A 144,179-nucleotide genomic window follows, 5' to 3' on the forward strand; every position below is an offset into this window, starting at 1 on the left:
AATGACATGTTTTTTTAATGAGGTGGCTCTATGTCTTTGTTTGGGAACCAAACTAAACTCCAGACCTGGGCAAGTCCTGTTGAATAAGATGCAAGGCCATGGCCAGGCAAAACTTTGAAAAAAGGCACAAAGAGTCTGGCTTCTGTTGAGCGAGTGAATAGCCTTTTACATTTACACTGTTCGTCTGCGAACATCACTAGCAACCATGACAATACTGGTCGTTTATTCAAAAGTTAATAGGTTTACTCTCTTTACAGTGTTTGTTTTGTTCTGTCTCAATCTTGCTTAAAAATACTGAGGGAAAAGGTGCAGGTGTGCTGAAGTCAAAACCTTTTTTATAATTTCAACAGAATAAAAAAACGCCTGTTAGGCATTTCAAGCCACTTCAGTTATTTTTTCAAGGGTCACACACAGAGCGATTACTTTCTCTTTCATTTTCGCCCAGCCCCGGTGTCTTTTTCAGAAAATGCCACACCATATATCACACGTATGTGCACATGACCTATGGTGTGTGTACATCTGCAAGCGTGCCGGGCGCTCACTGGCTTGTATGTTCAGGGGTGAGGACTGTCATTAAACTGTCTGCCTGCATCATCAGAGTCAACCATCACCCTGCCTTGCTGTCCATTCTGCTTGTCGCTGGGCAACATACACACTCTCTCACACACACACACACACACACACACACACACATACACACACACACACACACACACACACACACACACACACACACACACACACATTCAGTTGGCCATCAGCCAGGATTCACATACACTGAACATACAGTTTGTCTCCTCACATTGACGCACTTGGATACAAGATTTTGAAGGCTGTTATAGAATACAGATTTTCTTATTAAACCTGCAGATAGCCCATTTTAAGCACCATTATTCATCTTCAATTTTTAAAAATTAGGTCCACATATAATACATTTTAAAAAATAATTTTCCTTGCAAAATATATTTCTCTAGAGGGTAAACATAGATTTTGCACATTGCTTTAATGAGTGTAATCATTGCCGATGAGTGGGTTAGCTTCGCAAGGCAATTGGTGACAATTCAACCTTAAATGGTGTTGTTTACAGCATATAAAAAAACATTTAACCAAATTAGTTTAATTAACCAAAATTGAATGAGCATTTTTTCAGAGCTGCAGTCAGCTGCAAAGCCTGAATTTACCAAAGGCCAATATCAGTCTTATACAACACACTTCAGTCTGCCCAGCGCTTGTCTGCTAAAGCACTCTTTTAGCCTCTCATACAGCCAACCCATCAGCCGGGCTCTTGTCTCTGATTTAGTCAGACTCCGTTCTTTGCTCACGTTCAAGGCTGTGGTAATGTGGAATTAGTATGCAGAGAAGCAGACAGACGGCACTGTGGATCTAATAGGTAGCCAGACTGAAGAAGAAGACTAGAGTGGGGGGGGGGGCCTCCTCCTATATTCCCTTTCCCTTTCCCTTGTATCGCCTGGTTCCCCATGCCCTGTCCCCAAATCTTAATGGGACGTCAGACGGACAGCCTTGCCTGAATATAGCAGGGAGAGCATCCTCCTCTCCCCACCCTTGTTGTCTCTCAAAAAAAAAAAAAAAAAAGAGACTCCTCCACCCCCCCCCCCCCCATCCTCCATGCCCCTCTTGCTCCCACACTACTAGCACCCATAGCTTCTCAGGGCTATTGAGGGGGTCCCAGACACCCTCCGCTCTTCAGCCCCTCAGCCCTAACTCTGCATAAATTAGGCACGTCTCCCTGGTGTCTCGTCAGCCGGTCGGGGCACGCCTGGCCCCGGGTCTGCCATCTCCCAATCTGCTGCTCTTGCTCCCCTCATGCTGTCACCTTCTGTCTCCCTCCACCTCCCCCATCTACTGTATTCTATCAATCCCTGATTTATTTTGACCAGGCATCCTCGAGCTTTGTCTCCTTTTTTCTAATCTTATTTCCATTCTGTTCCTGAATGTTTCTTATTTCTTCCAAAATCACTAGCACTTCCTGTTCTCTCCTGTTTCTTTTTCTTATTTTCCCCCCTAAATCTCTTGACACACTCACTCTCACCTCACCTGCTTTATATTCTCCACATTTTCTCTATCTCTACTTTTCTTATCCTTCCAGCACTGTGTTACCTAGATCAACCATCCTCTCCTCTCCTCTCCTCTCCTCTCCTCTCCTCTCCTCTCCTCTCCTCTCCTCTCCTCTCCTCTCCTCTCCTCTCCTCTCCTCTCCTCCACCTCTTCCTCCTTTTCAGCCAGGATATTGTTTACATCTGTCTTGCTAATCACCAGCAGAGCCTCTTTAGACCTCACAGATGTTGCAATAATACAGGGGATTAGCAGGCTTAACACTCTGGCTTATTTGGGGAGTTTTCCCGATGGCCTGGCAGTGAAGCCCGTCAGTTCCTCTGAATTTGACCTTTTTTTTTACTGCTCCACTCTGTGCTGAGATTCAGCAATCCTGCATCTCTTTGATTTGTGATTTTTACAAGCGTCTGGCATGCTGATGTTGTTTTATCCAGATCGGTGCTCTGTGCTTTCACTGTCTGCAGTTACATCAGTGCTTGGATTAAATTATATTACAGACCTGAAATGGTTGACATATGACACAGTTTTAGCATTTTTTTAGCAGCTTCTTTACCTCACATTTTAAATGGACATAATATGAATTTTCATATCATTCACATTTTTATATGCTAACCATAATATCTGCCAGGTCTCCTTCTGATGTAGCTAGCCAGTACTGTGTTAGCTTCTTTCTCTGCTCACCATGGTGATGCTTTAACCTCTCCAGTCTCCTCTGCTCTCCTCTTTAACTCAGTGCTGAAAGATAATTAGATGGTCTTCTCAGACTCAGCATCTATGCTGCTCGTCCATGCGTCATGCAGTGCAACCAAGTGCTGTTTTATGACCAAGCAGATCCAGTGTGTGTGTGTGTGTGTGTGTGGGGGGGGGGCGTGCATGCGTGTGTTTGGGGTCAATGTATTTCTGTCTGGATCCTAATCCCAAAGGTGATATTAGTCTGGTAGGGGGCAACCCATCCCCCCAGTTTATGTGTGTGTGTGTGTGTGTGTGTGCTGGAAGCGTTAGGGTCAGCCAGGAAGCCCAGACAGGCTCAACCTTGACCTCTGACCCATGACTGTCTGCTATAGCTCAGGGGTCGTGCACACTACTGATACAGACAGCTGATAGACGCTCAAACAAATGCACACACACACACACGCACATATGACCAGCCCCCCCGCCCCCCGTAATAAACAACAGTTTGGTGTGTCTGTGGAGATGATGACACAAACAGCGTCATCCCTGGTAGCTGTACGCTGACAGTGCATGCATGTGTGATTTAAGCACACATAGTGCTTCCTCATCTTACACGTTAAGCTCTCCTCTGCAGCTACACCTGTCTAGTGAAGCTTTTAAGTAAAAAATAAAAACGTATGTATATGTATAATACATGGTTAATTTAATTTAAGAACACACAACATTTTATGAATATTACTGAACTCATTCCACAAATTAAAGGGTCTTGTTTTCACTAATCACTGTATTTTATTTGCTTATATGTTCACAGTTGCAGTCAGGAGGGCCACTATGGAGCTGAAAAGTAGCGATCAAGCTTCCACCGTTCGACTGCAGGCAACAAAGCACACACGCTGTCTGTAGCCAGTGTCTCTGAACATGTTTAGCCTTGGCCGCATATGGATAATGCCTCCTCAACACCTGCAAGAATAGTCAGTTAGACACACACCATTAGAGTCTGATTATCACTTCTCTGGTCTGCAGTCTTTGTGGATGTGGACAGGTAAGTTGGAGCTGCTTCTAAAAGGTAAGTTTAGAGGTTGAATCAATTTAAGAGCTGTCAGAAGTGTAAAATGGAGCAATATTTTTCAAAATTAGTTTCATTAGATATGAATTACTATATTTGAGACCAATTTTAGGTCGCAGATTGGATGAGACCCCAAGGGGTCTTTCTTTTCAGACGGTAATTTACATTCAAGTATTTGACTAGAAAATCATTTGACAAGAGTTTTATTACTTCCCTCTTTTCTGTGGGACATTATGTACACATACATATTTATACATTCTTTTTCATAATGTAATGAACTTATCATAAAACACTAAATGAGACTGTCAAATGCCAAAAGTTTTGCCCTGATGTGATGTGCATTATATTATCAATAAAACTGAACTATTTGTGAAATGAAAAACTGTCTCGGTTGTTTTTTTTTTACTCTTCTGTTTAAGTCTTGTTTCTATAAATGTCAGTAATGTTTGCTGGGATTAAAGTTGGACCTCTCAGTTATAGGATAAGACTGATGTTACTGTATGTCTTTCTTTCTGTCCACAAATCCAATGAAGAGACGCAGACCAACATTGAAATGAAGCCACTAAAAAGTGTTGTCTGTGTATCCAAAGCCTTATTCCTTAAACCAAAAATGATTGAAAACACATCAGTGAGCTACACTGTGTGATATTTCCCTTTATTACAGGGAAAATGGGCACTGTAGTTTATTTTAAGTCCGTCCCACATAGACTGTCCTAGTGCCATAAATACTCAGTAGTGCTCCAAATTAGTGGTTGAAAGTAGTCTCCAAAAAAACTCACATTTTGTTCTTGCTTGAGTGACATTTGCTAAAAATTACAGTGCTCAGGTGTAGGAAATTAGTAGAAAATAACTGGAATATAAAATATAGACAGCCTCCTCCTTTAAAGAATAGTATAAATGCAGTATTGATCATTGATATAAGTACCATGTAAGATGTGGTATGAGAAGCTATAAAAGCTTGTTCAATGCGATTACTCTGATTATTTCAGCAGTGGCTGAAGGGTTGGAAGGGGAACAGTTAAACGTAGTGGCCTAAATCTGTGGTGTCAATTAGGTGTCTTTGTGTTTGAGCAGCAGGGGTGTTGAAGCGAGTTGCTGGAGCTGAAGGAAACTCTGAACAATGATACACATTCATAACCGCACACACACACACACACACACACACTGCTCCCATGTTTTGTGGGGATCACACCTCCTTTTGTTTTCCCCCAACAGCCAGTAGAGGCGATGCCCCACTGCCCTCAGTGTGCTCCACTGCTCTGACTGAAATGGGCTCCCTGCTCCCCTCTGGCCCCCCACTCTCCCCCAGTACTGTCCCCTCCGCTCTGGGCTCCCCAGCCCTTGGCCTCCCCCTGACTCATACTGACCTGAAATTAGGGCCAGGCAAGCCTTCATAGCCAGGCCAACATAAAAGGAGATCTGTGTGTGTGTATGTGTGTGTTTGCGTGTGTGCACCATGGCCCTGAAAGAAAGTAGGAGATTATCCCATTCTGTGTGTCCAGTCACCAGTGCAGTATTGACCACGGTGGGCCACCCAGGGAGTGTCCAGCCAGCCGTGAGATGGCCTGGTATACATGCTTACTGGCCATGCTAGATTCCCCCACTCTCACCGGGGAGAAGGCCAAGCACTACGGGCTGGACGCTTTCTAAAAACACTGGTGTCTGTACGCGGAGTGACCTGCCCTCGACACGCAGGGACACACACACACACACATTTCAGCGTACCCTCTGTACAGTCAAAGACATTGCCATCAGGTCGTTTTCTGTGTCCTGTGAGGCGAGGCGGAGGTCATTGGGAAGGTGGAAAACCTCTTTAATGGTGGGAATGATACCATAACACCTATAGATAGAGTTACGGATCATGTCACATACAGTGTACAACACTGACAGCAAGGCCTGCTCACTGCTGATGGTAAATGTGAAGACGAGCGGGAAGAAATTTAGTTTTTATGTGGAAGTATTGAATTCATAGTTTCTCTTTTTGTTTCACTGATTAGCTCTATATAATCTTAACATTACAGTATGTTCATCTAAAATATATGAATTGTCTGTAATAATAATTGATATCTGTTCATTTTGTATTTACATCAACATTTCATTTGAAAAAATACAGCATAAAATGACAATATAGAGACCACATTTACAAAGTAGTGGAACAGTGAATTAAACCTTTACAGTTTCTACCTTACAAACACAAAAGATATGAACACAGTGTTTCAGGGTTTATTAAAACTCTTTCCAACCTGACAGCTACACTATAGACTCTCTGACATAAACAGCTCCCAGGGCTGTAAAAGTAGCCCATTGTTGACCTAAACAAACCCTCAGTGGTCAACTAACTGTCTGTTAATTGGTCAGCTGTTTGTTTGTGGATGGAGAGTGTCTAACATCCTTGGCCGTTAGCAACACAAAGGCCTTTAACAGCAGGAAGGAGATGCACAAAGCTCATTAGCAGTAAAAACAAATAAGAGAATTTATAGGGAGGAGTGTATTCACTGTATTGTTTTTCTCATGCGTATAAACTATGAATAATGGGTTTTAGTGAAGCAAGAAAGCCATTCAAATAATATCATGTAATTTATTCTTTTTTTTGCTTTTATTTTATTTTATGTATTGGAATAAACTGGCTGGAATAAACAATGTTATGTGTCATTCAAAATGAACATATTATTTATTTTACATTAGCAAAGTTAAAATTGTTTGATTTAAACACATAGCACATAGATATGTTACAGCCTCTTCACTGCATGAAATGTGGGCCTTCAGGGTTGTGGTTTTTTTTTTAGCTTTTTTTAAAAAAAACATAGTCTCTTAGTGGCAAAATTTGCTCATGAGGTGAATTACATGAACAGCACAGAAAGATGCAGAAAGGATGAGAGATCAAATTAATATTACAGGACAAAACAAAAAATCAGCCGAGCACACTGAATCTTTTTACCATAATAAACAATTGCTGTTATTTATTATGGTGAGTTTAAAAAAAATAAAAATAAAAAAATAAATGATTGTGCTAGAAGTAATATATTTTTATGATGATTTTTTTTTAAATGTGTGTCCATCAGTTTTTTTCTTTCACATATCAAGCAATTTTATTTTAATTCCACAGCAGTTACATGTTATTGCCTCTCATGGGATATTAATAATAAAAAAGAAAGTGTGTGGCTTTTTGTTTTACACAATAAACCTCAAATACAGTATGGTTTAATTTCCTCAATTGGATTCATTAAAAGTAACTCAGTTGCCCAGTGTTAAGTGTATTCAAGGCCCTCAGGATTGATGTGTGTTTTATATACTGAGACCATTTACATTAATAAGGCAAGAATATACAGTTCACATTTACAATATAGTACGAAGCACTCATTTACATAATACAATTCAGTGTTAATTGTCTGTTTATTTTACACTGTAGGTGATGATCTTAAATGCCTGATCATCATTGCGATCCAATAATAGCAACACTGAAGACAAAATACAAAACATTTCATCCACCCTCAAATGAGCGTGTATGATAAAATGTGTGTTAAGTAAAATAAAACAGGAAAGTTGTGTGTTTCAATGCAAAAGTTAAAGTATACTGTACATGTGAAATGATACATGTATATGAATGCCTTAGCATCCATAGAAAACATCTTCAAAGAGTTCATCTGTGGCCCACTAATGTGTCATCCTAGCACACAAAATGAAATTCTTATGTAAGCGTTCTAATTTCAGACCCCAGTGACTGTTCTCACACTCACGTGTAATGAAAGGCTGACTAAAGAATTATGTTGATGTGGTTTTACAGTGTAGCTCTTGAGATCCTCACACAATTTTGGGGAGAAAAAATGTACTTTTATTTGTAAGCTTGTATTGTTTCTGGTCAATTGTAAACCGTGAAATAATGAAATCAGCTCTGTTTTAATTTGGGGCAACCTTCCATGCTCACTATGTCTCTCTCTCTGAGTGTGTGTGTGTGTGTGTGTGTGTGTGTGTGTGTGTGTGTGTGTGTGTGTGTGTGTGTGTGTGTGTGTGTGTGTGTGTGTGTGTGTGTGTGTGTGTGTGTGTGTAGGGGCTGTCTCCCAGGCTCCCCTGAACTTGGTAAACCCCTAGACATCTAATAAAATCTGCAGGCTCAACCCACAGTCAACACAGAGGAGCAAGTTGAGGGTAACAGAGAGGTTGCCAAAAGGGGGGGTTATGGTAGAGTCAGGACTGGGATGGGTGGGGTCGACAGGTTTGTTGGTGGTGTGGGGGTGCAGCATGCATTAAAAAAAAGTCTGAGAACTTGGAGCCTAGTTTGTCATGCTAACTGCAGTGATGCCATTGAATGTGGACGCAGGGAGCAGAAGGTTCACAGGACCCCGGCCATTCTCATGCAAAGTCTGTCAGAGCCTTCTCCTTCGTCCATCCACCCACCCACCCATCCACCCATCCACCCCCCAGCTTTTCCTCTTGCAGAAGAAATACATACATGTTTATAAATGGGCACACACTCACTGAAACCAGGGTAGGGTGCCCCTTTCTTTATACTTGCTGTGTGTGCAAATATGTAAAAATGTACGGCGGAAGAGTGGAAAAATCCTCACGTAAAAACATGCGACACACTCACAAAAAACATGATAACAGAAATGAAAATCCATAAGTAACAGTGTTGTAGAAAAGATAATCTTATAGCCTTAATTGTTAATATTTATGAAAAATGTTAAATTCAACATAAATAAACACTCTTCAAATCTGCCGCAATTAACACTCATCCTAATCTTCCCATGACCTTGACACTACCTTGACAGGCAGTGGTGTGAAATTGACCTCATTTCCTGACTGATTGTGAAAACCAATTTTCTACCGCATGTTCCAACAAAACACATTCAAATTTCTATTTTGGCCTCTCTATTAAATCACCCTCTCGCCCTGATTCTTATTTTTTGCTCGATGCTTGTCTGCACTCATCTGTTTCAACTGATCTGGAGATCGGGGAGGCTACAACTCATTTAGTGTTGAGTCTGTTCAAATGCCAAGTGGTGAAAATGTCAGCCGCAGTACAAGCAGAAACACCTATACATGTACTCTCTTTAAATGCAAACACTCCATGCAAATGAATGTGCTACCCCCTCCAGGCACAAAACAGTGAGGAGAGGTAACAAGCATACAAACACATATGTGTGTATGTGTGTGTGTGTGTGTGTGTGTGTGTGTGTGTGTGTGTGTGTGTGTGTGTGTGTGTGTGCACGTGCACGTGTAGGTGCTCAGATTTATGTGTTTCGGATTTATGCGTACATAGTTTCACAACCAGAGACTGAGGGACACTCTATTTGTATTTGTATGTGTGTGTGTGTGTGTGTGTGTGTGTGTGTGTGTGTGTGTGTGTGTGTGTGTGTGTGTGTGTGTGTGTGTGTGTATGTGTGAAAATGTTTGCTTTTGTGCCCCCTCATCTGCACTTGGAGCAGCCGTTTGGAGCCTGTATTTGATTGAGTGAAGGCCAACGCAGCCTGAACACTCCCTCTAATGGAAGAGTGGAGCCCAGCAGCTCAGTAATGCACTGACCCCAGAGCTTTTACAACGCTGCCAGCCGATAAGTGGCAATATGCTGGATCTTATAAAATTAACAAGACTGTGCAATGGGGAGAGGGAGCTTGGAGGGTGGCGGTGGGAGAGGATGACGTCCCTATAGCACTTATAAATATTAGCATGCATGCATTTAGAGGACTATAGCAGTTCTTGACAGAGTTTTATAGCCATGGCAGTGTGATTTTATATTTTTTCACTCGTTTCTCAGCTTTTTTAAGGGAATTTTACAAGAAAACATTTACAGGCCCGTTTATGTTAGATAAAACGTCTCTCAAGGCGTTTTAATGCTGGTGAATTTATGAAAACTGCCATGGAGCCAGGTGCTGGAGAAATGAACCGGCTTTCAAAGTGACAGCAACTGCATGGGTCCCAACCAGCATGGCTTTGCAAGGGCACCACAGGGGTGTGAACATGTGTGTATAAGTGGATGTTTACCATACATTCCCTCCCAAGCCTCCTATGCTGTGACATCCACAGTATAAGCTCAAAGTCAAATAGGCTTAATGCCTGGTTATGCAGCATCTATTGTGTTTCGGGTAAAGAGGGTCTCATCCAACCAGAACAAGACATTTTGAAGCGCTCCTCAATACAACATGCAAAATGATATTACAGCCGTAGCCACTATCTCAATGTATCCAAATCTGATTCACGTTTGAGAAAGGCTTTATTCTTGCGTGCCTCCCACTATAACCTCCTCACCTTTCTCACACAGGATCAGGGTGGGTTTGTGCGCGCGGGAAGGCTGCATTTGTGTGCATTTTCGCTCATATACTGTGCATTTGTGACAGCTATTGTCTGCCAGTGCTCCAGCAGGGGCTTCAAAGTGAATTATTCATGCAAGATTTGAATACATGCAAATGGTTCACTCCCCTCTCTTGGCACAGATCCAGGTTACCTATGGCAACGGCACCTTCAAGAAGCATCTTTTTACCCCTCCTCTTTCTCCTTCTCCTAGGCACCCGCCCTCAAACCATGTTATCCACCCAGTGGTATTGTTTCGATTGTTGCAATACCAGGCAGGGTGGTTGCACGCTGTAGGGTGGCAGGATATCCCATAATTCACAGTCAAGGTCAAAGGCAGGGAGGATGGGAGATGGAGGGATGGGGAGCGGACAGATGGAAGGAGGACAGGATCCCTCCATCCAGCTGCTTGGATGTGAAGTTCAGAAGCCGACAAGCAGCCACTGGTAAAGAAAGCTAAGCGGTTTCAGGTGGTGAATGATGCGACAGACTGGACACACACTCACCTGCTCTTCAGATTTAGTCACAGCTCACTAACCAGTGCTGCAAAACAAGATAAGCACCATTACTTAAACGTCTTATTTGCTTTTACATACCTGAATCAATTATTCTCAGAGTAACACTAATAAATAAAAATATTTTGTACTTTTTGAAGAAAATAATATTGTACAGCAATGCTACATCTAAAATGTTTCATTTTAGGATTCAGGTTTTGTGTGATTTGTGTGTGCTTAATTCACTTGATGGAATTGGAAATGCTATTAAGTGAGTGATTAAGTTTACTGTTTTATTACATATTTCAGTAAATGTTCATATATAATGGCTAATTTCTAAGTATAAGCTTTCTTGTTTTTTTTCTTTATTGATCACTTTGCAATTAAGTTAATATAAATGCACTAATAAAAAATAAAAAAAATTCATAACAAGGGTGTGATTTCAAATTTCTTGAAAATGTTCATAATTATAATCTTTCTTTTTTTTTTTTTACCTTATATGTCATTGTAACATATACTGTGTGTGTGTGTGTGTGTGTGTGTATATATATATAATAATAAAAACTATATTATAAATTATAGAAATGAATGCATTTAAATACCATGTTTAGTGTATAACTAGTCTTTGTAGAGTTTAACGATATGAATTTACTGATTTTGTTTCACAAAATTTTCTTCTGTAAAATGGACACATAAAAAGCAGCAATCACACCATCAAGAAAGCAACAGTAACAAAAAACAAAAATTAGTAAAGTGAAGAGTAAAAGTGGTCAGTGGGCAGAGGGCAGGTCAAGTTCAGGCCATGGGCTGATCAGAGCCTAACTAACCTTCATAATGGTCCAGGATACACAAACCACTCATTGCTGCCACCTACTGACAGTCAATGGATTGGTGGTCTCCTACATGTGGGTCAGAAATGATGAATTTAATTGATATAGACTATAATGTTGTAATTTTACATGACCATATGTGCCATACTTTATATCATCCTTTGTTCTATTAGTCTTACTTAAACATTGTTTTTAGGGGAATAGGTGCAAAACACAGAAACAAGTATTTGTGATGTTGTAGTAATGCAATTAAAAACAGCAAATTTCATGTATTTCAGCAAAATAAAAAATATCAGTAGTTGAACCACTGAAGGTTGAACATTTTTAGGTGACAAGTAAAAATATATTGTGACTACTCAACGTTAATTCAAATTTCAATAGTGAGACCCCTCTCTAATGTTTCTGGTGGTTTGATTACTATTGCTTATCATGTGGCCCCCTCAAGTGGACAAAAGAATTCATTGCTCAGTGTTGTACGAGGACACTTTATTGTATGGTCAGTTTTGCTTGAAATGACTGCAATTTTATATCGTTGGAATTACCTTTGATATGTACATTAGCAGGAAATTGTATTGCTCCTAATTTAAAATTAAACTTGTGATTGAATTAACAACTTTGGTTCCTTTCCGTACTTTATAGGTACACAATGCTTTGCAATCAAGTTAAAGCAAATCATTTGGACATCAATGTATGCAGTTTTTTTTTTAAAGATAAAAAGATATTAATAATATCCACATAGACCAAAATCTGCAATATATATATATATATTATTTATAATGATAGATATAGATTTATTTCTCATATATTTGATTTTCCTCCACTTGTTAGACATTATAATACTATAACATTACACCTCAGTGTTGGATGGACAGTGAAACTGTGCAGTCCTGCTGACATGATCACTCTCCTACAATCATTTGTTCCATCAAATTCAATTCAAATCAACATTGGCACCATCACAAAACTGAAATTCAAAACATATTGCATAATCAGCCTTTTGTTACAAGAAGGCACAAAACATGTATCCCTGCACGATCAGGCTATTTGAACTCAAATTGAGAAACAAAGTGATTAAAATGAAGATAAAAACAATAAAACTTATTATGAACAAAGTTCTGTCTGTTGATTACAGGATTAAGTTGAAAGGACATTGTCAATCTGATAAAGTGCAAGCGTTATATTATTAACACAACACAAACAAAACCTTCCACATCCACCTGACATAACAAGCCAGTCTGTATCCACACATCCCCACTCGTAATCACTTAAGTCACCCTGATGGTATCATTACTTAAAGCAAAGCTGTGATATATACAATTTAAAGAGATGTTTCTCTCCCAATACACCTTCCAGTGAATCCTTACTGTGCATTAACCAAGTTTAGGACGCTCAGTTTTCGTGTCCCTCTGTCCACTCTCACCCTCACCCTCACATCCTGTCTGAATGGAACAGGAGTGCGCAGCTGGACGGCCCCGAAGTGTGATTAAGTGCAGAGACTTATTGTTGCCATATGACAGACATGACCACCTCTCTCATGCCATGTCTCATTTTGTGCTTTCTTGTTGCCCCTCCTTTTCCCCTCCTCTCATTCAGACTGTGAAGTAGCCCATTTGATGCATTTTGAGCAAGAGGTTGTGCATGAGGTCAAATGTGGTGAAGCTAATCCCCACAGCAATGGGTCCTTTAAGCCAGTTCATGCTCAGGCCTTTGTATAGTCCATGTACAACTCCTTCCTGTGTTACGATCACACGAATAGTCCCCATAATTGTGCTGTAGGACGAGCCGGTAACGCCGGCTGTCTGCATGCGACGACGAACCACGTCCAGAGGGTATGAAGCAGACTGCCCAATCAGGCCTGCACAGGCACCAAAGGCCAAGCGCTCATAGGGATATGGTTGGGCTCTTTTTGTCTTTTCTAGAGTGAGACAAAAAGTGAAAAGTTGAACATCTGACAGACACATTTGTATTTAACTAAATATCTAGAAAAAAAATCTATTTACTCCACTGGTTTCAGGCATGAAAATAAAAACTCAAGTATTAATTGTCAGTACCTGTGTGTAGTTTTTTGAGGGTCTCGTATGTGAAGAATGTGATCCCTGCGTATGGGATGACACCCAGGATAGTGGGGGTGAAACCTCTGTAAAGGGTCTTCACACCTTCCTCTTGGGAGATCCGCACAAAGACATGCATGATGTTGCTATACCTGTTGGAAGAAGGAGAGTCAGGCAAGACATTAATTTACCAAACCAAGTACAATTTAGTAACCACGTTGCACTACAGTGGTGTACTTTATTATAATGACAAGACAAAAAAATAGGACTAATACACACAAAAGTGGACACAAAGAAAGAGAAGGATCCTTTGGTACACAGAAGAAGCTGTTATAGGAATATAACTTGGGACGGATACCTACATTTCTCTGGCTGTGACTGCCATCCGGGCTCGCACCATATCCAAAGGGTAGGTAAGCATAGCAGCAGTGGTTCCAGCCAGCGAGCCAGCCAGGAAACGTGGGAAAGGAGGAAGAGCTCTGAAAGAAACAACACTGCAATGAGTATCACAATAAAACATTTCTTTTGGTTAAAACATTATGTTTAAAAAAAAACCCAAAACAACTAATGAGAGATAAGTTCGACACTCACTTTCCCTGAAAACCAAAGTAGCTCCCCAGGAGTTTCTTGTACTGGTCATGAGAGCAGAACTGGATGGCAGCGTAGGGCATGACCCTTACCATGGTAGCAGAGTTGCCCCTCCACAGACTGAGCAGCCCATCCTTCATGTACGTACAGTAGATGAGCCTGAAGGCCTCCTGGGGACATCGTATGTTGAGTTAGGAGCAGATTTAGATGGCCTTCACATTTTAATATACTAATCATAGGTTGTACAATCCCATATGGCATTTACAAGACTAAATGTGATTTTTTTTTTAAATTGCTTATTATATAAACAAGGTACAATAACAGCAAAAGTGTCAAGACAAGTATTTATTTTGTATGTTTTTCTTGTTTATCAAAAATAAGCAATTCAGAATAATGTAAAGTGAAAGAAAGCAGGTAAACACTTATAGGCGAGACCTGTAACCATCAAATGTTTAGTATTTGTACTAGCTTAATGACTCAGCATTCAAATGATTATGTGTCAATGACTCATTGATAAATTGTTTACATGTTAACTTTGGTAAATCAATAATATATCAATTGCTTATTTGCCGATAAGATAGAAACCTGCACTCACCTTAGCTGAGAATCTGTTTGAGGACACTGTGGAACAACAAGAGACACAGTAAACCTCAGGGTTAAACATCACACTCTCTTGTGTAGGCTAAACATCTACTAAGAGGATTAGTAGTTTGTTAAGAACAGTTACAGTCAGTGAAAACTCTGGTACAAACTGAAAAACAGTAGATGCTTATACTGTTGTGTAATACACATACAAAGTTTAAGTCACTTACAGCCTTTTTTCTGTCTGCAAATTTTATATGTGGAAAACAAGATTATTGTGGAGAGTTGTTCTTGCCTTGAAAAATGATCTTGGTGCGATCCAGTGGTGCAATGACTGTTTTGGCAACAGCGCCAGCAAACGCACCGCACAGCAGTGTGTCCAGTGCAGTCCATCTGGGCCTCAAGTCCTGTTTCAACATAACAACACAGTTTCACAATGTATTATTTGTTTTTACATGTTGTCACATTACAATGATATAAAACTGAGCCCAACCCAAACACTGACCCCTTAAGATAAAAAAAAGATATCTTTACAACCTTATACTGGTTAGTGTTTAAAGTACGAACAAAAAAGCAGTAAGCTTAATCATTTATCTCTCTTTATGTGGACGTTTGAGCCCACAAACGTCACGTGCTTATCAGCTGAAATGCTCCCATGGATATCCCGCAGCTATGTTTTTGTGACGAGGCAGTAAAAATTGCACGTTAGAAGCAGATTGAATCAATTGTATGACAGAATCATAAGAAATAATACCTGACCACATTTCACTGAAGCATGTTTGTTTGTGAGTGTTGTTTGTGGGCACTCATGAGCATTCATTTGGGTGAAAAGGACAGTTGAATCCAGCTAACAATCACACCAACTGATAAAAAGAGCATTTGGCATGAATAAAAAAACTCTTGTTTTACAACTTTAACCCATGGAAGTTTCATATTCCAATCATTTGAATTAATGATAAAACTTGTGATGTATAAACATTATACCTCACTATATAATCAATTAACTTACCTACATATAGGCTACTTTTTGAGGTCAATTTAACACTTTTATAAAAATCTGCTGATATTTGCTAGACTAAACACACATGAAAATTTGCGTGGCTTTGGTTTTATAAATATGTCTTTCATAGAGACAAGAATAAACCATATACCACGATTCAGCTAATTTAATGTTGAGTACTGGTCCGTACACTGAAGGCAGCTTTAAGATTAGCGGGCACCTCTGCTATTTACAGCCATGTACTGTTCAGGCATGTCCTCTGAAGTATGAATAGTTCCCGGAAGGCTCTGAATTAATCACAACAGCAGCCACCATAGCACTGAAGAGGGCCTGACAGTCAGACATGTTTATGTTTGTTTTGAAGTTGATCATCATAAAGAATATGATCCAATTTCACAAATGTTGTCTTTTTAAAAAAAAAAGAATTCATACACTTTTTAACCTTAGTTAACTTAATCTAACGTCTAACATAGCTTGCGATTCCTATCCCAACTGTTCTAATTGTGTTAAAACAAGTACAGGACTGAAGCAATACATGTAAATGGGTCAAAAGAGAAAGAATACAAACCTTTGCCTGGCTGGAGGGTGGCAGAGCCAGCACTGTGGCCTGGGCCACTGGCAGACGGCTCTGGTGGTCGTGAACACGGTGGGCCATGTATGCCCTTCACAGATTACCAATACTGTCAGACAGTCAGTCACTCATCCAGAAAAGGACCCTGCGGAAGACAGTAAACGAGGACTTGTGTGGTGCAGTTCAAAACACTTCATTTGACAAAACAACAGTACCGCACCGTGTCAGTCATACGTGCGTGCACGTAGGTCTATATACATCCTACACAAACAGCGTAGCTTGTAAACAGGGTGTTGAATTGCACAAGCTCTGCTGTTAAAGCCACCGTCATTTTCTAGGACAAGTCTGTTAATATTAACCAATTATAAAAGTAATGTGAGCAGTAAAGTAAGTCACCACACCTCAAACAGATACAATTGCGAAGCATAGTTCAACTACAATGAATACACAGGCCCATGCATCTCTGATTACTGCAGATTAATCCGTTTATTGATTAAATGCTGCATTTTTCTGTTACCTGCACTTGTGTTTAGACGGGCTCCGTGTTTACAAATCTTCGATGTGCTCACCAGTCTGCCCAGATTCATGCACACATTTCTTGTTTGCTCGCTGGAGGCTGGTCAGGTCAGTCGCTCTCAAGCTTATAGATTTCAGCAGGCTGCGAAGTGTCTGCACGTCTTTCCACGTTGTTGACGTTTGGGAAGATGATTGTAAAAGACAGGTGTCAAACTGCGCCAGAACGTGCTGCTTATTTATAGATGGACGACGCCTGTAAGGAAACCGTGCACCGCCGCTTGGTTCTGCGTACAAGATTATTCGTGCTTTTCAAGGTCTTAAAGAAACTAGGGCAACGTTTACCAGTATTTTGGACTACAATACCCAAGAGCTAATCCCGTTATCGGGTGGGACATATCGCGAGTGTATCTACAACATTGGGTTGCCAGGTTTGTTCCTATTCAACAGGGACTTGAAACAGTTTTTAGTCATAAACTTTCCATTCACTTTTTTTCTCACACATTTCGACTTACAGAGAATTTTCCCTCAAAAAACAACACAAATGAACTTATCATGTAGGCCTATGTTTAGATTTTGTTTGTGTTGACTCTGTAAAAGTTAGTTTTATTCCTTTTAATGATTAAATGTGTTTTGAGACTGCCTCATGTAAGTGCTGTTTGCATAAATCTGCCTTTTCAAAAAAAAGAAAGAAATACTACTCAACATTTTATCATATGGCTAATTGCTTATCAAGAGTTCTATCAGTGCATTTTATTATTTTATGTTCTGTAAAAAAATCTTAGGGGGTCCAATAGCCAAAAAAGCTGTTTCAGTGCTGAGCTTCTTTCAGTTACATCACATGATCTTTACCAGCAGATGAAGTTTCCATGTCGTCATCAAAATACAGTGTAGAGATTACATTTCCTTTTTCTTCTGTGCACTTCAAGGACCTCTCGTCCACATAAGAGCTTGTGTTTCATTTTTTGGTCAAGTAAAGAAGGTTTAGGGCAGCAACTAACTTTTTAAAAATGTGATGTCAATGTTTATTCCCCTATAAGTCAGAAATAGAAAAGCGTTATTAATTCTAATTTCAAAGATAACATATTTAAACTGCTTGTTAGTCCAACCATCAATCTAAAACCCCAAATATATTCAATGTATGATATAAAACAAAGAATAGCAGCAAATCTTCATTTGAGAGGCTGGAACAAGAGAGGGTAGCATTTTTGGTTGATGAATGACAAAAAAGGGATTATGAGAGCTGTTCTCGATAAAGGTCAATTATTTGACTAAGCAGTTTAGCCCTAGGTTCATTAAAGTGAAATTATGAATTTTCTATGATAATACCTTCCAGAGAGTTAAATAAATAGCTGTACATTAACATTTAAGAGGATTTTTTGATAGTGATGTTATGGGTGGCCTATGTAGTCCATCAGCTAAAGCAATTTATTTCACTCTGTTAGATATGTAAAAAGAAAAATACAACATTTCTCTCTGAAACACAATACTCTTCTGACAGCAATATATTGAATATAATCAGTAAGCGTGGAAATTATTCAAAGCATTATTTCACAATAAAATATCTGAAGCACCTGAGGAATGTGTTCATTTGTGCATTGGTGTTTTTTTGTTTGTTTGTTTTTTACTTCTTTGCACTGTTGTATCCTGCTTATAATTCACAGAAACAGTTTCACCTAAATATAATCATTCATTGTGCATATTTTTTTTGAAGATTGTTGTTATTTTGTGTGAAGATATGTGAATACATTGAGAGCCACTAAACCAGAGTCAAATTCTTTGTATGTGTAAACATATATGGCCAATGAAGATGATTCTGATTCTGATATGTACTATTTATGTAAAATAATTCTGACTAGTGCAAAGTATGTTACTAAACTACATCAGTGGTTCTTGACATGACCCGTGGGGTCCAGAGATCCCCACCGGTCCTTGAGGGGGATCCACAGAGGGAATAATTTATTTTCATTAGAAATCCATATTTGGCCATGGGTTTCATACATTTTCTGTAATAAAACATAAATGCAAAAATCTTATCAGATGGGGGCCCTGGGGCAAAAACTTATCAAATAGGGATCATTGGTGTAATTTGTGTCAGTTTAGAAGTCTTTGACTCCAAAAAGTTTGATAGCCACTGAACTAGATGACAAGTGTTAGTCAAACACGATTAAATGTTTACTAAAAAAAGACAAACTCAAATTATAAGTGATGGACTGGGGGGATTTAGACGCTTTGACTGTGGCTATGGGTTCTACATGAACGAACCTGGCAACCCGGGAGTCCGGCAATAGCGCTGAAAAACCAAAACTTGTTGTTGTCGGGGAAAATGGCGTCAAACGTAGAGGCCCCGGAGCGCTGGTACCTCGCCCTACTCGGCTTCGCGGAGCATTTCCGAACCTCCAGTCCGCCCAAAATCCGCCTCTGTGTACATTGTCTACAAGCCGTGTTTCAGTTTAAGCCTCCGCAGAGGATCGAGGCCCGGACACATCTTCAGCTGGGCTCGGTTCTCTACCACCACACCAAGAACAGCGAGCTGGCCCGCAGCCACCTGGAGAAGGCGGTGAGGGATGTTTGATATGGGAAAGAGCGGGGATGCAGCGGAGACCCGGGCGGGTGTAGGCCACAGGCAGCGAAAACAGCGAAAGGCTTTAGGCGCCTAGCTGTACGTTTTACATTGCTTACATTTAGAAAGAAGACAACATTTATGATGAGTTATTGTTTCATTTAGTTAGTCGTTTAATTAATTATTGTACCCCAGTCGGCCGCTTTCGCTCTTTATCTGTTGTTGTCCGAGTAAGCCGCTGTACGGGATTATTAGAGGTCCAAATCATAGCAAACTCGGACAATATTACCCTGCTAACACATTGTTTGTTCTGTTTTGCAGTGGTTTATATCTCAGCAAGTGCCCCAGTTCGAAGATGTCAAATTTGAGGCTGCCAGCATTTTGTCAGAACTCTTTTGCCAACAGGTAAGCCCATGTTAGGCTAAGATTTTAAGTAGCGTTAATTGTTTTTGTGAGGTGGAAGTAACTATCAGGGCTGGGCAATATATCGAAATTAAATCGATATCGTGATACGAGAGTAGGTATTGTATTACATTTATTTATGATATGGTGTGAGTGTTATAAAAGCTGCATTACAGTAAATTCATATAGTTTTCTTAATTTATTAGACAGTTGTAGCTGTTCTATTACTTGCCTCTAACTGTGAGTAATATTCACTACTGATGATTATTTATTTAAAAAAAAAAAAATGAAATTGTATTTTTTTTTTTTAAGCACCAATAGTCATCCCTACTATATTATTACAATATCAATATCAAGGTATTTGGTTAAAAAGTTGATTTTGTCCATATTGCCCAGCCCTACTAATTATTTATTTCATATAAACAGGACTGGCTGCACAATTGTATTTCCTATTGACTGTTAACTGTTGACCTTATCCATCAATTTTCAAGAATTTGGTCGACTCTGCAAAGCCCCTTCTGCGCAAGGCCATCCAGATTTCTCAACAAACACCATACTGGCACTGCAGATTGTTGTTCCAGTTGGCGGTATGTGTCATAGAAGTACACTATTTAACACCCTCAAGTGATTTGCTGAGAATTGAAATGAGAACAAACTCATAATTGTCTTAAAGACACTTTGGTAGCTAACACAAATGTCTCATTGTTATGACATTGTTTTTCTTATTCCTCAGCAACTTCATACACTGGAGAAAGACTTGGTGTCAGCATGTGACCTGCTGGGGGTTGGAGCTGAATATGCCCGAGTGGTGGGCTCAGAATATACCAGGTACATATTTTACTTTTACATCATATTTTTACTGTGGGTTAAGGAATATTACATGATATGTAGCGAAGGACAGAAAAACACATGAATAAGTTCCCATTGCACTCAAAATATGAATCATTTTTAACCCCTGATAACAATATAATTGCAGCACAGTGTTGACCGATGTAAGACCTGACTTGATGTTTTTGCTTTTTCAGGGCACTGTTTCTCCTCAGTAAAGGAATGGTGAGTCATCTGCTACGTTTTAAGTGCTGTTTCATCAACAAATATTACAAAATAACCATGTTTATTATGTAGCTAAATTACATGATAGTAACTATAACAGTTATAAAGCTGCAATTCTGTCGCATTTTGAATTGTTTTTCATCTTCTAGTTGCTGCTAATGGAGAGGAAGCTGGGAGAAGTGCACCCTCTTCTCACTCTGTGTGGAACCATTGTAGAAAACTGGCAGGGAAACCCCATCCAGAAGGAGTCCCTGAGGGTGTTCTTCCTGGTATTACAGGTTACACACTATCTGGATGCTGGGCAGGTACGAAATCAAGTCTTGTAGTGTTACAAAAAGTAGGACACATTTAATCATAGGATCAGGATGTACTCGTACATTGAATTTCATAAAGGGAACAGGCGTCTCTGTAAATTAAAGCTTCCAGGAACTGAGATAGGATATATTATCATGTCCATGTCTCCCCAGGTGAAGAGTGTGAAACCGTGTCTGAAGCAGCTGCAGCAGTGCATCCAGACCATCTCTACACTCCACGATGACGAGATTCTGCCCAGCAACCCAGCTGACCTCTTCCACTGGCTCCCTAAGGAGCACATGTGTGTCCTTGTATATTTGGTAATGCAGCTTTTCTTTCGGTACCATATAAAAAACCTATTTAAAAGTTATCATGAACATCAGGGCTGTCACAACTTTGCATTTCCATTGCCTTGTGTTTTTGTTATACAACAGTATAGATTGTAAAATTCCTAAAAGTTTTCAAATTTCTTATCTTAATGTGCCTGTTACACAAATAGCTTTAAATGACACAGTTACAGAGGCTGTTTTGATTAGCCTCACGGGAAGCTCGACACAGCTGTAGTGTTGCAGATATTCTCTGACTGTGGGAGCCCTAAACAAAAACCTGCCTGTAGTAGCTGTTTAATAACACATTGGTGCTTGCAGGAACAAATTACACATTATTTAGAACTGATTCAGTGTTAAATGTATATTGTATCATTTGACAGGTGACAGTGATGCACTCCATGCAAGCAGGCTATCTGGAGAAAGCCCAGAAGTACACAGACAAGGCTCTTATGCAACTAGAGAAACTAAAAAGTGAGTTATCTCATGTATTCTTGTTGGGTTTTTTAAAAATAATATAAAATATTTTATCTATATAAAGTGAGAACTATAAAATACATTTTGCAGCACTGCTTTGTTTACATGTTTTTATCTTCATATTTCAGTGTTGGACTGCAGCCCCATCCTCTCTACCTTCCAAGTCATTCTACTGGAGCACATCATCATGTGTAGACTTGTCACAGGCCACAAGGCTACTGCATTACAAGAGGTATATTGTTTCTGGATTCGTGGTCATTTATTGTTGGTCTGTTGTATTTAATATGTGGAAAGAATGCAGCCCAACAAAGTCCAGCGGCCTTGAGCTGCAGCTTTATAGCAACTCAAGAATTTAATTTAATTTGCATGCTTGAACAAGCTCGTGAAAAGTCAACACGGTCACTCTGTTTTGTCCTTCCAGATCTCACAAGTGTGCCAGCTGTGCCAACAGTCGCCCAGGTTATTCACCAACCACGCTGCTCAGCTTCACACGCTACTAGTGAGTATCCTCAATCTGAAACTTGGTTAACATTTTGCATGTACAACTGCCAATGCTTGCAGGGAAGTGAACAAGGCCACTATTGTAAACCAAGATAAAGAAAACAATGTTTCACTGCATGATCGTACATTTAACTGCACTGAAGTAAAATGTTTGTGTTTACCTGCAATATGAACAGATCAATAGAATAAATCTTTTTGGTAGCCTGTTTTCTGTTTTACTTAAATAGAAGAAATTGTTTGGGATCACAAATGTATAACTACGGATTTATTATTATGAAATATCCTTTCTTAATCAAAACACTGGCCACAAAAACCACACATAATATCGAGAAAAATAAACGCATAGAAAAAAAATGAACAAAAATGAAACATTTCTAAATGCAGTGTAGAAAAATCTATACACTCAAGCTAAAAACTAACTAGAGCTTAACATAGCTGAAAAAAGTTTTTAAAACAACTAAAAAATAATTTAAACTTTCATAGATTTCAGTCAGAAATGCCAAAACGAGAAAGATAAAAAAGTCGTTTTCTATGTAAGAAACTGTCACCCTGAAGGAACCACATCTTCTAAACACTATAACTGGATTCCTCTGATAGCTGATCTAAAGAATGTTTTTCTCCTGTTTTTTTCCACACCCCAGGGTCTGTACTGTATCTCAGTGAACTGCATGGATAATGCAGAGGCACAGTTTACCACAGCCTTGCGAGTGAGTATATGCTGATTTTTGCTACATCTTCACAGCTACCGCGACTCTTCTCCTCTTTTCTCCTCTCTGCAGCCGCTCTCTCCTCTCGACTCAGACATGTTTGTTTATTGTTTGTGTTCCAGCTCACCACTCACCAGGAACTATGGACATACATTGTCACCAACTTGGCAAGTGTCTATATAAGGGAAGGAAACAGACACCAGGAGGTCAGTTAAGTAACGGGTTGCATCTTTAAATTACAACATTGGGTACTGCAATGAATGATGTCAAAATAATCACAAATAGAAAGGATGGGGAGAATATGATTCCCTCTTAGGTTTATGTAATGGGCTTTCCATAATGGAGAGGATCCAAGCACAGAATGACCTAATCTCATCACATCGAATTCAAAGTCAATTAACAATATATCACTGTACAGGGATGCCAGTTACTCATATTTTAGAAATGGGATGTTATTACATAGTTTGTACACCAGAGAGCACTGACAAGCATAAAGTCTACCACTGCACACAGAACTTTGCTTATCAAATTTAAGATACCTTATCTTAGTCCTAAGAGCACAGTAGGGAGATTGGAGTTATCCAGGATGAGAGCACATTCTTATTGTGAGATAAAGGGAACATGAGTGGACAGGCCGCTTATAAAAAATAACTAATATGTTCATTTTAAATCCTTTTCTCCAGTTGTACAGCCTCCTAGAGCGAATAAACCCAGACCACAACTTCCCAGTAAGGTAAGAAGCATAAGATTTTATAGTGTACAGTACAAGACAATATATTAAAGCAATGCTTTTTGTCAAAAGTGCTTCATGTCATTTACGTAACAACCTCTGGTCTTTGTGATTGATCTAGCTCACACTGCCTGCGTGCTGCAGCATTCTACATCAGGGGGCTCCTGTCCTTCTTTCAAGGACGCTACAACGAGGCCAAGTATGACATATCTTAAATAGTTTTATGCCAACACACCAACAAATCCACCCTGCACCTGTGCATATCTATATTCATGTGTTTTGTGTTGCAGGCGTTTCCTGAGGGAAACCCTGAAGATGTCTAATGCTGAGGATCTGAACAGACTGACTGCCTGCTCCCTGGTTCTGCTGGGCCACATCTTCTATGTACTGGGCAACCACAGAGTAAGACTAAATTCATTATATATATATATATGTATATGTATATAATTATATATATGTATATATATATATATATGTGTGTATATATATGTGTGTATATATATATATATGTATATGTATGTATATATATGTGTATATATATATATGTATGTATATATATATGTATATATATATATATATATGTATATATATATGTATATATATATGTATATATATATGTATATATGTATGTTGAACATTCACACAAACACTGACTTGACTTTCACTACACACTATCAGGCTGATCTGTGAATAAGGTTTAGCAACAGGTGTTAAAACAGCTAGGTCAGCAGAGCAGTACATTGTGTGTTTGAAGCAAGATGAGAGAAAATGTTGTAATTTAGCTGTTTTTGTTCACCTCCATCTGATCGTTCAACTGAGGCCTCATTTATAAAACTGTGTATGCACCTGCATAATTATAAAATAAGAATCCTATATTCACTGATAATAATCCATATTTATAAAAATGCTCAATCACCCAATAAATTACAATGAGGGCTGCATATCCCATCATGTTAGCTCCTACAATTAACATTATATGGTTATGGTGGCATTTGTTGATGGATATAAATTAACTTTTTATTTTGTTTGGTTTGAGGCCAGATGAGCTATAGTCTTTTGACCTAATTTTAAGAAATGAGTGGTAGCAGTCAATGAAGCCAACTCGGGGAGCTGAGGAGGCAATTTAGGTGCAGAAGCATGTTGTTGCACATCAGCAAAACATAGGTACCATTAGTTTGGATCTTGCCCCCCCCCCCGAGACTACCTCATTAATGGTGTTTCACAAAGGGATGTGCACTGCAAGTGAAACTCATTAAGAGTCCCTTTTTTTCTTGTGCTCACATAGGATGACAAAGCAAAAAGTCTGACAGACACTGACATACTATATGAATATTGAATGAAGTATTCAGTCATGTGTGAGCATCTATAATGAGCACAGCTGCTAGCCTGCTCCTCCTTACAGTAGTCATAACAATCTTAAACATCATGGCTTTCTATGTAATTAGAGGGTACAAATAAGCAATGTATATAAGGGAGTACATTTACATGCACCTAAATGATGATGGAGATTTAAACTAAATGTTGACCACTGTCAGTGACGGTTTTCTTTCTTTTTCTCTTTAGGAAAGTAACAACATGGTTGTACCTGCCATGCAGCTGGCCAGCAAGATCCCTGACATGTCTGTTCAGCTCTGGTCTTCAGCACTGTTGAAAGGTAAACATGACCCTCTTCTCTTAATTGTATTACTATGTCATTTATACTATTGAACTTATTTGTAAATGTTTGTATTGAAGCACTGGCTTTGCAGAGTTTCTTACTCTAAAACTTGACCTCTTATTTGAAGCACAAATATCCCTGATTAATTTTGACCACATGTTGCGTTTGCAGACTTGAACAAGGCCCTCGGGAATACAATGGATGCCCATGAAGCAGCTCAGATGCACCAGAACTTCTCCCAGCAGCTGCTGCAGGACCACATTGCTGCCTGCAGCCTCCCTGAGCATAACCTCATCAGTGTATGTGAAACAGCTTAGCACGTTTTTCCAAGTTTACACATTGTCGCTATTTTCAGTGCATTTCCATCCTAGATTCACTTACATTTGTTCTGGTTTATCTGTTTCCTGTGTCTATTTTGTAGTGCTGCACTTACAGTGTATCTCTGTCTGTTTTTCAGTGGACTGATGGCCCTCCTCCTGTCCAGATCCAAGCCCAGAACGGCCCCACCACCAGCCTCGCAAGCCTGCTATGAGGACGCTTTTATCTCGCATTTAACGTTAGCTGGTACATTATCACATGCAACAGACTGATGCCTAAACACCTGCTATTCAGACCACTGTAGATGAAATTTGAAAGGATTTTAACAGGTGACTTCATTAACTTCTCAAGTTTGCTTCCTGATTGTCTGCTATCAAGTTTTTAATTGTTGTAAAACAATTAGAACTGCTGTTGTACATGAAATTCACCTTCAGAGATGGCATGAATGCTTTCTAGGTATAATAGCAGGGCTAAACTCTTGATTAGAGTAGTGAAGGATACGCGGCAACGTATACAAGGGCTTCTTTGCCTCAAATACTGAGAACCCTTCTCTGCTTGCCAGGTTTCTTTTCCATTTGTTGGAAAAACAAGGGGATATATAGGAGGGTAGTACAAAATGTAGAAGAAATTAATTTATTCATGTTGATATTTTTGTAACTGTTGTTAAATATTTTACATCTTGCCTTTTTTGTATGGATGCTGTTTGTTTTTTTTGTTTTTTTCATGCATGGAAGTTACTGATGTGGACTCCCTGTACAATAGTTTCTGACCTGGGTTGCTAATAATAAATTCTTGGTAGATATTTTTTGCACACAAAATCCATATTAAAAAAAAGTAGAGACCTCTTGTAATATATTTTCACAAAATAATCAATTCAAAGGTTTCGTGACATAAATGCTATGTTGAAAATGGATAAATTGACTGTACATTTTTTTGGGAGAGTGCGCCATCAACTGTGTGCAGTTCCTCTATGTACCAGAAGATGCCTCTGTTGGGTCTACAAATGAGCAATGTTTGACCTCTTCAGAATTTTGTATCATCTGGTGGCTTTGATGGATGCCACATACCCTTTAAAAAAACACATATAACTGATGTATTTTTTGAGGTTCCATAATATATGAATTCCTGTTGATATATTAATTTTTACAAGTCATTGTTTAGACTTTTGGAGCTCACAATAATCTTCAGATATTCAAAAAAAAAAAAAAGAATTTATTTTATTTTGTTATCTTTTCATTTGTCTTGATAGTTCTACTAAATGGTTTTCTTTACAGGATGTTTGTATAGATTTACCACTCGTTGAACCTTTTATTGTACAGTGACATTTTATAAAGTCAATTTAGTAAAGTGTCATATTTAAGGCACTCTGTAAGGACACAGTTTAAGCTCAAGTACTAGTCATATTCTATCCAATGCCTATGTTTTTAATTCTTATGTTTTCAATAATTTTCCAATAAAAATATGATTGAAATTTTGTAATTCACTGATTCACATATTCCCATTTGTAGACATAATATGATTTGGATCGTGTTGGATTCATTTTTCAAGAATGTTAAGCGCCTAAGTGCATTGCAAACATGATCTTTTAATAATCATGTTGACAGGACTTGACCCATCTTCAGACGGGTTGCTAATACTAGAAAATCAACCTCACTCCTACTACTGACGACATGACCCTACAAACAATGGAAAGATTCTGAGTGAATACCAGTAACTGTATGACTCATAAGTAATTGCAAGCAACGGATATTTATTAACAACTATGGTATTTAGGAAGTTAGTGGTGAGCATATTTTATAAGATGGTGCTTCACATATGGTCACCACATTTTTACATCTCTTCCACAATGTATTTCACTTAATGTACATTTACTATAAACATTTCTAAAAAAACCAAAAAACATTGTAGAATGTATCACTAAAATAACTGACTTTTTCAATGGTTAATTTGACTGATGCATTATAAAAATGTATACAGTGATTGTCATTAAGTGATGTGATTGCAATAATGATGTACAAAAAAACATAGTTGTATCATTTTTTGTGTCTAATGATTTACAAAGTCTGATCTATGATAAAAAATATTGACCAACAACAATACATTTCATGATATATTGTAGAGAGGTGTTAGATGTGAACTAAGAGTCAGAGTAGAGATGTTCTGTTTCTGATGATTAAAAGGTTTTTGAATGCTTATTATTACAAATAATGAAGGAGTGAATGCTATATTCAAGAGCTTTCCACCAAATGCCAGTACTAAAATTTATCAAAGTGTTTTTAAAAAAGGACTAAGACCGTGAGCAGAGTTACTACATTGTCAATAGGAAAGCATTCATTTGCACCACACATAAATACATTTAACTAGCTATTTGAGGCATATGTGAAACAGTAAAAAGTAAGTTACCACTTAGACTTGTATGAATCCTCTGGGGTTAATATTGCACACATACAAATCAGGCCTGGACTTGGTGCTTACTAGGAACCATTGTGGAGCTATTTCAGTGTTGAGGACTTGTGTGCCCACCTTCATGCACAACTCTATTCCTGCACCCCGTTCAATGAGTTAGTGTAGAGAGGTCAGAAATGAAAAGATGACTACTGCTCATATCCCTCCATAGCAAAGGATGTCCTGATCTTCTTTCTAATTTGTCATCCTGATAAGGCTGTCTCTCTGCAGATGGTCAACTGAGATTTTGAAATGATTACCAAGTCAGTCTCGGGTCTTTAACTAGCCAGAAAACTAAAAGAAACTCTTGAGTTATTTAGTGTGTGAACTTAAATGTCCAGACCAGCAGCAGTTGACGAACTGTGGAGATGGTCAGCATGGTTCCTGAGCCATGTAGTCCATCAGCCATATCACAGGATGTATTTGTGTCCCTGGGCAGACTTGAGACACAGGCCAGCCAGGTTCACATTGAGAAAGATAGAGTAACTCAGTAATAGTTAGAAGCTTTCAGGAAGTTGGCAGGGAATTGTTTGGCATGGTCTTTGGGCACACAGTGGACTCATACAGCAAAAGAGTGGAACTTCTGTCTCCATTGATCTTGGAGCTGCTACAGGGTCCTGTGGTCTTGGGAAGATCCTAGGAGAATGGAAATGGTCAGTTAATGTCTACTTTTACGGACTGAGGCAGCACAAATAGGCACTGTTCTCCCTCTTTCCACATGTATTCCCCCTGTTATGTTGTCTCTGAAACCCACCATATATTTTTATTTATGCAGATACAGCATTAAACTTGATGTTATTGCAATTATGTAGTGGACTGATGTAGCGGCGCAATCAGTTTCAGTCACAAGCCTAATCAAATGCAATGAGTTGCCTACAATACAGGTTGAAACACTAATACAGTGGGCGGTGATACAATAAAATCACTTTGTTTACATATCTGTTAAAAAATAAACGTACTTCCGCTTGCAACACTTGTTGTACTGTCCTTACAACTAATACAACACTTCCGACTTGTAGTTCCAAACGCAGCATTTACCTTCGATGTCAGCAGCTGTAAACTTAACATTTCCGAGGTGTGTGTGAACGCAGCATGACGCCGCCTGTGGTGGCTCATTACATTATCTGGCAGCCGGAGTGGCAGCGGACAGAAGAGAGGGGATCCCCAGGATTTTTATACCGAAGCCAGCGTAATACGACCATAAAACAACTGAAAATCGCGGGGGGAACTTGGTCACGCTCCTCCTGTACTCCGTAAGTTCATGTATTTAATTATCACATCAACTAATTGGATATTTTTAATATTTACAATTAAATTATGACGACGACGGGAAGTTTCTCTATCGACGTTTAGCTCGGCTAAGTTAAGCTAGCTAGCATATAGCTTGATCTCGGCTAACGTGCAAGGTAACAGTTTTGGAGCTACACATACACACATACACACACTCAAGCCTACGTATTGTGAACAACAACCGCCTCAAAAAAGTCGAGGAATATTAAAACTAACTTCCCTGGCAAAACTTGCAATAGGGTGTTCAAATAGTAGATGTAATGTGAATTATCTTTGTATTTACCTATGAGGAAGCTACGAAACTATGGGGCATAATTGACGTTTTCCGCCAATAACTAACGCTTGATTATTTGTGAATAAATTTAGAGACTGTCTGTCTGGGCAGGCGAGTGTCCAGGGAGTTAGCAATGTTAGCAGGCTAACTTAGCTTGTTAGCTTGCCTTTTAAACACTAGCGGCACCCTGACTGAGATGGGGTCGGTTTCATTGTCTGTCGTGTATCGCTATTTGGATGCGTACAGACATCCAAGCGAAATGTCATAATATACTATGATCGTATGTAAAGGAGAGTGTGCCCCAAGTGTTTAATGACTTTCTTGTATTATTTTTGTAGCCGCTGCTGTTAGCTCTCGTTTAGTTAGCCACTTGTTTTGTAGTCGGACAGATGGACAGGTTGTTGTTGGCAAGCCAAGTTAACGTTAGCATGAGATAGCATGTTGTTGTTGTTGATGGTTTAGTTGGAAATAGGTAGCTTCTCTTTTTGGACAAAGTTAGATCACTAAAGTTTATGGACATCATTGCCGGTGTTGCTACCGGTTATTGTTAAGCCGACCGCTCTTCTTAGCCATGGATGGGTATGATTATGGCTTCATGAGCCATTGATCTCAGAACTTTGTCAGATTAGCTCAACCGTGAAAAGCCTTTTTATGGAGGCGTAATGGTGGACGGTTGTGCTTCCGTCGGGGTGTGTGTGTGTCTGTCTGTCTGTCCACGACGGGTTAGCAGCTATCACCCACATCAAAACACGCGCAACTGAATACCTGTGTGCCTGCCCCAGAATAATAAGGCTTTTGTAATTGTGATTAAATTAATCATTAATTGTAATATTACGAGGTGTCTCGTTCAAGTTAAAGGGCATGCTCTATAGTTAAGAGTACAGTTAATTCCCGTTGATGTCAAGCAATTGTGGACATTCGTGTGATATTAATAGACTATATCTTTAGTGAGATATGTGTGAATTATTAAGCTTTGTGATGACTCTCATGTGACTCAGGGTTTTAATACCTTTTTTTATGCAGTTTCCGCATCATGAACCATGATGTTTGAATGGATTCAAGTTATGGTTGTATTCACCTGTCTTTTGAAGTGAAAAGGAGTGTGTATATCCATACCTCTGCTGAGTTAGTGCCCTCCTCTGAGAACAAGCAGACAGTTGGCACCCTTGGCTAGTGATGGGGGACACATGTCACTTTGCATTTTATGATGGGCCGTGGATTTGCCCTAGGGGGGGTGCCTCTTATGAAAAACCCTCCCTTGAGTGATGTGACCAGACAGGCATGACTCAAGATCCACTCTTATTCTGCTGCATCAGGGTTGAAACTTTTTAAAGATACATCTGTATTTTCTACCACCCGCTAGGTCTGTTTTTGCCTTTGTCATTAGAAAGGCTCAAGAGTACCTTGGACATTTGTTTACTTACCATTGATACATTTAATTTAGTCATATTAGTCGTGGTATTTGCAGGTCTTCCGTCTCAAATTTGATCTCTGTATTTTTTCATTAGTGCCGGGTTCCAACTTGTACAGGCCATGATGTGGAGCAGTAGGCATGAACGTGAAGGCTTGGATGTTAGTGTTCTACTGCACAATTAAACGTTTTTATGTCTCATTTATTATAATGTTATAGTTAATGTATCCAAACTAGAAAACTAGATGTGTAAGATTCAACAAAGATGTATCTTTTTTTCCCATTAAACATTAGTAGTCTTTGTTTCTTACCTGCTCTAATGCTTAACAATAAACATGGGCCTAATACTGGTGTTAACTCTGCTTGGTAAGATGGTATCGCTCTTATTGTTTCCTTCCAGCCACATCTGGATGTAGTGTTATCATAATAGTATCTGTCTAGCTCACTGTGAGGCACACTTAAACACAACAGTTAGCGTCTGGTTCAGTGTGAACTCAGTCATCATGAAAAGGTTAACAGGAAATGCTGGTAAAAACTGCGAAATCTCACCAAAATCGATCAGCTACGTGGTGTTAATGTAGATAAGTAATGGAATGCCTTGGCTTATTTTGGTTCAGATCATGTAACTTAGCAGGTTTAGATAGTATTTACACGATTTAAATGTTTTGTTTTTAAAAAAAAAATCCTTTGAGAACTGTTTGTCTTTCTTTGTCCTAACGTATTGCATCAGAGGACAGGAATAGTCGTATAGGCTTTGGGGTTCCACCCAAAGGCCTTGGGCAATTCTTAGAGCTGTAGGAGAGGAATCCTCCGGTGTTTGGCTGACTGAACTATTTCTTGTTTATCCTGGTGGACTTCATATTGACTCAAGTACATGTGCAGAGTTTACAGTGAGACCAACCTGCTGCAGGCAATCAGAGGTGAATGAGTGATTGGTTAGGCTTTTTGTTTAATGAAGCTAACCTGTTCAATGTACGTTGAAATACAAACAAACCCACTCTAAGTTAAGACTTATTCAAAGCCTCCGCCTTACTTCCTCCACCTTAATACTTTCCCCTAGATAAGAAGTTTACTCATTGTCTATTTGTGTGGCTAAAATACTGTCCACTGGTTCAAACTGGACATTCAGTATTATAGAAAATGTATCGTATTCCTTAATACAAGGCAAGTGGCCACCTTTTGACTGGGTGGGCTTTCATACAGATCTGTGACAAATTAAAGGAAAAAACATTATGTTTCTTAGTAAGGTGTTGGGCCTCCACGTGCCATCAGAACAGCTTCAATGCACCTTGGCATTGATTCTACAAGTCTCTGAACTGTACTGGGGGGATGAACACCATTCTTCAAATGACGTAATGATGGTGGTGGAGAGTGCTGTCTAAAGGCCCAAATGCACTGAAAGCAATATGCACCTCATTTGACACGTGTCAATTAATGCTCCTTTAGTGCATTGCAGGCATCACATTTGAAATGCCACCGCCACAGAACCAACGCATATTTTTCCTGTTGTTCTTTGCTTTTTACTGCTGCATTAGTTGGATGCAGTGAATGAATGAAAAGGAGAAATGCAGAGGAGGAAAGTGAAACTAAGAGTGTCTGTTTCCACAGAAAATCATCTGTTGCTCGCTTTCTCGTGCTATTGCTCTCTTTTTCGGCTACAGAAAAAACACAGCTTTGGTTGCAGGGTTCTCATTTGACGGTTCAACTTTGAAATAATGTTGGGAATATAGGTGCATCAAGGCAATTTGAGACGCCTCATAATGCTCTTGATGCACATTTGGCCATTTAAAACAATAGGTATAGTACCAAAACACACGCATCAGATGCTTTCGGTACATTTGGGTGAATGAGGTTCTCCCCTGTGCTTCCACACTACAGACTACAGTCTGGACGCTGAAGCAGGAAAGGTGAACAAATGTTATAAAAAATGAATCTCTAGAATCTGCGCCCTCTGTGCGTCTAAATGCAGGCTAAACTAGTAAACAAACTGCAGTAGCTATAAGTCACGGACAGAAAGAGTCACTAACAGGGATTTTTGGTCCAAACCGGCAACCAACGGGTCCAAAGTGACATTTGCAGGTATATCAATATGCTGTTTAATCTGCTGCAGCTGAGAAGCTAATTAGCTATCTAGTTGCTAACTGATGTTTGAGGTGCACTTTTCCCCTGTAAAGGTTGGTTTAGTGTTTCGTTCAACAATCTGCATGACAAGACGTGTGTTCATGTTCCTAAGTTATCAAGGCCATAGGCACAAGTTCCTTCTTCAAGTGTTCGACAGAATAAATGGAAGCGCAGTTATATTTGTCTGCCTTTTTTCTTTTCTTTCTTTTTTTTGTGCTGATCCAAAAAATTATCCAATCCATGACTAAGAATCATGATACGATCCACATCGTGAGTTTTTGTGATCTGTTGCACAGTTAATGTTCTGGATATGATTTGGATTGTGATATAAGATAAAGATAAGGTAATAATATTAAGCTGAACATGATGTGTGACATTTTCACACCAAGCACTCACACACAGACATACAGACATGTGCTGTGACATAATCCCCTCCTACTGCTGCCCCCTGACGACCGGATTCCCCGTTGGTGATCTCAAGTAACCACGATTGGACTAATGAAAATGGAAACGATCGGCCAACTGGACTATGTAATTATGGACGGACTGTTCTCAATCATCAAATGTGAGCTGCCAACCACAATTTCCGGCCTTATCTACTGATGTCTTTCCCATAGATCTAAATGCAGATATTACTTTAATCGCTGTTCTTTTTTAAACACCAACCAGTTTATGACTGAAGCTCCTGCCATCCGTGTCCCAACAATGGACTCTCTTTCAAAGTCACTTAGATCTTTCCCTGTTGCTATCTTGATACAAAATCATCTTGCTCAGCATTTACATACATTTTATAGATGCCACAGAGCATGAATGGATGTTAATTACTTTATTGTACCATACAGTGAACCTGTGTAGAAGCATGTGCATTTGTTGTGTTTCTCCTCTTATTCAGGATTTGGACTTTTAATTTGTCACCTGTATGTAGCTTAAACTGAACCGAATGCTTGTAGATTCATCACATCTAAAGGTAAAATCTACAAAATTCCACAATAAACGAGAAATTGTGAATGTCACAATCCATTTTTTAAAAAAAAAAACAAATGATTATTACTCAATTAATTGAGAAAATTGTTTGCATATTAATCAGTGAGGAAAATAAGCCCTCAACTGAATGTCTTTGAATTTTAAGTGTTTGTGGCATTGTGTAGCTGTAACCAGCACAACAGCTCCTGTCCCTGAGCTCCGTAGGGGAAAAAAATACTACAACAATTTCCTCATATCTTCAAAGCTGTAACCAATCAATACTTTCATGGTTAGAAACCTGCTGTTGATGGGGATAACATTAATGCCTCTATTTGGTTCCAGCAGCATTTTTGCTTACAAGTGAAACCTGCATGACCAGTCCTGCCTGAAATGGCATCTCATCTGATCTAAACAAGACTAATTGCACATTTACCGGTTATGGAATACACATCGCTAAAGTTGTTTTTTCAGTCTGCGTGTAACAATTGCTTCCACTGTGTGGCCAGTGCTGACATGGCAACTCTAGAACTCTCAGTGCAGCAAACAGGCAGGACTGCAACTTGAATACATGCAGCATCAAGGCATGTGTCCAAGAGGGTACAAACTGTCCCGGCTGGCTCCCTGCTACATGTTTTTATTGTTGTTGTTTGGGTTGTCTGTATACCATCGGCGCCCATATCAAGGGTAAACTGCACTTTCTCTAGTAGATGGTACACAGTAATATTTTGGAATGGTGGATGGAAAGGAAATTTTGTAAATGAACGCTGGTCAAAAATATTCAGAAATGGTCGTCTTTGGGCCTGAGTGCCGCAAAGTGTCCTAAACACTGCATGGATTGTCTTCCAATGTGTCACATTACATAGGAAAGTAATGACCTGATTATTATTATTCCTGAAACTCACTGTCATTCCCACTGCCCCATATCTGTTGGATCAGTCCATTATCAGGCTGATATCATGTAGCCGGGGGTGGAAAATGAATTGGGCTACAAATCATATTTTGGAAATCACCATAATGAATCCAAATTAAATTTTAGTCTTCATATTTCTAGCAAGCAGGACTCTCCCCTGAAATCGTTTGTATGATGGTCCAGCACCATTTTTAATAGCCTGTAAATAAATTTCACCCCAGGGACAAAACATTGTTTTACTATATTGAAATTAGATAAAAATGACTGAAAGTATGGGGTTGTGATTCTCTACTCAACATTTTTGAGCTGTAGAAGAGGTGGTTGTAAAAAGGATTGTAGTTTCCTCATTGCCCAAGAGCAGCAGTTTTGGTCTACTTAAATGGAGACCAGTTAAACCATTATAACCCGGTTCTTCTCTGTCTGTCCACTTCACAGCTTTACAGAGGACTGTCAGACAGTAGCAGCTCTAAATGTTTGTAACATACTGAACATATGAATGGACAGCTGAGTATATTCAGGCCTGGATTATTTGTTTTGCTGGATGTTGTTACACTTTTCTCTACTGTGAAAACTGGTAATCATTGAAGGTGACTGAATCCATGTGGACAACTGCTGAAGAGGAAACCACTTTTTTACTTCTTTTTTTTTTACATTGACCTTTGAAGTCTGCATTGTGTCGGTGTGCGATACATAAAAAATACGACTTTGGTTGGAGTGTTGCTTTAATCAACTTCCATTTGCTTCCTTTTTATTATGATTCTTTGTGTACATGAAAGGGAAAATTGTGAAATAAATAGATATGAAAGTTAAGGACATACAAGTGGAGAATGAACTAAAAGCAGCATCTATGTTCTGGTCCTACAGTTGTTTTCTGTGTTCGGAGGAAAAAAACTGGGGAAAAAATGTCATGGCAAAGTTGTAATCAACATAATTAGTATTTCCATTTATCAATGTGTATGTATATATATATATATATAAAAATTTGGCTTAAATTTTAGATGATCCCTGTCTCGTTTTTTTCCCCCAAATCAACAATTACTTTTTATTATAGTTACCATAATCATATCCAGTGATTTTGTGATTACAGGCACGAGAGAACTACTAAAGACGGTTGACTTGAAATGTTAAGCAGCTTTGGAGCTTCATAATCTAGACTTCCCTCATGTCATATGATGGTTAGTTCGTTACGTTCTGTTAATGGTGTGAATTAATTACTCAAAATACACCCGAAGGCTTCGATGTTACGCACGTATATGTGTGTGCGTGCTCCCCAAATACAGAAGAGATATTGCCTGTTAGAATAGTATGTCCTTTTATTTGTATGTTCTCTTTATGATGAGGATACATTAACAAGCACCCCACTGTGTCTGTGTTTATAAAAAATAAAAAATAAAAAAAAGACCATAGCCGTGCATGTTTTAATGTTTATGCATTCTTTTGTGATCATGTACAAATGCCAGGTTTTCACTTCCTGGACTTGCTGCTGTTGTCGTTGTCACGTTGCTGAGGGAGAATCCAGGTGGAGACATGCACACACATATATAGTTCTCTTGCTCTCGTTTGCTCACACACACACACACATACACACAATCACACATACACACACTCACAGGCAGTCTGGCAGATTCAGGGTTAAAGGCTTCCATTTTGTTAGGTAACACCCTAATGGTCTGATCTGTCAGTGGCGTTAAAATGGCAGGGGCTTAACCCTTGGCGTTCGGGACATAACCAGTAGGGGCACACACGCACACACATACACACGTGCACACGCTCTGGGCTGGCCGAGCCTACAACAGAACAACTGAGAAGGTGGAGGGAGGGAGGGAGGGGTAGAGGGAAAGACGAAGAGGGAGGGAGGGAGAGAGAGAGAGAGAGAGAGAAGACAAGGAAGAATATTTTTCACTTGGGTACAGTTAGATTATGGCTTGACTAACCACATGCTCTCTGCACCCTTTTCCCTCCCCCAACCATGGCACCACCTCAGCTGGGTCCCTGCCCCCACTCCTAGCCTGGTGAGCACAGATTAGCATAGGTAGTCTGATCTTGTTTCTGTTTAGACGATACCCCCAAAGGAAAAGAACTGTACTCTTTGACAACCTGAAATTATTTTGTAATTGAAAAAACATCTTTTTATAAGATTGATATGACATAAGATACAACATAAAGAAAGCAGTAATCTTTACGGTGATTAGTAAGTAATGAGCCCTGCACTCAAAATAATCATGACATGGCTATATCTGCCAGTACGATAATTGGCAGTTTGAGCGATTAATTTAGTATTACAGGAGCCACGGCCCCTTAGCCATACAAGAAACAGAGTTGTCGCTCTGCTGTCTTTTATTGGGCAATAATAATCCATACTGGTATTGCTTTTATTGGACAGTATAATTGTTGTTTCCCCTCTTATTGAACCCAAAGGACACAGTTGAAAAGCCTCATTTAAAAAAAAAAAGGCTGTTAATGTGTTGGCTGACTGGGTCCAGTCCCAGTGGGGAGATCATTACAGCGCTGGAGATGAGAGGCTTGCATGCAACCCGAGGGGACGAGTCTCTGCCATTGATCTGCTCTCTATGAACTAGTGGACACAAAAGAAGACGGACTCAGAATAAAACCTGTAGTGTCAGACAGGTCAGAAGATTTCTATCTCCTTTCAGGCAAGTGCATCATATTCTGCCGCATAATATACAGGGATGGGAGATTTACTTCATGCACCTTATTTTAGTGACAAGAAGACAGATGTTAGCCCGTGCAGCCCCTACAGAGAAATGCAAATGTGTTAAATATATTGATTTACACAAGCCTGCTTTGAGGCAGTCACAGTGCAGGGCAGCAAACAGGGCAATAGAGATATCTCCTCACTAGCAGACTTTCAACTCCCTCGTCCTTTGTTTGTAGCTGGACCGACAAGGGCTTATAACTCAGCCTTATAACCCTGAATGTCTGACTGACTGAGTGATGAAGTTACACCATTGGTCAGCTGGCCCAGTGTTGGAGTTTCCCCATTGGCTGTTGCCCTTTCAAAATGAATTGGCACAAACTGTTGCAATTACGTCCTTGGGATGTGTACAGCAGAGCCCCTGTGCACAATCCCAAAAGAAGTTTTAAAAACACACATTTACTCACCGAAGCATCTCATACAGAGGCTTCAGCAACCAACTCACCGGTACAAAGAGACACGACAGATCCATTATACCAGCCTGCGCAGCAGCTAGCAGGTAGTTAGCAGGGCTGGCATTGTTAGTATAGCCATGTGTAGCCCATAGACTGTATAAAAATAAGGTGTACCGCAGTGTGTCTGGTTTAACAGCACAGTACTTGGCAGGTGACAGGTGTGTTTACAGTTTTTGTGGGCATTGAAAGACATCACAGCACGGATATTAAGTCACACAGCAGACGGACTGTTAGCCTAACATGCTAATCCTACATAAACATATGATGTGTGTTTATAGACATCCATAGATAGATGAAAGCAGGGGGAGTTAACAGATAATTAGATTAGTTGAAATTGAAATTCTTTCTCTTTCAAATCAAACATTCCAAGATATGAGTGGAAAGTATTGTTCCTGCAACTGTATATACAGCCTTTTCCTTTTTTTTTTGACACAAATGTAGTTTAATAATAATGTCATGTGATATGCTAATTCAGTAACCATGAACAACAAATATTACAGGGACCACTACAAAAAATTGCACATTTAATATCCAGGAATTCACATTATAGACACTACCACTGACTACCCCTGTAACAAATTGGCCACAATTAAACACATTGACCATACATGGTCGAGCAGTATACAGTACGAGGTTTTGATCTAGAGTTTTTTCTGCTCTGCCCTCAGGCCTTATTATTGTGAAGGGAGCGAGAGGGACATGCTTCTATTCCTCCTTCGTGGTCTCCTGAGAGGAACAGGCACAGATCCCCAATCACTGACTGTGTCTTGTACTCTCTCGCTCAGCTCTTGTCGTTTTTGTAGCTGTTGTAGAGAATGTATTTTTATGTCAAAGTGATGTGTCTTCATTAGGTTACACCGGTCATACAATATGCTCTATAATGAAGAGAATGTTTGATCACTCACCAACATTATACAGATGTCTGAATGTCTGGTAATGACTCTACAGTGTAAACAAAATTCATGCTTTGGTACATTACAGATTTGGTATGGTCTTGAAAAGCTTGCTCCAACTTAATTACAAAACTATACACTTATATTAGATTACTACTACTAATTCTAGTGATATAATACTAACTAATTGAAGTGAATCCTTTTCATTTGTACAATTATGAATTTGTTTATGTCTCTAATTTGCACAATAAACACCTAAAATGAGAAGGTGACAACATTGTTTTTCCTTCTACATCTCTGATTCTTAATAACGAGGGGTTTATCACAGTGGGAGGTATTTTGATGTTGATAGACAACATTCACTGGTCAGCCACTTGTGCTGAGATGCTACAACTAATAACAGGAGCTAAAAAGAAGGTGTTTTCACTCAGGATTTCCTCATCCCATTTATTAGAGTATCATCCAGGTTGCCCTAAATGTTGTACTTTTATTCATGTCAACTGCTTACAAAGAAAATGAAAAACCAGCTTACCGCTGTACCCACAAAATCAATAGCAACGATGATAATAAAATGAAGATTGTGTGTATGATGCATCAGCATTGTGTCGACTTGTGTGAAATGTTCCTGATTTTTAAAGTCTGTCTGCATTTTGATATTTCTGTAATCTGAACCCAGCGTCAAAGAGTCTATGGGCTACGTTTGTAGCGTAAATCAAAAGAGTTGTAACGTGAGAAAACTGGCAGGCTTGGTAGTCTGAAATGGATACTGGATTGGAGTTAGATCAGAGATTGTGAGCAGTATGGCTGATCCTGAAGGAAAACTGTTACTCTCGCTGTGTCCTTGGCAGCAAAGTTTGGAGCACCAGTTCGCTCCAGGCGTCTCCTGATGGACTCGTTGATGGATAAGTCGGACTTGTTTGTGAGACTGTAGTGTCACTTTCAGTTAATTTTACACAGTGGATTGATGGAGCCGGGGGAGCATCAACTGCCAGGACTGCTACTAGCACTGATTGATTCAGGTGATTTGTCTGGCCATAAAATACAAATTCCTGATCTCATCTTTGGAAACAAGTAGGTTTATGTAAGTTAAAGCAAACGATACTGTATTTTAAAAAAATGCTCCTTTTGAGATGATTTGTTGACAGATATACTGTTTTTTAATCCCTGAGATCCTGAGATTAAGACAGAGACAACACTTCATTCTAGTTTTGTCTTGATATGTCTTCATTGTGTCTCCTGTGTTATACCTGCTTGCCTCTATGTCACCTCCTGCCATCACAAATGCTCCGAGCAGTGTCTCAATGCAACACTGTCTCAGCTTCTGATAGCTTGAAGTATTGATGCATTGTTTTCTCTGCTTTCCAGCCTTCTCAAGTGTCACTGTGAATGACAAGGCATAGATAAACTCTTGTGTTTGATGGCTAGGCTCTGATAGACGCCTGTATAGTAAAGATGCTCTTAGTGTAGGTCTCCTACAACCCAGAGCTTGTTAATGACCTCATATCGAGCAACAAGCCTTCAGGGCTTATATAGAAACCAAGGCACAGAATAGAAAATGGGCTCCAGTGAGTGGCGGTGCTCCACTGAAGGTCTAGTGAGATGCAGTGTGATGCAACAATGAAGACCAGCACACACACGCACATCCCTCTCAGGCAGTGCCAAGCGTGCACATTATGCTCATAGCTTACAGCATATGCATGCACAACAAAATGTATTTGTTTCCTTCCCCCGTTGCTTAGCAGCAGTACACCCAGCACATTGAATGTTGGATTCATTAAGCCCGCCATCTCTTTTGGGACAAAGGTAGCCACGTGTCTCTAGACCTGAAACTAGCAACAACAGCCATACTAGCCACACACAGATCTGAGGCTGCACCGTCTCGAAGGGTCACAGTCATCTTGTATCCGACACGGTTCACCACCACACTGTTACACACTTTTAATGCTGCACTCATTTTTTTCGTGTGTGTGTGTGTGTGTGTGTGTGTGTGTGTGTGTGTGTGTGTGTGTGTGTGTGTGTGTGTGTGTGTGTGTGTGTGTGTGTGTGTGTGTGTGTGTGTGTGTGTGTGTGTGTGTGTGTGTGTGTGTGTGTGTGTGTGTGTGTGTGTGTGTGTGTGTGTGTGTGTGTGTGTGTGTGTGTGTGTGTGTGTGTGTTATGGGAATGCACACACACCCACACGCAAGCTGTCATCCCTGGCAGATAGATGGCCTTTGTGTGCAGGGATGGTACAGCAGGGCACATCTGTCCTTGTTGTGTACCCGTGCATTTTATGCTCCACGCTCTTACATGCAAACTCAGACCTGAATGTTTTAGCTGAGTTTGTAGTTTTGTTTTCAACTTTTTCCTCGGTTTAGTCATTGCCAGCATCTCTCAACTCGACATCTTGCAAAGTGTCGGGGATGCTCGTGTATTATCTCTAGTGAAAATAAAAAGCTGGCTGAATTAACAGATGTAAATTGTTGGAACAACTGCAACAACAAACTGCAGTGCCAGAAATGTGTTGAATTTGCTGAAAAGCAGTTTCCTTTTCCCAACTTCCATTGATTTATTGTTTCAGTGCTTTGCTTTCAGACACCAGACTTGTAGTGGGTTTTTTGTATATCCTATTGTCAATTATGACATTATCTTGGCGTTGGATTCCAGAGAAAACACTCTTAAGATGATTATAATATCCAGTAATTCTAGCAAAGTTTTAATGTTATTTTAGAGAATCCAATATCATTAAAGGCAACTTTTGGTCGACAGACTTTTTATGTCCGTTTAGGAATGTCCGAAGACGACATCAGTTTCTCCTCCTCTCTCCCTCCCTCCCTACAACGTGTGGGATGTGTCTGCAGCCTCCCCGTCTCCTTCCCTCCCTTCTGCCACTCTGTCTCTCCAGGGGTTAAACCTGCGCCTTCTCTCAATCGGAGACCAGTTTGAACCGGTTTTTCAGGGAAGCACTTTTTTGTCTCTCATGGAATCTTGGGATAGGGTCATGCGGAGCTGCGATGATGTCACGTTGGACCAGAAAGACCTTGAGTCAGCTTTCTGCATCAGAAATACAAGATGGTGTATATGCATGCATGCAGTTAGTTTTAGCCTGAATGATCATTTAATCATCACATCAACATTTTTTACACATCTGCACAATGTTCATGCGCTCATCATCAAGTTTTTGTGAGCAACATCATATTTTTATCTTTATTTTTTTTATAGTTTGCAAGTGGCTGATCCATAATGAGCAAATGGCCTACATTGGTGCGAATGTTTCATAGCGATGTTGCTATTTTTCTGCTGTGTAATAGGTTTTCCCAGAAAGCTAAGTGGGTCTTGTCATCCTATGCTGTTACTGTACTGACTGATATTTGGGTCAGCATCTGGGGCACTGGCAGTTAGGACAGGAGATGCCTGTACACCTCAGAATGGTCGCTTTTTATACAACTGGAAATATTGAACATGGTACATTTTCATGCAGTCAACTCCAAAGCAGCGTTAAATGAAACATGTAAATCATTATTTCCCACAAAAACCTGGAGTCACATATATGTAGTCAGTATTTGTTTTGTACATCAGGGTTCCAGATGAAACAAACACACTTTGGGGCCCTTTGTTAACCTTTTGTACTGGTGGAACTGGCGCTACTTCATATTTTAGGTGATTACCAGTGCAGGATTTAGTTGTGCAATTCTCCTGGGCTCTGTCATAATGCAGTAGCAACGAGTGGAGTAAAATGTAATGAAAGATACTTGAAACGAGGAGACGTTGCCATTCACATAGTGTAGGTGGCACTGATTGAGAGCCATTTGTTTTTAAGTATCTGCCATTTGAATTTATTAAATTTCTACCTTTGTGACTGCAGATTCATATTAGATTTAATAGTTCAGTTTCCACAGTCACTCTGTTGGCACTTGTTGTTTCCTCTGAGACCCAGTGACAAGAAGGGTAGCCTCGCAGGTCAGCGATCTCTGCAGAGTTTACACCTTCAACTGCTGTCATCCCGTTAAATTAAACTGAGGCTGTTACAGCGTTTTGTATCCTCCGCCTTGGGTGCTCCCTGTTGTTTACGGCAGGCACAATAATCTTACCTCAGCTAAAGTAACTCTAAGCATTTACTTCACATGATGTACAGGACTGCTTCTTCCTTGCTGGACCCTCACTTGTCTTTGCTAGCTCCAAATCAGATTCAAGGGCATCCTGTACTGCCACTGGATGTGAGTCAGTGAGACCTTGATCTCTGCCGCATCGTCCAAACCTGCAACCTGCTGTGTATTTTAAATGCACACATGCAAGGATTTAAGCTTTTTACTTTTTTGTCAGTGGTTGTTTTCTGTCTCCTGTAAATGTATCCACACTGTTTGTAACAGTTTCCCTCTTGTCTCCCCAGGGTGAGAGCAGCCATGTCAGAGGAGGTAGTGCGTCAAACGCGCAGCCAGAAGCGGGCTCTGGAGAGGGACCATGCTACTATAGCAGGGCCCCTGGGGGACATGGAGAGTAAACGGGTTAAGCTGGAGAAGGGGGATGTGCCTGGGAGTCCCCTTGCCTTGGTGGGATCTGAAGCTGAGGGTGTCAAGCTGAAGAGTGAGCAGGCTGCAAAAGTTGCAGCCAGCATCCTAAAGTCCGGGGAAGTGAAGGCCACCATCAAGGTGGAGGTGCAGACTGGAGACGAGCCCGTTGATATGAGCACATCCAAAAGGTTAGACAAAGATCACAAGGTTGGAGTCAGTGCTCCATGGTGTTCATGTGTTGGGCTGTCAGCTGTCAGCTCAGACCTGGTCTGAGTCTTTAGTAGGGCTGGGTGCACTACTTAATACTTTTTTAAGGTATTGCCCGAAATAAATCGATACCAAGTAATATCGAAACATCTCCTGTCAAAGGATACCTTCAATCGATCCTTTTTGCACCCAGAGCTAGGAAGTATGACTTTTTGTTTGTACTTGCTCACAGCCAATCAACACAAGCGTTCTTCAATTAATAAATATTAATAATTAAAAAACTTTCAAAATGCATTTGTGTAAAAATCAAAACATTTAGATGTGGAGGAGTGGTGGCATTTTATGCAATTTAATGCTTCTATTCACATGATGGGTATCGAATGAAGTACTCAACTGGTATCACTCTAAGGGTACTTGGATTGGTACTGGTATCATCATTTTTTAAACAATACCCAGCCCTGGTTTTTAGTCTGTTGGCCTGCTGTGCAATAAAAAAAACAGTCAATAATCTTTAACAGTTAGGTCTGCTGCTGTAGTGGGCCTCAATATTGCGTATTCTGCCAACTTTGTCCACAATAAACCCTTTTATGAGTATTTCCAGCTGGACAAAGTGCACCATAATCAGCTTACAAACTAGTTGGTATCTGCGAGGGTAAAAGATGCGAAGAGTACTTAGCTGCAGCTGTTAAATCATCATATGGGTGTTGGGAATGGATGTGAATGGCAAGCAGGACTTGAGACAAACAGACAACTGTGACAAAGTATCTGTTTCCATTTTCATGTTTGGGTTTGTACGTACTGTAGACCCTGGATTTTGTGCATGCATGCACAGCGTGTAGTTGTATGTAGAGATGTGTGTGTTGGGAGTTGCGAGTTTCTCTCTAACTTTGCTCTAGCAAGTGGTCTGACAGGAGTCGTACAGGAAGTTGCTGTGTGGTTGTCGGCAGCCTGCCCCCATTTTGAAAAGTTTGAGGCTCCTGAGGCCTGGGCTCCATTTTCTCCCACAGCAGCACCTGAACTCTGCCTCACACTTCACACAAAATGAAGGCTATGTGTCACAAACTGGTTCCAACTGGCCGTTGCCATGGTTTCCACATTGGAAGGAGCAGTTGGAGGAAGGAGGGGCCAGGAGGGTTGGTGGGTGTGTCACATGACCACGCAGAGAAATGCCTGATGTCATGTGATGTGTTTGGTAGAGCGATAAATACACACACTGATGTGATGGCAGTTCAAGTGGAACAGAGAGATGATTCAGCTAAAAAGTGTGTTGGATCTGTTTGTGATATATCATAAGTTCACTGAAGTGTCATCTTTGGCCCCTGTTTAACCCTGAGCATGCATTTTTGTGTGCTTACTCACTGCAAGGTGATTACCTTATTGTTGAATATGGAGTACTTATCTGTGTAAGCCAGCTTTGTAAATATAATAATACAATATAATGCAAGCCAAGTCGGGGTAAATGAAGACTGAACTAAATGTGTCTTGCATAGATACATGGGTAAAATGAGTGTCACTAGCAAGCAACCTTCATTAGTTTTACTGCGTTGTGACACTTTGTATACAGTTTAAAATTATGTTACTATTTGAGCCCTCTTGTCCCGGCCTGTTGACTGTTACTAGCCCGGCTATTTCATTTAATTGTAAAGCCTTACGTAGCTTAAAAGGGCACTCCAGTTACTTTGAATAGAGAATCCCACTGCACCTAATAATGACTGATTCAGCATTACTGTTGCTGGGTCAGTGTGAAGCCATGACCAGGGAAGCCGAGGCATGCAGAAACACTGGACCTTACGTAACCAAGCTGGTGTCTGTTGTGATGCTTGTGTAAGCTCTTGTCAAGTGAGTGGAAGCACAAACTAGTCCATGTCATTTAGTCAAGAGAGGCAGAGTCAGTGGGTCGCCATCAGGTTGCTTGTGTGAAACCTGAAGCTCTCTATTCTCAAATGCGACTTGTGTCTGACATAATTGATCATTTCATACGTGCGGAATGTAAACAGGGCTGGGCAGGGAAGCTGCTGCCCCTTCAGGCCTCAGCTGTGCAACAGGAGAGTAATCTTTCTCAGAATAGCAGTACCATGGCTGTAGACGTCTCTAGATTTTAGTGGAAAGATATCGGGAAAGTCATTTCCAGGAAGTAGCAGTGTAATGTATAAGCAGGGTTTGATTGTGTCCTCTGCAGCTGGGTAAAGTAACTGTATGACAGTAAATGCTTGTTGTGGTTTGTGCTGTGAGTGCTTAGTCTGCTGAAATCCTGATCTCATAATGCAAGTGAAAATGACATGGTTGTTGTCACATAGTTGACCTTGTTGAACTGATGCAAGGTCTGATGAGGAGCTCAGCTTAGACAGCTGTTGTGTGGAAGAAAAGGACAGTAGAGAAATGTGTCTGAGGACAGGAGTGTGCGAAAAGGGTGAGGAACTGAGTCAGAGAGTTGGGAGTATAAAAGATGAACAAGTAAGTACTGTTGGGGGAGGGGTGTGTGAAGTAGTGACTGAGTGAGTGACTGGGTGAGAGCGAGTGTACACAATAGGTTGGCTCCTGGCCATGTATTCCCCTCCCCCTCACTGTCACCCTCTCCAGTGTCTCCAGCGGACCTCCGCTCTGCTCTGCTTGTGACTCTGGTGTCGGCAGCTGGGAGGGAGGGGAGAGCAGAGCTGAGGCCCAGGCTGTGCCGATCTGGCTAGGCCATAGGCCTCGCCACGGAGGTAGGCGAGGGGTGAGGCCCTGTCTGGGTGGTAAACTGGGCCTAAGCTTGAAGCCCTGAAGCCTCTTGCTCGACAGCACCTGAACAATTATATAACTTCACTCCATGTGTGCATGCATAACTCCACATTATGGCACAAACTTGTATCTCTCACATACCGTCATAGACCACAACCTCTACCTCACCTCATCTTCCACCAGTTCTTCTGACCACGTTGACTTCTGTTTTCTAACGCCCCAACCCGAATGACCTGAAAGGATCCATGCTGTGGTACAAGCAGATTTATTCTTACACTATGGTCCACGTGCTGTAAAATTACTACCACCCCCTTCCTCTTATCTCCACCCATCTCCAGATTGATGCGAAAGTAGCTTGCCACTGGTTGTCTTTGTTCTCTGTAGGCCTCAGGAAAAGCCACTTCACATCTTATCAAAGGCCTTAAGCCTTTTCCTCCAATAAAAAACAAAATTACATTTAATTTACCCTTTGTGTGCATGTTGTTTGACTGACTTTCCCATCTTTGTTGGACGGGAGGGAAAAAGGTCCATCTGTCGATGGTACCTTTTGCTAGAGATTATGGTTTGTTGAGATTTTCCCCTGCCGCCATTACTCCATTATTGATCTCTTGGTTCTTGCCTTCTTGTGTGTCCCAGTGCACATTTTCACTACAACGGGCGATCAAATCATTATTATTTACCGCCATCTACTGGATATAAGATAAAACTACAAGTTATTTGCAGTTAACGGTATTTGTAGTGTTTTAGACTGAAATATATTACAGTGTGAAACTTGATAGAATAATAAAAACACATTCTTATTATTATTGTCTTTTCATATTTCTACCCTCAGTGATATTAAGAGAGAGCGACAGCCACCTTCGCCAGATGATGTGATCGTGTTATCAGACAACGAGCCATCCAGTCCTGTGATGAATGGCCACTGCTTCACGAAGACTGACACAGATAAACTCATGGTAGGAGAACAAATGTAAACTTTGCATACAACACTGATTTATTCTGTCTACTGCCTCAGATGTCTTCATTTTTATTAAGTGGTACCTGCTGAATTGGAACACCAAACTGAAAACAGATGGCTTCACCTGCTACACTGTCTTCTGTTTATCAATTCCATAATACATTTGAAGGCATATGTTTTGATTAGTCAGTACTGAAATTGCTTTAAATTGTACCTTTTGTTTATTTGCAATCTGTTAAACTGGCCACATTAAACCGTCAAAAAACCCTTCTCCTCTGTTATGGTGTATATAGAAAAGCTCCCCTGAAGAGAGGGAGCGCATCATCAAACAGCTGAAAGAAGAACTGCGACTCCAAGAAGCCAAGCTGGTGCTGCTCAAAAAACTACGACAGAGCCAAATCCAGAAGGAGAGCACAGTACAGAAGGTAAAACCCCCAGAAGAGGAAAAAGACTGATGTTTATTTATCATGTTTAATTTGAGCTGATAGACGGATCAGTGATGGGAGCTGTTGTCTCACAAAATTAGGCTTCTCAATTTACATAATAAACAACGACTTTTATAAATTCCTGCTTATTCATGTCTTCAAGTAGATTCAGATGTATTCAGGAAATAATGTTAATGTCTGTTAATTTCAAGGCGACTGGCTCTGTGGCTACTCCTCCTCCTCTGGTGAGAGGTAGCATCACATCAAGCAAAGGACCCCTCCAGGTAGATACATTTATTTCACCTCACCTAGCTGACCTCACAACGACGCACGTAAAATTACACAGCTTTACTGCTTTTGTAGCATAATGTTAAATATGGTTATAATGTCATAAACATCTGCCAACATTTTTGCTGCGTTTACAGGTGACAAGTCGTAGCTCAGGCACGGTGATCCCCCCACCGCTGGTGCGGGGTGGGCAGCATGTCCCGTCCAAACACAACTCTCAGATTGTCATGCCACCCCTGGTCAGAGGAGCCCAGGTTAGGGTGAGGGGGTTTTGACGCCTCATATTATAATGATCACCACACTGTCCCATTTTAAGGGGTACTCCTTTGTAGGAGTTTAAAGTTGAAGATTTCTTTGTTAATTTCTTGCTTTGTCTTCTCCTTGCTCTTTTCATGCCTCTGGGTCTCTGTCCTCTGCATTTTGCTGCTGTCAGCCTATTGCAGTGACTCCGCAGCAGATAGCCAGTCTGCGTCAGCAACAACAACATCACAGCGGTTCAGGCCCCCCTCCACTCTTGCTGGCTCCCAGGGCTTCTGTGCCCAATGTCCAGGTCCAGGGCCAGAGGATCATTCAGCAGGGACTCATTCGGGTGGCTAATGTGGCCAACAGTAATGTCATGGTTAACATCCCACAGGTTAGGATGCAATATGTAAGCAAACACAACACACTCACCTCTAAAATGATTTTCATTGTTACCATCACTCTGGGTATCACTCATAATAGGACACATTGGTTAAGTGAGACCCTTTCATTGATAGACTACACCACATATCGCTAAATCAGATTCTGTTATGTCTGTATCCAGGCCTCTCCAACCAGCCTAAAGGGCTCTTCAGCGTCGCCCAATTCTAACATAAATGATAGTCCAGCCAGCCGGCAGGCGGCCGCCAAGCTTGCACTTCGCAAGCAGTTGGAGAAGACACTGCTGGAGATCCCACCACCCAAACCACCTGCCCCCGAGTTCAACTTCCTTCCTTCAGCAGCCAATAATGAGTTCATCTACTTGTTGGGGTTGGAAGAAGTGGTGCAAAAACTTCTGGAGATGCATGGCAGGGGTAGGTTTATCTGAACTTGGCACCATGGTAGCTCTTTTTGGGATGTTTGTAGTGCGGTGGTGGATTTAATAGTAGATTACATATTGTCTAAAGTAGTTCTCTGTTTTTTATACAGGTAATCTGGGCCCAGCTGCTGCAATTGCAAGCTCCATTCCCAAAGAGCCATACAACTGCGCCCAATGTAAGACGGACTTTACATCCCGCTGGAGAAAAGAGAAGGCTGGGACCATCCTATGTGACCAATGTATGTCGTCCAATCAGAAGAAGGCCCTAAAGGCTGAGCACACCAGTCGGCTGAAGGCAGCTTTTGTTAAGGCACTCCAACAGGAGCAGGAGATTGAGCAGCGTATCCTCCAGCAGTCTTCCTCTTCTGCCTCATCTGTCTCTAAAACCACCTCGTCCTCTCCCTCAATGTCCAAAAGTGAGGTGCTGGTGTCCCAGCAGTACAAGCAGGTCAGGGCTGCCATGCAGCACAGATCTGTGTCTGGCCACCACTCCAGCATTAAGCAGGTTAGCATGGCCTTTTATTGTGATGGACCTACATTTTTAATAAGATCAAAATATGAAAAAATGCACTGGCTAATCACCATGTCAATTTATACTTACTCCAGCACTCATATCACATTATCTCCCTGCAGAGTCCTAGTCAGCTGTCACATAGCCTCCAGTCTCGTGGTGTGGCCCACTCATTCACCACCTCCCAGCTGCAGAGTGCGGTGACAGCAGCAGCGCTGGGAGGCGGGTCAGGTAAGCATGCTGCAGCACGCCCGCTGCACCAGGGGGCAAAGGTCAGCGCCGGCAGCAGTAACCAGGGCAACGTGGCTGCCTGGAGGAAGCAGAGCGGTGGAAACACAGGTAGATAAACGTGAGATTAGGTTAGACCGACAACATGCTCCACTCGTTCTCGCTTTCTGCTGTTATTCAGGGTAACCACTTTCCTCTAAGATGGATTCCTTTCTGGCACTTGTCCTCCTCGTTCTCCTTGTTCTTTCTTCACATTTTCTTGGGCTAAACCTTCTCATTTTAGTATTACTTTTATAGTCCTTCTGTCTTTTTGGCTTTTTTGTAAGCTTGGAAACCAAAACCCTAAAAGGTACAGTTTTTACTGTTTGGGGCAAAACATTTTTCTTCTCCACTCATCTCAAGCTACCACTACACTGACCCTTTCCCTCCTTTCCTTTTCATCTTCTTCCTATATGAGTCAAATACTGTGATTGTGTCATGTCATCATAAAATGGCTGTAAAACATCATGATGTCAGTGATATCCAGTACATTAATCACTTGTATTTGTCTCCTGACAGGTGTGACTATGGCCTATGTGAACCCCAGCTTGTCTGCCCATAAGACAAGCTCTGCAGTTGAGCGTCAGCGAGAGTACCTGCTGGACATGATTCCCTCCCGTTCTATCTCCCAGGCAGCCAACACATGGAAATAATGCAATCTTTCTTCCTACTGACACCATAACTATTAGCCCTCTTAATATCAATAACAGCCATTCTCATTATCATTCTAATCCTTTGTATGGACTTAATGCCTCTGGCCTAAACAGTGCAGGGGAGAATCAACCTCTTTTTTTGTTCTTTTTTTTTTTTGTGGGACTTCTTTCCCAGATCTTTCTGCTACCATCTTCCTCAACTCCTCAACTAATTTGAAGTTGTCCTGAAACAACCGGAGTATTTGGGATACAAGGAATATATCAAATACAGTTTGGGTACTTTCGTGACGGTGACAGGGGTTTACAATTTTATAAACTCCTCCAATGACGTTGCCTCTCCTTCTCTGTATACTGGTTGAACCTCCCAGTTGCACTGAGAGGGAGTCGCCATAACATCCCTGAGTCCTCCTGCCTCTGGACTAGGCAGGGAAAAAAATAATAATTACTATTATACACAATAAAATATTCGCCTTACGTCCTACCCCTCTCCAGTCTGAGCCAGTCAGACTTAGGCCTACGTGGTGGCCGAAACAGAACTTTACTGAAGAACTCATCACAGGGATTGTGGTTGAGCTTCGAGGACCATCCACAAAATAATAAGAACTGCTTCAGCTTTGCAAAAATGAATTCAAAAAACAAAAAAAGGACTGTAAAAGATGATCTCTTCCTGCACACAGACTGCCTCTTCTCTCTAACCTACAGCGCGTATAGCAGAGAAGCTGATGTGTGTTGGATTATTTTGTATGGCTGAATGTTAGGATTTTGTCTTTTCTTCTGTAAGTCATATACTGTGTTTGGAATATTGTGCTCCCTGATACTTTGGAAGTGGCCTCTTGTCGAGGTCTGAATTTACAGGCTAATGTTACTGTTGAGGTGGTTTTACATCTGCTGGGTTCCATGTTGTGGCCTACTGTTAAATACTTTGTTTTTTCTAAGATGAAGAGGAAGAATAAAGATTAAGGTTTCACTGAGTAATGTAAAAACAAGGAGTGTATGGTTGGAGGACTATTCGTATTGAATATTGTAAAAACAAACCTTCCAAAGAACTAGTGGAGCCCAAATGGAATCCCTTCTGCTAGAAGGTTTCTAGTTTATCCGAACCCTCTTTGGATATAAACATGAATTCATGCTGAACTGAGGGGGGTGTAAGGAATGTCATATTTTTGACATTGTTTTGCTTTTAGTCATAGGTTGTGGTGCATTATTTTTCTTCTATAGACAAACTGTCTCTGGGTTTATTTATAGGGTCATGTTAGTAAAGAATATATGCTTCTGCCCTAAGTTTGAATGGAACTCCACTTAAAAATTATGTTTCTCTTGTGTGTCCAGTGGCTCCCACTCACCTTTACGATTGGTCGAAGAGAAGCTGGACAGCTTTCAGAATGTAGTTATGCAAAAAACCCCTATAGCAACAAATTACATGAATTTCTTAGTCTAACATTTAAGGTGTGTATGATTTAGGTCAAGTCCTTGGATTGCGCTAACTATGCCTTTCACATGAGCTATAGTGCATTTTTTATCAGGTTGCAGCAGCACAGGATAAGCTAGTGAAGTACAACATGTCCTACAGGGGAATTCCCATTGCTCATTGAGTTCAGTTATTTACCAACCAATCATGTGCTTGTTTCCTTTCAGTCCCTGGGGTGGTCTAGTTTCTTTAACCTAACACTCAAATCAGTGGTTTTATTAAAGTGTTTCTTTGGCCTATTGGTAAATGTCAAATAAATTAAAATGTAATTGAATTTAAGCAGTAAAAAAAGGGTAAATTGTGCATGCATATTTTTTAATCTGGGTGTTTTGCAAGCATTATATGTAAGAACTGTCAAAACAGGCACGACCACCCCAGCAGTAACTTGTCAATATACTGTATCTGTCCATTTTCCTCCTTTTCACAATCAACCAATAGCATCGATGATCCCATCACTATGTAATTAGAAACCTGCAGCTCTGTTGCCTCGCTCTTGATTTCATAATACATCATGATGTGATAATGTAATGCTATATTGTAAGGAAGTGTGTCCTCGTTGAACCACAGTGTACTCTTCTGTAGCTCACTGAACATTGTCAGGCTCCATACTAAAATATGGTGCACTGAGCCTCTGTTGAAGTGTATCCCTCTATCATGGGGTATCATCACTGTACACCTGGGTTTCATTTAGGATGGTGCAACATACAGTATGTACATTGCTGATAGAAATACAAGCATACGAAGTTTAAGGTTAATTTAAATTGCTCAACATTTTCCTTTTTGTATTTCTGTCTCCAAGTATCAGCGATATTCCAGGTTGTCTGTACATTCCTGACGGGCAGAAGGTAGCAGCCTTGTGGATGCACAATAAGCAATCTGGAATGAGCCCATCATTTTGTACCCTGCTAAGTGTAACCCTTTGCTGTCCTGACTACTGCCTGCTGCTGCTGTTTGACAACAATATCACCATTCCGTTTGTTTTTGGGGTCGTGGCACTGCTAAAACTCAGTGCCGCCCAAATGGAAAAGAAAAAAGATGTATGAGAAATATGTTTGTTTTTTTGGATTTTTTTTCCTGCTCTATCAAATAATAATAAAACTAATTTTAACCCCTCTTTTATGGCTGGCTTGTCTTTATTAAATTTTAAATTTAAAGCAGGCTCTGAGACAGTCTCTGTCTGTAATGTTAAATGACTAAGGCATAATTAATAGAAGGCTTTTGTGGGAGTTGCTCTTATTGCTTTTGTTGTTTCGACCCCCCCCTGCACATGAGCATCTGCGCATCACGAGTCTGTCAACACACAAAGCCCTGTGCTCTCCAGCAGTCACATCACCACCAGTGTATAAAGCCATAAAAAGCAATCATAAAAGATAACTACAGAGAAACCACAGAGTGTAACACTCCCATTGATTCACTGACTGTGAAATAATGGAAACAATCATCATTTCAAAATATTTCATCAACTATTTATTTTCATTTTTATTCTACTGGAGTTTTGATCAGCTCATTCAAACCCCTGAAAAAAAAGCCCTTATTTAAAAAAAAAAAAGTATTATTTTTTGCACATTGATTGAATACAATCTAATGAATTGCTATTACATCCAACCCTTGATTGCAAAGGTACAATATAGTGCAGTTAGTGATATCAACATCTTCTGTATTTTTCATGGACAAAACATCTTCATGCTTTTATCTCTCAATGGTTAACTTTCAATTCCCCCCCCCCTTTTTTAAAGGCATTTTTTAAATACAGAAACATCACAAGCTGTAACTTACCAGTTTGTTTACAATGAGTCTCTTGTTTTAAACTGCAATATTCATTTGTGACCTATAGATGGCAGAGCTCACCTGCATTCCATTGCACATTGTCCTTTCAGGAATTTAATCTCTTGACAGGTACATTTGTGTACTCTGGAAGAAAAAGAAGGACACCCCCGCCCCCCCACCATGTTGAATGTTAGATCACAGTCTAAGTGTGTTGGTTGAGCTGTCTGGAGGGGTGAAGTCTGAGCAGACTGGTGGGAGGGAAAGAGAGAGAGACCTTTGTAGAAGAAAGTGAGCTATTGTTTATCAGCACGACCCACTTATGAGCTCCATTCCTTGGCAGCCAAAGTTTCTCCCCGTGATACGAGTACACATATCCTAGCTTTTCGTGTGTGTTTTTGTGTGTGCATTTTTACACAAATGTTTGTATATTATATTGTATATATGATAGAGAATATTTTTCTCTATCATATTTTTCTTCTTTCTGGTTTCCCTCAGCTGCCCTAAATTCACATGATCATTCTTCATGCATCAAAGTCCATTCGTATTCATTGCAGTCCCATAATCTGTGCTGCAAATTGCTGCCATGTACCCACTTAGGTACTACAGTGCTATTATTTTAGTTTAAGTAATGGTCTTCACTTACCCTCCACCATCATATGAAAGGTGTTACTGTTTGTTATTCAGTGAGTAGTCAAGTGTTTCTCCAGCCTGATGCCTGCTCTAGAATCTACATCAAGGGGTTCTTTTGCCACCAAGGAGTATGCATGAGCTTGTGTGTGCTTGTGTGAATTTGGGGAAGGGGGGGTTGCACCCTGGATGAGTGAACAGCTATGAACGCGGCAGCCTGAGCCAATCAGCCGGCGAGCACCATGCCTCCTGATTCTTAATTGGCTGGCTTTCCCTGTGAGCGCAGCTGATACACAGAGCCAGCTGGTTTTATCAGAGAATGAGCTGGGGCCACAGTGGGAAAGAGACAGGGAGGAGAGGCACAGATACAGAGGCAAGATTCAGAGTGTGTAGCAGCCAGTAATTACCTTCCAGCTTCTGAACCAATCAAGAGCCATAGAGTGATACAGCGGGAGGAAGCCCATTGAGATTCTCAGTCTATTCCCAGGGAAAGACAGCGTGTTTATTGAATTAGAATCAGAGAGAAGGAACAGAACGCTTTTCTCTGGAGTGGCACAGCTCATCCTTTCTCATATTTGCCGAGTCGTGCTGGGTGAAAACAGATGGACAAGATGAACCACAGCTCAGCTGAGGCGGAGGCTGAAACCATAGAACCACTGCGCTACCTCAGGTAGGCACCTGCTTTTTCTGTTGCATGTCTCCCATGAGTCCACTATTCTGTCCTATTGCTCTTCTGCTTCTTCCTCTTCTCTGTTTTTCTCTGTTTCATTCTGTTGTTTCACAGTCACACCAATCCACAGGACTGCTTTCAAGTCAGTGCAGAGTGCCAGAAAGATAGTGGCAGAGGGAGTGGGTGACGAGAGACAGAGAGGAACATCCAGGTCCTCTTCTGTATCACCCAAGAGAAGTGTGCACATGAGGCTCATAGTGAACACTCATATGTTTGAATCAGAGCAAGTTTTTAAAAGATAATGAGATGGGAGGGGAATAACAAGAGAGATAAATTAGTTAAGTTGTATGGCATGCAAATTCCACTTCAATGCAATACTGATGATTATGACTATACTGATGATGTTGAAGATTATTATGACATAGCCTACAGAAATACCTTTTTGCTCTCTCCCATTCCACTGAAGCCTACAATTGAATTAGAAATGAGCTGTTATTGAATTAGGGGGCCCATGTTTAATTTGGCATAATCAGGTCTCATATGACCAACCAAGCCAAGCATCTTATGATTCACTATCAGATGTGTAATGTAATGTGTAATGTGTGTTATGCAGTCGGAGGTTAGTGTGGTGCATTGTATCCATGCCCCTTTGTTGGCCAGCAGTTATTTTTGGAGCGGCAGGGAGAAAAAAATTGCACACTCAAGTAAACAGCCTGGAGTCATTGTGATGATCAAACTTGTGACACCAACACACACACACACACACACACACACACACACACACACACACACACACACACACACACACACACACATACACACAAACACACACACACACACACACACACACACACACACACACATACACACACACACACACACACACACACACACACACACACACACACACACACACACACACACACACACACACACACACACAATAAGCTTAAAAAAGAACATGGAGATAATATCAAAAACTAAAATAATATATTTACTAGAAAATCAAAGAAAACTGCACAAAAGAAAAACAAACAAACCAAAAATTACAATAATATAAATATCTTTATTTGAGTAGATAGCTCATTTAAGGCAGCACAGGCTCTGTAAATGAAGGATTTTATTTAGAATTAAATTTTACAGTAAGGCTTTTATATCTATGACAAAAACTGACTTAAACTAATGTTAATGAGATGCAAATTTGACCTTCACTGTTCACTATAACAACATTTCACGTATCTTCCACAGGCTTTAATTTATTTGCAACACTTGACCAAATGTCAGTGCAATGTCATGATAAACCACAAAAAACACACACGCATGCTCACACAAAGACTGCAGGACATATTGTACCAAACCCCCTTTGTAAAGAGAGAGGGAGGTGTTGAATTATACAGTGTGATAACAATATTTAAGTGTGACCACCTGATTGATTCCTGGTCTTGCTGATTTTGTCTCTGGTTAATCTATTGCAATTGGATGAGTTGTCACTCAGGAAATTGGATTTGTTGTCACAGTGTGTCTTCCTTCAAAGCACTTCAAATACGATGATGCACTTAACATAGCCTAGACCAATGGCTCATTCATTTTGGGTTGATCATTTATCAATATAAATCACTTTGCAAGGCCCTGATTGATTTTGCATGAAGATGTTTGCATACAGCATACATCTCTGGTGTGACTCATGTATCTACAGTAACACTCACACTCTTCCATGGTGATTTAACTGCTTTAAACTCCTGACAACAGGCTCTTTCTCTGTCTCCATGTTATTGTCAAGTCAGTCTGTACCTATGTATTAAATCTATTTCAGGAACTTTTCTTACTGTTCTCCATAACATATGTAATTACGCTCTTCACACTCCTTGCATTTACATCTTTTGCCATGTGTATCAACATCTGAGCAGCTGAGGCTGGCAGATTAACTATCACCCAGGAGGCTTCGCCCCAGTGCTCAGACTCTCAGATCTCTGCAGTTTGATTGGGCAGTCAATTAAGGCAGTCAATTAAAGCCCCCATATACTACTGCAGTAGTAACTAATTATGCAGCATCTATCATCATCAGGGTGTATGTGTGTGCATACATGCAGACATGTAAACACATTACATTTGTATCCTTCGTGCATGTATTTTATTCACTTTTTCTATGTTCAGCTCATAATTCATTCCAAAATTATGTATTCCCATTAATTCACGGTTAATGTCAATCAAGCTTATAGCTGACAAACACCTGTTACATAATAAGCAAGCACTCAGTGAGGATTCTGTGAAGTAAGAAAAAATAGATAGAGATAATTACTGTTTGGAACTATGAGCTCACATGCATCTGCTGGAGATAAGCCCTGTGACACCCTTGTGATAAAGCTGTTCAATGATCTGATATAATTATATATAGAAACTGTAAGTAATGCATTTGCCAGAGGCGAGCAGAGACTTATTAAGTTAATGCATGATATTCTCAATACATGGCTATCCTGCTGTTTCAGTCTGATAATGGTTTGTTACTGCGGAAAGATGAAAATTCAATTCCAGACATGACTCATCTATTAAATTGCACATTAATCAGATGTCGCACACGTGGACATGCTCCCATAATGCAATATATATGTTTCAGTAATATATAAACAATATGTAAATCCATGCATGGAATAAATGAAATTTAAAAAAATTTTGTATATACCTAGACAACACTGTAGGCAGAAAGCAGAGGACATCCTACATCTTAGGTGCAGGTGTTGCTTAATAACGTCAGTCTGGTTGATGCCTGAGGATGGAGATAACCTGTAAATGTTGGCAGTGGTTCTGAGGTGGTGATGATCGTACTGCTGCTGAAAATTCTGATGGGTTAAAAGCAGAGGAAGATGTTTCGGCTTGTGTGTTTGAATTATTTGGACAAATACAATTATTGTCTCTATTCCCAAAAAGTCGTTTTTGTCTACATGTGGCTCACCATTTGTTCTTTACTGTCAAATCATGTCCTCCAAACAGCATGAGCAAACTGAAAATATTTTAGTACAAAAGAGCCACTCGGAGTTTAGAAAGTGTACTCTGTGGCACTTTTTTCAGGAGTGACTCAACAAATATTGTTACATCTGCTAGTATAATTATTTTAATCAAAGCAATTCAACTCTTTGGTGCTTTGGTATAATTGGACACTTTTCCCTTCTGGATCTTTCTTTTTGGTGTTGGTTGTTTCTCCCTCTCTTTCCACTGTGACAGTGATGAATGTTCAGGCTCTTTTGCCCACCTCTCCCCCTTTCCCCCTGCACACCTGAGCCCTGGGGCAAGTTGCATAACGAAATGTACGACTGGTCTGAGACATTTTCATAAAACCAGCCTTTGTCTGCCTCCTGTCTGTCCCTCTGTTTGTAGGTCTGCCTATCTGTTTGCTCAATGCTGCTGCCAGTATGTCAAGCTGTCTGACTTTACCTGCTTTGCCTTCACGTTTCTCCTTCCTTGGCAACGATGCTTATAGAGTTTATTGTTATTCCTTTGGCTTGCATACCTCCTTTCAGCTCTCTGCCACTAATTCCCATGTAAGCAGCTCCATTTGCTTGTGTGACAGCTTAGGCATTTATTTATAGGCCAAATGTAATGATTGGGGCAGAGAGGTGGAGATGCAGAGAGGGAGAATGAAAGGGAGAGATGATTTGCTGCCAGGCAGTGTTTGACCATAATTTTCCTCCTCCATTAAAGTCAGATTAGCTGTGAGAGTTCTCCATTCACCATGTTTGAAAGAGGAGCATCCGTGGGGGTGGGGGTGGATTCGAGGGGGAGGCGAAGCTGGAGAAGGACTGATGCCTGGTTTAAAACGAATTATAGAATCTACAGTGCTGTTTCTGATAGTTTTATGTGTAGTGCTGTATAGACATTAAGTGTAAGATAATAGAATTAAAGAAGTAACCAGAAAGCTTTAAATGTGTTTTGCACACAATGATTCAGTTACTCTGAGTACTCAGGTTGAGGTGAGAATTAGATTATGGCATTTTTATAATTTAGGGGCAACCAATTTCTACACGAATAAAAAGGTTCATTTTCTTGCCTGTTGGATTTCTAGTTTGCTCTCTTAGCTGTTGGTTTATATTACAGGCCATAGTTAATACAAGTAAAAAAGTCTTGGTCTTGATCTACTTTACTTGGAACACGTCCACTGGAGGTGGAGGAGGAGGGCATATGACCTGACATGAGCACATCCCACACAGATATTGGATTAGAAAAAACTATCTTTGGTGTTCAGCAAGCTTACTTTTTATTGGTGAAGCTTTTCTATTTTGAAAACTTTCAAGAGCTATGATTCTAACATATCAATTAAATGATGCAGATTATTTACTATTAATCACCTTCCTCACAAACAATCACTAGACTCTACAGCCATGCTAGCTGCTCTGTGAGTAGACAAGCTAAATGCTAAATGTCAACAATATGCTAACATGTTTACAGTGTCATTGCTAACGTGCTAATTATCAGCACCTCGTGCCATCTTTGGTGTGCTAGCATATTAACATGCAAATAAGCAGTAAACACAAAGTAAAGCTGAGATTGCTGGGAACGTTTTGTAGGTAATTGGCCATATACAAAATTAGCCAACTGGAAATTTCAACCTGATTATGGCACTAAATTAAAAATTAAGAGATTAACAAAGTTTATCCTGAGGTGGACTGAATGTCTAAATTTCGTGGCAATCCATCCAATAGTTGTAAAGATGTCATTAAAAAACAAAAATGTCAGTGTGCTAGAGGCATTGAGGAAAAGTCTAAAGATCACCAAAGCCAGTTGGATAAATGTACTGGGGACCGTGGATGTCAACATCTCATGGCTACCCATTCAATAGATCTTTATTTTCTTGACCAAAGTGGTGCACCGACCGACTGACATCACCATCCCTGGAGCCAAGCCGCTAGAATTGCAAAAATAGTTCTTTGACATAGGAAGGGATGAGTGGAAAGATGTGTTGCAACTTTCAAGCAGACAGGAAACAAGATTATGTGAAGAAATGCAGGGACTTGTTTTTTTATGGTATTGATGAATTCACACAACACACCACTTGTTTGATTGGCTTCTGTGAGCTTCACCTTGTCTTCCCTTTCCTGACCACCCCCAAAGCAGAAGCCCCTGCTAATTCAGGTTTAAATGAGTCTCCAAGGCAGCAGCCTTTGTTAATCAAGAACACAAGGGAGCCGTTTCAGAGAAGGCCGAGCCAAGACTGGGTCCTCCTCATTATGTCCACATTGTGAATCATTTAAGGGATTTCAGCGGGCTTTCAGAAAAACACTCAGTCTTGCTTTGGTTTAGTACAAGGTGGTCTGAGGAGAGATGAGAACCAAGTGAAAAGGTCATACAGATTGAAATGACAGACTACATTCGCTTTGCTTATCTTTACCCCGGGATTGCTCTGGCAGGCCGTGTATGATAAGTTGTCCTTCAAACAGCAACAGTCGCACATAATGTGTGTGTTTGTGAGTGTGTGTGCATGTACATACATAAATGAGAGTGAGACGGACCTGTTACTATTCTTTGTATAGGCAATTGCAAACCATTTGCATTTCAAATTGGCAAGATGTAAAAGGGTTGTAATATGTCAAATATTTAAGTGCATTTATGTCATCTGTACGCAACATTCACACTGCCCAGATGTCGTGTGTGTGTGCTTGCCAGTGTGTGTCATTGCAATGGGTAATGAGCATACAGGGGCACAGCAGGACCAAGCTGTGCAAACTGGACTCTAATCACTCTCTTACTTCTTTCACAGCTCTAATAAGTGTTAGCTTTACATTGGCCCATAATGATGACAGAACTTAAGACACTGAGTGTGTGTGTGTGTGTGTGTGTGTGAGAGAGAGAGAGAGAGAGAGAGAGAGAGAGAGAGAGAGAGAGAGAGAGAGAGAGAGAGAGAGAGAGAGAGAGAGAGAGAGAGAGAGAGAGAGCAGGCCCTGAAGAAAATTTAGGCAGATTTTAATGGTTAGTTTTTCTCTTGCTCTCTCTCTCTTTCATATCCAAGAGGCAGCACAGTACATCTTGTCCTTGTAAAAGTGACCCTCAATAAATCCCCTGTCCTCCTTATCCCTCATCTTCATGTTCTTTCTCCCTCTGTTGATGTCTCTCTACTCCACCTCTCACCTTTGAAATACTGAACTCATCAGTCATTTTATTTTAACAAACATACACTCAAAAATGGAGGTGGTTACAGTGCAAAGTCCTTTGAGGTAACTTTGGACAGAAACGGAGCACATATATTTATACTGTTCTTCCTTTACTATTGCCTATAACTAAAATATTTCATTTAAAAAATGTGGGATGAACGTGAAGGATATGTGTGAGAGTCTGCATGTATGTTGGTCTATGCAGTCTTATTATGTGTGTGAGATTGATTAGAGCAGTGGTGGAAAGTCTTTAACTGCTAAATTGTCATGAAACACACACACCTACATACAGGAAGGAAACGCAATGGCTGCCTCTGACGCAGGAAAACATATGAGGCAATGTAAAAATCAATAGTACGGTTTAGAGCTATGATACGAACACACACTGTCACAGTTTATTTTTAATGATTTTGTTTGATGTTTTGTGTATTTCAGCCTGAGCTTCTTTAATTAAAAATGTGTTCTCTGTTTGGTGAGTTAGTGATGTTGTTGTACAAAATTCAGCTATGTTGGTAGTCAAAACACACACACACACACACACACACACACACACACACACACACACACACACACACACACACACACACACACACACACACACACACACACACACACACACACACACACACACACACACACACACACACAAACAATCAAAATAAAAATGTTGGCCTGCCACAAGCAAAATTGAGATTAAAACTCCTCTCTGTTCATTGCATTTCTATGTGTTTCACCTGTGTGTGTGTGACTGTCTGATTCATTGTACTCCATGTGGCTGATGATTTAATTTGTAATTTCACATCACTTTGTCTTTTCTAAGATATAAAACTTCCAGTAATGACGGGGACTTTCATTTAACTTGATGAAACACAGTGCCAGGTTATTTTTAGACATTCGGCCATTATTTCATTTGGCAGGTTCACAGTGTGTCTTAATTAACTCCTGTTAATTAAACTGCTGTGCTGCTTAAAAGTCATCTTTTTTAATGTGATATTTTAGTAATTTTGATGATACATATTGTCTCAGTGTTGAAGCCTCACCTCCATATCTGTTTTTTATTTTATTTTTTTTAAATAAATGTGCATTCATTTTACAAGTTTAGTTTTGCCTGTAATTTTACCAGCGTTAATTACTGTCACCTGGGGACACAGCTTCACAACATTAAGTCAAGCAAGATGATGGGTAGGCTGATTAGACAGATTAAAAAAATAAAGACGCCCATTTTAAACCACTTAACTGGACTCGGAATTTTAAAGGTAACATCCGAATAGTAGTTATAATCACCCATTTCATTATTCAGAGCTACTTTTAACACACAGTTTCGCTCTGAAATGGATGATTGTGATTGACATTTCGGGTGCATTCTGCTGTTTTGATTATATGGCGTAGATGCTGTCAATCTCCTCTCTTATCATTTAGCTGCCTGTATTTCCTGTTCATGGTTTTGTTTGTTCCCAAGATCTCATTAATGAAATGAATGAGGGAAATGTTATGATGACAGATAAATCTTATGGTTGTACAATGAAAAATAAGAGGATTTTAAAAAGTTTTTCTTAATAGTTAGCAGCCTTTTGAGTATCTGACTTTTAATTGGAATAATATATACAATACACATACATTTAGTTCTGCATTAGTATCAATAATCCTGAATACTTATGTCATGACAGCCTTAGATAGACTTCAAAGAAAGATAATTGTGCCAATCTGAGCGCATGTGCAAGCCTTTGTGTAGTATGAGTGTGTTTGTTAATATGACTTCATACAGTCTTTAATGTCTGAATACAGGATGCATTGTCATCGCATGTGAGCATTTGGCAAGTATTTTGTTTACCAATCTGCATTCAGAAGGCTGACAGGCATGAGTGAGAGAAAAAAAAGAGAGAGATGAAAAGAGAGGGGGATGTGTGTGTGTGTGTGTGTGTGGCAGTCTAGGTAGTCAGGGATTTTTTAGAAATAGGTATTATGATTGCTGCTCCTGTCATCCTCTCTCTCATGCTGAGTCCACAGTTATTTCTCAAAACTTTTCAAAAATTAAGACCTTGTCACAGAATGTAATATGAGTTCATCTCCAAGCTAAACAACAAGCTTAGTTGTGCTGTAAATAACACAAATACTCACTACCTTGTGTAAACTGTTGGAAAAAGAAACCCAACTGTTACTAAATATGTTGGAAGAAAGTGTTAGAAATATGAGAAATATGTTAGAAATATGTTTTTCACTGAGAATTATTTTTTATTTAATTTATACATTTATTATTTAATTCATAACTACATTCTTTATTTTATTCTTCATTTCATTGATCATTTCATTTGATCTCAGAGGTCTTTTTGATTCAGTAGGTGGTCCTGTGAAGAAAAACTTTTAAAATTGATTTCATTGGTTCATTTCAGTTTAGCTGAGTTGCTATTGGTAAAGGCAACGCATGTCCCGCTTCCTTCACGTTAGAGACGCTGCGGTAGTGTGTGAAAAATACACAGAGAGCAGCAAGACGATTATTGAGACACAGAGGTTTTGGAGTGATGAAACTTTAAAAAATACACTTTATATTGTTAAAAGGAGGAACTGTGTAAACAGAGAAAAATCAGGTGAACCACTGAAGCGACCCTGGGAACATCTTGTGTTTGTTTTATTATTTTATTGTCCCGGTGAGTACTATCTGTATTAGTAAATAGCTCTGTGAATTAGCTTAGCCTCATGGTGGGTTAGCTACCGAGCAGGAACATAAAGTCACAGTGTTGTGGTATTTTTCTAACGATAGTAAAGGAAAACGGGAATATGTGTGTAAAATGAGTATGTGTGCATGTTATTTACATTGTATGAACAGAGAAAGACATCATTTAGCTGAGTTTCATGGGTTATGAAGCTATATATTCTGCATATTACTGTGCTGTGGTGTGTATAGGTACGAGGTATCAGTAATCTGAGCATTTAATGGTGAACTGTGAGTGGTTTTATATTAATGGTTTTCACTATAAAACAGTGAAGTGGACATTTCATGTGTTAATATTGCGATGCAGCAGTTATCTTTTAACAAGTTAACAGTGAAAAGTTGCATTATACATTGATATTGATAAAATTAAACTGTACAGTTAAGAAAGGTTGAATAGATTTATATCAGCCCTGTTATGTTATACAGGCTGGGTTTTTTGGATACCCTGAGATCCTGGACCGTGGATTTGGAGTGATTCTCTCCCTGACGAGGGGGATGGCGAGCTACCCGTGTGAGCATTTGGATTGAGGAGGAACCTTTCCATTCTTCATTCTCTGTCCTGCCAGAGTGGTAGGGTTGTGGGGAAGGACTTCTAAGAACAATCGCATTGAACTATTTCTTTTGGGGAAAACATTTTATTTTATTTAGGGTGCACCCAGTTAAAAAAGACATTTCAAACAAGAACAAAAGTAACTGCCGGCAGTGTATGTAAACTGTTTATTTTCTATGTATGTTTAATACAGTGTTTTGCTTAAATTTACCTGTGTGTTCCTTTTACTCATTGCGGTGTCCAATCTCTTCTTATTACTTTGCCCTGCGAACCTAGTGTGTACTTACCTGTCAAGTGGGTTACACTTGCACAACTGGCTGATTTACTAATTCAAGAGGAAATTATCTTTGTTGTCTTATCACTGAAAAAGTCATCAGTGTTCTATATCCAGCATGAGCTCGGGTTGTGTTTTGCATTATTGATTTCAAGGGTGGGATTATGTGAGGAATTGATTATTTTAATTGCCTATTGGCTTTGTTCCCATACCCTGGCTGAGCTGTGCACAAATGTGCCTGAGCATTTATTTTTGAGGCCCTTGTTTACCACAAAGGAGTAATCTATCAAATCTGGTCTAGAGAGTACAGACAGAACAGCAACATGTGTGTGGTTTAAAAGATTAATTTATTACAAGATTCCTGTAGGGCTGTCCAACAGTGAGAAGTGACAGAATCGGACATTTCCTGAGTTACAGTTTCTCTTCTTGAGTCCTTGAAATAGGTCAGGAAAGCTACAGAGAAATTGAATCTCATTCTATCCTGAGCTTGACACAAATTCATCATTCATCATTATGTTATCATGTATGTTATCCTCCTAGCAATAAAAGCTTGATTCAAATTTTGATGGTTAGGTTAAGGCACTCCCAGCACTTGGTTAAGATTATTTGGTTAGGTAAGACTAGACAGGACTTAGGGTTCGGCAGCATCCACAACCCACCACCCACCTCCATACAACTGTGGTGTGGTACAGCAAAACAAATTATTTCAACAAAGAACCAAAAAGTCAACCTCATGGTTCTAGGAGGATCACTGAAGTCATTATAATACATTGTCTAGGAATCATATACATCTGTTCCAAATTTTGAGCTAGTCTATCAGGTAGATGTTCAGGATGATGTAGATGTACTGTATATTACCACATTAGTGAAAGCTTTGACCAGGAGGTGGCTGTAGAGAAAAAAGGAATGTATCCTCCAGGGACCTGGAATCAAATCAACATTATGATGACACTAGAGGGAAAAAAGATCACCAAAATGAGTACAATTCATCTTCTGGGAACAATGAATGTTTCTACAAAATATTACGACAGCCAGGAATAGCTATCCCTAGCATGGGCAAAAATCTTACCTTTCAGTATCTCCAGTGGAGTCTTGATTATGATTTCTTCAACTGTATTCTTAAGTCATCCATTTATATTACCTAGTACAGTGCCCGTTCAAAATGTGCCTGTTAAGAGCCGACCGATTTATCAATAGCTAGAGCGAACAGTGCATGTCCCCTAAACGACTCTCATGCAAACCATTGGTTGATGCTACAATGCAGGCTGTCTATAGACACTACAATTTACCAATGCTCTCTAAATGCCATCACATGCAGAATATCTGGAGACTACAATTTTAAGTTGAGCTAAAAATAATTGGATGAACTGTAGTGCCCATTTGAAATGTACCAGAGACATCCTGTACTATGAAGGGGAATAGAGCTAAACTCTCTAAACTTTTTCAGTTCATTGTCTATAGTAGTTCTTATAACTACAGATGTAATCCCATCTGTGACTGGAATATGGGTTGCTCTGGCCCTGTCCATACTTCTTGAATCCATATGCAGAGGAAGAAGCAAATAAAGGTTGTTTATAAGGTATTTTTTTCTATATATTTCTCAAAAACTGCTCACCCAAACAATCAACATTGCACTTCCTTGATTCCCCAGCGATTCACCTTCCAGGTATGACGTACATTAGGTGAGCAGTTCTTGAAATATGCATACAGGACAGACAGACAGACAGACAGACAGACAGACAGCCAGCCAGCCAGCCAGCAGACAGAGATTCTTTGTTTTATATAGAGATAAAAATATGTATATATTTTAAAGCAGTGCAATCTATTTTTAAAAAAAATAGACATCTATTTACTCAAATAGCAAATCCTGTTTCTCCTTTAACAGCAAAACCCTTCACTTTTCATTTCTACCCCATCCAGTGATTTTTCTTCTCAACCTAGTGAGTGACTTGCTTACAGGGGTCAAAGCTGTTTTTAGGAATGTGACAAGAAAGAGAAGTGTTCTCATGGCGACAGAATGGGAGCAATGCCCACCAGCTACTTGCCTTATGTCCTCTCCAGTGGAAAATCGATGTGGGGAGACAGAGAAACATACAGACAGATAAAAATGGAGAGGAGAGTGGAGGAGAGGAGAGGAGAGGAGGAGAAATCAAGAATAGATGACGTGAAAACAGATAATAAGATCCAGAGGGAGGGGGTATCTTAGCATTCTATCACCTATTACCACTTGTCACTCACATCAGTTTTATGCCAGTTTCCATAGAAACCAACTGCAGGCACACCCCAGCTAGAGATGTTGTGTAGCTGACTGCGATGCGAACAGGACATGTTTTTGAATGAGCTGTAGAATTACGGGACAGATTTTCAACACAATATTCTACATTCTCGTATTTGACAGAGATATAAAATTGTACTTTCTGAAAACAGCATTCACAATAATATTTCTGTGTAGCACTAGTAGTGCACAATTGAAAATGAGATTGGACTGGCAGAAACGGGGTGGGGTATGGGGGGGCAGAAGAGACATGGGGATGACATGTTATATAATTTCTCAATTGTCGGTGTATTTTTCTCTGTAAATGCATTTGCGTCCTTGTGAATTGAAGAGCGAGACATTATGTGTTCGTATTTGTCCTCAGGTATTGTGTTGTCTTCCTGCAGTATGTGTGTTTGTCAGCATGTTGTAGCCTGAGTGTATGCTATTGCTCTGCAGCTAGGAAGGCCTTCCCAGTTTTCAGTAATTGGGTTCAGTGTCTCGCTCTGCTGAGTCTTGATTGTGGTTCTGTTTTGCTTCCATTCGGTGAAACACTGTTGCTGAATTTTGATTATGTAAATTGTTTTTTATGTAGCTCTCTGTTGTCCTCTTCCTCTCTGCTCACCAAAAGATTATGTAAACAGAAATTAAAGTTGAAAGATAATAGTCAGATGGAGGACAATAATGTACATATTGATTTGGATTTTGCATGTGTCATACAACATACATTATCAGAGCACTAGAAAAACACACTTATTCAAGTTGTTTTGTTTGTCAGGTGAATGGATAGCATTTAATTATTCTTCCAGTGTCAGTTTTCAATCCTAATCATCATCATATTCATTGAGCATTTCTGTTCTTCAGGCTAGCAGGCTAAGATACATTTTTCAGTCTTTTTTCCGGCACCTGTAATGAGACGATAAGTAGACATGCAGAGGAATTCTTGCCTCCTGGAAGCCTTGATAAGCTGTTGCTAAGGCTAGACTCCCTGGTGGGCTGCAAGCTGGTGGGTTAATGTTGATGCTGAGAGAAGCACACAGAGAGAAAGACAGCAACCTGGAGAACCAGACAGAGAAATCAACAGACAATAAACTGAATGTTTCAACAAGTCCTCCAATTTAAGTAGGTTGTTTGACCACACACTCCAGAATGACCCATAGGAGCATTTTCTAATATGTTAGCTCAATCAGCACTAATTGGGAGGACATCATAATTTGTCTGTGCTTTCGAAAATATTACAAATAACTGTTATAAAATAATGATGTTTCGTGGTGCGGTTATGGCCTGGATATGTTTAGGCACAAAAATCAGATCAGAAAAGAAAAGATCATGGTTTGGGTTAAATAATCACTTGAAATTTGGTTTGTACTTCCTTGCAACCTTTGCCGTCATGGCAACAGTAAACACCTCGACAATCGTAGTTATGGTCCTGGGAAGTGAATAGCAGTCTCTTCCAGCAAAGTCTTGAGTTCATTTTTTTGCCAGTTACGATCTTCTAACCAACCATCTAACCTTCCACCTCAGAATATGGAAAATTGTCATCTGATATTGACGTTATCTAAACTTCACCACTTCTTCGGGTCAAAATGACTACGGCTGTTAGATGGTGTCTGTCACTCAAACACAACTATAGGTCATTTTTGACTGACATTACAACCCATAGTGTTGTTTTTGGCTTGGCTGCAAAAGCGATACCAGCCCTATGAATGCAAAAGTCTGTGACTAAGTGAATGAATGACTGAACCATATATGAGATTTTGACCTAGGAGACCTAGACCTAGTCTTGTTTCGATTGGGTGCAGCAGTAAGCTATCACTCATGCAAACTCTCACAGGACAATGACAGCTCTGCTTGTGACTTATATTCATCATAACAACAATCACAACCGGCTGGAAAGACGTCACTTGAGGAGAAATGCGTAAACACGGATGTAGGATTCGTATTTTACTAGCATTTTTCAATTTCATTTTTTCATTTTATTCATATAGCGTCAATTCATAACAGGGCACTTGTCACATAGAGCAGAGCTCTAATTTACAGAGACCTAACATTCCCCCATAAGTAAGGACTTGGCGACAGTGATAAGGAAAAAATCACCTTTAACAGGAAGAAACCTCGAGCAAAACCAGACTCTAGGTGTGTGACCGTCTGTCTTGTCTGTCTTGAGAGAGAGAGAGAGAAAGAGGAAGAGAGGAGAGAAACTCTTTTAATTATTATTATACAGAAAATGAGTAAAAGTAACATTACAGGTGTTAAAATGTGTTCCATTTTGTGCATATTTTATCTGGACATTGGTGTAACAATGAGCAGACGCAGAGAGAGGGACGCAAAAATGAGGTTTTACAGCTTTTTGGATTTCTTTCAGCTCTCGCCATAATTAGTAAATATAAAAGCCCAAAGGTCTGCCATCGTTGTAAGAGACAAATAGCGTGGGTGGCACTGAAACTGTCAACACTGGAGATTATTTCTCAAGAGGCTTTTTATGTAACACAGCCAAGATAGCGTTATTGTTGGGCCCTACAAAAATGTATAAAGAAAAAGCTTTGGAGGATGGAATAAAAGGGGAAAGCATGTGACAGAAAATGAAAAACAGGCTGCACATTGTAACCATGGTTCTATGAGCAGACAGGCACTGAAACTTGAGAGTACTTCACGCCATTCAGGTTCAGCTCACCAAATTATCATGCTGTACATAGCTGTCATTCCCAAACCTGGCATCCGTAAAGTTACGCGGGCTCTGCCAGTGCTCTGCCAGTGCTCTGCCAGTGCTTAGAGAACTGAAGTTAAAATGTACGACCTTCATTCCATTTCACAAAAGCTTTAAGCTCTAACAAGCTCTGTGGGCTTAAAAAAGAGCAAAGCCAACAAAAAATTCTTCTACGACACCTACACAACATAAAGCTGTGACTTTATGTATAATGTGGAGCTCTGGCACATTTAATGGACTCCCAAAGTTAACTCCTGCCAATGTGAGTGACAGGCCAGCACTCCTACAGACCTGTATCACCTGAACTAGGTACAGACCTAGAAGGGATACAGAAACACCTCTGAGCTTGTATCAATGAATTGTTTTAATTAAATGAAAAGAGCCAGACAGTGAGAGGTGAGTGTCAACTTGAGTTTTTGGCTGTCCTGGCCTTCCTGACATCCTTTAGTCTTACTGCATGATGCCTCGGCTTTTCATAAAAAACACTGACACATACAGTAGATACACATGAATATACGGTAAATACATGGTGTGTATTTATACATGGATTTCCACCTACTTCTATACGGAAATGCAAGCCTGCAGGCAGACTCAATCATAATGAATTCAAGCTTCATCTGAACCTGAATCGATAACTATTTCATGTACAGCTGTGGTAGTCATGGTGAACTTATCAGTCTCTTTACCTCTTTTTTATTTGAATGTTCAAGTTAAATCTCTTTATTTAGCATCTGTTCTATTTTCTTGTTGCATTCGCCTTGTCCTGGAGTTTGGCAGAATTTTGCCAGAAACAACAGAAATCCAGCTGGGCTCGTCAGCTGTTCGAAATGAAGGACTCAATCAAACTGTCATGTTTGTGTGAATAAACACCACAAACCCTAAACACACCAGGTCTGTTATCTATACACACTTTGTCTTTATTGTCATACAGCTGGTGGATGAAGGCTAAATTATCTGAGTGCTCTCATGATGATGACAACAAACTGTCTTTCAATGGCTGTATGTGAAAAGCTGGATAGTTTGGAACCATTAACATTCATACAGCATAATGATCAGGCAGTCAGTTATGCATGAACATATTTTTAAAAAAAAATATATGCTGCTGTTCTGTACATCACTGAAGGGTCAGTTAGTTTAGACACAAGGTATAATTGTCTTGACCGGTAGTGACTACTGGCAGCAGATAAAGGTTTTGTTGGCCTGTAGCGCTGCACTACATCTAGACCATTTCAGTCCTATAATTCAACCTGTAATTAAGGTTTTAAAAAGGAGATTAGTCTGTTATAGGCTGCATACCATTTGGCTGCATTTGTCAGCTATTAGAAGGAGTTCTGAAAAGCAGCACTGCATCAACAGCTGAGTTGACAATATAACAGAATTTAGTGGTCATGGTGTTGTCAGTTTTTGCAGATGTTTTTCATGCGGTACTGACACAATGAATTAAAGCATATGAATGAAAAGTAATGACAGACACAGGCTTATCTTGACGGCTCCTCCTCCACGTCACACCTTTGCGGCATGCGGCTCACACATCTGAACATCCCCCTCCTCCTGCTGCTATTGCTCTTTCACCTCCTAATCATCTTAGAGGGAGTTGAGGAGGATCGACTAGCAGAAACACACACACACACACACACACACACACACACACACACACACACACACACACACACACACACACACACACACACACACACACACACATACACACATACACACACATGCACACATAAATCCAACAATTGCACCCTGCCAGGCTCTCCAGGCTGCACAGCATGTGTGACATTCTGTTCCTAATGTATGGGAAATGCCACACGTGAATACATTTTAGCCAAGCCTGTCAGCGCAAAAAGCCGACGGTAGCCTGAGGTTACAGTGACACACATGGACCTTTAACACACAAACTCATCTGTCAGTAGGGGATGATGCCAAGTGAGTCTGGAGCTGAGAGGAAGTTTGAGCAGCAGTTGGAATTTAATATGTAACTCTGAAGTCGTGAAGCTGTTACATCTGTTGCAAAAGTGTGTTTCAGTCACACAACACCATGCCACAGGGGCTGGCTAATTGCTTGTGTAAAGAGGCACTTGATTGCGTGAAGAGTTTCATGTTTGCATGACTGACTCACGTCAGCCTCATCATCTCAAGGCGGAGCTGAGCCTCTCCTGTTTTGTCCAGGGTTATCATGGTGCTCTCATTAGAGGCGACTCGCTGGAGTGTTCCTCCCTGGCTCCTCTGGCCTTGTTTTCAACTCTCTCATTATCATTGTTTTTATTCTCTGAAGAATACTCTCCTCATCATCTATGCCATCAGCCTTGGTCTCATTGCACCTTGCACATTTCTCCCTGCCACCTGCCACCCAAGCATTGTAAACACACCCACGCATGTACCCACGCGTGCACACACACACACATATGTATGCACACACACACACACACACACACACACACACACACACACACACACACACACACACACACACACACACACACACACACACACACACACAACACACACAAACACACATGCCAGTGTAGATGTGAAAGGTCGGCCGAATGCCAGTTTCAATGTGATGGCTCTCTGGCCTCTCTCATGGTTCCCCCTGCTGCTGTACTCATCAATTATACACATTGTGTGTTTGTGTGCGGATGCAGGTGCTCATGTGTTGGGATGCAGTTATGTCAGAAACAAAACACTGTTCAGTGTGAAGGCTTGAGGGTGAGGAGGCACTGCGACACAGTGGCATTGTGGTTTTGAGGTTACGCTTACTCATTAATATGCTTTCAGCTGTTTATGTGCTGCATGCGTTGGGTATTTAATTGTCTTTCGGTTGACCGACCTGCCTTTTCCTTATGAGACAGTCTAAATAGCTTAGTTACTCAGGAAAGACAGGATTAGATCACACATTCGCATTCATATTGAGAACACACACACACACACACACACACACACACACACACACACACACACACACACACACACACACACACACACACACACACACACACACACACACACACACACACACACACAGTGAGCAATACGAACGCCTTGGAGAGTTTTCAGCAGCAGCACAAGCATCATTTTCTTTTTTGACCTCTGCTGGGTTTGCCTGGGTATTTTCTCATCTTGCTTTTTATTGGCAAGGCTGTAAAATAGAGCCATAAAGGGTGTGAGCATGAGGGAGATCGGTCTGCAGTGGTGAAACTCACTGAAAAAAAATGAGCCTGCCAAGATGTTATCTGTAGTATCTACACACCCAACCATTTGCTCTGTATGCTTTTGTTAAGGAGTCAAACAGACTATCCTACAGATATCACTAGACAGAGAGCAGAGTTGTGGAAGGAGACTACCGTGGGATACTTTGACCTATTTTTGAGATGTTAATGTAGGATAGAACAGAATAAAGCAGGCTACACAAAAGAAAGAAGACAGAGTTGACAGTATGACATTGTTGGCCCTCATTTAGCTGCTGAAACCTGCTGTGCTGCCCCGTTGAGAGAGAAACTGGCAGGGGATAAGATTTAGCGAAAGAGAGGTGCAAGAATTGCAACAGACATGCCCTGAAGGCTCATAACATCTCCACCTCATCCTTTTTCTATTTTTACTTGCAGTATATGGTATATAACAACTTGCAGGTGCTCATCATCATACACATGAACACCTTATTTCTTGCTGTTGTCTTCAGCTCCTCACAGACACAATCTAAAGAGACTGGTGACACTAATCATCTTGTTGTTGTTGCTGCTCCCGATGTTCTAGTTTCTCTTGAGCTGGGTTATGCTCAGATATGACTGATCCTCATATTCTAGGTAATCTTCTGAGGATTACACACACTCTCTCCAAGTGGTGTATTTCAGATCTTTCTAACAGACTTTCTAAGTCTAAATCTCTAAGAATTAAAGTGACTGTGCCTTTGCTGTCAGGCCATCAAGATTGGAGAGTTTGTAATTGTCTTTGATGTGTTTTTGTCTGGTTTTAAATATTCTGTCATAAAAATATTCTGTAATCATTTCAAAAAAGAAAGAAGAAAATAGTGTTTGCTTGATTGTTTTCACGAAGAGGATGAAAAACTGATAGTGGACTATGAGTGCAAAGCTTTGCATGACAAAACACAACCTGCTTTACTTTACTAAAATGCAAAACTAATAAATTGCTAGCATTTCCCCAATAGGAAAAAATATGTTAAATTCTTCGAACATTCCTCTCTTGAGAAGCTGGTCTTTAAGTCTGATCCACAGGATATTGAATGTTAGAATCCAATGACTTGATTTTATCTACACAGCACATTTTTCAATTGCAGCACATTTCACTTTCTTTAAAAAACAAAACAAAACAGGATTATGTGTTTTGTTTGTTCTAGCTACATTTGTGCACACACATTTACTGCCACATTACCCTTCTTATTTATCATTTTAAACTTCACATCTGTTCATGAAGATTATTAATTATTTATTTGCAGAGATGTGATTGTTGATAAATACATGTTTTTAATTTGCACTTTCATGATTTAAAAAAAAAAACTGTAGGAAGAGGCCTCATGGGAGTACAGACTGGCCTTAAAGGGAAACTTAGGAATTTTTCAACCTGAACCTAATTTTCCTCCATTTTAGGTCTAAGTGACTAATGGGGACAATAAGTTTTGAAATTGGTCTAGTATTGAGCAAGAGCGCTTCAGAAAATGGGTTGTAATGTAATCATATTGGGCAAACTGTCAATGTACTTCCACTTAAAGTGTTGTTAAGATTGTTATTTAAAGTGTTTTACAACAAAACTAACACTTAACACAGAAACTAGTCACCTGTAGCAGCAATCTGTCCTACCTGTATTAAAATATGCCTCCTCATTCAGCTATCAAAGGTGGACTTTGGAACTAGGACTACTTTTCCTAATTTTTTCTCTTAAAATACTGTCGAAGGGGGGGTCAACCAGAAATACTTGTGTCTGCTATGTTGTTTTACAAGGCCAAATATCATGCTGTGGAAACAGAGTATGAAGGAAGAAGTGACGACCGAAGATTTGTTACACGCGCTGTGGCCACAGAGGCTCAGTGGCATCAGAGCGTCAACTCTGTAATTCTGCTGACGATGATGGTGGACAGAAAATCTGAATCTAATACAAAAAACAACTAGCTTTAAAATGTAATGTAGGATCAGTGGTGGCCCTATAACTTATGGGGCTGAATATTGTACTGTGGAATCCGACACATCAGAATATAGTGGATGAAAATAATTGCACATTTCACCTAGTTTTTAAGAATTAATCATATTTACAGTGGCGAAATAGCTCTTTAAATACAGCAAACAGCATGTTATTCACGTTTAGCTCGTTTCAGTGGCATTCTAACACACACAACATTAGCCAGATAATGATAGATCACTGACACTGATTAAACACCATCTCGTGTTGATGTAGTCAAGCACTATGCTCTTAGTTTCTAGCCGTGGAGAAAAGTATTTATTTAGCCACATGGAGCAGAGACGACTCTGGCAGCATTTGTCCTCTTGGCAGGGTTTTATTCGTTTGACTTCTGCCTTTGTGTCCCCGAATTGCTGGTGGCGGCGGTTCTAATTATGGTGTGTCACTTTCTCCTCCTCTGATTCCCCTGTCTGCTGCCACTCCACCTTCCTCATCAATCCTTCACCCACTCTTATTATGTTGCCGTAATAGTTCAGACCTCTGTCTTACAGCAAGCTTTTCTCATTTTTCCCTTTATTACAGTCCCACTGAACAATAAACAATATCAATCTTTACTGCATGTTCCAAAATTTCAAGACCCATTGTTCCATCTTTATTGTGAATGCTTAGAGCATCCAATTCTAGCTATGAAAATGTCATTTGTTTGCCTACTGTCAAGACTTTCTTCAAGTTGATTATTTGTTACAACAACCAGTGTTCATGATGAGTAAAAAATAACCCTGGCTTGTTCCAAAAAACAGAATTGGCATGTTTTTGGGTGGGAAGCCAGTGAGGATTTGTGTCTTTGTGACTGGACTTGGATGGGGTGTAGGGTGAAAATGGGACAGATGGTGTCTGTCCACTCCGTCCTCAGGTCAACTTTGAGGTTAACAGGGACACAGGCTGCAGTGTAGGGAAATTGGGCATCAGAAAAATTGGTCACAGTGGGAAGCCCAGCAAAAAAGAAGGAGGGGGTTCAAAGGCTCTGTCCAGACCTAGAACCAAAATCCATCTCAGACGTGCAAGAATAACCAGACATGACAAATGCGAAAGCATCCAAAATGCCTATTCAGAGATTCCTTTGGAATATGAATACATATTCTAAATGCACGCAACCCTTAATCAACACATCAGTTCCATAATGTGAGGAAGAGTCAATGCAACCTCCATTTGAATTACAAATCAACTTATTTAGCATGCAAGCAGATGTAAACTATAGCTTATTTTGGGTCAGCTACAAAAGTATTAAACCACTTGATTAAAAAGGGGTGTACTGCACTCTTTCTTTCTACTTAGTGTGCTCTTTATGTGAAGTCACACGATTCTGGCAACGGTGTTGCTATGGCACCGGGGCCGTCCATATGGGCCACACTACGGAGGGAAATGAGGTCACCTTTTTCTTGTATAAGTTCAGATGATGCTCTGAACCATCATCTGTTACCTGCAAAAAAACATTATGGGATTGATTCACATGTGGAGAGCAAAGTCTGAGTATGACTGATCACTTGAGATGGATTATGACTTATTGATTACAAGTGTGAACAATGTGGTTTTATCTGGATACACAGTTAGGTTGGCAGGTAGAAACAGATTCAGAGAGACAGTTTCATATATGAGGACACCCAGGACAAATCTCTCTCCAAGGACAGGTTGTTCCTCCTAAAGCAGAAAGCGACTGATACATTGTTGATATTAAAGTTCGGGTCACTTAGTAACACAGATGGGTCATCAGTCTGCTCTGTCCTGGCCGGCGGCCTTATAAACTGCGTAAGCCATTCTGCTCTGGCTACAGTACCTGGAGGACAAGACCCAGCCATAGCGGAAACAAATCAGATGTGACAACACACATTGCCTTGTAATTCTTGATATTCCCTAGCCTCAAAGGGTGGGAGCTGGGTTTAAAGCAGAGACTGAGGTTATAAATGGATGCTCTGGATAACAAGGTGAAAAGATAAAGGCCACTAAGAGGGCAACGTGCTCTCGCTCATCTACAGTATGTCTTGTGCTCTTAAAGTCTATTTGTGCTTTGATGTGGCTATGTGTGGGTGCCTCTTCGTTTAGATAACAGTCCTCATTTTGTGATCACATGATTTCTACAACTGAGGGAGTGGAAGTGGACCTGATTTACTGGTGTACATTTTTAGATGACAAGAACACACACAAGAAATAAAACATGGCACTCACCTGTGCCTTAAGGTAAATATGATACACATCTTTTATATGTGTGCAGGTGCATGGCTGCCGCTGGAAGATGTGAATTATGAGGGCAAAATGCAGGAGCCACTGATTGGGATTATCTAAATGTCTGTCTGGTCATACCGGATATGAGGGACATGAGCGAATGCCTTAAACTGATTTAGCTGATTAACTGAAAGACTGATGCTATTGGAGACAGTTGTATGGATGTGATTGTAACTGTCTCACTCTCTCTCTCTCTCTCTCTCTCACACACACACACACACCACATGTAGCCAGTTCTAAATTATTGCCCAAGGACACATGAAACAAAGTGAATCATGCCATCCTGATTTGATAAGAATTGAGCAGCATGAAGGGGCTCATGCTGGGCAGTTAGAATGAGACCATATGGAGGCACAAGGCCTTCATCTGCCAGCTGAGGCTGCTTATCAGACACTCCTACTGCCATGGCACCTGATCCTCCTGCCCATCATCGAATTATGCAGAAAGAAACGTAATACATATCTTTATGCTTCCAGGAATCTACAAATGAGAGTTTGAATACAATGAGACAGCATGAATGCCTCGTAGTGAGTCATAGTCATGTTTTTGACTATGATGTGATTACACTAATTATTGCAGGATTGGAGTTACTTCAGCAAGAAAATGTTGATGCTGCACATCCAGCCTGGAGTCTAGAAACCCATCATCCAAACTGCACATGTTATATACTCTGCATGTTGTATAGCCTTGGTAGGCCGTTGGTTTTCATTTGAGATGCAATTACATCATTTATTATTAATATTTCTTTGTTTTTGTCTGTCCAAGACAAAAGAGCTGCCTGCTGCTGTCATTGCATGCAATCCCCTTTAGAATATCCTTGCAAGTCACTCTGTGGGTATTTCCACTGACGCCTTTGCCATTTCCAATGTTATTCTCATTTCAACCAACAAAGTTAGATCTTTCTGTTCTCTAAACTTCAGGCAATTTGGATGTGAACCAATCTGCTTTTCTCTCTCTGACCTCCCCCCTTCTCGACTTTATTTCATGTTTGCTCTTCCTCTCCATCCCTTTACATTGTTTCTTAGCTGGATGCTTCAGGACTTCATGTAGGCACACTCCAGGAGGTGCAGTTGATGATGAAAAGTGTCTTGAGATGACACATGTTAAATTAGATGCACACATACTGTACACACACACCTGGGAAAGCCCACTGATAATCTGGTTGTAACAACAGGGGAGATGTCCTTTAGCAAACACAGTACACCATGTGATTTTTGTCAGGAAATACGCATGGCTGTCCATTTGCATGATGCCAAAATTACAATGAAAACCTTTTAGCTGGAACAAAGCTGAGTGTCTATAATGAGATTATCCTCAGGCTAATGATGAAAGTGACGCTTAAAATGAATAATGATAGGTCCACTGCCTCACTTGTCTGCTTATAATATAATGGTGTATATCAGTTTTCCTCTAAAGGTATTTCTCATGTCAAAAACCTATATAATAAAAAAACAACACACAAACACACCAGATTAAATCTACCAGGGTGAGTCATCTCCCATGTGCTCTGTCAGTCTCAGTTTCTCTCGCTGCATGTCTCTTGCTGACACCTCTCCATCTGCCATCACTCTGGTTCAATGAAGTGCAAACCTTTATCAGAGCAGCAGCGATGGAGAGAAAGGTGGCAGAATGGGAGTGCAAGAGTGATAGAAAGTTGATAGAGGAAGAAAAAGCAAGAGGCAGCCTCAGTTGAATGAGACAAGATCAGTAAATTTGGTGATCAAAGAAGAGAGCGATGCAGTGGAGGGAAATCACCAGCAAAGTGGGTGACTGAAAGGATTGAAAGGAGAGGAAAGAGTGGACTGGAGAATATTGCAGGTCCCTTGCTGCACTTTCGTACCTCAGGATGTTATGCACATTCCTCTCAAACAGCTCAGTTACGGTCGTTCTGCATCACAATGTGGAGGCTTCTCTCTGTTATATGTGAGATCCTGTTTTTCTATATTTTTGTGACAGTACGTTTTTTTGTTGTTGTTTTTTTTACAATGAATTTCCAAGAAAAATGAACATCCTTAAATATCATGTCGAGGAAGTACACATATCAGTCTTCTGTCTCCTCATCTAAAATACAGAGCATGACTCAGTGAGCACTTGGGGATTTGTGTCTGAGAGAGGCCTTCTGTATTCAACAATGGCTACTTACTAGATAAGCAATTGTAGCTAACACAAAAGCTTTCAACCACTCTATTTAGGCTGAATCATCACCTTGTTCCATTAACTGTGATAGACAGCAACAAAATAGATGCTTGTTATATATGAAAATGTCACATGTTAGTATTTTAAAGAGGACAGAAACAGGCATATATAGAGCGGTTCTCTTCGTAGCAACACATTATTTTATGTGTTACTTTATTTGTGTTTAAAAGACCTGAAGTATCATTGACAACTGTTGAGTATTACATAGAGCGGGAGGTGGACAGATAATTGCAGAGGACAGGAGGAGAGGGGAGGAGAGGGGAGCAGAGAGGAGCACGCAGTGGGCTTAATGAACAGTGTTTTTATTCTCTCTGCCCTCTCCAAGGCAGGAGTCTGACTATTACCTCCTCTTTAATAGAGTAGAAAAGTTCCCCTCACTCACATGGCCTTCTACTAGTGGGTACAGTTTGGTTAATTACACAACAGTAAATCAGGAGCAGGTACCTGCAGGGATGTATGATCAGTTGTTATGAGGTAGCACTGGCGCTGAAGAGGAGGAAATATTTTAAGAAAGTGTCTTACATGTAGGCATAAGGTTCATACATTTTACTACAAAAAGCACAGTGTGACCATATAAAAAAGTTTATATTGTTGGATTTAAAGCAGAGACTGAGGTTATAAATGGATGCTCTGGATAACAAGGTGAAAAGATAAAGGCCACAAAGAGGGCAACTCAATATCGATCATGGATCGATACATACATACATACATACATACATACCTACATCAACAAATAGAACTATAGCTTTAATATAGCTTTAAAATAGCTTTAATGAATTTTAAATTAGGGTTACCTCAGAGAAAACACTTAATGTTTTCTTGGTATTTTTGTGAAAGTAACACATAATGCTTTGTTTGGAGTCATTTTGTTAAAAAAATTCAAAAAGGCTAGCAGCTCTGAGGCTAAATGCTAACATGGCATGCTAATTGTTCTGTGTGTACCTGCCCAGGTGCTGCAGATGGAAATTAACAGCTAAATCTGGCATAAATCATCTCTTCTCATTGTGAGATGAATGTTTTTGTGCATGGTCATTGTTTATTAAAGACTAAAGCTAACATATGTTTAGCTAGTTTGATCACCATGTTCACCATCTTAGTTTAGCAAGTTAGCACGTTAACATTTACTAAGAGCCTGTCCTCCCAAGAAAAATTAATCGTTGTAAATTCAGGTGACAAAAATGACCTATAGTTACGTTTGAGTGACAGACACCATTTAGTGGCCGTTCTAATTATGACCCGGTGAAGTTCAGTTCAGAGGAAGTCAATATAAACTGACTTCCACATTTAGAGGGGGTGAGTATGGGGGATTGGTATGGTGTATTAGTTAAAGGTTCCCATAGTGGGTGTTGTGAGGATGGAATAGGGATGCTGCAAGATTAATCATTATTGCTCATCTATTGTGCATTTTTCATAATTTTTCACCACATTGAAAACAATTTGATTAAAAACTCTAGTCACAGCTGACTTGACAACTCACAGTTGTGGTTGTCATAGTAACACAACCCGCTTTCCAGCTCAGGAGTTTTGTAGGAGCTCAGCAATCAGAAAAAAAGTGAGCATCAGATCAACAATACAAAGATTTAATGCAAAGAAATGCTGAAACATTTTAGCATAGAAATGACTGAATCATGGCTGTATATAAATAGGAAGTGGATACAGTGTTGTTCATTCCTATAAAAGTTGCTCAGTGGCACATGAAGCCAAAAAAGCCACTTCCTGAAAACATGCTACACAAATGATCCAATGCTCCCATGGAGCATGCTTACTAGAAACTTCCGCTGGCAGAGAAGACTAACTTCCGATAAAGCCAAGTGCTAAGTTGCTAAACAACTCAATCATGCAGCTCTTCTCGACTTCCCAAATGCGATCAGAGCAAATTGATCAACTTTTGATCCGGAAATGAGTCATTTCGTGTGGATTGTGATGCTCAAATAAATGTATCAGCTGATTTAAGGACGTTTCTTACACAATGTAAGTCTTTGGGGAAAAGTCTTTTTGGGCCAAATAGTATCACATGATGTTGTAATTACACGATTTGTCACAATGGCCAAATTGACCTCAAAACCCTGAGCTGTTCCTGGGGGCTTGGACTAAATCTGCGCCAATTTACAAAACAAATATTCTGCATCTTGCAGTGAGTTTGCAGATTGCAACAAACTGAATACCCCTCTCCTCCTTCTCCCCTACCAGGAGAACCTACGATGGTTGCGAAACTTGCAAAACATGAAAGGCCCTCTCTTTCCTTTTCTGTTTTGGGCTGCTTGAGAAACATGGCTATGCAACATGCAGCCTCCATGGAAGGGGGTGTTACTAGATGAAAAGTCAGAGAATTACCAATATTACTATAATGCATTATCTGGGAACCATGTACACAATTTTAATGGAAATCCATCCAATAATCTGATATAACTCATTCAGGAATGAAGAGGTGAAACAACCAACTGATAGATCGGTTGCCATGAACCACACCGTCAACATAGCTAAAAATAAAGTAAAAACATAGCTGGACATTAGCCATAGGCACTAGTGTATTAAATGTTGTCAAAGTAGATTTGTTTTGGTTAGTTGAATGAAGACCATGTTTTCAATGCTCATCATATAAAGAGCATGAAAGAACCCAAGCCTCAGGCTACAAGTTGCCCTGCCTTGATTTCTTCTGTTTCTGTCTTATTTGAGCTCTCCTGGAAAACATCAAATGTGAGGTTTGATAGATGTTGACTACAGTCTTGCACTTGCAGTTATTTTAATCAAGCTCCTTATCTCACCAGCAGATCATGGTGGAAAGGTGGAAATTAGGCAAACTGAGAGGAAGGTGGGTGGGAAGTGTGGCTATTTCGGTCCTCCAGTGTAAGAAAAATAGAAGCTCTTTTCTCTTTTCAGTACAGTAGTCATCTCTCATACGATACAGAGATGCTTCACGGCTGCAGACTATATACAGTAACATTATGCATATCAGTGTTGCTGGTCGGAATTACAGGATAATTTTAGTATGTTTGTGTGCTGCCAATTTCACTACATCTATTTTGGATTGCATTATAAGCTACAGAAAATGTGCTACATTTTCTGTGTGTGTCACTCAACACATACAGCATGTACTGCTAAACTGTTTATGTATGATTTAATTTCTATCCACAAATATGCTCTGATTGTTCAGAGATGAAAGACATCTTTGTGTGCTTTATGATTGTCACTCATCCACATATTATGCTCATGCTACGGAGTCCCATTGTGGGCTATTAAAGTTTCATTTTACCGTATCTCATGTGTAAGGTAAACAGACTCATTAAGCAGGTCGTGATCACAGTTGAGCAGCGCTACAATGAAGGTGTCACAGTGCAGAAGCACACCACACGTAGAATGGGGAAATCAACTCTCCATTAGGAGAGGGGATGCCAACTGCTGCATGGCGCGACTACAGGTGCAACAGAAGCCAATACTCATGAGGCCCCTTTTTCTACAGCCATACTGCACATGCAAACACCCACACATTTTGAAAATCCAGAGCAGTGTAATATCTGCGTATCCCTGCTTTCCTTTGGTTGGGAAGCAATTTGGTTTTGAAGCTTTCAGCCATGTCTTACACATCTTACACATTTAAATGCAAAAATAACTGGTTACATAATTTTCCATATGCTAAAAGAACATACTTGAATAGATTTCGGTAAATAAATACTTGTTAAAGAATTTAAATTAGCATGGTAACAGCCATCTGTCTTAATCTGTCCTAAATGCTGCATGCTGCTCTCTTGTGGCAAAACCTGTTGGCTAACACTAGCAGCTGTTGGGGTGTACGGCCACGACACTTTATTTTGTCAGTAATGTTAAGGATCAAGAGTAATTGCTTGTTCAGCAGCAGAATTGTTACTGTCCAGGACTCTGGGTTCTCCACACACCAACGAGAGCACTACACATTTTTACATAATTAGATTTCTGTTTCAAAGGCAAGCACATAAAATAGCCTGTCGTCATGTTGTATCAATTCAGCTCAATAGAAAGAAGCTGTAAGAAGCTCTGGTGCTGCTCTGTGCAGCAAACATAGAGCGAACCCTGTGGACTGAGGTGAACTTTCCAAAGATCAACTTGTCACAGTGACTCAGGAAACATCCCTGAGGTGAGCCGTGGGTGACAGCTGCTGATGCTCCACTGGCGCAGGTAAATGCCAGAAGCCCCACTTGGATACACTGGCGTGCTGACACACATACTTACACACATACTCTCACTGTCTTAAAAGAAGCTAAAAGAAACACAAGCAGGCTTAGCATTAGCCACACTGTCACTAGAGAATAGAGACATAATGGCATAGAATACATGTAAGCATGTTGTTTTACATGCACTCCCGCATACACACACACACACACACACACACACACACACACACACACACACACACACACACACACACACACACACACACACACACACACACACACACACACACACACACACTCTCCCAACCAATTCACAAAGACACCATAGCATATATCCTCCACACTACCCTATTTGTCCTGGACAAGAAAGGGAGCTATGAGATTACTGCTCATTGACTACAGTTCAGCACATAACACTATAGTTCTTTGCCACAAAGCTCAAGGACCTTGAATTAAACACCTCACTGTGCTCGTGGATCCTTGACATCTAGCAGACCGCAGGTGGTGAGAGTAGGCAGACACACCTCTTCTACCCTCATCCTTAACACCGGAGCACCCCAGGGCTGTGTTTTGAGTTCCCTGCTGTATATCTTGTACACACATGTCTATGTAGCCACTTTTGACTCCAGCAGCATCATCAACAGCTGTGGTGGGCCTAATCAAAGATAACAATGAAAAGGCCTACCTGAAGGCAGTAGAGGACCTTACCTGTTGGGGTCAAGACAGCAGTCTGCTCCTGAAAGTCAGCAAGACCAAGGAGCTGACAGTGTACTTTGGGAAGATGAAGGGAAGACACTACGCCCTCCTTAATGTCAACGGGTCCTTGGTGGAGAGGGTGGACACATTCAATTACTTTGGTGTCTACATCGCAGAGGGCCTGACCTGGGTGCTACATACTGACTTAGTGGTGAGAAAGGCAAGGCAGAGACTGTTTGACTAATGAAATTCTACTCCTGCCTGACGGGTAACATCACTGCCCGGTACAGAAACTGCACCAAACAGGTTAGGGCTTGGTTTAAGACTAGGAGAATCAGTAAGGATCCCATTCACCTGGATAACAGCTTTTTTCTCCTGGCTAGAGTTAGGAAGTTAGTACCGAATACAACAGGCCAACACTGAGAGGCTCAAGAAATATTCTACCGTCAGGCCACTAGGATCCTAAATGAGGTCTCTGTCTAATACTCCCCCCCACACACACATGCAAGGACACAAGATGACCCTATAGAGATTAATACAGTCCTTCATTGTCATTGTTCTGCATAAAGAGAACAATAATAGAAGCTACCTCGAGTGTGTGTTTGTGTTTCTTCCTGGAAAATGGATAGTGCTGAGCAATAATAGTGAGGCAGTGGCATAATAAAGTATTGTTATTGCATAAAAGACAAATATTCACCCAATAGCCATAATGAGTGAGCATTTAAATATTAAAAAAATAAAATAGATCTCTTCAGAATTCTGCAACTCCATTTAAAGCAAATCTGTTGTGCAGTGTATCTTCATCCTTTATGTGAGTGCTCTGTATGCAAATCTAAATGTTAAATAATTAATTCATGGTATGTGATGCTAGAATATACAGTGAATGTCAATGCGTGGTGTATTATTTGCTTTTTGCAGTCCTTGTTTTTTTTTAAAAATGTCAACAAATGATGTGACTAGAAGAAGCACAAATACATTTTAAAAACCCCACACATACTGTACATATACAGGACACTTGCACTCACACACGCACAGGGCTCTTGATCTTCTATGAGGGTAAAGATTTGATGCTGAGTGGAGAGACCCTGTAGAGTGCTGATTAGAGGCAGAATATTGATCTTGTGTGCATTGATCCTTCTCTCATCTTTCTGATCTGCAAGTGTCTGATAAATGACATTTATAAGGGAAGACACAATTATCTAATCTCACTTAAACAACTCTTTCTCATTCAAGCTGCTGCATTATCCTCCTGCTGTCGAGTTTTCTTATATCTCTCAGGAGGGGTTTCAAAAACAAATGAAGACATACAGGTGTGATTAGACCTGAAAAATATTGTTTAATCATCAAGGTTTTCTTCTTGAGCTGCAGTACTGAGTAGGGCCACTAGGTGTCTGTAGAGTAACAAGGATGTTACAGAATCAGATCTCAAATTTGGAAGGCAGACTAATGATTTTCGTTTGCCTGCTCCTGCTGTTCATACTTTGAATAACAGGAGAAAGCAAAGTGGCTGTGGCCATGTCACCTGCCCACTGCTGTGCTGTCCTAACTGTATTTGTCACACATGGGCAGCCACACGTACACGTACACACACACACACATACCTACACCTCCATGTTAAAACCAGCACCAGCAGGCTCCAACACAACAGCATTAGTCACACTGTCGCCATGCAGAGAGCGGCAAGAGGAACCAAAGTAGCAATCAGTATTAGAACATATGTGTGAATATTCACAAATGTAAAAACCCATACAGAAACCACACTAATGTGAGGATGTGTACATATATGGACACACAAAAACACCATACTGTACAGTCCTGAAAGAGGAACTCAGAAAAAACCTTCTGGAGGCCCACAGACACACTTGTTGCTAAAGCAGATATGTGATAACCCCTGAAGTGTATGTGCGTGTAGGCAGACCAAGTTGTGAATGCATTTCCCCCCCATTTTATATGTCACTGTGTTCTTACTCGAATATGTAGCATCATTTCGTGTCGTGAAAAAACTGAATGTCATTTTTAAATACCCCCGGTAGTGTTGGCCTATTTATATATATTCATATTCATATACATTCAAGCTGGTATGATATCTTAATTCCCTCTGTAGATCATTTAAATTCATCACATTTTTGCTGGATGGCTAAATTATGAATTGCATGTGAAGCCTTTTAATGAGCGCGGGGTATTTCTTGGTGCAGACCAGTGACAACATATTAAAGATAAACTCCCTGATTCCCTCCCTGAACAGCTCCACCAACAGTTAGGCTGATGATAAAACAAAAATGATACTGCTTTCACTCATCGTGCATTGTGTCTTGTTCTGTCTGACAGTAAAGGGGAGGCGGCATCTATCGAGACAGAGCTTGTGAGGGACTACAAGTTTGGACAACAGCAGCTGATAGAGATTTGGGGACACGCCTGTGCTCTTGCCATTACTAAGGTCTGTACTTTACAACATCTATCAGCAAAGCTGCTATGTATTTTTTCCTCTTTCTTTAGTGAAGCAAAACACAGCATGAAGCCAAAACTCTTCTCTTATTAAATTCATTCATTTATAATTAAGTCATCCATCTGTCTATACTGTATATATGCATACATAAACACTACGCAGACACCCATTCATCCACACATTCATGTACATATGTGATTATGGCTCACATCTGATACTATCACCATAAATAAATGCTGAGGCAAATAACATCACTGTATGTTTTTATTGGGAAACCTCATTTATTGCGAATGTGCTGTTATGCTCTCAAAACTATTTTCTCTCTCTCTCTTTTCCCTCTCTTTTCTTTGGACTAGTAAACCAGTGGCACCAATCTCTGAACAGTGGTTTCCATTTACTGTTATGTGTGTGAGTGTGTGTGTGTGTGTGTGTGTGTGTGTGTGTGTGTGTGTTTGCATTTTGGTGTGTTCAGCAACACTCTGACTAGCTGCACTGTATACTGTAACTTCATTTTTCATATATTTTATATGTTTTTCCATGTGAGTTTTATCCTCCCCTCCACTCTGCTCTGTGTTTGCATTGCAAAAGAACAGCAAAGTTCAACACTACAAACATTTAATAATTGTTTAAAAATGTCAAAGAAAGTTTTTCGTCACCATATTGCAATCTTGTAGCTTTAGGGATTAACACAAATTCATCCAATCCCTTTTACAGGGGTTTGAAGTTTTTTCAAATCCACAAAATGTTTGTGAAAAAATGATCAAATTAGAGAAAGTTATGTATTTCTTTTCCAATTACAGCCCTATTCTGCATCCAACCCACGACCATTGTCACAACCCAAAGTTAAAAAATAAATCAAACTGTGGCCTCAACCAACCCACTCCTGTGCAAATCCGCTTAATAGCCCACACTGTGTATCACTCAGCAAACCATTTCTAAAGGTCACAAATTCCAACCCTCTTTTTTGTAAAAAGATCCTAGTGAGACTGTTTGATTGTACATGAGGGTAAAAAGTCACAGCTGTTGCTACTTACACCTTCCTTATTTGCATGAATGACCATACAAAATATCTGGAGGAAATGTTCTAACTTTCTATGACATTTACTTGAAAACATTTGAGCAGCTCACCTCAGGGCAGAACACCTGAGCTCATTCTGTGGCAGTGCTCCTCGCTGCACCGGTCCAGAACCACAGGTCTTCTTCTCTTGTGTGGTTTCAGTTTCATTCCGCTGTGATCTGGACTGTCTCAAGCTAAAGTGTGTGTGTGTGTGTGTGTGTGTGTGTGTGTGTGTGTGTGTGTGTGTGTGTGTGTGTGTGTGTGTGTGTGTGTGTGTGTGTGTGTGTGTGTGTGTGGGGGAGGGCTGTTAGGAATACATGTGGTTCCCTTTGACTAGACCACTGGCTTGGTTTAACGCCACACTGGTTTCCTCCGTGGTCTCTTCAACAGGCTGTGATGAATAAGAGTCTGGGATACAAGACACACAAGCCCTGCTTTGCTGTCATGAGGACGGATGAAGACAAAAAGAGGGAAAGAGACAGACAAAGAGAGAGAAAGACAGAAGCAGGGAAAAGATATAAAACATGATAACATCAGATGATAACATCAGCTGGATGAGACACCTAATATTTCAGCTCAGAAAAAGTGAGGAGGTGACAGACAAAAGAGGACAAAAGGGAGAGAAAGCCCCAGGACACACAGGCAGATTCAAATAACGATGTGAAGAAAGACATAACATCATGAGAGAGAAGAATGTTGTTTTTGACATTGCAAACAAAATGGAGATGAGGAAAAATTTCCAATAACACTGCCCAAAACATCAGACATACTAAGATTTCTGTGGAAGCAGGATAAAGGAAAATCTTGATTTGATTTGTGTCACGTCTATGGAGTAAGAACATTACAGTGACGTGTGCTCTCTTTAAAATGCACTAGCTATTTTTAAATCAACTGTGAACTGAATGACTATGTGTAATGTATGCAGTGGCGAACCAAAAGAAAATTATCACCCAACTCTACAGTCCCTTTCAGTCTGTCAAGCTTTACAGCGTCTTTCAGCTCACTGTTTTGGTTTTATGGCCTGCAACTTTACTGTTTTGACTCACTAACGTAGTCTCCAACAGCAACAGGAAGCTGTTTTCAGCAAAAATAACTCTAATAAACCCTCTGTGCGCTACCTGCCCAGCACCAATTGGCAGACAGACTAAGTAAGCAACTACCTCGTGAACATAGCGAAGCATTTAGCAGCTAAAGAGCCAGCTATTTCCCTCAGGAGATGCTGACAACCTAAAAGAAAGCTTAGAAGACAGTGAATATTAGACTTGTGAAAAATGAGTCCAAATGAATGCTAATGTTATTCAGTGTGTGTTGGATGTGTAAATGGGCTGACACAATCCAGATCACCTTTATAAGGGGACTTTATGTCAATGTTGTCTTTACTACTTGTACAGCTGCCCCAAAATGGCTTAGAAAATCAGTGAATGCAGGTTTTAGTGGTGTTAGTTGGACATATTGGTCATTAACGCATGCATGAATGAAGTTTATTTTACGCTTTAAATTGGTTTAGTTTTATAGGACTTTGTATTAATCATCATGAATGTTTTAGTAATACAACTATATATTGTTTAGCTAATAAGGCACAACATTCTTAGGGGGTGAGAAACAGACACGAGAGCTGTTTTAATTAAACTGGGAACATAAGAAAGAAATAACAGTTAAGCCTTAAACAGGCAGAGTGGCAGCATCAGTCAGAGGTAGAGACGTTATGTTCTCCCCCTCAGAGTGTATGATTAAACCCACCACATCCACTTCCCCTCTATTATCATCAGCCACTGCTGGCCCCATGCCTGGCCCTCCACCACCAACCCCCAACAGCATAGCCTTACTAGACAAACATGGCCTGGACGCCCAGGGTCGCTGCTGCCCACAGCCGCCAGCAGCACGCTACCGCTTACATGACATCACTGCTATTTAAGGGAAATTACAGTCAAAAGAGATGCAGACAGTCTGATTTCACCGATTTCACTGCTGGACTACTGCCGTTGGTTTCCGAATATACCACACAAACAAGCAGTCACACACACACCTACACCTCTGGTTGCAAGATAGATTATAGGTTTTCTGTAAGTAATCCCTTTACTGTTCCAACAGCAGCAGCCGCAGCCACCAGGTCCAGACTGCCTGTGTGTGTGACTCTGTATCAGTCTGAGGCTTTTCAACACCTGAGAGGAGACAGGAGACGTTTTTGTTGCCACGCAGCAGAAAATTAGTCTCCCGTTTACAGGAGCCCCTATACTGCAGTTTGGTCTTCTTGTGCTAATATTAATAGGCATTGGTTTTGTGAGCATATGTGAATGTATTTGTGTTTTAGGATCCTTATAATGTTTTCAGAGGCTCAGCTTGTGTGTGTCAGCCTGATTGGAGGTGAAAGCACATGTGCCTTTAACATTTATTTCAAAGGGTATTCCCTTAGAGAGCTTATTACAATCAAAACAGCCATCTTTCTTGGGTGTATGTGTGCGTGTGAACGAGTGTGTGTATGAGGGAGTCCTTACAATGTTCTGCAGTAGATCCCACATACTTCTGATCTTTCTCTCATTTGGGTCTTAAATTTCCATTCCTCAAAAATGTCTCATTTATTAAAGTTTTTTATAAAGTACCACATACTTTGAGTATGGTCCTCATGTATTTTTAAGTTAGAAACAAAGACTACCTAGCTTTTCTAAAACATCACTGTGATCACATGTCATTTTGTTGCCAGGGCAGTTTGAGCTATTTGAGAATTTTATTGAAACAAGTGATATCATTTTGGAATAAAGTGTATCATGTTCTTCTATCACTTGATATAAGATAGTAGGAGTGAAGCTATTCTCACTCCTAGATAAAAAAAACATAAAACTTTAGTGTGCTTTTGGCATGCTATGGTCTTTTTAGAAGCACAGAGAATCAGGCCATACTTAGTCATTTTTAATATATTGATTTAAGTATTGAGAAATTATCCAAAGATTGCCTTGACAAGCTTTCTTTTTCATTTAAAAAATAATCAGAGAGAAGGACACCTTCAACAACATCAACACATACAGGAAATCATTAGAAATTCCCTCTGCTGATATTTTTTATAATTACTTTGAATTGTTTAGTAAGACCCATCAGAATAAATAAGTAGTTATTCATCAGAGTGTATCATGCCTATTTTGCAAGTGAGATAAGACAAATGATTCAAAACAGATCAGTGAACTGCTTGCATTGATCCGGCCTGCTCTCTTTTTAGCTGCTCAACTTCAACAGTATGTGGCTTTAATGGTTTCTCCAGAAGCTTGAAATGGTTCCAGCTCCGATATCACTGATCCTGCCGACGGCCCTCAACATTCTGAGAAGAGGTCATTAAACCCTGTGATGTGTTTTTGTGTATATTACAAAAACATGACGAGAAGGAAGAAACACAGACAGAGAGTATAAAGGAATGAAGGAATTTCAAGAGAGCCAAACAAATGCAGTTTGGTAATTTACACTAACAACACACTTTATTTAAAACAGTTTTTTAGGGCCATGAACTGCCGTGAGCATTATCACTATAATTTATAATTTTTATGGAAAACATACTAGCTGATAATGGTCTATTCAAACAAACAGCAGACATGGAGCTAATAAGCTTTCATTTGGAGTCCTGTTTTTTGCTGACCTGACAAATGTAAGTCCAATACCTTGGTAAGTCCTCTATTATTATATGTTCACTGGTTGCTAACTTTGTCCGACCAACACTTGGCACTGTGCAGGAAGAACACAATGGGAATTTTGCAGGAAAATGGTTCATCAGAGCAGAGTTGTGGGCCGCTGAATGGAAAAGTAGAAGAGGGTGATCATTCTCTGTGGGTCACAAGTGACCCCTTTTACACCCTTAAGATGAAGAATATTGATACCCAACTGCACCTTTAATCATTGGAAAAATATTTTAGTCTATTTTAGTACAGTAGCATCTACTGTATATGGATGAGTTCACAGCAGGGGGTAGCACTATCAGAGCTGATTAGTCTTTTGTGGCTGGTTGCAGTAATTAAAGTTACCATTTCCCTTTGAGGAGCAGGTCAACGCAGACAGCTTGACCGTATGCCACACACACACACACACACACACACACACACACACACACACACACACACACACACACACACACACACACACACACACACACACACACACACACACACACGGAGAGAGAGTGCCACTGTAAATGAACACGGTGAAAAGTATCATTAACATCAGGTTATACAGTGTGAAACTCACTAAGAGCTTCAGTCTCATTAGATATGAAAATGAAATAGTTTTACTGTCTTCTCTTTAGTCTCGCCCCTTTTAATCACCCTCTCCTCCTTTTTCCTAATATTACCATCAGTCCAGTGGCTCTCAGTGACCATCACACTCTCTACTAATGACTGCTGTCTCCACTCATGCATTCATCGCTCTAGCTAACACGCTCTGATATGTTATATCCAATTCAGCATGTGTGGCTTGAGTGGCCCATTTCTCCATAAGAGCCTTCTCATGTTTTGTATTCGTAGAGGTGGAAGTAAATGTGTTTTATGTACAGTGGAAGAAATTTGGCAGAGGTCAAAAATCAACAGAGGATGATTTAATGTGTTTAAGAAGCAGCATAGAAAGTTTTAGTTTGAATCAGGTAACATTTTATACTGCAGCCTGCAAATGATGGTGTAATTATTTTGTAATTTTGGTGCACTCACATAAATAACTCTGAATAATTACAGGGTACAATAAAAAACATTTATAGAAGACCAAAATTCTTGCAATAAAGGGGTAAAGTCCAGTAAATTATCTTATAACTACTTTTTGATTTACAGGATACTTCTAAAATAATTGCATGGTATAGTGATTTAGTTATAAGGAACCAAATAAAGAAGCCATAGAATATTTTTTGATCATGAGGAGCTTATTGGGTCATAAGGTGTCCAGTAATGTAGTAATCAGGATAGAAAACAAATGTAATGTAATTTTACTAATGTATTGGGTATTTTTTTATATTTTGTATCAACCTTAATAACATTACTTAATTATTTTAACTACAATAAGTATCTGCTAGTTAAATGATTATTGATTGAGTTCCCAATAAATGCTAACTCCTATTTTGACACATCTTGTTTTCATCTATCAATACATTATCCTGCAATTCTTCTACATGACCCATGATTACAAAATACTCGAGCTATAATTTGTGAGCTGCGATCTGAGACATTGGTGTGAACTGCAGTCATGAAGCAGCGATAAAACTGAGCTAAGTGGTCTTACGACATGTGTTCTAACATGCATTTATTGGGCTCTAATTGGACAGGATTTCCAGAAGCTAGTGTGAACTGTCTCCCCCCATTCAAGTGCTTCTTCTTTATGAAATTATGCTGTGACCTTTGCTATCATTCTTGCAGAACCAAACAGCTCAGAAACTCTCATTAATTGTAAAATGTTCAAAAACAATAAAAAGAACAGTCAGAGTGTATAATGTGGCAATGAGTTTTTAGCTCACAAGAATGATGGAAAATGAAAACAGACACTTGGAGACACCAACAGACAGGCTTTTAGTAATGATCATGAATGAGTGCACACACACACACACACACACACACACACACACACACACACACACACACACACACACACACACACACACACACACACACACACACACACACACACACACATACATACACAGACACAGACAGCATACTGTTAAGGTGTTGGAGAGGGAAGATTAGCCAATCAGGTTGACAGTTCCGCAGGCAAATACCTGTCTCGTTTAAGAAGGTGCAGTGTGATTTACAAGGGAATATGTGGCCAGTAAATGAAGCAGATGCCAGCAGCCCGCAGCAGCCAGGGCCGAAATGGAAAGTTATATATCCGGAAGCATCCCATGGCGAGGACATGGGTATTTTTTCCACTGATGCCAGGGTTATTTTAATGAGATTGCACCTTTTCTAATAGAGGGAAGAGACAACTGAGTTGGTGCCATTTCCACCCTCGTCTGGTATGCCTAGCATGCTGCAGTCAGGAACACTGATGATGGAGTGGCAGAGGCACAGATCAAATGACCTGTACTGAATAAGAACCCTCTAAAACTGAGGCATAAATACTGTCTACTCCTGACTATCTGTCTTCCTCTTCCACTTTTGTCTCACTATTGTTCGCTATCAATAACCACTTTTATTTTCTCTTCTGTACATCTCCTGATCCCTCTGTCTTGTGCTTTTCCTTTCCACCAACTCCTGTTTCTAACCACCAGCATCTTTTTTTCTCTTTTTTTCCACCAGGCCTACCCTCTCAACTCTCTAGCAAAGAAACAGCCAACAGTGCTGGTGATCTGTGGTCCAGATCAAAATGGCTCCATTGGCCTGGTGTGTGCCCGACACCTGCGCATATTTGTAAGTCATCTACTGTATTTTTAAGTGCAAAATGGTTCCCAACAATATCACACAACACTGAAAAGTATTTATCAGAATACATCTATCAACTATACATTGAAATACAAGACAAATTATCAATTGTAAAACACAGTCTGCCGTTTAGACTTTATCACAAGAAAAGAAAAGTCTTGCGCACTTTGACTTGTGTCAGAAGGAGACCCCCTATACAGGCCCTCTGTGTTTTACAGAATTTCACTTCAGCTCCTGTAAACGGCTCAGAGCAGTTATCCCATTACCCTCTCTGCAAGGGCCCTCAGACAGTCATGATATCATGCTATTGTTACTCTAGTTAAAGCCGTCTGCATGTTACGCTCGACAGCCACCATATGATGTCATGACCACGACGTCTGCCCCACAGGCCGCACACTGACTGACATTTCAAGGCAAACTGTTTTTTGAGGGAGGATTCATCCTCTCAAAATCCATTACAGATCATGACTAGAACTTAATTTCATATAAGTTCCTTGTGCTGGAGTCTATGCCTCAGCCTATGACTTTATTGGAGGGGAATATTGGATCTGTGTTTAGGGGTCTTTGGTTTTAGAATGGAATGCATCTATACACTTTACCATATGTGTCTGACATACTAGATATACAGTGCTTTGATAGTTCTGATTAAAGCCATGTTAGATGGACTCCTTATAGGCGGCCTGATGGCTCTCTATGGAGTCTCTGTGCCTCTCTGTCTCCCTAGCTCTGTCTTTTTTTCCTCTTAAGGCCATGGATGAGGTCAGAGGTCAGCGCAGAGGGAGATATATTTCACTGTGGCATTCCAGAAATGAATAAGGAGCCTCAAACTAAACTTTAGAAAACCCAAATTAATCAGCATTGATTCCATGACCCATACTTCTCCTTTCTCATTTCCCCCAGACAAACTGTTGTGTGGTTGAGGGCATTTTTATATAACTAATTTTTAATTTTTTTTTTTATAAATGTCTTTTTTATTCATGATGTTTCCAATTTTATGTTTTTTTCTGCCTTTTATTTAATGCTTCTACTTCCACTTTTGCATGTCTTCTCTTTAGTAGTTTTCTCCTGTCATAAAACACATTGTACTTCATTTTGAAATGTGCCAATACATACAGTTTTATTATTATTATTTAAAGTAGCTGAACACTATAGTGGGTCGACTGGGACCCACACTTGTCTGAGTTTGCTCAAACTTGAGAAACACGAGTACTTACTTTGGACTGAGTATGTTTTTCATAGTGTGATGTGATCCCTGTCAGCAGGAGGACATGCAATTATACATGTGAGACGGACACATTAACACACACACAAACGCACACAGCCTTGAACCCCTGATGCAGAGCTGTGAATGTGATTAGACAGAGCAAAGAAATGAATGATCAGCTGCAGGCTAACAGGCCGACATGCTTCTAACATCACTCCAAGACGTTCTTGTTCTCAAAACTGGCTTGTGTCTGAGTCTGTTGTGCATCATTGATTATTTCCACTGTTAGGTATGGGGAAAAGCACAACGCTGCATACTGGAAGATTTTCCTTGACCACAACTAATCTTGGATGAGAAAAACAAATCCTATGCACATTAGGTCCGGTATATTGTTCATGTAAAGACAAGTGGACATGATGTTATGTTTGGCTCACTAATGGTGCTCTTTAGACAATAAGTGCAGGGAGTTTGCCTTACTAAAGTTGGTCACGTTATAATTGGGATTAACCAAATTCAATTTTTCTTTATTATATACATTTACAGCAAAAAAATAATGCAATTAAATAAGTACATTTTAAAATGCAAAAATTAAATTTAAATTTTAAATTTTGACATGTCTTCAAAGTATTTTTGCATGCTGAAATGTTGTTGTTTCACCAGATAAGGACTTTATTGTGCTGCAGACCTCATTCCTTCATTCCTAATGGTCTGTGTATAAAAATGGAGGGAGGAAGTGTAACCCTTTTAAATGTACGCATTAACTGGAAGAAGACCATTTCTATACCCTTTGCTTGTTTCTGTCTCACGGTTCATTTCTGTTCATGCTCAGTGACACTGACATTGCGAGCTCTTCCCTAGTTTCACACACTATAACCACTGATGAGGTCGAGGGCATGATGAGGCCACTGGCAACCCCAAGGGACACACATACACAGTGGATTGTATTTTGCTCGGCTGCTTGCTCTGTCCTCTGCAAACATCAAGATGGAGATGACGTCAGTTGATCGGAGGCCGTGACAGTTGGTTAAGTTGGACGTTTGGTTAAGGATCCCTAAGGGAGGCAGCCGTCTGTCTGACCTGATAGATCACTTCCTGCGTAGAGCAGCTCACAGCTCAACAAGTTTTTTTTTTTGTTTGTTTTGTTTTTTACTAAAAATCCTCACTATCTATGTGATATGTGAAATGGTTCTTTGGCTTGGGTGGAATTCACTGGCTACATAGAGATTTCTGTCTGCACCTCAATGCAATACAGGTGAATAGAACTTTCTTTGTGTAATTCAACAGCAACATGATTTTCCAGAAACTATAATCTGGCACAGACTGTGCTGTCAACAGTTTTCATTGGAGCTACTTTTTACTGGAAAAACAATCCCTATAAATATTGTTCACATATTGTGGATTATCTAGAGTAACGAAACACTTCTTTGATTGGAGATCTTGCTGTTGAAATTTTAACTGTAATCTTTAAATACTGTCACCACTAAATTTCCATTTCCTTTCACCTCTATTGTATTGGCATTTGAGACAGACATTGCAAAACCTGGACAAATAAAACAAAAACCATCCAAATAGCCTGATACCTCTACAGTTGAGTAAAAAAAGTTTTTCTTCAATTTGGGTGAACTGACCCTACATATGACATATGTAAATACTTGTTGAGGAATATCTTTTTGAGGAAATTATAATATTAACTTTTTTACATGATCACTCGTGCAAACACGCATGCTTACACTACTGACAGCGGATCTGAGGTTTTAGGATTTATCTTTGTGACAGTGTAAAGGTCATGGATCACAGGTGCTTCCTGTTGAGCATCACAGACCTTTCAGACCATGGGTGTCTGGATTTTTACTCTTCTCAGCATACATTTTATATGGGAAGTATTCATTCAGGAAGCAGACTGTAGAAATATTTTAAAGTATGTTTTACTTGTTGCGAGCTACAGGCCAAATGTACATTCAGGCATCATCCACATCCAGTCATGTCAGTGTTGGCTGAAATCACTGGTTAGTGCCTTGATATTACATAATCCTTTTTCTCTCCTCCTTTGTGCAACCCCCCACCCCTGTTGTTTTTCTCCTCATCTCACACAGGAATATGAGCCCACCATCTACCACCCTAAACGCTCCCCTCACAGTGTACACCAGGACTTTACAGTTCAGTGTGAGAAGATGGACATCCCTTTTCTCTCTTATTTGCCCACAGAGGTCAGCAGCATGTTATTGGAAATACACTTTTTCCTTAATGCTAAAGGAAATCTATGACTCTCCTACTCAAACACACAGACACACACACACACACACACACACACACACACACACACACACACACACACACACACACACACACACACACACACACACACACACACACACACACACACACACACACACACACACACACACACACACACACACAATCTTTGCAATGCGACTAGTCTTGACTACATTTATGTTTCATCATGTCTGTTAATATTAAATCCCCGGTTATGTTTGTCTTGCTTCACAGATAAAATGAAAATGGAATAGTCTCTTTGCATGCTGTGGGGTATGAATAGTATAATGAAAACGACCAATGAATTACAATTATACACTGGAAAGTCATTTCTAAAAGTGCAGATCGCTTTAATTAAACTGGGGATTCATATTTAAATCAGTGGTTACCTATCTTTTTGGTTTGTGACCCCTTAATATGAAAACAAATGTCTGTGTCACAGATTGTATTTTATGTATGAACTGTGAGCAGTTAGAGCAAAGAGGCATCATTGCTTTTCATACTGTTTAATTTGAGTAATATTTATACGCCAGCAAAGGTATATTGCAAGCCCTACTTGTTGCTATAATAGTGGCTAGAGCTAGAACAGAAACTCATCTATAGTCACTTTTTAAAAGGATCTCCATACAGCCAGCATGGAATGAAGGAACAATTATAATGAGTTGGGAACTGGGTTGATCAGTTTGAGCTAGGTTTTGACAGCTGGTAGGCCAGCTACCAGCACTGAGTTGGTAACTGGTTTACCAGCTGTCAAACACCTAGCTCAAACCAGCCAAAACCGGCTACTCAACACTGGTCTACCAGCTGATCACCAATTAAACCAACATGAGCAAGCTGAATCGGCAGGTAAATCCAGCAAGACCAGCTAGTGACCACCAATGTTTTGAAGCTGGTTCTAGCTGGATTTTACAGCAGCGTATATGAGTTAAATCATCTAGTAACCACACAGATCTTTTTTGCGATCTCTTGGAGGGCTTCACACCCCGAGGTTGGAAACCACTGATTTGGATGTATCTTGTTTAGGAGGTGAACCCTTCATTTATTCATAACGCTGTCTGTTTTGTGCAGGTGCAGCTCATAAACGATGCTTACAATCTGGTGATTGATGCCATGCTGGGCCCAGAGGCAGACCCTGCTAACATTAAGGAGCCCTACTCTGGTATTCTGGCCACCCTGAAGCAAGTGAAGACCCCCATTGCCAGTGTGGATGTGCCCTCAGGTAAGTGTTCGAACAAAGGTATCTGGCTTGAGGCTCAGAAACACAACATGATAAATGGCTTCCAGGCAGCTCCCCAGGAGCCCTGGCTGCCTGGCAGGAGTTTTTTCATGTCTAGAGGCACATGTGGAGGATAAATCTTATGCTACAGAACAGTGTGAGCTCATCATACCCACAATACCCACAATCCTTCTCTCCTAAAATGTCTCTTTTACTTTTCTTTTCTTGTCTTATTCCTCAGGTTGGGACGTAGAAGAAGCAAGCCAAGACGGGATACACCCTGAAGTTCTCATCTCACTTACAGCACCGAAGAAGTGCGCCATGAGTTTCTCAGGGAAGCATTTCTTAGCCGGGCGCTTCCTGCCCTATGACATCCAGAAAAAATACGAGCTTAACCTCCCAGAGTACCCTGGCACAGACTGTCTCATAGAATTGTAACACATGGGAAACATAAAAGCCAGTGGGGCCACTCCTCATTTTGAAAGCTTACAGTTAATCTATTCTTGTTTTGTATTTTATAGATCGTTAATGTGATTTAATGTTAACATCTCAGTTGTGTAGATCAGGCTAGCCAAATTTGCTGTTGAGCTACAGTAGGAGATTTTGAACCTGTGGTTTGAGTCATGTCTTCTTAGGGAATGGCATGAGGAGTTTTTGTGTCAGTCAACTTGTAAAAGCTGTAGCATTACTTTTCTCTTTTTTTTTCTTTTTTCCCACAATCAGCCAAGAAAGTGAATTTTCTATGATGCCAACCACTGGAAATCTTTTCTTTTTCTCCTCTTTTCTTAATGTTCATGTTCTGATGCTCTCATGTTTAACTTTCTACTGAAATGTGCTGCTGAGATAAGTCACTGTAGGTTAGCAATTTCAATTTTTCTGTTTATGTGGTTTTGATTTGTTTGGTCAACCTGCACTTCTGCATCACTTTTGTTTCAGTGGCTGTTACAAAAGGACCAGACAGTTCTCGTTATACAATTAAAACAAATTGAATTTGAAAGATGTTTCAGTTTCTCTGGGGTTAATTTTTTTCCCTCACATTAAGAAAAAACATTTTTCTCACACTTTTTATCTGACATCATGCATACCAAAGCTCTAATCTAATACATTCTGAATGCTTGTTCTGTTACATGATGCCACTAATCACGTGACCACCTAGCTGTGTTATACAGACATCACAGGCTATTAAGGTTAAGCTCCTTAGATGAGAGCACACTGTTACTTCTGTTTATTGTTTTCCAACTGGATTTGATTTGTTAATTAAAGCCATAAACAGGTGTGATTGGCCTAAAATCAACTGTAGAGGAAGGAAAGTTTCTTATTATTGAGCTCAAGGCTGCAGGGCTGCTTCCTTGAGAATGACTAAGCAAGGCTGCTGTTCTGTTTATGGATGAGGTAATATGTAAATGTTATACTAAGCACAGGAGCTTTTTCTTGATACTAATGATATAATGCCTAGTGTGTGTGTGTGTGAGAGAGTGTAAAATGTCAGCAAAAAGAAATGCCAATCCGTTTTTTGTTTGTTGGTAGGCTATTAAATCTGTCAGAGGCAAGCTGACAAGGGTGGTAGAAATATGTCTGAGCAATCAGTGCTGTCCTGTCTGTCACGCCTGTCCAATCCTAGTCAGGAACAACGTCTTGTCACCGATCTGTCATCTGTGCTTTTCATATGAGCTGTTGAGTAATGAGCTTCGGAGTCATTGGTGGCCCGTGGAATTGAACAGTCATAACTGACAGCAGTAATATCCAGTGAGAGATAGTCTTACACTGAGAAGAAATGCGGTTAAAAGCATTAGTGGAGTTAGTAAAAGAGAGCAGTAGTAAGATTAATCTAGTTTATGACAGATAAGGGATTTTAATTTAACAATACCCAGCGTCCAGGATCATGTCTTAGTGCAACTAAAAAGGCTCCAGTTTTATTTCGTTATAATGAATATTTGTTTTAAGAAAGGAAATACTGTTGAAAAACATGATTATATTATCCACTTTCAATGTCTAATGTTTTATTTTTGCAAAAATGTTTAGCATTTAATTATTATTTTTATTTCTATTCATTATTTTTTTTGCAGGAAAACACACTTCTACAGGGAAATACAAATAAAACAAAATAATCCGATAAAAATACCATAAAAAGGTAATGAAAGGCACCTGATGATTTTACAATTACAGATCAGATCCGTTTTCAAAAGCCCTTTCAACTGAATTGTAAAATGTTTATATTCGTTGAAGTCTGTATTTGGTGGTATTTGGTGTATGACATCATTTTGATATACAGATGCAGCCGCCTTGAACTGCTGGCTTGTCCATGATGGGGTGTATACAGATCTGTGCTTTCTGAGTGGACTGAATGTATATATATATATATATATATATATATATATATATATATATATATATATACATATATCCAGCTGGCAGCCAGCTGGCAGCGGGCTCAGGGCAGCAATTCTGAGTGGTAGGTAGTGTACATACATACAGACTTTTGGAACAGAGTAATAAAGTTTGGTCTTTTTACAATTCACTTATTTCAAAGGTAGTAAGTAAATATCCACAAACACAAATATAAACATACAAATATAACAATGCTTGTAGGTGGCCAACAATATCCAATACCGCAATTTTACATATAATATAAAAAGAGAAAAAAAGTACATGTGCATTTATGCATCTATACACAAGGTAAACTTTCTTGTTCTGTTCATCAAACATCCATTGTCTATCTTGAGTAATGTATGAGTACATCTTTTTCAAGAAGTGCAGTTTTTTGAAAATAAATTATTTCATAAGTTTAACACCATTTTTATTTGAATCCAGAGGGATTTGTAAAACTGATGAATGTACGTGGTGTTTCTCATTTTGAGGTTTTTACAAGCGTTGTTCTGTAATTGCAACAGTTCAAGTGTTGCAAAAGGGTACATTGCACCTCATAAGCACGTCTCTTGTCTGCGTTCTGAGGAGTTTTTCCTGAATGGCATGCCATATGACGCCACTTCCACTCCTTGGCAGTGCATCGCCCTGCAATCAGCGACTGTTAAAAAGTTACAAAACTGAACCAGAAGTCGAAACCAGAAGAGGAGCAGCATCTGGTACTCTCCTGTGCCAGTTTGAGAGACAGATACAGAGACAGACAGGATATTTTACGAAAGATGACTAGAATGGTCTTTTGTCATTTAACATCATGGATGACAAGAAAAATATCATCATCCAAGTAGTTTAGCATATTTTGAACACTAAGAAAACATGGAAAAAATAAACTACTCAGGGAAGATCAAAAAGCTTTAGCATCCTTAAGCAAAGAAAAGTATTATTTTGCACAAACACACATAAAAACCAGGACAGAGACAGACTTCATGATGAGCCCACACATAAACACACATACACCCACACCTGCTGTGTGGACAAAGATAACAAGAGAAAAGGGGATTACAAAACAACCAGAATTGAATTTTTTTTTGCAAATAAGGCAGAATTTATGAAATCTCTGGGACACACACACACACACACACACACACACACACACACACACACACACACACACACACACACACACACACACACACACACACACACACACACACACACACACACACACACACACACACACACTCCCTCCCCTTTCTTTCTCTGTGTGTATGTCTCTCCCTCTACCCCCACCATACCCTTACCTTTTTTTGGAAGATGATATGGGGGACCCAGATGTTACATTTCACTGGCCAATGGTGAGCAGAGAGGGGTTGGATTGGTGTGTACTCACGATGCCCCTTCTTTTAAAACGCCTGAACTCCTGTCTCCAACTCAGCAACTCTCACATGAGAAAGAGCAGCAACGAGGCTGTGCTCCACCAGCAGCATCACCCACACCTGACAGACTGTATCTGCAAGCTGTAGAATCAACTATTTTTTTTGTGTGTGTTTTATTTCAATGCTGTAAAATAGTCATCTGTGAATGAAAGCGTGGCACCATGTCGGAATTAAATATGGTGGCACTCCTGCTATCTCTGCTGGCTTCAGTGGCTCTGGGCCAAGGTAAGTGGCAATTCACCTGCAATTTTAGCATTTTCAGAAGCCATTGCAACACATTCACACGGAATAGCTGACCTAAAAGAACCTATAATGAAAGAAAATTGAAAGATAAACTTTGTATGAACTTCTTTCATCTCCCATGCTATTTCTGTGATAATTAAAAAGAAAAGAGGGCCAGTATATAATTACTCACACATGCAATACAACTGACATAACTAGAGTTTTCTAAGTTGACGGCATTTCCCTAAGGATGTCCCTGAGAGCAGGATTGGCAGAGGACTCTAAAAAAATGTCTGGTGGTGAGCTCATATGATAATGACAGCACATGTGTGTGAGTGTGTACGTTTGTAGACCACCTCAGTAGGTCCTTATCTCTGATGTTAAGTCACCAGCACGTTTATCCACCAGGCTAATCAACACCATGTGGTGTAGGCTCATGGGTCACATGAAGTAGAAGTGGTCTGCCTCTGCGGTCTTGTTTAAACAAAGAAAAGAAAGCTGAAATAGGTTCAGTGCTGCTGATAATCAGAGGATCTGGTGATCTGGTGGCAGACACACTTTGTTTCCAAAACTGCATCACAGAAGCTGCCAGCAAATAGGAGGCCGGCTTTTGTGAAAAAGGAGTATCTCAACAAAGTTTCAGTACTCCACTGACTTTTATGATCTGACAAAAAGAGCCATTTAAACATACTTTTTTAGTTTCTCGATTGAACTCATTGTTTTCACAGTCAGCTACACGTATACTTCTTCTTCTGCCTCTTCTTCATTGTGGTAATCCAGCTTCTTTGAAAATGTTGCTCTTATCATTATTTAAAGCCTTGACACTCTTTCTGAAAGACACCAGTAGCAGCATTATTTCCAAAGCTGTCACTTATTGTCTGCCTCACAGCTGCTCCCCATTTACTTTGATTTTTTTTAAAGAAAGCGAGATGGAAGTACATAAAGGTAAAAGTGTGCTTACACCTTAATAGTCTCCATATCTTGATGATCTTGAAGGCCTCAAGAGTCATAAATGTCTTGCAGAAGCTTTGTGCCATTTACTGATGAGTATCTCATTAGATTAGAAGATAGTCCAATCTTTAGAGACAGTAAATGCATAAATGGCGAACGTTGCACACTGTGTTGCAGCTGTGGGCGAATGCACACCTTGAAACGGATTGTAAAATTTTACGTTTTATGCCACGCTTCTTTAGCAGTACATCCACATCTTGCAGGAAGGTGGGTTTGTCCTTATTTCCCCCTTAAATACAGTGCCAGCACTCCTTAAGTTATATACCCAGTCACCTTGGAAACCAGAGGCAATAATGACAAACCAAGTGACCCACTTTCCCACCTGCTGGGCTTGTACTCAGCTAAATGAGAAAATGGAATTAAGGGAGGGATAAAGGGCACAGGTAAAATGACTTTACCGTCCTCTTTTCTTGTTCAGCCAGCATGTCATTTCACATTTTCTTCTGCCCATTTGTCTTAATCTGTATGCCTTTTGTTTCTAATCTGTCTCCCTCAGGTATTTCTTCATACACATTTCTACACCTTTCTCCCTTCTGTCTCTCACCCACTCCCTCAAACTCCCTCCTTTGCCTTTTTCCACCTATTTCTCTCTGCCCATCTTCATCTAACATTCGCTCCATGTCTTGCTCTCTGTCACTCTCTCCATACACCAAAGAGCTTAAGAATTTATGAGCTGTTTTCCAATTTGAAGGCAGCAGCTAATGCTGAATGCCCACTGAAACTCAGAGAGGAACACTGTGGCCACTCTTGGCATTAGTATTGCTGTAGCTCAAAGGTTTTTTGTTTTTGTTACTGTACTGTGGTGTGTTAGATTTAACTGTGTGGCATTACCAGCAGACCTCTAATCCTCATCTCTTCTCTTGTTGCATTGTCAGGCAAAACTAGATGGGTTATGTGAGCAGCTGGAGGGCTGTTGTGAGTCAGACACAGGGGCCAGTTCTAGTTCTCCAGATGCTGAACACTGTCTGCTCCAAACGCTAACTCTAATGATTGAGACAGGGATTACAGCGGATCAAAGTAAAAGCGCAAATTCCCATTAATGACAACCCCGTGCCATATCCAATATTTTTTCTCTTTCTTCTGTGTGTATTTATGTGCACATGCAGTGGATATGCCATGGAATTATTTATTGCGGGGATAATCAGCTACTTTCAACTGCGCTATTTCTAGTTCCTGGCTCTGTACATATGCACAGGTGCAGCAGTTCAAGTGAAGACTTCCAGATATTTATAATGCAATAATTCAATGCTGCCCAATAATGTTTTTAATAGTATCAGGGAGAAATGCTGTGTGCTGCAAATACCTTCTTTTAAGAACACAAAGCCTTTGTTATACCTTCATAAATCCTTCAATTATGCAGTTGATTTGCATCATTAGTTAATGTCAGAGACAAAATTGCTGATTTTAATGAGCGACAGATGTTTTAAGAATCAGACTTGGATACTTGAGAGTAAGGAATGTCGATGAGAGGGAAAGAGCAGACTCCTACGCGTCCACACACACCTCAACTAAGAAGCTGGCCAAATATATAAACATCTTCCACATGACATGGCAAACAGATTACATACACAGGCCCACACACACGTACTCCCATCTCTAAATATTTTTGATTTAGGACAACGAGCTTTGTATTTCCTAAATCCTAATAGGGCAAGACTTCTGTCACAGATCACCTTGACTCACACTCCTGATCTTAAGAAAAGGGCCCAGACACAGCAGGACAAGCTGCACCGACAAATACTGTAAAACCTTGTTCTCTTAGCAAGCTTAACTTAGTCCAATAGGTTATGTAACATAGGGGGGAGGGTTGTTTTCACTTTTCACGTCTTCTTCTTCTTGTAAGGATCTGGAATATTACAAACAGGATCCAGACCTTCTGTCTTTCTTCCAACAACCATACCTCTCTAATCTGACTGAATCCATTCTGGGTGCAAGTTCATTAAATCCTGAATTTTCCCCTTTCCTTTACCATACCGCTTTTTTTTTTTTTTAGATTCTGGCAAAGTCAGAAATAACTCCTTCTCAGAAAGTGATGGAGAAGAGAGGCTGTCCTTTGCAAAGGCACTGGTGATTATTAATAGAGGATTTGCCTTTCTGTAGTGTGTATTTCAAAATGAACCATGGTGACGTGAATCATTAAATCCAAAGCTTGTCCTCTAAAATAAGAATTGCAGTTGTCACAACAGACGGGGTGGGTGATAGTGACAATGACTGCAGTGTGGGATGAAATGTTTCAGACATAGCTTGGCATTTAGGCGCTTGCCAGGTGGCTATATGTGGAGATTGGATGCTATTGGTGCTGTTGCCTTCTTTTGTCACTGTAATGTATCTTGTTACCTTGTCCATGGTTTATGAGGGGTCACAGGGACGTTGGTTAAGGGTTTATAATTACCATTTAGCCAGTGATGTGGAAAGTTTCATGTCAAAGGTGAAACTGGGAGAGAAAAGTAGTACATCATGACTTTGTATAGACATTTGTGTCAGTAAAGCACAAAACCAACACTGAAAGAGAGCAGAAGACAAACAAGATATAACACTTTAGTGTGGATTATTTTAGTACTGAAGAGGAAATCATAAGTTTTAACCTTGCTCCCTCTGGCTTGAAAAACACATGTTTTAACTACCTGCTTCTTGGTAAATCCATTCACATACCAGCCGCATTAAGCAGCGTCCAGTAAAATCTCCCGACTCTTAAAATTCATAAAGTGTTAACATGCCACTCAAAAGCACAATAAGCTCTGTGAGTCTGCCACGGGAGTCATGCCAGTTCATACCAGCCGCAGCTGAGGTCACTGCCCCAACATTCACCCTCTGCTGTAGCTAATCTGGGTTTCCTCTTTTAACTTTTTAAAACCATTAGTCACCTCATAAAACTCTAACAATCGTTTAGTATTTCGTTTTCATTATCAAACATCTTGAAATGATAATCAGAAGCCAAATGGTTTGGCTGTGAATAGCTTTTGGTTTAAGTGTGAGTGAGGAGAAAATGTTACGTAATAAGAGAGGAAAAACTGCTTTATGATTTCTTTTAAAAAATGAATGCTCTTCAGAGAGGAGAATGTCATTTAGCCACAGGTTTGGAACTCTATGTTAATTTAGTGAAACAAAAGGCTTCTTCTGTTCCCTTGCCATGTGCTGTCCCTGAGAAAAGTTTCTAAAAGTTCTCAGTTAAATATATGAAATTACAGGCTCACAATTTTTTAAGTCTGTCTTAAAACAATTGTCAAGTTCTAAGTGATAGTCCTCCAAATGTGCTTAAAATGTACGTGATGGGGAGAAAAATCTTAATTTTAAGAGAGGGCTGTGTATTTTGTCCACCATAACTTACATTGAAAGTGCATTTTAAAAAGAAGAGAAATGATTACAGCCACAAAAACATGTGACAATGTTAATTTGGGCATGTGACTATTGTTTTAAAACAGACTTGAAAAATTGTATACCTGTCCTTTAATAAGCTACTGTGTGTAGTCTTTACAGACAAATCCACACTTTTAAATAGTAGAAAAAGCTTTTATATAATTGCTTTTAAAATGTAATCTGCTCAGACACCAAATTTGGGAGACAAAAGGAAAAATGAGGAATGTATTTCATTTGATTTACTAAACTAAAACTGCAATAGCCACATCTGCCCAGCAGATCAGTGTGAATTGAAAGCATTTGCTTCTGTTTATCCAGCCAATCCAGTGTATCAGACAGACAAAGCTGATGTGGAAACCTATCAATGGTTTTTAAAGCCAGGGGCATTAAAAAAAACACCATGAAGGTCAGCTGACTGTCAACGTCTTTAACCAAGCACATGTTGAATCATCCATTATCCTAAGACTTACGTAATGCATTTTTGAACAGTCTATCTTTGTTCTGTTGAGCTACAATCCATCTTTGCTAAATCTATCAAAAACCTCGTGAAATGTGCTGGCGTTACAATAAAGACTTGAATTGAGCTGTAAAACCAGCGGGGACTGGGATCGATACTGGCCTCTGTGTTGGGAGTCTCTGCTCATAAACTCAGCAGTTTTTCTCTGAAAGTGCTAAGTGTCTGGACATATTACACACATACAGATAGACACACACACACAGACACACATGTATCAGATCCTTGTCACTTTTGGGGACTTAACATAGACATATATTCCTTCCCTGGAGGCTTTTTCCAACCCTAACCATAACCATAACCTAAACCCAACTTTAACCACTCACCCAAAAATCAGCTTTTTCCAAATTAGGACACAATTTTTGTCCCCCATTGCACAAGCTGTCTCCATTTAAATGGTCCTAAGTTAAACATTTGACAAAAGTAGCCTATGACAGACCACAGACACACATAACCACACTGCATAAGCTGCTTTTTGTTTCTGTTACAGACCATGACATTTATTTTTTCCTCACAGCCCAAGCAAAACTTGGAGATGAAATGTCAAAGAAACAAGTAACGTTTTTGAAAACATAAAAAAATGAGTACTGCAGGAAAATGAATCATTACACTTCAAAGCATGAGGAAAACTGTGTCACGATGCCTGTTTAATAAATCAAAGAGCTACATTTGCAATGAATGCCAGGCTGAATATAATTCTCTTTCTAATAAGACAACATTTTCTTTCATCTTAGGCACACTGTTGTGCTGTTGTGTGTGCATACATATGCGTGAAAAAATGATGATGATGTAAGAATGACTCACTGATACAAGCCTGCTGTGTGTGTGCACATATAGGTTTAGTATGAACATAAATCATTAAGATTTTAAATTAAATAGGAAATTGCGGTATTCAAGTATGTCTAAGAGGTGATAGAGTGGGATAAAGTGAAGTTTTCTGGCTTGGACATTGGTTAATAGATGACTCTGCATGCACTGATTTGTCTCAGCTGGAGGTTGATTAGCATCCTCAATGTTGGCTGATTGTTGATCGATCAAGAGGAGAAGGGAGGCTGGGAAGAGGACAAGGAGATGGGAGGACAGCAAGGTGAAGGATGAAAAGATGTTTGACAAGCACGGGGGAAGTGATGGATGGAGAGGAGTTTGGATGAGCAGCTGGGGGAGAAAAAAACTACAGAAGAGACAGTGAAGGAGCAGATAGTGGAGGAGATGAAAGTTGGGGGATGGGAGAAATTACATTTTTCAACAAGAGAAGAAAAGGATGAAATGGGGATCAAAGAAGGTAACATGAAAATGGAAGTGAAAAAATGGACAGAATAAAGAGTAAAGGGCAGAGGAAATGCTTGCAATGAGTGTGTCACTGTGACTGAGCGCCTTGAACCCAGAGAAAATTGTGCTCAGACTACAACACAGTGTAGTATCTGCATAATCATTATATGTGTGTGTGTCAAATCCTTTACTTGAGTGAAAGCAGAAATACGGCAATAAAAAATATCTTATTACCAGTAAAAGTCACGTATAGTATCCAAAGCACTCAGTATGCAGAAATGCTGGAAAAAGTCTTCTTCTCAGAGATGGTCAAAGAAAAAATATAAACCCTTAACTCTCACCCACCCTTGAATGCTCTATATGACCACTGGATGTTTATTTTCTCTTGTTTGCAGCATCGGTAAGGAGCAAGAGAGTGGCCCTTAACACGTTCACTGAAACAGAGACAACAGGTAACAAATCCATCAGCAGTGACACACACCTTATGTACAAGAGACACATGGCTGAGATTTTTTATATCATAGTAACTTTATGTTTGTACTGTATCACAAGGCCTAATAGTGAAGCAGTGACACATTTAATTAAGTTGATTAGTTATATCTCTTCTGTCTGCTTTGAAGCAACAACAATACAGAATTGGGCAGTTTTAATGACATAACAACCATTTTCTCATAACACAAAAAGCACCAGTTAGTCTGTATCCAGGTTGCTATATGCAGCATGTCTCCTTCCATCACCTCACTGCATTATTCTCTGACTGAAACATACTCCATCAGTGTGTTAATGCATTAGTTTATTTTTAAGTCCTGAAATTTCTCTTGAGGAATTGCTCAGATTTCAGACCATGTAGCAGACACAAAAACTAGACAATGTGCCTCATCTGTCAAGCCACGGGGTCTGGAAAGAACCTGGACAATGCAGGACTCCCTGGGGTGCATGACGTCAGTTTCAAATGGCAGTAGCAGACCTCCTCTTAAACTTTGTAACCCATCCCTGCTGTTTTCCACCTTCTTAATTTTCCTTGGTTCTGACCCACGTCTCCCCTCCATGTAAGACTCAGCTCCAGCCCCTTTCCTTTATTTTCTCCCCCTTCCTTGTTTCTGGATCCTGTGTTTTCTTCCTTTATGGCTTTTTAAACAAATCCTGGCTTATTCCAACCCTCAGTTCTTTTGGTTTTTATCCATGCCTCCCCTCTGTGTACCTCCAGGCGTGACAGAGTGGACGTCTTGGTTCAACATTGACCATCCTGGGGGGAACGGAGACTATGAGCGCCTGGAGGCCATCCGTTTCTATTACAGAGAGAGAGTTTGTGCGAGGCCCACAGCCATGGAGGCTCGCACAACAGACTGGGTGGCAGCGGCAGAAACTGGGGAGGTGGTCCACTCCAGTCTGGAGAAGGGTTTCTGGTGCATCAACAAGGAACAGCCCCACGGCCACATCTGCTCCAACTACCACGTTCGCTTTCAGTGTCCCCCAGGTAGCCCTGATGACAGGAGCTTGGGGCTGCACAAGCTGTTGCTTCATAGCTATGAACATGCAGGAAAACACTTGCATTAATACACATCTTCCAATGCTTATAAGAACAACGCTCAACAATAATAAACACTCTTCAATGTGTGTGTTCAGTGCAGAGTTATTGGTCTGACTGGAGTGAGTGGGGTCCTTGTTCAACCACGGTGTGTGACGACGTAGGCATCCAAGTCCGCCAGAGGAAATGCATGAGCACCCAGCCCATGCCTCTCCTGTTAGTACCGGCATGCCAGGGCCACCATTCAGAAAGGAGGGAGTGCTCCACCCCTCCATGTACAGGTGATAATTCCGACATCTATTAGCACTTTACTGTTACTTGGACAGTGTGATGAGATCCCATATTAAGCAACATCACAGTGTAGCTAAAATCGATCATTCACTTACTGACATTTGTGCTTCAGTAGCCTACACAAGTAAAGGAACTACGTACTTTGAATTGCAACAGTTTGACTCAGCAAAGCAATTTTATAATTTCCCCCCTTTTGCTGCACAGCTATAAGGTCACTGTTTTATTTTTGATTGTGACCTATGACCTCCCTTGTGAAGGGTTGATAACGAAGTGAATAAAATATTATATTGCTTTATGCAACAAATCTACTGTACTGTAGCATACAGTAAAGCTTAATCTTTCTGTCCAGTGTATCAAAACAACACATTTCTGCTGTGTGGTTTCAGAGAGCAGAACCTATTCCTCTAAAAAGTAACTTGTAACCATTAGTTCCAGTGCTCTCAACTGAACTAATCAAGAATTAATTGTAATCAACAATCTTCCAACTGCAATTCATTCGTGTAATTGTTATTTCTCATCTTTTTATTGCCAACAATATACTATGATTGCACAATTTTACTCAATTATCTCCTGTGGTTCATTTGATTGAATATATACTAATATATTTTAAGTTCCAAACTCACATTGTCTTTCTTGTCTCTCTGTGTGATCAGCCAAGTGGAGTCCGTGGGGTCGGTGGGCTGCGTGTTCAGTGACCTGCGGTGGAGGTCGCAGAATTAGGAGGAGGACCTGTGTGCGGTCCTCACTGACAGTGCAGTGTACTGGAAGGCCTGCAGAAATACAAAAGTGTGGGAAGAGTCCATGCCCAGGTATGCTGGGTGTATAGTGCAGGTTTCCTCTTCATTTTGGTTTCATTATGAGCCTGTGTTCACATCTCTGTTCACATCTGTGTCACAACAGCCAAATGTCAGCGTTTGTGCACCGAGGGCCGTCCCAGTGAGGACTGCAGCCGCTGTGTGTGTGATGGCCACTTGCTATATGGTGAAGTTTACAGCGTGACTGGTGTCCCTGTGGCGGCAGCCTCGGTGGCACTGGCCAGCCAACCCAAGGTCATCCGTGCCCGAACAGATGCTAAAGGCCAGTTCAAGCTCCTGGGAATCTGCTCCTCCAGCTCCACTTTGATCACTATCAGAAAGGAGAAGTTTGCCCCGATCACTGTCTCCACCTCCAGTAACACCACAGGGTTATCGTGGATACGAGCTGCTCTCAAATCAGCTGGTGAGTACCAATAAGTAAAATCATGATCAAACCCCATCACTGAGTTTAAAAGTTTGGCACCAAGTTGTAGTGTTTGAGTTTTCAATGAGAAAAGCATGTTCATCGTATTTTTTTTAGAATTAACTGACTAACTGTTGGCAAAATCTTAGAAGAGCTATTTTTATTAGAAAACATATCCTGATTCCCATTATCATTGTTCCCCAGAGCCAGTAAACCCTTCAGTCATATCCTCAGGCTGCAGAGAAAGAAACAGGAAATTGACAAAAAATATGTTGCCTGTTGTAAGACTTCACATAGTCTGGAACACTTACTTGGTTGCATGGAAACCAAATAAATATAGGGCTGCGCTGCTTTTGAAAGCTTAATTCCCCCAACAATATTTTTTCATAAGCACAGAAGCCAATGAGGTGTAATGATTGACTGAGTTTTATGAGATTTAAATACTCTGCAGCACCATTCACAAAAGTCAGAGTGAATTCTTTGATGGTTTGCTCCTCTCTGCTGTCCACAGAGAAGCCGTACATTGTAAAGCACCCAGAGGACAAGGTGCGTCATGAGGGAGGACGGGTGCTGTTGTGCTGCAAGGCAACAGGATCACCGACACCTGACAAATACTACTGGTGAGATGAATACCATTGTTGCTACATTATTAATAACATTGTAACAAAACAGCTAGAAGTGATAAAGTGAGTATTTTTGAAAATGTGTCATTTATTTTCCCCTATCTATAATAATTTGTCTATTTTCAAGGTATCACAATGGGACTCTGCTGGACAGGAAGGTGTACAAGTATGAAGAGGACCTTGTGCTGCGGGACCTGAAGCCAGAGCAGTCAGGACAGTACTTCTGCAAAACCAGCAGCCCTGCAGGCAGCATCAAGTCCTCTCCAGCCACCCTCATTGTGATCGGTATGTTTAGTCTAGGATCTCATATTGAAAAAGCTATTTTTTCTCAGCACAACCATCATATAAACCCAGATGTATAGTTAAAGGTGCAATGTATAATATGAGACGATCCGCATAAATCAGTTTGAAAGCAGATTCGATGACATTTACTTGAGCTATACAACTGTTAAATTGTTGAAAGTGTGAGGGGGAAAAAAATCTGTTTCTATTTGGTTCCCTTATAGTAATGTAAACTGTCATTCATCATCATCCAGCCATGAGAGAAAATAATTTACTGTGATGATTGCAAGCGGCGCACAGGGATTATAGCTCAGGATGGCTGTTATCCCAGTGCATTTGACAATGACGTATTTAGTCAAAGTCCTCCCAAGTTCAAGTAAAATCACTGACAAAAGGCAAATAACCACAGTTAATTTTACTGTACAAAGAGCTGCAGCTCAAGAGATTGAATGTACAGTTCAAGAGGAATGTCAGCACTGAGCTCCAGCTAAGTTATCCATGAGCCATGTCCATGCATTAAGATTCAGACAATCAATATGATTCAGACAAAACCACACTATTCTACAACTGAGAAAGAGAGAATAATAATATGAGTCTCTAGGGGACAGTATGGATTAGAAAGAGAGGGGAGAGAGAGAGAGAGAGAGAGAAGAGAGAGAGAGAGAGAGAGAGAGAGAGAGAGAGAGAGAGAGAGATGAGAGAGAGAGAGAGAGAGAGAGAGAGAGAGACAGAGAGAGAGAGAGAGAGAGAGAGAGAGAGAGAGAGAGAGAGAGGAGAGAGAGAGAGAGAGACAGAGAGAGAGAGAGAGAGAGAGAGAGAGACAGAGAGAGAGAGAGAGGTAGTAATAGACTGTTTCATTGGAAAAAAATAGGAAAATAACAAAATCAGGGTTCACACAATCTGGCTGTGCTTGGAGCTTGGAACAGTATCTTTTTTATTATGTTTACATTGGTTGAAACTACTTATTTTTCTTTTTTTGTGTGTGAGATGACTCCGGACACTGTAAAACCTCAAACCCCATTTCTCCAGATCACCCAGTGGTGAGGTGAAATCCAAGATTGACAATAAATTCTGTTTCTTTTCTCTCTCAGAGTCAGACAACTATTCATTTTCATATTCGTGTGAGGGAGGGCTACACATTGCTTATATTCTCCAGGTGGTGGTTATCTACAACGCAGATTAACAAACAGGGTTTTCATGGAAGAGTGCTAAAGCAATCTATCCCAGAACAGAGAGAAATCCCTGCACTCCAAAAGTCATTACAGCAGGAGATTATGTGAGTGTGTAAGACAACACCTGTGCCTCAAAGCCTTTAAGAGTTTCCTTTTATACTTTACATTATGTTAAGTTTAATTCGATTTACTATACAATGTGTTATCCTCAATTCATCCAGGAAACTTGAAGTTACTAAATTATTATCAAAGAAAAATCTAAGTGCCATTAAAGCCATCAGCAGTACAGTCATGGTATTTAATATATACCACACATCCATGTGTCTGCAATTATTGACTTACTTGAGTGATGCAGAGCCTAACATGGATACTTGACTATAAGCTCAACCATGATATCATGCACATTAATTATTTTGCCAATGACTGGGTGAACAATAATTTTCTTTCCAACTTCCATTTGGAAAGTTAGTAAATAAATGTTCCCTTCAATTTCATGTCTAATTACCCTTTTATGCACAGTTCACCGTCCAACTTGGCCACTCGTAGGTACTTTCAGTCCATGCAGACATGTTTGCGTGTCTGTCAGAGAGACAGAATGTCTCTGTGTATACATATATATGTGTGTGCAACCATGTGTGAAGAAGGAAAGGCAGAAAAGATTTGTTTTTAATATTCAGTGTCCAATTTATTCACTATACACTTGTTCTATTCTTCTCATGCTTCAACGAGCAATTACACAGTACCAGACAATTTTATAATTAAACTCTAACAGATCTGACAGGCTTTTGTGAGCAAACAGAACTTTAACAGTAATTTCTTCAAAATGACAAGTCTTTTCATTTTAGTTCATTTGAACAAAAAAGCCAAGTGTTAAAATTATTTGACATTTTTGCATAGAATTTTTGCACTGCTTTATGTGTATCAAATAATTTATCTTTTACATCCTATCATATTAACAACAAACAAGCTTAATGCATTTTATTGTATAATTCACAGCAAAAGGAACACCAGCATGCAATTCTTCCCCTGAGACACATCTCATCAGACTGCCGATGGACTGTGTCCAACCTGGGACAAACTCCAAGTACTACAACGCTGGCCGCTGCCCTCACAACAAATGTCCTGGCTCCCTAGACTTTGATATGCGCTGTAAAGATGGAGCAGGGTTCTGCTGTGGGGTCAAACATATGGAAAGTCAAACCATTGACTGTGGGACCTACAGTCTTCCTATCCGGGCTGTGTCACAGTGCAGCTGTCAGAAGTGTTTGCAACCGACTGTGCTGGTTCGTGGCAGAGTTGTTACAGTTGATAATGATGAACCTCTGCGTTTTGGACACATTTACATTGGTAAAGAGAGGGTGGGCACCACTGGATACCAAGGAGGCTTCACATTACAAATTACTACTGACACACAGAGATTAGTGGTAAATTTTGTTGACCCCACTGAGAAGTTTCTTGACACTCCCAAGGTGTTCATCTTTGACAAGAAGGGTGGATCCATTTATCATGATGTGAAGGTGATGAGAAAGCAGACACCGATTGATATTAATGCAAGAGAGACCAACTCTATTGACCTAGGTGACATTAAAGGGGAGGACCCGATAGGACAGTTGATTATTCCTGCCAATTCCTTCCATAAGGACAATGGAGAAGTCTATGAGGGAACTGTGAAAGCCAGCGTCACATTCATTGATCCAAGAAATATCACTACGGCTGCTGCGGCCCCTGGCGACCTCAACTTTGTGGACAATGATGGTGACATGCTTCCTTTGAGGACCTATGGCATGTTCTCTGTTGACTTCAGAGATGAGACTAATAAGGAGGTACTTGGAGCTGGAGCAGTCCAAGTCCTTCTTGACACACAACATGTCAAAATGCAAGAGCACATTCCCAAAATGAAATTGTGGTCTCTAAACCCAGACACAGGAGTCTGGGAAGAGGAGAGTGACTTCTCCTACACCACAACCACAGGCGGTCATGGACGGAGCAAACGAGAGGAGCGCACGTTCCTCATAGGCAACATGGAGATCAGAGAACGCAGACTCTTCAATTTGGATGTGCCTGAAAACAGACGCTGTTATGTCAAAGTTCGCGCCTACATGAGTGACAAGTTTCTTCCTAATGAACAGTTGGAAGGTGTTGTAATTAGCTTAATAAACTTGGAACCCAAGCCTGGCTATTCCGCTAATCCCAGGGCATGGGGCCGCTTTGACAGTGTCATAACTGGCCCTAATGGGGCCTGTTTACCAGCTTTCTGTGACTCCCAGAGGCCTGATGCCTACACTGCTTATGTCACAGCAATGATGGGTGGGGAAGAACTGGAGGCAGCTCCTTCCTCCCCAAAGATGAATCCAAATATCATTGGAGTGTCTCAGCCATATCTGGACAAAATTGACTACCAGCGTTCAGACCATGAGGATCCAGCTCTGAAGAAAACAGCCTTCAGAATCAACTTGCCAAAGCCTAACCAAAATAATCTTGATGAGACCAATGGACCAATATATCCATATCAGAATTTAATAGGTTGTGAAAATGCCCCTGTTGATGTTAATCATTTCAGATTCTTCAGGGTGGAAAAAGACAAGTATGAATACAATGTTGTACCATTTGAGGAGAATGATCTGACAACCTGGACAGGGGACTACCTGTCTTGGTGGCCTAATCCCCAAGAGTTCAGAGCATGCTTCATCAAGGTCAAGATCCATGGACAGAAGGAAGTGATGATCAGGTCAAGGAATCTAGGAGGAACACACAGAGAGACAAAAGGCAAACTTTACGGCATTAGAGATGTACGCAGTACCCGGGATATGCGAGAAACCAATACTTCGGCAGCATGTGTGGAGTTCAAATGCAGCGGTATGTTGTTTGATCAAGCTGAGGTGGACAGATCCATCATATCAGTCCTTCCGCAGGGGAACTGTCGTAAGATCAACACCAACAACCTCCTACAAGAGTATCTCATCAAACATCCACCAGTCTCTCAAAACAATGAGTCCCATGCATTCACCATGTTAGCCCCTGTAGATCCTTTAGGACACAACTATGGCATCTATACAGTCACAGACCAGAATCCCCGGGTCGCCAAGGAGATCGCTATTGGGCGCTGCTTTGATGGTACCTCAGATGGTTTCTCCAGAGAGATGAAGTCAGACTCTGGAGTTGCATTGACCTTTAGTTGTCCTGAAAGAAAAATTAACAGAGAAAGCCTCTTCCAGCGCTTGCAGACTAACCCAGGTCAGACACTGTCTCAGATGGCAAGGGACATGAGGGAATTGGAAGGCCTACAGGTGCAGAGATCATCCACCCAGGTGGTGGCCTATCCTTCAGAGCAGCAGGGCAGGACCCAGAGGCGCAGAGTCAGTTCTACAACCAGGAGGAGAGTGTCCATGCGCACACAGCAAGGCCAATAAGTGCAACAGGAGGTATGCTTAGGTATGCTTAAGATAATTTGATGTGTGTTCACAATGACAGTAATATCAGAATAATCTAAATGTTTTTTTCCTTTTCATTTCTAGATCTTCAGCCAAGACTAATGTGATGGCATCAAGTCAAGAAAGTAAAAGTTGCCAGTCTGGTGATGAGTATGAACTTTGTTCAGACAGCAATTCAGTAAAATTGTTGAGTGTGATTGAAGATATGCATTATTCTTATACTTACTTGAAGGGTTTGGTATATTAATTTCTTCCTTCTCTCCTGAAAGACATGCATCATTTGCCTATATGAAATGCAGTGACATGCATGTATTTAATTGGCTTTGGTCTAATTTTATGAATGAAAAGACTAAATTGACATTTGAGAATGTAGCTTTTATAGATCTAATTTGTGGCATTCCATGTTGGATGTTTTTGCTGGCATATCTCAATACTTGAGTTAAAATCAAACTGTACTACACCAAACCCCAACAACTTCATAACTGGCCATTGCTTTCCATTGAACTTCTCTGAAAGAAAGAGCAGCACACACTGAGCCCTTTTTCTTCAAAAGGAGAAACTCTTTCCACCAAGGGGAGACACATTGGATGCAGTAGGGTGAGGCTTGCCAGGGAAAAGAGGATGTTTTCAGTCTTGCTTCTTAATGTTTTTCAATAGCATGCCAATACCAACTGTGATTCAGCCACGTTCTTCCTCCCCATACTTCCACTTATAATGTGCAAGACCAAGGCCTTTGCCAAAACAAGCAACCATCTCACTATTAACAGACACCCCAAAAAGAGGACAATTGGCTGTAAGGCATGACATAATTTCCTTTTGTCTCCTGCACATTCCAACATAGCACATCCACAAAAAAAACATTATTCAAAACTGTGTATTCCCTAATATCTCACTTTCTCAGAAATTGTTAAAGAGGCTCATCCGATGTCCTTTGTTTTTGTTGTCTGGTATGTGGGTGAGCTGCCTTTGTTTCTTCAAGTGCAATAAGTATGTAGAATAATTTAACTTGATGGTTCTTAAAAATCTGCATTCACACTATAACAGTTTATTAAAAATGCTGTTGGTGAATGAAGCAAAAACTCTTTCACTACATGTTGCAGGTAGTGTGTTTTAGGTGTTTGTATGAGATCTTGCACAGGACTTATTTCGAGTGATTTTCCACAGTTAATTTAACTGCCATGTAATCATTCTTCAGCTCTCTGAACTTTTTAGAATCTATAAATCTTTTCATATTTTTCTGCATGATTCAGCTGATTTTAACATTTGTACACCACAGTAATCTTTTCAACTTCTGAGAGCGATCTTGTCAGTGGGAGTTCAAATTCTCAGCAGAGCCTTTTCCTCATTAACAAAACCCTCTGCATGATTTACATGTGAGAGCAACAATTAAAAAGGGACACACTTATGAATTTACTGGCCCAGTTTTCACAGACACTGTCGGTTGCGATTGTAGATGTGACAGCATCAGGAAATGTAAAAGTATTCATCTTGATAGATATATAGATAGATGGATTATTAGACTATTAGATTGAAGAATATCAGGCTACTTTAATTGAACTCAGGGAGAAACTTCACTCTCTGATAAAAGCTCCAGACTTGTTTATCTGCAATATAGGGAGTTGAAGACCCATAGGAGAAGCTCTTCAAGCTGAACTAATCCAAAACCAAATAAGTGGGACTGTGGTCTATGGAGAAACCGAGGGAGGCTGACATGTAAATATAAGTCTGCTGTTAATTGGAAAATAAATTACATATTCACTTGGGAACCATTAAAACACTTTGACCCAGACTTTTGCAAACATCCAAACAAGTTATTTTCCCGGATACAAAGGATGAAGTTAAGTCATTAGCATTGTACTGGGACCGATATGATTTAGGTCTAACATATTTACCATCAAAACAGCATCCAGCCCATTGTCAATTAATTCTTGAGGGTGTTTCTGCCTGGATCAATTTAAGCCTGATTACATTTATATTCTTATTGTGCAACAGATGTATTATTTAGCATGTAAAAGGTGCCAATACAAAGTTGTGTAAATGTAAAAAACATATTGTAACCCTACTCTTGTACTTGGCTAAACTTCTCAATGTCAATCATTTTTAGGAGCAGCATACTCTAGAAAAACATAAAGTACAGAGAATAGAGTGACAACTCGTGATACCTTTATCACTCACCTCTTTAAACACAGGCCTGTGGGCTGTCAACAACTGAACTGTTCAGAACTGCAGTAGAAGTAGCATCCACACTTCAAGGCAGATGATAATTGAATCCATGTGTGGGAAGAGATAAGTCCTATAAAAATGCAATGGTGTGTGAGGTCAGCTGAGGAGGCCCAACATCTGTAGAACAACTGGGGTAAATGTTAGACCCAAGTCATCAAGAGAAGCAGGGATGAGATTGTCCAGTGATGGATTGAATCATTTTTTGGGGAAAAGTTTTGTCAAGGTAAAAAAGTAAGGGAATATACTTGTGGTCTTGGCCTCCCAGTCCATCACTTACAGAATCTCAGGCTTGGAAAGTGGTTACATATGGAAGAAAGAAGTTTTTGGAGAAGAAAGCTTTGACAGTATATTCATGAGGAGAAGTTATCAGGGGAGTTTGAAGGACAAGGAAACAATAATCGCCTGAGTAAACCATTACGTAAGCCTTTGCATTTGAAAGTAAGATGGTGTCGTCTGGGGAACTTCAAAGGATTAAAGGACCTGTGTTTGGTTTAATGACTCAAGAAAATGTTTCCAGAGTATTTAAGATCAAATGAAGGGAGTTAAAGCCTGAATCAAACAGATTAAAAAAAACGCAGCAAAGATTCATTTTTGATGAAAAGAACATGTTTATCTCACTGAATCTCAGTGGGAATTGCAGTATAATGGTAATAACTCTTACAGGGAGTAAAATTATGGGTTAATGGAGGTTTATGTGTATTTTGTTTCTTTAAAGGGATAGTTTGACATTTTGGGAGATTGATACCACTCCAATGTCTGGACGGTAAATATGAAGCTACAGCCAGCAGTCGTTTAGCTTAGCTTAGCATAAAGACTGGAAACAGGGGGAAACAGCTAGCTTGGCTATCTGGGAGTCCCTGCTGGTTACCTAGCAGACTCCAGGAAATCAGAGTGCTCAGCCATGATATTGTTCAGCACATAACCCCTCTTAAAACCACGTGTTATTTTTACATCGCCTTACTTTAGATTTTTGTATGGATTAAACAAATGAAATCTAACACGTTAATTAGGCTTAGGTGTGCTGGTAGGTGTAGTTTGTTACCTTTGGATGGAGCTTGCTGTTTCCGGTTTTTATGCAAAGCTATGCTAGCCATCTACTAGCTGTAGCTTCATATTTACCATGCAAAAAAGTGAATAAGTGTATTTCACAAAATTTCAAACTATTAATGAAAATAGTATATATTTCTTTAAAAAATACTGAAGTCTTGAGTTCTAGAAGTTTGGTATACAAGGGTATTTTCACCCCCTTGAATTTACTGGATAACTTGGGTTATTTTTGTAACTATTAAAATTAAAGGAATCTGGGAAGTTTCTTTCCAAATACACCACATATTTCTATTTTTTCTGTCACAGAATTGCAGTCAATATGCATAATGCAAACCGCTACTCTTTATCTTCAGGGAAGAAAAGCACAAGCCTCTTAATCCACCAGAAACCACCAAAATTTCAATACTGTAGTAACCATAGTAGCATGACAAGATTAATAAATGTTCTCTTCTGCATGGTCCAGCTGGTCTCAGGGAGATCATAATTTATTCAGGAGGTCATCCTTGAACCTTTCCACCACTTTCTGAAGTGTATGAAGAGATTTGTATATATGCTACGGTGCTGCAGGAAGCCAACCTGAGCTCCAGTAAAACAAATCACATAAATGAACTCCTGATGATGCTCTGTCAGCGCTTAAATAGCATTAACTATTGCATGGTGATGCCGATCTCTTTGTTTCCAAGATTTTTGTGTAAATTGTGTATTGTATAAAATCTACAATAATTGTACGAACAAGAAACTGTAAATAAATGATTTTGTTTAAACTTTCTGATTGATTTTATATACTGAGTTTGTATTATCAACTGAAGACGCACTGCTAAGTGTAACAATTTAATATTTGTTTTAAGAAAAAGATTTTAGAGATTTTTCAAGTACACAAATCACAGTGCTATGAACGTACAATCATTTATTTGGTAAATTAAATAATGCATATCTGCTTAAATTTTCAGCTGTACAAAAGTCACACCAATATAATTTACAAAAACAAAACAATGCTTGCTTACAACAGACAGGTAGTGACTGAATGTGTAGTATATGCAGTCTACAGAATGTATGCAAATGCAAAAATATTTTCTAACAAATAAGCAATATATAGTTCACATAACACAAGTGAGAAACAAAATAAGCATATGAAATACATTTCAGAAAGCATATAGCACGCCTGAAATGAATGCTGGTTTACTCAGTATCAAAGGACACTGGGGCTGCAAAGATTTAAAAGTGTAAAAGAAAACATTCCTGGGCTTTGCAGAATCTAAACCGTTTTCACTTTGACTTTTCTACCAACAAAAAAAATTACTGCATCTCTATTGTGTATGCCCATTACCCTCCAGGAGATGAATTATAAAGCTCACAGCAACACCTCTAGTGCACGCATAACAGGCATTTTTAGCCAGAGGAATTATTATTGTAATAAAAATGCACAACATGGGGCATAGCAGGGATGAAAACAAGTCTTGAGCCACACTGTCACTGACACCTTCATGACTGGGCTCTGTTTGTCTGCCAGAAAATGGAGCTGACAGAAAATACAGTGAGTGACTGCACTTACCACTAGGGAATAAAGAAAACACACTTGCATCAGTGCACACACACACGAAACTAGAAAAACACATTTTTCTTGAGTCAATGGTGCATTTCAGGTCGTGAACCTTCCTCCGGCGCCTTTCTAACCAGAGTCCCATTGCGTCAATAACAGACAAACCTGTCTGTGTACAAGCCAGGAATGGAGAAAAATGCTGATGGAGACGTCTTAATACTGGGACTGCCACTAGTCATAATTGCAGTGCCCTTCATGTGAGTTCTACTTGCTGGAGCTCAATTCGGGTTAAGAAACACTCCAGCAACACAAATGCTGAAGGGGACTTTCTGTTGTTGGCATCACTGGAATAAGTGTCTGCATTTTTCCGTAGGCCATCACTCAACTAGTGAGACTGCTTTTCTGTGGATTTAACATTTTAAGGGCCCAGGTAATGCTTGTTGAACACAAGGAAGATGATTGTATGTCATGTGAAACAATTTGGTTTTGGTTAGAGATTGTCTTTCCACTATTACAATATCTTTACTGAAAATGAGTAGAAGCTTCAGTCAGAAAAAGATGACCTGTAAACTCAACAACAGTTTGGCCTTAAAATTACAAACACACCACAACTGATGATTAGTACCTGCATGTCATGTCAAGCGATCAAATTATTTTTCTGTTTTTCCTCATCTGCAAAGTTACTTTCTTTCTTCTAAATTGATGTTTTGCATATATTGTAATTAGAGCTCAAACAATTAGGCGATGCCAAACATTATTTGATTCAGCTTTTCTCTGTGTTATATTATAACTGACTTCATCTATTTGGTTTTTGAGGTTGGTTGAATAAAACAATACATGTGTGGATATCATATGTAGCTCTGAGAAACTATGATGGGCATTTTTTCACTATTCCTTTCATAGACTGAATGATTTATTGTTAAGTGAGGAAAATAATGAGCAGATTAATTGATAATGAAAATCATCATTAGTTCATCTAATTGTAATGAGTCCCATTAGCTGCAATATGACAATACAAAGGCTTCATTTCATGCTGCTCATGAATTCATCCCATCACTGCAATTCTGTTTAGATTGTTGTAAATGATTATTTTGTATTCAAATGAATTAAAGTATTTAGAGCACAGAAGATATAAGAGCACCAGCAGCCTGACATTTAGGTATGATTGACAAAAGAATATATAAAAGTACTAAAGTTGGACAGCAGTTACAAAGTATGTGGTTTCAACATATAATAATAGTTTACACACAGTTAATTAATAATTTAATTTAATGCAATGGCTTGTGCAAAAGTGTCACAGGTATACAGTGACTGCATGAATGTGAGGTAAAAACTTAAAAATAATATTTCTGGACAACTAGTCAACATAACATGAATTTAAAAATCACTTTTACACAGAAAATAATCAGATATTAGTTAGTTCTATAACACTGGTTGGGAAAAGTAAATATCACTTTTATGTTGCATTGAGGTCAACCCTTTGCTACTGTCTGCTGTGTTATCAAGGCCAGCAGTGAGCTCACAGTTCTCCATCTGTAGCGTCTGTGATGATTCTCTCCGTGAAACAATTTAATGATGTAATGCCCTCTTCAGACAATCCTCTGATATCATCCTTTATGCAATGCAAACAAAGTGGAGACAGTCTGTGAAAATGACAGATAAGGCTTAGGAATGTTTCAAATGGCTTGGGTTTGTGGAATAAGTCTTAAAAATAGCCAGAGTAGGCTCACTGCAAGCAGGAGACTCCGCAGTCAGAGAATTGGAGGTCTCACCGAGGGCTGGAGGCTGAAGCAGCCACTGAGGTTTTTCAGTTCTGCTGATCCACAGGGAAAGGCTGTAAGGAGAGACGACTTGCGTGCTTCACATACACGTTGCCGTCCTCCAGCTTGACTTCATACACTTGTTGCTGAAACAGTCAAAACAAACGATAAAAATACATTACAGCTGGAGGATGGAAAATAAACACATTACCCTGAGCTACTGTGGAAGCAGTCACAGAGTGTCTTAATGGAATGTGTCAAAGCATAAAATCCAGCTGTTAGCTAACAATATATAGTATTTCATTCTCATCTCTGTTGCTTGATAAATGTAATCACAATTTTTTTTACACAAGAAATAAGAGTTTGAGAGGAGCATGAGATGTTAGTGGAAAGTTTCTCTGTTTATAATATCAGGCATCAAAACATATGTTCATTGACTCATTCTTCCAAACAACACACAGGGGAAGATCATTTGTTTGACAGAAGAAAATGGGAACATAATGTTAACTCTGACTGGTGGGCTTTGATTCTCATGGTGTATAAATCATGGCGGGGAATCTTCCTGTCCCCCAGGGATACAATAAGATGATTTGATTCATATTCAACTAGGCTATGGCTAATATAATGACCGATATCAAAATCAGAGAACTGGGACACCTACTCCAAAGGGTTGTAAAAAGAAGATGTATTGAGCATCTTTGGAGGAGTCATTTATTGTCAGTTTTAGTAATGTTTTTTTTCTCACAACTATAAATTCAATTCAGAAGACATTTTGGTATTTTGATGGAAAGAAACACAGCCTGATGAAACAAAAAGGTTACAGTTTTATCACTGACCTGTAATGATGTCCCTGACTTTCCAGTTCTCAGGTCAAAGTCGTAGTCATGCCAGGGGCAGAAGACCTGCAAGACTCCATCAGCCTCCTCAATGTCGCCTTCACACAGAGGACCTCCTGGGAGACACAAAGGGGCATTTAATCAGTTTCTTCAAAAGAATGATTACTGCTGTCTTTCTTCTGGCAAAATGTGATTGTGAGGCTTGCATAGTAACATGGTGTGAGACAGATATGATTGTGTGACAGCAGGGGGCATGATGCTGCTAGGCCTATATGTTTTGGTGGATTTTTGTTTTGTTTGTGGCTTAGGATCATTCAGACTTTCCTATTTTAGGTAGGCTACATGCATTGCGGTACTCATATCAGGCTCAATGCCAATTCTATACTGCGCGATTACATTTTTCATGTTTACAAAACGGGCTACATTGTAAGTTATTATGCCTAAATATAAAACTAAATTGTACGAATTTACCGGAGTGTGAGCAGCGGGCATCCATTGCGAAAAACTCCCCCTTCACGTAGAAGAGGCAGACGTCAGAGTCATAGCCGAGGCAGGAGTACATTAGACGGCAGCGCGTCTTGGAAAGCTCCGAGGCTGGGCCTATGAGCCGCCACGAAGCGCCTCCCGTGTTTCCCTCTTCATCTCCAGAGCCAGAAGCCATAAAGACCGGCGAATTGAACTGCTTTTCCAATTTGCGCCGCTACAGGGCCCCTTTTTTCCGCCTATGCAAACGGATTTGGCAGATCGCTCCTCGCAAATATTCCATATTAAGCAGTCCGGCTGCTGTGACAGTGAACCGTGCAGGCTGCGCTGCCTCCATCCGACCTGCAGCCTGCCAGTCAGGACAGCGTCACACCGGAGCAACGCAGCACAGCACAGGACCAGACTCTCAGCTCTGCTCTTCATTCACGTGTGTTCTTATAGATGGAAGTTTATCACAGAAAACAAATAAGCAGCATATATTCTTCATAAACCCATAGATAAGATTCAGTGATGCTATGGGTTTGTAAATACAGCTGCTCTAGAAATAGCCAAGCAGCAGCAAAAACAAACACATGTGGACCTCAAGTGTTGAACCTTGGTAAAAACTCTTAATGTGGGGACTTTATAAATACAAATGTTTCGCTGTTGGACCCAGACAGACCCTTTCCTATTGTTTGATCAGCGTCACTCTGATATTAACACACAATTTGATGTTCAAACACAATGCAATACACATAGCTTTATGGTGGCCTGTCCAGTTTATTGAGTACACTTAAACATACAAAGTATTGGACTTGTTCCCAAAGAGTGCGGTAAATGTGGAACATTATTTTTTATGTACTGTGCAAATAAGTTCAAATCCATTTCTCAATTATCAGTTATAAAGCCTGTTATTGTTCTTTCATGGCAGACTTCATAAGAGCTCCAGACAGGTATTTGGCAGATTTTTTTTCAGGTGGAGTTTTCCACAGTGCAGTTAAGCATCATTACAAATCGTTTGTGAACTGTGTCTCGGCCAGTGTGCTAGTTGTTGAGTGTACGTGTCAACTGTGATGTTGTCTCTAACTGGTCTTGAGTATTTTATGAAATAGAAGATGAGAGAACAGATAAAACGGAACCTCAGGGAGATACATTGTAAAATATACTTCATTTCTACGAAAGCTTCAGTCAGTTAAACCTCAATGAGGACTTTAATATATCTGATTAAGTCAGCCATCTGTCTCTGATCAAAAATTTATGACTCATATCACGAGTGAATAAAACGAACCTTTCCAGTAGCAGGGAAGTTAAGCTGCATACCACCTACACATCGAATTGGCAATTTACATAAAACCAAAATATATAACGATGATCTGTATTTCTTCAGCTTTTATTTACTTTGTCTCCATTACATTATTTTGCCAGTAATAATGCTGCAGGCAGTTTAGCCTTTGAGTAATGTGAGTTACACGTCTAGACTGGAGTAATGCATAACAGAGGCCACTTGTTCTGATTCTGACTTTGAGAAACTGACTCATGTTAGGCTGAAGCAAGACTGTAGAGGAGAGCAGTAATGCTGTGAAAATGTGTCCTAGACAGGAAGAAAGCATGCTACTGTGACTTGTCAGAAATGGGATCATAGTGAAAGATAATATGAAGTCACATAACTGATGTGAAGAAACCTGAGCTCAATGATAAATTATTTGACATGTTGCATGTTAAAGGATAGGTTCAAAATTGTTCAAGTCTATCTTAAAACAACAGTCAGGTGTCCATATGAGTGCTGAAAGAAGTTTTCCTCACTTTAATCATTCCTCCTGTTCCTCCTATACTGGCCATTAAAAGTTCCCCTTCAATTGTGCTTTCAATGTAAGTGACGGGGGCCAAAATCAACACAGTAATTTTGTGCAAAAATGCATTTAAAATTGTCTCTGAAGCTTATATGAGGCTTCAGCAGTCTGAGTTAAACATATCAAGTGGATATCTGCCACATTTACAGTTTTTTTAGTATCAAATTCCCTCTTTGTGTTTCCTTGGACAGTGTTTCCCCGTTGAGCGGTGGTGGAAGAAAAGTAACAGAAAGAGGGACTTTGGCACTAAAAAGACTGTAACGTCTACTTGATTTGAATAATTTGGACGGCTGCAGCTTCATATTACATATTACAGAAGGAGGACTGTGTATTTTGTCCCCCATCACTTACACTGTAAGGGCATTATGAAGGGATCTTCTAAAGGCCACTATGAACAGGAAGAATGAATATAACAAGAAAAAAATTATTTTAATGGCCATTTGGGTATTATTGAGTATTATTATTATTGACTACAGACAGACTTGAAAAGTTGTGAACCCATCCTTTAAGCTAACAGCCTAAGCAGCTTGACAGAAATGTTATCATCAGTCTTAATCATACTTAGGTTTAGGTTATATGAAAAAATCACAATAATTCATGTTTTTCCAAATTCACTCATGTACTTCTACTTATCAAATAGAGGACCAAGTTAGTTTAGCATGACTTATTACCCATTGTCAAATAGCTACTTCACATGAAAAATGAAAAATCATGGCAACTTATCTGGTAGCCTCAACAAGTATTGAAAAGTATTTCACTGTAGCATTTCTGTGGAAATGCACAGAATAAAACCCAAATAAACAGTATGAAAGACAGCTGGGAATATTTTGGCTTGCCGATCAGCACTGGTAGATTTGAGTCATGCAGCCTCCATCCATACAACAGGCTTGGATTGGAAAATCACCAGTGATGTTTATTTTATAAAATGCAACCAAGTATTACCTATTAAAGGGTGGGGTCCTGAGGTTACGAAATGGGTCAAAGAGGATTTCAGAGAACTCTAATGTTCAGCCAAAAGGCTGTACAGTGGAGTGGACACTCTGCAGGTATGAGGTCGCACTGACAAAGTCAAAGAAATTTATGGACATGAGGTCACACAGACAAACTGACAGTCATCACCAACAGCTCTGCTTTGGCATCCTGAAAGGTGAGAAAACTTGCTGTGCACATGCTGGAAGTCATATTAAATGAGCACCAAATGATTTGAATTTGTAGACAGAAAAAAAAATCTAAATGAAGTATTGTGGAAAAACTGAATCAGCAGGCTGGATAGGAATAATAAACAAAGCTGGAGAAAGTGAGAGAGAGTCCAAAGTGATCACAGGAGTATTGCACTCTCCATAAATTTCTTCGACTTTGTGTTTCAGTACTCTGACTACTGGACAGGACAGTGTAACTATTTGCATGGGGCACATTTTGATGAAGAGAAAGTCTGGCTCAGACTGAAGGTGGAGCCCAAACCATCCATTATTAGCCTCCTCTTGTCTACAACCCAGCAACCACCCTGAAACGTGTCCTAACTCATCTGCCAAGGATGGATGAAAGAGCAGCTCTCCAGCCAATGTGGTTTTCATTAGCTAAGCAAATACTTCAGCCAAACTCACAACATGACTACCTGCGTGCTTTGCTGCTTGTTTTTAATAGATCTTGTCATTCAAGTGCTTCTTGTTTCATGTACCAATATGAAGACAGTATGATTTAAAGTTCTCATAGAACTATTGTTTGTTTAATACTTACTGTACTCCATTACTGTATGACATGAATAGTCATCATGTCATTATGTCACTCCACATGCGAATCCAGACTCAACTTTGATGTTTAGTGGACAGGAAACTAAACCCACAACTGACTCCTCGGCCCAGTCCCAATGTCTGCCCTCACAGACTTCCATTCCCAATAAGCCCTGAAGGCTCAGCACTGTCCCACTGTGAAGACGATAAGTAGTTGAAAGATCTTTCATAAACATTTTAGCTGTTGATGCACACTTTGTGTAAATCTGCAATGCTACAGACTTTGTTTGAGAGAACTGCATTCATAGGGCTCTAATGTTAGAAAAAAGGGGTGTGATGGATATGATCAATGACCATCTAGAGCAACTTTATGTATACCAGAAAGCACTGTTTCTTCTTCATTTTATGAACCGGTGGCAGCTATCACAGCTTGAGAATGGAGCCAATGCAGAAGTACATTCAAGCGCAGTGCCACAGATGGCTGCTGGATGCCAGTTCCAAAAAGTTCCCAGGCTCAACTGACTCCCATTCAAAAAGTGTCAACTACTCTCTAGAAATACTAAGTCAACTGTAATTATTTTTTCAATGCATCATTATGGTCTCAATTGCTAAATTTGGGCTGCCTAATACATGTGCTGGTGGTCATTTTGGAAAATATTGCTCCATTAGTCAGATTTAAGACAGATTTAAGGCTTTGCTATCTGGCGTGTTGAAGTTGATTGACAGCTGTGATTGACAGATGGCTCACCTTCTTATCTCTCGGACTTGCACTGAGTCGGACTATTTTTGCACTCCTTCAGTAAGTTATTGTTACCTGATTATGATATTCAACCCTGTCTCCTCAAAATTATGTTACCACACAACTAAACTGCATTCTCAATTATGTTTTGATAGAAACGTAATTTGTTATGTATTCCATTTGTTTGTAAAGTATTATAAATGTGTTCCATTCAACATATTTTTGCTCTCCTACAATGCGCTACACTACACAGGTGACATTAATCAAAGTCTGAGAAATATCAAATCTTTAGGGCTTAGGTTGACATTAGGACTTGGCCTCCTGTTCTGTTGCAGAAGTCCTGCCCCCTAGAACATATTGCAATCCCAGATCCTAAGAGAGAGAATGCTGATTAGGGTCAACCAAGTCTTTGGTCCTGGGGGTGAACAATACAATAAAAAACAAATAATAAGGATAAGCCACACAAATGCCGTGCAGTGGGATATTGAGATATTTGTCAAGAAAGAGATCCTCTAATTTTGATGAACAGAAGGGATACAACACACACTCTCCTGATCTCATAAGGGTTCTTGTTATGCTCTTTAGTGTCAATGAGACCACTCTCTGATTTGTTTAGCAGGGTTAATGTGTGCAGTAAGACTTTGGAAAACAGTATCACAGTGAGGGAACAGCATTTGTGCCACCTGGACCTGTAATGGTCTCATTCTTTGGCTGTTATACAACCATGCCGTAAAATAATCAGATGTAATGACACAAGGTGGCTGCTCACACCATTACAGATCCACAATATTAAACTGTTGGCAGCAGCCAATGCAGGCTGGAGGTATCCTTTGGCTTTTTCCAAACATAAGGTTGCCTGAGGGAAGGAAAATGGGTGAAAGAGGACATGACTCACCAGATCACATTGGGTTCTGAAGAGTGTAGACTTGTAGAAAGCAGAACAATCAGTTGACCTCTTCCTGCTAATTGACAATCATGTTACCATGTGTCACCCATGTAGCCTGATTAATTATTGTGATTTAGTTACTTCAAGGTCAGACATTTTTCTAATGTGCTTATTTTCCCCACCTCTATCACTCAAGATTGCTTGTGTGGATCAAGATTCAAACAGAAATGAAAATCACAGAGTTTGAAATGTTGATTAATGGCCTTGTTTGCTCCTCTTGAGGTTGGACTTTCTAAGTTAGCTCATATTAGTGTGATTGATAGTCTTTTATTTTCCTCTCCATCCAAAGTCTGCTGTCTTTACTTGTCAACATACATCTCTTTGAAAATTCACGTTGGCATTTTCACTTTTACTTACCAATTCTGTTTCGTATGTGTAAAGGTGAGTGTTGACATTAAGACACAGCATGCTGGAGATAATGTCACTAGATAGATGTAAGGTGAAGTGAAGAAGTACAGTATAATTTTCTAGGTGAACTACTTAGAAATGGTCTGACATTGCTGGGAACAGAGAGCAAGATTCAGACCAATTTTCCAAATGGCAATACTCAGTGGAGTGTACCTGACTTGACCTGCACACATCTTAAACCTCTAAATATTTTTCCTCCAACCAATTTGTAGAGGAAACACATCATTTAATTGTACCTATGAGACGGCAAGGCCATGACATTGAGCCGCTGAGTCACTCTCTGTAAAGACTGCCCCCCTCATCTCCACCCCCACAGCATACATGTCTGCAGGAGAGATCAGACTATGCTACATTCCTTCCTTAATGTCTTCAGTTCTGATTATATCCAGACACAATACGTCTTGTTCTCCAACGTTCCCAGTTTAGCAGACTGACCAGGAGGCAGGAGTTCACCACCTGAAAATGCAGACGTGTAGTTGTTATGATGTGCCTCAATGATGATGATTTTACGGTGTGTCGTGGGGTTTATGTTGGATTGTGTTGATAGATTGTGTTGATTGGATGAAATATTGGTGGTGGTGGACTGCAGGTGATACATTGTGCGGTTTTAAAGAAAGCACAGATTAATCAATGAACAACTTGTTACTACATTCAAAGTAATCACAGCCTGTAAATTGGGTTATACTAGCCATTTCATGAACTTTATAATGTAAGAGGCTAAAAACATAGTCATAGTGTCAAAACGACACAAACGAAAACATTTTAATCTAAGCAACATATGGCAGGCAAGATTGACACATTTTTGAGGATTAAGTGCAATATTGCAGGTGGTCTGGGGAAGGACCCTTTGTCACTGTTGTCAGTCTATGTGTATGACTATGGCTAAGCTGTGGCAATATTTTTTGGAACAAATTGTCATGGCTATGAAGCTGCATTGATTTGAACTTTTTAAAATGACTTTATTATAATAAACGAATATATATATATAGCTTTTATAAACTTTATTAGCAAAGTACAGAATATAAATTAAAACACACGTTTCCTCCATTAATAGAAAAAAGACAAAATATAACGTATACTTTCAGACAGACATTCTATACACTTGCAACCCCTAACCACCAACATACACACTGTCATGAACTGGCTCAAAGTTCAGACAAACCAAGGAGGAGAACACACTTTTAAGTTAAACAAAACCAAAGTAATTTATTAAAGTAACTTATTTACATAAATGAATCAAAACTATATGTTAAATCTGTAGAATCAGTGGTGTCTGAAAGTGCATCGATGTGGGAATATGTTGTGTGCTAGAAAACAACCAAATTAAGCAAACAAAGAAAAAGGGTTCTGCTGCTGGTAGAGAGAGAGAGCACGACTGAGCAGGCCAGCTTTATTAAAGTGGCCCAGCCCACAGCCCAGGTGAACTGCTTCAGCCTGGCTCCACCTGACTACTTCCTGGAAGGAGGAGTAAAAACAAAACAGACCAGCCAGGCAAAGCAGGGAGGCAAAAGTGGTCATCACAACACACACACACGTTTGTCTTTACATCCTTATGAGGGCACTCAAATGCATTCCCTAGTCCCTTATTAACCATCACAACTAAAGGCCCTAAACTTACTTTAAATTGAAGCTAAACCCAATTATAACCTTCACCTTAAAACCAAGTCTTAACCCACAAGTTGACCTGTGAAGTTTTGAGGATTGACCAAAATGTCCTCACAACGCTAGTCTTCAACTGAAATGGGTTGTCTCAAAGATAGAAAGACATGCGCATACTCACGTGCATGTCACACACACACACACACACACACACACACACACACACACACACACACACACACACACATACAGAAGCAGATAACAGAGCGCGGGAAACACACAAAACTCACAAGCCTGTTCACAACTATTTAAAAATGAAACAAACCACACCACATAAAAAATATTAAGCACTGTGATAAGCAGTACGTTTACTACCCAGGACATAGTGTTCTATGCACAGACTTATAATCACTTGACTCTCCCGCTTCCTGCAGACGTCTACACACCAGACCCTCTGGAATACATCAAGCTCCTTCAACTCAACATATTATTCATATTCTGCCCTAAGGCGCACAGAGAGCAATAATTTTGGCTCCACTAGAGTCCAACACCCTTCAATTTGTTATGTCTTGTAAGCCATGAGGCCAATTGCCAATTTATACTGATGAAATAAAAATATAAAAAACAGCCCCCTTTGCCTTTGCCTGCACATAACACATGGGACCCGGTACATACAAATCTACTGCAGTCTTACCAGAGAGAGCAGATAGTAAAGGACCCACTGTAGAGGAAATACCAAATATGATACATGGATTCTGGCATGTTACTGTACAAAATACACACTTGAATCAACGTTGGACAAAAAAATAATTGGTTGCTTGTTCCCCATGAGAGAGAGAGAGAGAGAAGAAGAGAGAGAAACTGTTGTTGGAAAATTGCATTTGAAAGTGGCCCACGGAGACATGTTAATACTGTTCCTGTCTGTTGCCATCAGCAAGACTGACGGCTGCTGCAGATTCCATCCCCAACTTAAAACTAAATCTTAGTTGTCCTCTCATGGATACTTCAAGCCTCAATGAAGTGCATGTGTCCCATAACAGCACTCTTAAAGAGACATACTGTACTTCCTGACTTCCAAAAACATGAAAAGGCCATATAATAGCAGAATATTACAGTCTGGAGCAAGATAGACCAGAGTGTGAACACTAGGGGCCAATGGCTTTCTAACAAAGTAAATACAAATTGAATTTGTGTGTGTGCCCTTTTGTTTTATTTGAGAGAGAGATTATAAAATAGTCCATTTGGTAAGAGGTTCCTCCAGGGCTGTAAACTTGTGATATATTTTGATCAAGAGATCAACAGCAGCAAAGAAATTCAGCTTCATATAATGCAGCATCAATAGATCTAACATGTGGCCCTATTTCCTGCAAGGAGGACGGTGAAATGGCCTGAGGTGAGGTAAGAGATCACTAAAATAACACCAAACTGGACATGTCTGTCAATCCTATGTTTAGGCTGGTCACATTCAATGTAAGGATTCAAGAAAAGTAAGCTCAGCTCTATAAAGGGCCACTTGACAGACCATGAAAGGAAAGATGAAATCTGTGTTGGCTTGCAGCTTCAAACCACATCACAGCGCTCAGTCAAACAGCTTCTCCAGCCAGGCCGCTTCAATGAGGGACGTATGGGGGAGGAATAGATTTGTAAGGGGGACCCATCCATCTGTTAAAGTGAACATTCAGAAACAAAGGTCTCATGGAGCAAATGTCAGCATATGAACTGTTTTTGTGCCATCTTCAGGGAGGCTGAGGCAGACTGAGTTCACAACAATAATTTTGAAAACTCTGCTTATATTTCAAATATGATTCCTCGCACGTTACTGGTTTTGGATTGTTTTTTAAAAAGATCGCCACCCTTTGCCCTCCAGTTGATTAAACCTGTGTCTCATTTAAAACTTGTGATCACTTATTTATGCTTCAGTAATGGCAAACACATGCTGTACAGATGTGCATGTGTTGTCATTGTTCTTTTATTTTTGTTTTCGGACATAAGTAAGTATTATGTTAGAGGCTATGTCAAGGGCTAGCCTCTTAACTGACTCCTTCTAATCAAGATGAACTGTAATTCATAGTCTGCAGCTTTACTACCTTTGGCTAATGTTTTATTTTATGCTTGAATCTGGCAGCATAAACATAACCAATGGAAATGACAGAAGGTGTAATGCGTGGTCAGCTGATATAGATAGTGTTCTGAAGAGTGTGAGTAAAAATTTTAACTGCTGAAGAAACTGGATGGAAGGCCAAAATAAAGTGAAAATGTTTTTCCACATTAGTGTGGACATAGCCTATGTAGGAAATAATTATATTTTCTGTCATAGTATTGTTACAGCTCTCTACAACAACAGCAGCTGTATTTTTTTTTACCCACCTTGAAACCTGCTTCACTGTGTTTTGTTTCCTTGTCAAAATGCATCTGCAGCCCTTCAAACTGAAGAATTTCTGCAAGGCATGTTCCATTTGCAAAGTGCACAAATCACTAATCACTTTCTGAAAATGCTTATCATCCTCATCTTGTTGTGGTGGGGGTAAAATAACAAAAACAATCATCACAGCCATGCATCTTAAGTAACACTTGTGTCTCACTGAGAGAGTTTCACAAGATGACTTTGCTGAGTGAGAAATCCCCCTTCTATCCAATGGATATGAACAGAGTATCTTACCATTTGTACAAATGATGTGGCCATTTTCAGACCCTCTCTACATTGTGTATGAACTAAGTCACCTTCAAGTGCCCTTCATCTATGGAGCCCTTGGAGCACTGTAGACAAATATAATAATGCTGCTAATACATATGGCATATGGCAAGTAAACACAATATCCACTAAAATAATAATGGTCTTCAAACTGTATTCAACAGAGGGCCCAATTAAAAAACAGGGCTATAATTATCACCTTAAGGTCCTTATCATTGACATTTTGATTAAGTGGTGCTTAAAGCCAAACCCATGTGCATCACATCACTTACCAATTACCACAAACCAACTGACACACAGTGAATATGGGCTTTTTTCGAACCCCATGGAAACTGGGAGCCTCCAGGCAGATGTTGGCTATGCTTGGTTCTGCCTTGATTTTAAAGTGGGGCTCATTTTCACTGGTGCAAGTGCTGTATGTCAGCTTCTCCAAGTAGCTTAACTAACATCTGGGGAAGCTAAATCTTCAGACACCTCTTGGCCTCCACATGTTCCCACATCTGACTGCAGATCTGGCAATAATAAAAAGTTGCACTTGCAAAAACTAGGTCAGGGCCACAGCTACCTGGTTGGAATAACCTGCATAATACCCAGGGAATCCTCCATGTCTTCCTGACTTTGAGTTTGAGCTAGGAGCTAGAGTCGTGGTGGAATTAAAGCTGATCTTAAAGCTAGGGTAGGTGATGTATCTGTGGCTGTATTTGTGGCTGGTGCAGGCCTGTAAGAAGGTAATCCAATTATTTCATTCAGCTCGAATGAAATAATTGGATTTGCTACATGGCTGTCAACCTACCTGCCTATCTATGTGTGCATACTAAGCCTGTGCACTCATTGCCCATGACACAGTATTGCATGAATTGCAGAAGAAGACAAAAAAAAGATATAATTGGAAAACAATGAAAACCAACATGCAAACGCCCGACTATTGTCTGTAGTGTGAGGGAAACTGAGCAGTGCATAATCTTATCAATATCGGCGGGAGAGACTTTCAATAAAAGTGAACTTGTGATAGAACGGTGATCGATTTTTATGCATCACTGCGGCTTCAGGTTGATGCTGTCTCTCCACCCTGTTGCTGCTCATCCCTCTGGGACTTGGTCTGGAGCTGTGGTTCTGGGCCTGTCTCTCTGATGTTCTGGTGACGGAGGAGGTCCCATCTCACTGCACAAGCAGTGAGATGGGACACTCATTACTTTTGCCAAACATCAAACAGGTGAAAGGTGGTCTGTTTACTGCTTATTAAAAAGTAGTTTTGCCTTGATAGGAAGTTTTGTGATGGAGTGAGTGCAGTAGGCTAGTAACCTGTTAAACTTGTGTTGCATGCATGTATGAAGCGCTGGCATATGCATTAGATAGACAGGAGAATGGGGTGAGCTGCAGGAGGAGGGCTTTACTTTCATATTCTGGCGTTTTGGGGTGTATTTTTTTTTCTTCTTATCCAGATTACTAATGAGGTGCTGAGTGTCTTTCCAGTCTCAGATCTGGTATGCTGAAGGTCCAGTGATTATACAATTCAATACTTCATAAAAAAACCTTGAAATCCAGTTATTCTGGCTGCTAATAAGCCCGGAAAGAATGAGCGAAAACCAAGAGATGCTTCAGGCAAAGGAAGGGGTGTATGATGTTTATCTATACTTCTCGTATACTATAAACCACATGAACCATGCCAATGTATTTCAAACTCAGGTCACTGTTTCAGGATTCTGTGAAGTGCTTTTTGTTGCTGCTAGGATCTGAGATCAAACCACAGATAATTGCAGCAGCTGCTCTGACATGCAACACGGCCTCATTACATGGACTCATACATTCTCATTCTTCTCCTTTTTTATTTGTACCACTTTTTTAAGGGGTTGGGTAAGGTAAAGTGTGCAAGAATGGAAAAGAAGAACAAATGAGCAAAACGCTGAAATTACTTCAACAAATGTGGATAATATGGAATTTCCACTTCCTCTGAATTAAAAATGAATTCCTGTATGGGTTTGCTGAATCTGCGCTTATTACACATGGTTGTTTAAATTTGCAGTTGTGCATATTTTTTAAAGAGGTGAATTGAAGCCCTTTCTTTTACTCCAAATACCATCCCTCAATCCGGACTGCTTACTCTTTTTTTCCAGAGGCAGATAAAACACTCCTGCAGTCATGGTAAGAAGTAAAGGTCTTCTTCAGTCAGCACTTTGACCTCGTCACTTTTTTCATAATATACAATAACTTTACACAGCATTGCCAGCATGAGTCACAAATATCCTACAGTAATTAAATATTTTCCAGTGTTGCACAGTCATGCGTGAGAGTCAGTTGGAAAATAATCTAATAGTGACAAGTTTTAACGTCAGAGTTAACAATGTTAAATTTATTATTGTTTATGATTTTCATATCCCTGCTATTGCATCTGACCTCAGCAATGTCCTACTTATTTCACAATTTGTTTTCCCATATCGTGAGTGGCCTGTAATATGAACGCTGTGACCACAAGGAGAATATCATACCAGGACTGCAACACAAGGCCAGATATTTGAAACATGAATCACTGTGGCAAAACAAAATAGTTAGTGTTCATCCCTTTAGCATGTCAAACAAGGCAAAACAATGTTTCCTTTCCAGAGGTCAAAAAGGATATGTTTATTCTGTGGATGATGCCTTGCCTCAATCAAAATAATATGTGTGTGCATCAGTACGTGCCTTGGTACATATTGCATTTGAGTATATGCTGTATTAAGTATGAATGGATACTTTTCACCACACAAACAAAACATTAGAGATATAGACTGTATGTAAGTATATGTTGTATGTATTTATACAGTATGTGTAACTAGATCTGTGTTGCATGTCATCCCCTCCTCTCTCCCCTTGTTTGCTGTCTGCCTCTACTCTATTAGATAGCAAATAAAGGAATAAAAATAACCCATTAGTCAAGCAAAATATGTTGTTACTAAACCTGTATAATCTACTGGATAACATGTGCACATGGATGTGCAGTCATGCAAATATGTGTCAAAGTAAACACAAACAGCTTCCTCATCTTGGGTATAATGGGAATTAAACCAACTGTCATCACCACCCCCTCAGGTGTCCCATCATCCTTCCTTCTGTCAAGGTTATACTTCACTGTGTCCTCATGCTCCATCTTGCTGATTCCTGTCTTTCCTCATTTCCCTATGCACAATTGTTCAAAATGGTCCTGATTTACCCAGCCAAATGGATTTGGAGCCAGGTCAGTGAACAGCGGGTGTGAGCAGCTATTATGTGAGTGACTGAAATGTTGAGATGTTGTAGGGTGGGAAGGCTAGCTTTGGTGAATAAAACCACAACAAAGCACAAGAAAAAGTTATTCTAGCATGTAGTCAAAACAATTAGCTCAGCAATTAAATGGGTCTAACTGTTTGAGCAGTAGACTGTGATGGTGAGGGTCTAGCAATCTACAGTGAGGCTCATTATAGTGTTTTTGTTGTAAATCTGACCTTTATTAAACACACAGAGAAACCTTAGCGCACATTTGTGGTAGTGGGGGTTGTATTTGGAAAACAAGCCACGTTGCATTTTCATTATCAAAGCAATGACAAAAGTATGTAGCTATATAGATGCATTAGGCACAGACACAAACAAAAAATCCATCTCCTGTCTGATTACAGCTGTCAGGAATCATCCGATAAGAAGTGCTCATCTGTTTTCTCTATTGAAAATTCTCCTTTAATGACAAACACAGACTGTCTGACTTTTCTTCCACCTCTTGGAAAGGCCACTCTAAAGATACGCACTCTATTGTTCTCATCTTCTTTATTCACCTCCTGTCTGTCCACTATGTATCCAAATACCTGCCTTTTCTTCTCCTGCTGACTGCCAAATACTCAGAATACCAGTGTTCTTTTCCATCTATTCAAGGTTTCCTGTGTAAAAGTGAACTCTGGGGAATTGAAAACTGAGAAGCTTGGCCCCAATAAAATGCACATACACTGCACTATAGGTATTCATGCTTTGCCCAATCAAATAATGCTAGATACTTCTCAGCAAGAGATAAATGTCTTTGTAAAATTCCCTTGTTACTAAATACAGAGAAGATGCCTTGAGAGGAAGAAGAGTTCAAATTGAGATACATATCCCAACTTAAAGGTATACTATGCAGGATTTTCCTTTAGAAAAAAAAAATATATATACCCAATCAAAAGTAATCCTTCTCAATCATCACTTATGACCCACTAGAAGCATGTGGCAGTGGATCTACAGAGACCCTGCCCTCTGCCCTATTAATTTGCTGTGTTCAGGAGGCTTCTAGGCGTAAACTTTTGGGCAGTGGGTGTGTAGCCCTTAGCCAATGACAGCATGCAGAGTTTAAGGTTGGGACTTGTAGCGTATCGACCAGGTTACATCGCTGTTTCTGTCCCTCTCCTCTGTGCCACTCTGCTCTCTGTCTCTGTGTCTGCTTGACCGAGGGCGTGGCTGATCTACATGCAAGCAGAGCAGAGTGGCCAAAGCGGACAGGATGAAGCTGAACATTGATACAAAATTTGACAATGTGGCACCTTCTTGAAGGGTTGTGTGGAGGTGTGAGCGTGTTTCTGTGTGCTTTAGGACAAAACCACTGTAAAACAATCAGAAAATAATGTTTATTTATCTGGTTCACGGCTTTGTCCTCAGCAGCATCACTTGCTCGCTGAACTCTTTTCATTCGCTCTTTAGCTCACCCGACACCCACTGCTGTCTCTCTCTCTCTCTCTCTCTCTCTCTAGCTTACTTGTTGAGCCAGGGAGGAGGGGCCAACTTTGAATCTTTGAATGATGTGTGTTTTTTAAACACCAACCCACAAATCCTGCATAGCATAGCTTTAAGAAATTAAAGCAACACATTTAATAAGTTGTGGACTATTTAACACACACAACTCAAGTTGTGTTTACTCTATGCACTCACAAACACCAAATCAGAAGCAGCCATGTGGAAACAGATATGGAATGATATATGTGAAATTCACTTCACCCTCCTCGAACATAGGAGGCATGTCATGGTCCAAGGTATGAAACTAAAAATCTGGTGGCTACCTGTCGTTCTGTTCTTCAGGGAATGATGACTTTTTTGATTCTGCCTTTGTGATTTAAAAGAAAAATAAAATCTGCTCACAACCCATCACAGACATAGAAATGGATCCTTAGCTAAACAGGTATATGGTGGATATCATGACCCAATATAGCATTGTCAGAAGTTCTAACTTCAGCATCTGGCACTTCGATCATCTCCCTTAGCTATACCAAGGGTAACGGGAATGTCTAAATATAATCTTACCATTCCTATTAATTACATCTGACCCTTACTTTGCGCTCCATAAAAAGGGCTAATGTATTAGTCTTAAGTTGCCTACTTACAGACCTGTTTTGCCCCACAGTGAAAACCTATACAGCAACCATTCAAAGGTCTGTTTTTGTTTCCATACTGTTTGATTAACTCACAAGGAGACACTGCACGCTGCAAAGGTGTTCTGTCTAAGCTAACCTGACAAGCCAGATATTTTGTTACACAGAACTATCTGAGAAGTTGTCCTTAGAAACTATTTGGACAAGGTCAAGCACTTTCAAATAATATTTAGTAGGTGACAAGATGATTTGTCTATCACAGTCTTAACTTGTGAGGCACCTGGACTGGTGGCTCTGTGATGTGCATGAGATTGTAGAGTAATGGTTAGTGGTTTTCCTTTTTTAACCCTTTTTAAAACCATGGATCAAAGTGTAAGGAATGGATTAAGCAGTGTATTTGTCTGCTCTAAATAAACTGCATTTGTTAGTATGTCTGGCTAACTAGCTTATTGTCACTTACTACCAATATACTATATTATTTTCTGGGGTCACAGGGGTGACGTTTTACATTTATTAAGTTAGCAGACACTTTGTACTTACATAGCGATGTGCAACTGAGGTATAATCCAAGCCACAGCAGCTCAAGCAGAAACCTTTGATAATTAGGGCCTAAACACTTAGTCCTCCATTCCACAAGTGTTTTTTCCTTTACTTGAACATCAGTTTTTGCTTGGGACATGTACATTTAGCATATGCATGTAGCCATTATGATTCCTTTATAGGGTTCTCATTTTAAAATGACGAAGCTGGAAACATTAATAAGTCAACTGGAGGCAGTGTTTTCAACCAACTAATGGAGCAAATGTTAGCTTAATTAGCTAGCTAGATACAACATTTCAGCCAACTAAATTGATGGTTGTTGGTTTAAAACGACAAATCTACTTTCTATCTGTAATCACCTAGCCATGGTTTCAGATGATAATTGTAAGAATTTCTAGAGGTAGTCTGGTACCGCTGTTGCTATAAACTGAATACATGCCATGCCAGAGCATAACAACAGTAAATACTAGAGATGGCCCGTTCGCGAATGAATCAGTTCAAACGAACGACTCTTTAAAACGAACGAACTGACCTGATTCCCCGTTTCACTACTCTCTCGTTCTTTCGTTCGCTATGTTCACTGTTAAGTTATCAGAGTGGTGAAGAGGGACTGAGAAAGCCAGCCAATCGTAGGTTGTCTGTTGAGTCACTCGCTCTCAAGTTGCGTTCACAGACACTCAGGAAGGATACTGTTCTGTTGAAGCACCCTATTTCGGGGTGTTAGCGAATGTTAAGCTAAATGCTAGCTTTCCTGAGTGTCTTTGAACGCATCTTGAGAGCGAATCACTGACTGAACGAGACCGACTGAGATGATTGAACGGAGCGACTTACTGAACGAGACCGACAGGAGAGATATGAACGGAGTGACTGACTGAACGAGACCGACAGGAGAGATATGAACAGACTTAAGTATCTGGGCATAATCTCTCTTTTTTAATAACACACATAACAGTAACGTGGCCCAGTTCGTTACAATATATCTGCCAAGCTTTTAAACATGTTTGTCAGCATATTGGGTCTTTATTTCTTTATTTAGTAGCCCTAGCTAAAAGTGAACAAAAAATGAAGACAATAAATTAGCTGATTTAGCCGGAGTCTACTCTCTATTTACCTTCAATACATGTACATTTAATGTGAAGGTGTAAACAGATTAGCCACTGTTGTATTGTACATAATCATGAAGTTGCAGCTATGTATTTACTTTGAACTACTGCGTTGTGTTGACCGTTAGCACGATCGTTTGAGAACGAGGAGCTGAGAACCGTGCATTATGATTCACCGTTAAACAACGTTGTACCGGAAATACGACTGAACGAACTAATGAACGAACTATATGAACCGATTCTTCCAGCTGAACTGACCGACGGGAACTGAATCTCGACAACGAATCATGAAATCCATCACTAGTAAATACTTCGGGGCAGGGTTATGTGAATTGTCTGATTTGCAGGGTAATGCTAATTTGTGCTTTATATCACAAGGTAAATTATATGCTTGTCTTCACTTCTGAGATTGCTTCCATATTTTCCCCTGTTAAAGTACTTTTTGTGGGTGAGGTTTGAGTAGTTGGAGGTTGTAATATTCAGCTATTAACACAAACCCCATAATTCATCACAATGATCACATATATCCCAATTTATCCAGCCCAATATTGGGATACTGGATTAGATAAATAAAACTGACAAGACGTGGCTTCTTAAACTCTATGTTCTCATGTAAAAGCCACAGACTAGACTGAAACAGGCCAACACGGAGGTCTTGTTGTTGGTCACGTTACGTAATTAACAGTGGGTTTATACCATTCCCTCATTTTTGACAGGTCCACTTCAAAAGCTTGATGAATAACGGAATATAATACATTGAAGCTTTTTAGCTACTGGTATCACTTTTCCTGCAAAAAATGGGGCCTAAATGTTTTGTTGGAAAACCGTCATTCTTCAACAAAATGAAAGGGGGGAAAAAGAGGAAAATTCCCATCCTCTTATTATGCTGGTTTAAATCTGATACATCTAAATATGAATTCCATGTCTAAAGCGGATAGACACCATATGTTTTTTGGATTGAAATTGTTTCAGCAGAAAAGAAAAACACACATAGAGCTGATATAATTTATGTTGTTCAAGGCTCAGTCAAATTATTTGTCTCTTTTTCCTTCCCTTGTTATTTGAGTAGAGGGTTGATTTTAGGCATTTTCTTTGGTAATTACAAACATTCATTAACTGTCTGAGTATTCATATTTCCATTGCTTAGGTCAGTATTGTGAGATGTTGTGGGTGCTTGGGCAACCATATTGGACAGCTGTGAATGAAAAATAACAGTTAACAGGAAATTAAGGCTGTGCCCCTGATGCAGTTTATTTATGGATAACACTGATTAGAAGCCTCTATGTAAGAGAATAAAATAAACAGAGCATGGCCTAGAAGTGGATTCTGATGACTGAACTTTTTCCTTTTCATCTCACACACCCACATGCACACACACTTTAAAAAGAAAACGTTTCACAAGACACTGCATCTTATAAATATTTACTCCAAATTGATAAGTCCATCATTAATAAATTTTCCTTAATATATCAATTTGTGCCACTTACATAAAATGCACTGCAGCTGTAAGATATGAACCATTTTCAGAGCTTTCTCTACTATAGAGCTGCATGAAGTCTACATAAAGCTCACATGCATTATAGATCACAACATTGCACAATGACATTAGGAGAAAATGAGAGGCAGTTTGTTGAGAGGATCT

The 144,179-nt window shown here is 40.0% G+C and overlaps 6 protein-coding genes across 10 annotated transcripts; 4 read left to right on the top strand and 2 right to left on the bottom strand.

The window, feature by feature from the left end:
* Positions 1 to 12,435: 12,435 nt before the first annotated feature.
* LOC133985069 (mitochondrial coenzyme A transporter SLC25A42-like) lies at positions 12,436 to 17,081 on the bottom strand. Its single transcript, XM_062424627.1, has 8 exons — positions 16,733 to 17,081; positions 16,213 to 16,360; positions 14,940 to 15,051; positions 14,658 to 14,683; positions 14,066 to 14,232; positions 13,837 to 13,953; positions 13,475 to 13,626; positions 12,436 to 13,338 (listed from the first exon to the last, which is right to left on the bottom strand). The coding sequence occupies exons 2-8, from the start codon at positions 16,297 to 16,299 to the stop codon at positions 13,013 to 13,015; spliced, it is 987 nt and encodes a 328-aa protein (XP_062280611.1). The 5' UTR covers positions 16,300 to 16,360; positions 16,733 to 17,081; the 3' UTR covers positions 12,436 to 13,012.
* A 1,955-nt stretch (positions 17,082 to 19,036) lies between these two features.
* Positions 19,037 to 27,224, top strand: LOC133985053 (MAU2 chromatid cohesion factor homolog). The gene is made up of 18 exons (XM_062424607.1): positions 19,037 to 19,288; positions 19,613 to 19,696; positions 20,185 to 20,280; positions 20,427 to 20,521; positions 20,719 to 20,746; positions 20,896 to 21,051; positions 21,214 to 21,360; positions 21,750 to 21,840; positions 21,972 to 22,075; positions 22,265 to 22,342; positions 22,986 to 23,051; positions 23,174 to 23,257; positions 23,735 to 23,784; positions 23,903 to 23,980; positions 24,072 to 24,183; positions 25,345 to 25,435; positions 25,610 to 25,737; positions 25,896 to 27,224. The coding sequence occupies exons 1-18, from the start codon at positions 19,055 to 19,057 to the stop codon at positions 25,968 to 25,970; spliced, it is 1,797 nt and encodes a 598-aa protein (XP_062280591.1). The 5' UTR covers positions 19,037 to 19,054; the 3' UTR covers positions 25,971 to 27,224.
* A 2,116-nt stretch (positions 27,225 to 29,340) lies between these two features.
* Positions 29,341 to 53,394, top strand: gatad2ab (GATA zinc finger domain containing 2Ab). Of its 5 annotated transcripts, none has more exons than XM_062424038.1 (11): positions 29,341 to 29,454; positions 43,601 to 43,909; positions 47,482 to 47,605; positions 47,901 to 48,032; positions 48,245 to 48,316; positions 48,458 to 48,580; positions 48,754 to 48,969; positions 49,126 to 49,375; positions 49,491 to 49,885; positions 50,014 to 50,230; positions 50,678 to 53,394. In XM_062424038.1, the coding sequence occupies exons 2-11, from the start codon at positions 43,614 to 43,616 to the stop codon at positions 50,809 to 50,811; spliced, it is 1,959 nt and encodes a 652-aa protein (XP_062280022.1). In that variant the 5' UTR covers positions 29,341 to 29,454; positions 43,601 to 43,613; the 3' UTR covers positions 50,812 to 53,394. The 5 variants fall into 5 exon arrangements, with proteins under 5 accessions (XP_062280022.1, XP_062280024.1, XP_062280027.1 ...); XM_062424040.1 differs by having other exon boundaries at positions 48,754 to 48,954; XM_062424043.1 differs by having other exon boundaries at positions 48,778 to 48,969.
* A 1,881-nt stretch (positions 53,395 to 55,275) lies between these two features.
* Positions 55,276 to 99,446, top strand: yjefn3 (YjeF N-terminal domain containing 3). The gene is made up of 6 exons (XM_062424530.1): positions 55,276 to 55,343; positions 86,763 to 86,871; positions 94,192 to 94,302; positions 97,612 to 97,725; positions 98,861 to 99,011; positions 99,250 to 99,446. Exons 1-6 carry the CDS (start codon positions 55,276 to 55,278, stop codon positions 99,444 to 99,446), a joined length of 750 nt encoding a protein of 249 aa, XP_062280514.1.
* A 3,520-nt stretch (positions 99,447 to 102,966) lies between these two features.
* Positions 102,967 to 117,702, top strand: cilp2 (cartilage intermediate layer protein 2). Its single transcript, XM_062424246.1, has 9 exons — positions 102,967 to 103,030; positions 109,574 to 109,630; positions 110,386 to 110,655; positions 110,805 to 110,987; positions 111,651 to 111,806; positions 111,898 to 112,215; positions 112,727 to 112,835; positions 112,966 to 113,123; positions 115,289 to 117,702. The coding sequence occupies exons 1-9, from the start codon at positions 102,967 to 102,969 to the stop codon at positions 117,700 to 117,702; spliced, it is 3,729 nt and encodes a 1,242-aa protein (XP_062280230.1).
* A 6,382-nt stretch (positions 117,703 to 124,084) lies between these two features.
* si:ch211-212d10.2 (uncharacterized protein LOC557710 homolog) lies at positions 124,085 to 125,843 on the bottom strand. Its single transcript, XM_062424740.1, has 3 exons — positions 125,601 to 125,843; positions 125,130 to 125,245; positions 124,085 to 124,439 (listed from the first exon to the last, which is right to left on the bottom strand). Exons 1-3 carry the CDS (start codon positions 125,788 to 125,790, stop codon positions 124,341 to 124,343), a joined length of 405 nt encoding a protein of 134 aa, XP_062280724.1. The 5' UTR covers positions 125,791 to 125,843; the 3' UTR covers positions 124,085 to 124,340.
* Between the last annotated feature and the right edge of the window lie 18,336 nt (positions 125,844 to 144,179).

This window comes from Scomber scombrus, chromosome 8, assembly GCF_963691925.1.
Source record: "Scomber scombrus chromosome 8, fScoSco1.1, whole genome shotgun sequence".
Taxonomy (NCBI): Eukaryota; Metazoa; Chordata; class Actinopteri; order Scombriformes; family Scombridae; genus Scomber; species Scomber scombrus.

Bases quoted from the DNA above. Each gene is read 5' to 3' on its own strand.
- LOC133985069 (XM_062424627.1), bottom strand. From the start codon at position 16,299: ATGGCCCACCGTGTTCACGACCACCAGAGCCGTCTGCCAGTGGCCCAG. The intron at 15,052-16,212 runs GTTTGTATTCTT...ATGTTGAAACAG, and splicing joins CACCCTCCAGCCAGGCAAAG to GACTTGAGGCCCAGATGGAC. The intron at 13,954-14,065 runs GTGAGTGTCGAA...TGTTTCTTTCAG, and splicing joins TACTTTGGTTTTCAGGGAAA to AGCTCTTCCTCCTTTCCCAC.
- LOC133985053 (XM_062424607.1), top strand. From the start codon at position 19,055: ATGGCGTCAAACGTAGAGGCCCCGGAGCGCTGGTACCTCGCCCTACTC. The intron at 20,281-20,426 runs GTATGTGTCATA...CTTATTCCTCAG, and splicing joins GATTGTTGTTCCAGTTGGCG to CAACTTCATACACTGGAGAA. The intron at 22,076-22,264 runs GTATATTGTTTC...TTGTCCTTCCAG, and splicing joins AGGCTACTGCATTACAAGAG to ATCTCACAAGTGTGCCAGCT.
- gatad2ab (XM_062424038.1), top strand. From the start codon at position 43,614: ATGTCAGAGGAGGTAGTGCGTCAAACGCGCAGCCAGAAGCGGGCTCTG. The intron at 48,581-48,753 runs GTGAGGGGGTTT...TGCTGCTGTCAG, and splicing joins TCAGAGGAGCCCAGGTTAGG to CCTATTGCAGTGACTCCGCA. The intron at 48,970-49,125 runs GTAAGCAAACAC...GTCTGTATCCAG, and splicing joins CACAGGTTAGGATGCAATAT to GCCTCTCCAACCAGCCTAAA.
- yjefn3 (XM_062424530.1), top strand. From the start codon at position 55,276: ATGGACAAGATGAACCACAGCTCAGCTGAGGCGGAGGCTGAAACCATA. The intron at 55,344-86,762 runs GTAGGCACCTGC...TCTGTCTGACAG, and splicing joins GAACCACTGCGCTACCTCAG to TAAAGGGGAGGCGGCATCTA. The intron at 94,303-97,611 runs GTAAGTCATCTA...CATCTCACACAG, and splicing joins CCCGACACCTGCGCATATTT to GAATATGAGCCCACCATCTA.
- cilp2 (XM_062424246.1), top strand. From the start codon at position 102,967: ATGTCGGAATTAAATATGGTGGCACTCCTGCTATCTCTGCTGGCTTCA. The intron at 111,807-111,897 runs GTATGCTGGGTG...GTGTCACAACAG, and splicing joins TGGGAAGAGTCCATGCCCAG to CCAAATGTCAGCGTTTGTGC. The intron at 112,836-112,965 runs GTGAGATGAATA...TCTATTTTCAAG, and splicing joins ACACCTGACAAATACTACTG to GTATCACAATGGGACTCTGC.
- si:ch211-212d10.2 (XM_062424740.1), bottom strand. From the start codon at position 125,790: ATGGCTTCTGGCTCTGGAGATGAAGAGGGAAACACGGGAGGCGCTTCG. The intron at 125,246-125,600 runs GTAAATTCGTAC...TGTGTCTCCCAG, and splicing joins TGCCCGCTGCTCACACTCCG to GAGGTCCTCTGTGTGAAGGC. The intron at 124,440-125,129 runs GTCAGTGATAAA...TGACTGTTTCAG, and splicing joins AGTCAGGGACATCATTACAG to CAACAAGTGTATGAAGTCAA.